This window comes from Pongo abelii, chromosome 10, assembly GCF_028885655.2.
Source record: "Pongo abelii isolate AG06213 chromosome 10, NHGRI_mPonAbe1-v2.0_pri, whole genome shotgun sequence".
NCBI lineage: Eukaryota > Metazoa > Chordata > Mammalia > Primates > Hominidae > Pongo > Pongo abelii.
The window spans coordinates 50944692-51063340 of NC_071995.2; the positions used below are offsets into that span (position 1 = coordinate 50944692).

General features: G+C 50.2%; 6 protein-coding genes, 1 long non-coding RNA gene and 1 pseudogene across 20 annotated transcripts; 5 read left to right on the forward strand and 3 right to left on the reverse strand.

Annotated features, from left to right (window-relative positions):
* The first annotated feature begins 6152 nt into the window (after positions 1-6152).
* Positions 6153-7508, forward strand: LOC100439265 (eukaryotic initiation factor 4A-I-like; annotated as a pseudogene).
* A 3056-nt stretch (positions 7509-10564) lies between these two features.
* CSAD (cysteine sulfinic acid decarboxylase) lies at positions 10565-36485 on the reverse strand. Of its 10 annotated transcripts, none has more exons than XM_063711790.1 (16): positions 35999-36112; positions 26603-28358; positions 26220-26351; positions 25398-25524; positions 25222-25312; positions 24760-24866; positions 24202-24317; positions 23294-23373; positions 22943-22997; positions 14162-14278; positions 14016-14080; positions 13652-13733; positions 13007-13206; positions 12774-12825; positions 12529-12618; positions 10565-11591 (listed from the first exon to the last, which is right to left on the reverse strand). In XM_063711790.1, the coding sequence occupies exons 3-16, from the start codon at positions 26343-26345 to the stop codon at positions 11418-11420; spliced, it is 1482 nt and encodes a 493-aa protein (XP_063567860.1). In that variant the 5' UTR covers positions 26346-26351; positions 26603-28358; positions 35999-36112; the 3' UTR covers positions 10565-11417. The 10 variants fall into 10 exon arrangements, with proteins under 10 accessions (XP_063567860.1, XP_063567859.1, XP_024112433.1 ...); XM_063711789.1 differs by lacking the exon at positions 35999-36112 and adding an exon at positions 34532-35311; XM_024256665.2 differs by lacking the exon at positions 26603-28358 and having other exon boundaries at positions 35999-36485.
* ZNF740 (zinc finger protein 740) lies at positions 35480-45623 on the forward strand. Of its 2 annotated transcripts, none has more exons than XM_024256673.3 (7): positions 35480-35610; positions 36449-36962; positions 39642-39791; positions 40137-40226; positions 40704-40827; positions 41141-41259; positions 42252-45623. In XM_024256673.3, exons 2-7 carry the CDS (start codon positions 36954-36956, stop codon positions 42339-42341), a joined length of 582 nt encoding a protein of 193 aa, XP_024112441.3. In that variant the 5' UTR covers positions 35480-35610; positions 36449-36953; the 3' UTR covers positions 42342-45623. The 2 variants fall into 2 exon arrangements, with proteins under 2 accessions (XP_024112441.3, XP_002823361.2); XM_002823315.5 differs by having other exon boundaries at positions 36449-36764.
* Positions 45624-46084: 461 nt separating this feature from the next.
* On the reverse strand, positions 46085-62681 carry ITGB7 (integrin subunit beta 7). 2 transcript variants are annotated; one of them, XM_063711788.1, is made up of 16 exons: positions 62488-62681; positions 55812-55888; positions 54947-55150; positions 52441-52642; positions 52184-52354; positions 51264-51505; positions 50726-50884; positions 50311-50406; positions 50059-50148; positions 48883-49029; positions 48395-48588; positions 47825-48048; positions 47376-47595; positions 47015-47223; positions 46544-46704; positions 46085-46321 (listed from the first exon to the last, which is right to left on the reverse strand). In XM_063711788.1, the coding sequence occupies exons 3-16, from the start codon at positions 55145-55147 to the stop codon at positions 46241-46243; spliced, it is 2397 nt and encodes a 798-aa protein (XP_063567858.1). In that variant the 5' UTR covers positions 55148-55150; positions 55812-55888; positions 62488-62681; the 3' UTR covers positions 46085-46240. The 2 variants fall into 2 exon arrangements, with proteins under 2 accessions (XP_063567858.1, XP_024112442.1); XM_024256674.3 differs by having other exon boundaries at positions 55766-55888.
* Positions 62682-65847: 3166 nt separating this feature from the next.
* On the reverse strand, positions 65848-87464 carry RARG (retinoic acid receptor gamma). The gene is given in 11 exon segments (XM_024256921.3): positions 65848-66976; positions 66978-67150; positions 68366-68524; positions 68777-68981; positions 69340-69516; positions 69724-69884; positions 70571-70712; positions 70924-71072; positions 82600-82925; positions 86400-86466; positions 87205-87464. Coding segments are annotated over 9 exon segments (1377 nt in total). The 5' UTR covers positions 82784-82925; positions 86400-86466; positions 87205-87464; the 3' UTR covers positions 65848-66949.
* Positions 87465-90586: 3122 nt separating this feature from the next.
* Positions 90587-92723, forward strand: LOC129049318 (uncharacterized). Its single transcript, XR_008512335.2, has 3 exons — positions 90587-90697; positions 91325-91420; positions 92381-92723. It is a non-coding gene; the product is annotated as an uncharacterized LOC129049318 (long non-coding RNA).
* A 4142-nt stretch (positions 92724-96865) lies between these two features.
* LOC129049319 (sperm mitochondrial-associated cysteine-rich protein) lies at positions 96866-97688 on the forward strand. The gene has a single exon (XM_054527985.1). It carries the CDS (start codon positions 96889-96891, stop codon positions 97405-97407), a length of 519 nt encoding a protein of 172 aa, XP_054383960.1. The 5' UTR covers positions 96866-96888; the 3' UTR covers positions 97408-97688.
* Positions 97689-106985: 9297 nt separating this feature from the next.
* Positions 106986-109372, forward strand: MFSD5 (major facilitator superfamily domain containing 5). Of its 3 annotated transcripts, none has more exons than XM_063711599.1 (2): positions 106986-107005; positions 107783-109372. In XM_063711599.1, the coding sequence occupies exon 2, from the start codon at positions 107801-107803 to the stop codon at positions 109151-109153; it is 1353 nt and encodes a 450-aa protein (XP_063567669.1). In that variant the 5' UTR covers positions 106986-107005; positions 107783-107800; the 3' UTR covers positions 109154-109372.
* Positions 109373-118649: the final 9277 nt, after the last annotated feature.

Below are 118649 nucleotides of genomic sequence, written 5' to 3' on the forward strand. Positions count from 1 at the left end.
CCAAAGTTTACTCAAGAAGAAATAGTCCTGAATAGCCATTATCTTTATTTTTTAATTTTTTTTTTTCTTTGAGACAGAGTCTTGCCTTTTGCCCAGGCGGGAGTGCAATGGCGCTATCTCGGCTCACTGCAAGCTCCGCCTCCCGGGTTCATGCCATTCTCCTGCCTCAGCCTCTCTAGTAACTGGGACTACAGGCGCCCACCACCGCGCCCGGCTAATTTTTTGTATTTTTTAGTAGAGACGGGGTTTCACCATGTTAGCCAGGGAGGTCTCAATCTCCTGACCTCGTGATCCGCCCACCTTGGCCTCCGAAAGTGCTGGATTACAGGCGTGAGCCACCGCGCCCGGCCCTGAATAGCCATTATCTATTAAAGAAATCGAATCTGTAGTTTAAATCTTCCCCCAGAGAAAATCTCAGTGTCAATACCTGCTGTACATAATCCTCAAGTCTATTTACCCTGGTAGATGGGGACAGCACCCAAACCACCTCCATTTGACATTAAAAAAACACTTCAACTCCTGAGCTAACTTTAAAATGTATGTTGTTATAAGAAAAGCTAAAAATAACATGCTACAAATTAAGAAAGTGTGCGAGCTAATTATGTTGGCACCGGAGAATTTGCTAAAAATGAACTCCAGGAATATTTTCAAAAGTGGGTCATCAGACTGACTGGACCCTGTAACATGTGGAAACTGGATCTAAAGAGCTGACAAAATTGCCTAGAAAAGAAAGTACAGAATGATTGTATTTGTTGGGAGGAAATAAAGAAATGTTAGCAAGCCAGGCGTGGTGGCTCACGCCTGTAATCCCAGCACTTTGGGAGGCCGAGGCGGGTGGATCATGAGGTCAGGAGATGGAGACCATCCTGGCTAACACGGTGAAACCCCGTCTCTACTAAAAATACAAAAAATTAGCCGGGCGCGGTGGCGGGAGCCTGTAGTCCCAGCTACTCGGGAGGCTGAGGCAGGAGAATGGCATGAACCCGGGAGGCGGAGCTTGCAGTGAGCCGAGATAGCGCCACTGCACTCCGGCCTGGGAGAAAGAGCGAGACTCACTCTTAAAAAAAAAAAAAAAAATGTTAGCTGGACCTGGTAGCATTCAGCTATAGTCCTAGCTACTTGGGAGGCTGAGGTGGGAGGATCGCTTGAGGCCAGGAGTTGGAGGCAGCAGTGGGCTATGATTGTGTCACTGCACTCCAGCCAGAGTAACAAAGCAAGACCCTTTCTCTTTAAAAAAAAAAAAAAGAAAAGAAAAGAAAAGAAAAAAAAAAACCTTTTTGACACAGAGTTTCGCTCTTGTTGCCCAGGCTGGATTGCAATGGTGCTGTCTCACCTCACCACAACCTCCGTCTCCCAGGTTCCAGCAATTCTCCTGCCTCAGCCTCCACGGGCCATAATTCTATGAAACTTGTAATGCTAATGCTAAATCAGGGGTTGTGAAAACACTGCCGTCTTTTTACAAAACCCAACCTCCAGCCGGGTGCAGTGGCTCACACCTGAAATCTCAGCACTTTGGGAGGCCGAGGCAGGCGGATCATCTGAGGTCGGGAGTTCCAGAACAGCCTGACCAACATGGAGAAACCCTGTGTCTACTAAAAACACAGAATTAGCCGGGCATGGTGGCACATGCCTGTAATCTCAGCTACTCAGGAAGGCTGAGGCAGGAGAATCACTTGAACCCGGGAGGTGGAGGTTGCTGTGAGCCTAGGCCACTGCACTCCAGCCTGGGCAACAAGAGTGAAACTCGGTCTCAAAAAACAAACAAACAAACAAACAAAAACCCAACCTCCAAGTTCCTCCACTTAACATTTTAAAACTCTAGAAAGGAGGATGGTCGGCTGGGCGCAGTGGCTCATGCCTGTAATCCCAGCACTTTGGGAGGCTGAGGTGGGCAGATCACGAGGTCAGGAGATTGGGACCATCAGTTGGTCCCAATTGGTTAGATTGGGCTAACACGGTGAAACCCTGTCTCTACTAAAAATGCAAAAAATTAGCCGGGCATGGTGGCACCTGCCTGTAGTCCCAGCTACTCGGGAGGCTGAGGCAAGAGAATCGCCTGAACCCTGGAGGCGGAAGTTGCAGTGAGCCGAGATGGCGCCACTGCATTCCAGCCTGGGCGACAGAGCGAGACTCCATCTCAAAAAAAAAAAGAAAGGAGGGTGGGTCAATAAGGCACCACAACTCTGTGGCTCATCCACCTCCCCTCCTCCTCTGTTATCAGCCACTCTCCCTGCTGCTCCTCTTCCAGTCCCAGGGGAACATCACTTCCTCCTTTTTAGGATCTGGCCCATCATTTCCCTTAGCATAGCTAAGATGGGTTGGGAGATCCAAAAGGATGTTAGTTTAAATTTTAAAAGTACTGAACATACTCAGTAACAATGAACACATCTGGTGCCTAGATTGGGTTTTCTAAATACTGTTCTCTGCTAAAAGGAATCAGAGCTTTCTGAAGACCTGGTTGATCTCAAGACTGGGGCAGACAAGGAGAAAGATTAGCCTGAAACATTTTTGTTGTGCCAGGAAATAAGGCAGTGCTGGGGAAAAAAAAAAAGTAATGTGGCCTGGGTGTGGTGGCTCACGCCTGTAACGCCTGCACTTTGGGAGGCCAAGGTGGTTGGATCACTTGAGGTCAGGAGTACAAGACCAGCCTGACCAACATGGTGAAACCCCATCTCTACTAAAAATACAAAAATTGGCCGGGCGCGGTGTCTCACACCTGTAATCCCAGCACTTTGGGAGGCCGAGATGGGCGGATCACGAGATCAGGAGATCAAGACCATCCTGGCTAACACGGTGAAACCCCATCCCTACTAAAATATGAAAACAAAACATTAGCCAGGTGTGGTGGTGGGCGCCTGTAGTCCCAGCTACTCAGGAGGCTGAGGCAGGAGAACTGTTTGAACCCAGAAGGCAGAGGTTGCAGTGAGCCAAGATCGCGCCACTGCACTTCAGCCTAGGTGACAGAGCCAGACTGTGTCTCAAAAAAAAAAGAAAAAAAGTAATGTCAAAAGACATGGAAGTGCCGGGTGACTCATGCCTGTAGTCACAGCACTTCCGGAGGCCAAGGTGGGAGGATCACTTAAGGCCAGGAGTTGGAGACTGGCCTGGGCAACATAGTGAGATCCTGTCTTCACACACACACACACACACACACACACCAATTTTTTAAAGGACATGGAAGCCAGATTAAAGGGGCTCCCTCTGGTCAAAACTGGAATAATTTGAGCATTAAAATAAGAGCCGAAATTAATTATAATCTATTGAATAAAACCAAAGTCCATATTGATAATACACACGAATGAAAAAGGAGTGGGGAGGGCTCTTTTTTATAGTCTAATACCAAATGACAAAAATGGAGGGAATGCTGGAGTTAGAAAATCACCATTGTGCAACCAATGTGATAAAAATTGGCTAGGGGCCAGGTGCAGTGGCTCACACTTGTAATCCCAGCACTTCGGGAGGCTAAGGTGGGTGGATGACTTGCGATCAAGAGTTTGGGACCAGCCTGGCCAATATTGTAAAACCCCATGGCTACTAAAAATTAAAAAAAAAAAAAATTAGCCGGGCGTGGTGTCATATGCCTGTAGTCCCAGCTACTCAGGAGGCTGAAGCAGGAGAATCACTTGAGCCCGGGAGGCGGAGGTTACAGTGAGCTGAGACTACACCACTGCACTCCAGCCTTGGTGACAGGGAGAGACTCTGTCTCAATAAACAAACAAACAAACAAACAAACAATTGGCTAGGGTAACATCATGAATGGATACTGATGCAAGGCAGGCAAGCCCCATAGCAGGGCTTAGCCCATGAGGGTCTGTGGCTTCACCCAGGAAAGAGGGCAAGCTGGTGGTAGGGTAGAAGAAAACAGCCTTATTGAAGTGGCAGTGTTACAGCTCTGTGACTGCTCTGCAGAGCAGGGCTACCCCATCGGCAGTGTGCTGACAGTAGCAGCTTAGGGCAGTTTGGCAGTCATATTTACACCTCCTTTTAATTACAAGTAGATTAAGGAGTGGTTTATGCAGAAATTTCTAGGGAATTGGTAGTAACTTTTGGGTCATCGGGTCATCGGGTCATCACCATGGAAAAGGGTGGTAACTCCTAGGTGTTACCATGGCGATGGTAAACTGACATGGCATGCTTGTGGGTGTGTGTCTAATGGAAAGCTGCTTCCGCCCCATTCCTGTTTTAGCTAGTCTTCACTTTGGTCCAGTGTCCAAGCCCTGCCTCTGGAATCAAGTCCCGCTTCCTACCTCAATACTAAATCTAGGTGGGGAAAGAATGAAGCTGGGCAGGGTTATTTGCATGATCTCAAAGTGTCTCCCCACAGATTGTTTACAAATTGTTATAAGTTCACAAGTTACAAAATAGTAACTATATATCATGGAGAAACCAGACAACATCATGAGCAAGTTTGACATTGATTAAATTAACATCACCAGTAAGGAGCGGGTAGACATTGTAGGGCTTGGGTCGGGCTTCCCCTTAAAAGAACACAACACAATTTATGTCGCATTTCAGGTCAGATGCATAACTTAAACCTGGTCATGAGGAAACACCAGGAAAACACAAATTGATGAACATTCTATAAAATAGCTGTCCTGTATTTTTTTTTTAATGTCAGTGTCATTAATGACAAAGAAAGGCTGAGGAACTATTTTAGATCAAAGGAGACAAAGAGCATGACAACAAAATGCAATCTGTGCTCCTGAACTGGGCCTTGTACTGGAGGGAGGAAGTGCTATCAAGGGTGTTATTGGGACAGTTGACAATGGTGGAATATGAATTTTATAGTGTCAATGTTAAATTTCCTGTATTTGATCATTGTGCCATGATATACATTTTGTTAATTATAGAGACCGGGTCTTGCTCTGTTGCCCAGGATGGAGTGCAATGGCTCAATCATAGCTCACTGCAGCTTCAAACTCCTAGGCTCAAGCAATCCTCCCACCTCAGCCTCCCGAGCAGCTGGGACTATAGGAGCATGCCACCATGCTGGGCTAACTTATTTATTATTTTTTTTTTATAGAAACAGGATCTTGCTGTGTTGTCCAGGCTGATTTTGAACTCCTGGAGTCAAGGGATACCTTGACCCACATCAGCCTCTCAAAGCGTTGGGGTTGCAAGTGTGAGCCACCTTGCCTAGCCTGTACCATGATTTTTTTTTTTTTTTTGAGACGGAGTCTCACTCTGTCACCCAGGCTGGAGTGCAGTGGCATGATCTCAGCTCACTGCAACCTCCGCCTCCAGGGTTCAAGTGATTCTCCTGCCTCAGCCTCCCAAGTAGCTGGGATTACAGGCATGCACCACCACACCCAGCTAAACCTGTACCATGATTATTTAAGAGAATATTCTTGTTGTTGAGAAATATGCATTATAGTATTAAGAGATAAAGGGTCATAATATATGCACTGACACATGATTCAGAAAAAAAAATGAGTATAATGCATTTAGAGAGAGAATGACAAAGCAAATTTGTCAAAATGTGAGAAATGGATAAATCTGGGTAAAGAGTATATGGGAGGTCTCTGTAACTAAGAATAATGACAAGAATGCAACTTTTCTATAAGTTTGAAATTATTTCAGAATAAAAAGGTTTTGACTATAGTCCTCTGCTGTACCAGCTGAGCTATTGAAGGATGCTATAAAAAAAGGTTTTTAAAAGGCACATAAACAGAAGAGAAACAGTCAAATGAGGACTAGGGTGTATAAGGACAGTTCCAAGTGTCCAGTCGAACTCTGACTTTAGCTTGTTCTCTTTTATCTACTTTTTTTTTTTTTTTCAGACAGAGTTTCGCACTTGCTGCCCAGACTGGGGTGCAATGGCGTGATCTCGGCTCACCACCACCTCCACCTCCCAGATTCAAGCGATTCTCCTACCTTAGCCTCCCAAGTAGCTGGGATTTATCTACTTTCTTAAAAGGGCTCTTACTCTCAACCTCAGAGAGCTGCTATGACATCATAAGTACCCCATCCAGCTTCTGACCTTCCCAGGTCCCAGCCTTCCTCCCTGTGAAAGGCAACATCTTCTTTCCCCAGTCAAGGGGAGGCTGGTCCCTAGGTCCTAGAGACTAGGATACTTTGATTCCTTTGCTCTTACCGAAACCAAAACCAAAACCAAATGATAACAAAAAACTATTCTAGAGTTTCTAAGGATCATGTCTGCGAGCCAGGATTCCTGATCCAGAGACAATGGCCCCAATGGGATGGAACCCAAAGGCGTCATCGAGAGTAACTGGAATGAGATTGTTGACAGCTTTGATGACATGAACCTCTCGGAGTCCCTTCTCCGTGGCATCTACGCCTATGGTTTTGAGAAGCCGTCTGCCATCCAGCAGCGAGCCATTCTACCTTGTATCAGGGGTTATGATGTAATCGCTCAAGCCCAATCTGGGGCTGGGAAAATGGCCACATTTGCCATATCGATTCTGCAGCAGATTGAATTAGATCTAAAAGCCACCCAGGCCTTGGTCCTAGCACCCACTCGAGCATTGGCTCAGCAGATACAGAAGGTGGTCATGGCACTAGGAGACTACATGGGTGCCTCCTGTCATGCCTGTATCGGGGGCACCAACGTGCGTGCTGAGGTGCAGAAACTGCAGACGAAGCTCCTCACATCATTGTGGGTACCCCTGGCCATGTGTTTGATATGCTTAACCAGAGATACCTGTCTCCCAAATACATCAAGATGTTTGTACTGGACGAAGCTGACAAAATGTTAAGCCATGGATTCAAGGACCAGATCTATGACATATTCCAAAAGCTCAACACCAACACCCAGGTAGTTTTGCTGTCAGCTACGATGCCTTCTGATGTGCTTGAGGTGACCAAGGAGCTCATGAGGGACCTCATTCGGATTCTTGTCACGAAGGAAGAGTTGACCCTGGAGGGTGTCCGCCAATTCTACATCAACGTGGAACAAGAGGAGTGGAAGCTGGACACACTATGTGACTTGTATGAAACCCTGACCATCACCCCAGGCAGTCATCTTCATCAACACCCGGAGGAAGGTGGACTGGCTCACCGAGAAGATGCATGCTCGAGATTTCACTGTCTCCACCATGCGTGGAGATATGGACCAAAACGAACGAGACGTGATCATGAGGGAGTTTTGTTCTGGCTCTAGCAGAGTTTTGATTACCACTGACCTGCTGGCCAGAGGCATTGATGTGCAGCAGGTTTCTTTAGTCATCAACTATGACCTTCCCACCAACAGGGAAAACTATATCCATAGAATCGGTCAAGGTGGATGGTTTGGCCATAAAGGTGTAGCTATTAACGTGGTGTCAGAAGAAGACAAGAGGACTCTTCAAGACATCAAGACCTTCTACAACACCTCCATTGAGAAAATGCCCCTCAATGTTGCTGACCTCATCTGAGGGGCTGTCCTGCCACCCAGCCCCAGCCAGGGCTCTATCTCGGGGAGCTGAGGAGCAGCAGGAGGGGGGAGGGAAGGGAGCCAAGGGATGGACATCTTGTCATTTTTTTCTTTGAATAAATGTCACTTTTTGAGGCCAAAAAAAAAACAAAAAAAAAACACTCTAACATTGCAACCCACTCAGGCGTTTCCAATGCCTTTATTTTCCTATTTGAGGGAAATATCATTTCCCCAGGCCAAGGGCAAGATGGGTGACTAAACCTGGGAATGGCCTCAACCTTCCTGCAAGTAGTAGATCCACAGTGCATGGTTAATAATTTATGCTATTAAGGTTAGGCTACTAAGGCTATTAAGGTGTACAGTCCTAACGGACACACCTATGAATTAGATACACCTGTCAACAGAAGCCAGTCAGATCCATGGTTAAGAACCAGAGTAAGATGGTCTGAGTTTAGTTTCTGACTCCACCACTTACAAGTTGTGTGACTGACTGGGTGTGGCGGCTCTGCCTAGAATCCCGGCCCTTTGGAAGGTTGAGGCTGGAGGGTTGCTTTGAGCCCAGGAGTTTGAGACCAGCCTGGGCAACATAGCCAGACCCTGTCTCTATTTCATGTAGGAGGCCGAGGTAGGCGGATCACGAGGTCAGGAGATCGAGACCATCCTGGCTAACATGGTGAAACCCCGTCTCTACTAAAAATACAAAAAAATTAGCCGGGCGTGGCGGCAGGCGCCTGTAGTCCCAGCTACTCGGGAGGCTGAGGCAGGAGAATGGCGTGAACCCGGGAGGCGGAGCTTGCAATGAGCCAAGATCGCGCCACTGCACTCCAGCCTGGGCGACAGAGAGAGACTCCCACTCAAAAAAAAAAAAAAAAATGTATAACTGAGAGAAGGCAACTAGTCCCCGGAGCTCATGAACCATTCACTCAACAAAGTAACCACCTCCTAAGCACCAGACACTATTTTGGGAGGTAGCAAAATGCAAGCTCTCTGCTCTCAGAGCTTACATTCCAGTTAGATGAGACAGAAACTTTAAAAATAAATAATTAAAATATAGAGTATACTATTATTGAATCCAGAGATTCTGAGGCTGAACTTTGGGAAAGGAGGAAAAGAAACATCAGTTTTATAAAGTTGAAAGGAAAAAAAAAACAGGTGATTAACTGATTTTATGTTCTGTTCTTCTGGCCTTCTCTTTAACATATTTCTCAAATGGAGATGATTCAAGGAATTTGAAGATTTTATTTTTGTTTTTGCTTTCTGGCTTTGCTTTGAGTTGAAAAGAAGACTTTTTTTTTTTTTCTATATTTGAGACATTTTGCAAATACACAGAATCCTTTAAGAGTAGAGTTTGGAGTTTACATTGAAGGTCTCAAAAATTCTATTATTAGAGGAAATTAAAATACCATTCATAATGAGAATCACAATTTTAGAGGGGAATTACTAGTAATTTATGAAAGGCTTTTTTTCTCCAAATGGTCAAAAGAATTGCGTCGGAGATTTGGATGTTCTTTTGCTACGGTTCGTACAGTCTGTATTTGCCTCTTCAAATAACTTTGGATGACTTTTACATGGCCAAATTACTGTTTCCATAAATGATATTTTTAGGAACTGGAAATAACAAAAAGTTCTGGTAGACTTGCCACTTGTCCTTAATAACTTGTGTAGCTAAATGTCTCCTTTCAAAAAAGTGACTGAGAAGCAATACCAGCTAGGATTTTAAATGATAAATGGATGGGCTGGGCGCGGTGGCTCATGCCAGTAATACCAGTACTTTGGGAGGCCGAGGCGGGTGGATCACTTGAGGTCAGGAGTTCAAGACCAGCCTGGCCAACATGGTGAAACCCCATTTCTACTAAAAATACAAAAAATCAGTTGGGTGTGGTAGCACGCACCTATAATCCCAGCTACTTGGGAGGCTGAGGCAGGAGAATCACTTGAACTCGGAAGGCGGAGGTTGCAGTGAGCGGAGATCACGCCATTGCACTCCAGCTTGGGCAACAAGAGCGAAACTCCGTCTCAAAAAAAAAAAGTTAAATGATGCTTTTATGTAAGACAGTAAGAAAACCACAGGACATACAGTGGTTTGGTTGCTGGTTAGTTGTCTTTATCGTTAACTTTTCTGTTGTTTAAATTTCAGAAGAAAAATCTTTGTGTGCATGTTAAGATTTTTCAAGATTGATAATTACATAAGGCTCTGGTCTCAAGATCCAATCAGTGCCCATTTTGTTTCAATGTCACCAAAGTAAAATTGATTATAGGGTGACTCTGCTTTTTTCTTTTATATATATATGTACATATTTTTTTTTATTATACTTTTAAGTTCTAGGGTACATGTGCACAACGTGCAGGTTTGTTGCATATGTATACATGTGCCATGTTGGTGTGCTACACCCATTAACTCGTCATTTACATTAGGTATATCGACTCTGCTTTTTTCTCTCCCATTAAAGGTTTTTGGGGGAAAAAAAAAAAAAAAACATTGTTCCTCTCTTACACATGCTTTTTTATTTTACCTTTTTGAGACAAATTCTCACGCTGTTACTCAGGCTGGAGTGCTGACGCAATCACAGCTAACTGCAGCCTCAACCTCCTGGGCCCAAGCAATCTTACCACCTCCTCTGAGACAGCTGAGACCACAGGTGTGCACCATCATGTCTGGCTAATTTTTAAAATTTTTTCTTTTTTTAGAGATGGGGTCTTGCTATGTTGCCCAGGCTGGTCTTGAACTCCCAGGCTCAAGCGATTCTCCCACCTCAGCCTCACAAAGTGCTAGGATTATAGGCATGAGCCACCGCACCTGGCCACATCTTGTTTAAACAAAAAAATAAAGTTCCTCATTACTTGATTGAATGTTTTGTTTTGCTTCGTTTTTTGAGACAGAGTCTCGCTCTGTCGCCCAGGCTAAGGTGCAATGGCGTGATCTCAGCTCACTGCAACCTTCGCCTCCTGGGTTCAAGTGATTCTCCTGCCTCAGCTTCCTGAGTAGCCGAGATTACAAGCGTGCGCCACCACTCCCGGCTAATTTTTGTATTTTTAGTAGAGACGGGGTTTCACCATGTTGGTCAGGCTGGTCTCAAACTCCTGACCTTGTGATCCACCCACCCTGGCCTCCCAAAGTGCTGGGATTACAGGCGTGAGCCAACGTGCTCGGCTGGTTGAATGTTAATAAATTTTAAAAACATACCAAAAGAATGCAGTTGAAATTTTAACTTTATTATTTTCCTATTACAAAAGCAATGCATATTCATTACATAATAAAAGGAAGGGAGCTCAAAAGATATAAAGGAGTCTATGTGTTTTTTCTTTTTTTGTTTTTTTAAAGGAGTCTGTTTTAAAATTCCCTATTATTCTATTCCAGGGAAAACTATTAACATTTTGCCATATTTCATTCATCAGTCTTTTCCTATGTATTTTTGAACATAGCTCAAATATTACTGTATATAAAGACTTGTATTCAGCTTTTTCAATATAAATTACATTAAAGTTATTTTTATGTCAATAAAAATTATCTTTGTAAACATAATTTTAATGGCAAATAACATTCCATCATATAGACATACTGTAATTTATTTAAACACTCTCCTAAAATCAAATATTTAGTTAGGAGAAAGAGTTAGTAGGTCAAAGCATATAAACATTGCACAGGTCACTGTGGCCTAGAAAGGCTGTTTGTTTGGTTGGTTTTTTTTTTGGAACAGAGTCTGGTACTGTTGCCCAGCCTGGAGTGCAGGGGTGCAATCCCGGCTCACTGCAACCTCTGCCCCCTGGGTTCAAGCAATTCTGCCCCAACCTCCTGAGTAGCTGAGTTTACAGGCATGGCCCACCATGCTCGGCTAATTCTTGTATTTTTAGTAGAGACAGGGTTTCACCTTATTGGCCAGGCTGGTCTCGAACTCCTGACCTCAAGTGATCCACCTGCCTTGGCCTCCCAAAGTGCTGGGATTACAGGCATGAGCCACTGCGCCCGGCCTCAAAGGGTGGGAGGGAATGCAGTGACTCTGCGGGTGAGGGGTGGTATCAAGGCCGGCAGCAAGACAGAGAAGGCTCACAGGTCCTGGCCTAGCCGCTCCAGCTCGTTGAGGAGGAAGTCCATATCAGCACAGGTCAGTGCAGAGTTGGCCACAACCACACGGAAGAAGTTGCCCCGGGTCCCGTGGGGCTGGTAGCCAATCATCATGGAGCCCTCCTTCACCATGCGCTCCTTGAGCATGGGGGCCACCTGTGGGAGGGTAGAGAGAGATTCCAGCTGCAGCCTGGGTCGGCTGCCAGGTAGGCTAGCTTCTTGTCCTGCCAGGCTTCCAGAGGTGCTTTTCCTTCCCACCCAGCCACCTTCTGGGGGTAGCACACATTGCTCAGACCTTGACCTTGGCCTCAGTTTACCTTTTCTGTCATATCTAACCTGCTTGGCCTTCTCTATCTTCTGCTTTTCTCCCCATTTCTCCTATCTCCAAGAAATCTGTCCTGTGGGACATTTTCTGCCAAATCTTGACTTTCTCTTGATTCCTAACACTGCTTTAGTCTAACTTCAAGCCTTGGTCATCTAAGCCTTAGTCAACATCTTCTCCTCCCCTCTCTTAATTCCTGTAATATTTTTGATAATATTAATCTGTGCCCTGTGATCTAGCAAGTAATTTACAACACTGCCTTGAACACATTGCTTCCAAGTAGGTAACTCTTGTCTTATAATAACAACTCCATAAGGGCAAGAACATTTGTCCTTTCAGATCATCTGCAGCACCTAGTACCACTCTATCTTTAGGGACCAGGATATAACACAGCTCCTCGCCTCCAGATGACACTTCTAGACTGGCCTTCTCGGGTTGCTCTGTCCCCAGCACGGGTAATAAGGCTCTTCCATGATCTTTCTGCCTCATATCTGTCCTGGGCCTGAGTTCCCAGCCCAATTGCCAGCACAAGGCTCTGTGTACTACACACTGGTAACTTCTCTGACTTCTCCTGTAACACCCCTCGCTGCTTCTTACTTCCCAGAAACATACCTTCCTCCCCATCCCCACCCCTACCGAAAAGAGAGTGTCCACGCCTCAGAGCAAGACCAGCAAGGGGACCTGCCATGCCACTCCCAGCCAACAGGGGGCAGAAGCGCATCAGCTGCATCAGCTCCCTAACGGGTAAGGAGAGCAGCGCAGCACGCCTACCTTCGACAGCCTTTCGTGGTAATCTGGACTCTCCTGCTTCCCTCGCAGGCTGGGGGGTACGAACCAGAAACACACATTGACAAACTCAGGCTGACAGGAATGAGAAAGAGGAAGGTGTGAGCTGAGGAAGGGGGACCGTTTTCCCTCTCCCTGCCCTTTTCCCTCCACTAGGGCTTTAGTTGGGGCTTGGGGGCTGCAAAAGAGCTAGGCTGGGGCAGGGGCCACAAAAGAGAAGGGGGTCCTACCTCCATGACTAGCTCAAACCCTTCCCGCTTCTTCATTTCCTCCACCAGGTACCTGTGAACAGAGATTGAGAAACCACAGGCGAGGAGGAAAAGCAGAGATCGAGACAGAAGAGGCCCACGTAGAATGAGCCAGAGAGAAACCGAGAGAAAAGTAATCCCGGGAGCAGGAAAGAGGGAGGGGCATGGACCCAGGAGAGAGGAACAGGGACGACCCCCCACCTCCACCCGCCTACCGGGCAAGGACAAAGGCCTGGCCGACGCGCCGCTCCAGCCCTTGATCGCCCTGTGCCTTCCACATGAGCCACAGCTTCAGACAGTCCACACGGCGGCCACACTGCACCACCTTGTCTCCCGTGTCCAGAGCCACATCGTAGAACTTGTCCTGCTGGAAAAGGTAGCTGGCCTGGGACCCATGGCAGCGCTTGAGCAGGTTCTGTGTGGGGGTGAGGAGACTGTCAGACCCTACCCTCTCCACCGAGGCTTTCCTCCAGGGCTGCACTGTGGGGGTCTTAGCTCAGGATACCCTTTTCTTTCCCTGGAGCCAGGCGGCACTGCTGGGACGGCTGCCTGCTGGCTCCAACCCCTTTCTTTGGGTTTCCTCCCAATACCCAGGGTTCTTCCCAAACTCTGATGGCAACCTCAAGCTAGAAACTCCAGGATACCTCTGACTCCAACTTCAAGCTGGAAACTTTTCCCTTTTAAGAGAGGACCCTGGGGGAGTGAAGGAGCCTAATACAGGTTAGGGTGGTAGCTGAGATGCAGCTTCAGAAGGGATGGTAAGGAGAATAGAGAAAGGCCTGAACTTTATCTAAGGTGGGATAGAGAAGGCAGAGCTCCAGAGAGAGGCGGGGCCGGAGCAGGGGCAGGGGCAGACCCACCGAGGTATCCTGGAGAAGAAGTGCAGAGCATTGCAGGCCTGCTGCGAGGAGCTTGTGGGGATTCCAGGCCACAGAGTCAGCCCTGGATGGGGTGGAGCAAAGGCACGTCAGTGGCTCCTCCTCCAGCTGCCCAACCAGAGCCCTTCCTCCTTTTCCAGGTCCCCAGTAAAGGGGCTTTGGTCTCACCCTCACCCCAGCATCAGGAAGAATTGCCATGTCTGACCTCCCAGCTCCAATCAATCCTCTCTCCAGTCCCCCTCCCCTCAGCCTCCTACCCCAGCCATGTTAAACTCCCTAGTCCATGATGATTCTCTGGACCAATGGTTTGAAGGGCGGGATTTGGGAAGAAGGGGACTGTATGCACCTCTGGATCCCATCCAGGAGATGCCTGTGTGTCTGTGACAGCAGGACGCTCCCACCCCAGGCAGCCTGTGGAGCAGGAGGAACAACGTGGGCCTTGGCCTTGGCTCAGCCCACCCCACCGCACCCCCAAGCCGAAGTCCCACTCACATCCACATGCAGCCATAGCCCATGACGCTGGCACACATCAGCAATTGCCTCCAGGGGGTCAAAGGCCCCTAGCACAGTGGTGCCAGAGGTGGCACTGACCAGGAATGGCACAGCACCCTGTTGCCAAAATGTAGAGGGAGAAAGATGTAAAGTCATCTCAAAAGCTACTCAGAGCCTGGTGCTGGGCCCAGCTCTAAGCTCTTTGCATGCCTAAAATGGCCCATTTCAACCTCACAACAATGTGTTACTGTCCTTTTTAATGTGCAGCCAGGGACACTGAGATTCAAAGATCCAAGCAGAAGCTGCAGAGATGGAATTTGAACCTAGGTTTCTATTTCCAAAGCTCATACTCTCAAAAAACTTGAATGTTTTACTGGAAGATCCAATGCCACTGAAAAAAATTTGAGTCAGGCATAGTGGCTCACACCTATAATCTCGGCACTTCAGGAGGCCAAGGCAGGATTGCCTGAGGCCAGGAGTTCAAGACCAGCCTGGGCAAAATAGCAAGACCCCACCTCTAAAAAAAAATTTTTTTTTAATTAGCCAAGTGTAGTGGGCATGCCTGTAGTCCCAGCTACTCAGGAGGTTGAGATGGGAGGATTGCTTGAGCCCAGGAGTTTGAGTTTGCAATGAGCTATGATTCTGCCACTGCACTCCAGCCTGCGCAACAGAATGAATGCCTGCCTCAAAAAATAAAAACAAATAGGCCAGGCACGGTGGCTCACACCTGTAATCCCAGCACTTTGGGAAGCCAAGGCAGGTGGATCACTTGAGGCCAGGAGTTCAAGACCAGCCTGGCCAACAAGGCAAAACCCCGTCTCTACTAAAAAATACAAAAATTAGCTGGATGTAGTGGTGCACACCTGTAATCCCAGCTACTTGGGAGGCGGAAGCCGAGGCAGAGGCATAAGAATCCCTTGAACCCGGGAGGCAGAGGTTGCACTGAGCCAAGATCACACCATTGTACTCCAGCCTGGGCAAAAGAGCAAGATTCTGTCTCAAAAGTAAATAAATAGGCTGGGCGCGGTGGCTCACACCTGTAATCCCAGCACTTTGGGAGGCCGAGGCAAGTGGATCACGAGATCAGGAGTTCAAGACCAGCCTGGCCAAGATGGTGAAACCCCGTCTCTACTAAAACTACAAAAATTAGCCAGGCGCAGTGGCAGGCACCTGTAATCCCAAATACTCAGGAGGCTGAGGCAGGAGAATCACTTGAACCTGGGCAGCAGAGGTTGCAGTGAGCCGAGATTGTGCCACTGCACTCCAGCCTGGGTGACAAAGTGAGACTCTGTCTCTAAATAAATAAATAAATTTGAATAGTACAAAAGTTTATGCAGAAATTGAATTAGTAATTTTTAAAACTACTACAGCTGGATGTGGTAGCTCATGCCTGTAATCCCAGTACTTTGGGAGGCCAAGGCAGGAGAATTGCTTGGGCCTAGGAGTTCAAGACCAGCCTGGGCAACCTAGTGAGACCTCGCCTCTACAAAAGAAAAAAAAACATAGGCTGGGCGTGGTGGCTTACGCCTGGAATCCCAGCACTTTGGGAGGCCGAGGTGGGCAGATCACCTGAGGTCCAGAGTTCGAGACTAGCCTGACCAACATGGAAAAACCCCGTCTCTACTAAAAATACAAAATTAGCTGGGCATGGTGGCACATGCCTGTAATCCCAGCTACTCTGGAGGTGGAGGCAGGAGAATGGCTTGAACCCGGGAGGCAGAGGTTGCTGTGAGCCGAGATCACGCCATTGCACTTCAGCCTGGGCAACAAGAGCAAAACTCCGTCTCAAAAAAAAAAAAAGAAAAAAAAATAAGTGTATAGGGGTGCACTCCTATAGTCCCAGCTACCTGGGAGGCTGAGGTGGGAGGATCACTTAAGCCTGGGAGATCAAGGCTGCAGTGAACCATGATTGCACCACTGCTCTACAGCCTGGTCAATAGAGTGAGTCCCTGTCTCCAAAAACAAAAAAAAAAATCTACCACAGTGGGAGTCTGAGGCAGGAGGATCACTTGAGCCCAGGTGGTCAAGGCTGCAGTGAGCCCTGATCGTGCCACTGCACTCCAGCCTCAGCAACAGAGCAAGACCCTGTCTCAATTTTTTTTAAGTTAAAAAGAAAAGAAAAGCCCAGGCAGAGATGGCTTTGCTGATGAATTCTATCAAACATTTAATGAAAAATTGGTAACAGTTCACAAACTCTTCCAAAAGACAGAATATACAAAAATCAATTGTATCTCTACACACATTAGCAATGAACAATCTAAAAATGAAATTAAGAAAATTTCATTTACAAAAACACCAAAAAGAATAAAATACTTAAGAATCTATTTAACAAAAGAAGTATAAAGCATATACTCTGAAAACTACAAAACACTGTGGAACTTAAAGACCTAAATAAATGGAAAGATGTTTCATGTTGATGAATAAACACAATTCCTATCAAAATCCCAGTTGCCCTCTTTGCAGAAATGGACAAGCTGATCTTAAATTCATATGGAAATTCAAGAAACCCAGACTAGCCAAAAACAATCTTGAAGAAAAGAACAAAGTTGGAGGACTCACACATCCTGATTTTAAAACATACTACAAAGCTACAGCTGAATCAAGACAATGTAGTCTACAGGATAGACATGTAGATCAGTGGAACAGAACTGAGAACCCAGAAATAACCCTCACATTTACAGTCAACTGATTTACAACAAGGATGCCAAGACAATTTATTGAAGAAAGAATTGTCTTTTCAACAAATGATGTTGGAACAACTGGATATCCACATGCAAACAATGCAGTTTGAATGCCTTTCTCAGATCACACCCTCAAATTAATTCATATTGGATCACAGGCCTAAATCCCAGGGCTAAAACTATAAAACTCTTAGAAGAAAATATAGGAGTAAATCTTTGTGAGCTTGGATTAGGTTAAATATAACACCAAAAGCAGAAGCAACCTAAGAAAAAATAGATAAATTGGACTTCAAAATTTAAAACCTTTGTACTTCAAAGGACATCATCAAAAAAGTGAAAAGTCCAATAGCAAAGACATGGAATCAACCTAGGTACCCACCAACAGTGGATTAGATTTTTTTAAATGTGGCATATACAAACCATGAAGTATTATGCAGCCATAAAAAAGAATGAAATCATGTCCTTTGCAGCAACATGGATGCAGCTGGAGGCCAGTATCCTAAGTGAGTTAACACAGAAACAGAAAACCAAATACCACATGTTCTCGTAAGTGGGAGCTAAATACTGAGTCCACATGGACAGAAAGATGGGAACAAAAGACAGTGGGGACTATAAGAAGCGGGAGGGAGGGGAGAAAAGGTTGAAACATACCTATTGGGTACTATGCTCACTACCTGGGTGATGGGTTCAATCGTGCCCCAAACCTCAGAATCACAAAATATACCCTTATAACAAACCTGCACATGTACTTACTGAATCTAAAATAAAAGTTTCAAAAAAGTGAAAAGAGAACCTAGAGAATGGGAAGAACATATCTGAAAATCATATATCTGATAAGGGACTTGCATCTAGAATATATGAAGAACTCTTACAACTCAGTAATAAAAAGACAACGTAATTTTTTTAATGGGCAAAGGATCTGACTAGACATTTTTTCAATAAAGATATATAAATTGTTAATAAGCACATGAAAAGATGCTCAACCATCACTAATCATTAGGGAAATGCAAATCAAAACTACAATGAGTTACCATCTCACACCCATTAGGATAACTACTATCAAAGTAACAGAAAATGAGGGGATGCGGTGGCTCATGCCTGTAATCCCAGTACTGTTAAGAGGCTGAGGTGGGAGGATGGCTTGAGCCTAGGAGTTTGAGACCAGCCTGGGCAACACAGCGAAATGGAATTTTGGTAGAGATGTGTCTCTACCAAAAATAATTTTTTAAATTGGCCAAGTGTGGCAGCGTGCGCCTGTGGTCCTAGCTCCTTGGGAGGCTGAGGTGGGAGAATCATTTGAGCCCAGGAGGTCGAGGCTGCAGTGACCATGATCGCACCACTGCACTCCAACCTGGGTGACAGAGCAAGACTCTGTCTCAAAAAAAACAAAACAAAACAGAAAATAACAAGCGTTGGCCAGGCGCGGTGGCTCACGCCTGTAATCCCAGCACTTTGGGAGGCCGAGGCAGGCAGATCACAAGGTCGGGAGATCGAGACCATCCTGGCTAACACAGTGAAACCCCGTCTCTACTAAAAATACAAAAAAAAATTAGCTTGGCGTGGGGGCGGGAGCCTGTAGTCCCAGCTACTCAGGAGGCTGAGGCAGGAGAACGGCGTGAACCTGGGAGGCGGAGCTTGCAGTGAGCTGAGATCACGCCACTGCACTCCACCCTGGGTGACAGAGCGAGACTCCATCTCAAAAAAAAAAAGAAGAAAATAACAAGCGTTGACAAGGATGTGAATAAATTAGAACCCTTGTGCACTGCAGGAATGTAAACTGATACAGCCACTATAGAAAACAGTATGGCAGTTCCTCAAAAAAATTCAATAGAATTACCATATACTCCAGCAATTCCACTTCTGAGTATACACCCAAAATACTGAAAGCAGGGTCTCAAAGAGATTCCAAACAGCAACCCAAACAGATAAATGGATAAGCAAAATATGGCATATATGTACAATGAAATATTATTCAGCCTTAAAAAGGAAGAAAATTCTCACATGCTACAACGTGGATGAACCTTGAAGACATTCTGCTAAGTGAAATAACCCAATCGAAAAAGACAAATACCACCGGGTGCTGTGGCTCATGCCTGTAATCCTAGCACTTTGGGAGGCCGAGGCAGGCAGATCACAAGGTCAGAAGTTTGATATCAGCCTGGCCAACATGGTGAAACCCCGTCTCTGCTAAAAATACAAAAAATTAGCTGGGCATGGTGGTACACACCTGTAACCCCAGCTACTTGGGAGGCTGAGGCAGGAGAATTGCTTGAACCCAGGAGGTGGAGGCGGCGGTGAGCCGAGATTGCGCCATTGTACTCCAGCCTGGGCTACAAGAGCGAAACTCAATCTCCAGAAAAAAAAAAAGAAGAAAGAAAAGAAAAGACAAAGACAAATACCGTGTGATTCCACTTATATAAGTACTTAGAGTAGTCAAAGTCATGGAGACAGAAAGTAGAATGGTGGCTGCTAGGGGCTGGAAGAGGGGTAATGAGTTGTTGTTTGATGGGTATGGAGTTTCAGTTTTATAAAATGAAAAAAGTTCTGCTGGGTGCAGTGGTTCATGACTGTAATCCCAGCACTTTGAGAGACCAAGGTGGGCGGATCACTTAAGACCAGGAGTTCAAGACCAGCCTGGCCAAGATGGCAAAACCCCATCTCTACTAAAAATACAACAACTAGCCAGGTTTGGTGGCGGGGGGCCTGTAATCCCAGCTACTCAGGAGGCTGAGGCACGAGAATCGCTTGAACCCAGAAGGCAGAGGCTGCAGTGAGCTAAGACTGTGCCACTGCCCTCTAGCCTGGGGGACAGAGTGATACTCTATCTCAAAAAAAAAAACAAAACAAAAAAACAAGATGAAAAAAGTTCTGGAGACTGGTTGCAAAACAATGTGAATGTATTTAACACTACTGAACTGTACATGTAAAAATGGTTAAGATGGTAAATTTTATGTTACACACACAAAAAAACAAGTAGAACTGGCAGCAGATTCTCAACAGAGACCCTACTGGCATGTTGGGTGAGTCAGTTCTTGTTCATGTAGAGCTATCCCTGCTTATTACAAAAATGTTTAGGATCCCTGTTTCCCTCTCAATAAACACAGTAATGCCCTCTGGCTAGTGTCACAAAACAAAGCAAAATAAAACAGTTCCACACACTTCAAATGCCCACTTGATGACTAGGAGAGTGGGGGTGGATGGCAGCACCAGCCCCAAGCAAGTATCCATGGATGAGGAAGGCTACAGGTGGGGTGGAAACAGTCCAGGCAAAGGGGGGAAGCTGCTCCAGCTCCATATCTTCAATTCCAGAAATATCCCATGGCCTCTGCACACACACACAATCTTCTTGTCTACCCAAAGGGGCACCACCTAGTTCATTTCTTTTCTCCTTTCCAGTCTCAGCTCAACCATCCCTTCTGAGGGAAGCCTTCCCTGACTCCTTCACCTCCTGATTAGGTCAATTCTCCTGTATTCTATGCTCAAAGAGCACAATGTACCTCACCTTCATAGCACATATGCAGTATTTTTACATATATTTATGAATGTCAGTCTTCCTTACTGGAATAAAAGTTCTGTGAAAAACAAAATGGGTGAAGGATCTGAATAGACATTTTTCCAAAGAAGATACACAAATGGCCAATAAGTACATGACAAGATGCTCAGTATCATTAGTCATCAGGGAAAATCAAATCAAAACACAATGAGATCCCACTTCACACCCACTAAGTGGTATAATCAAAAAAAGATATGACAAGTGCTGGTGAGTATGTAGAGCAACTGGAACCCTCATACACTGCTGGTGGGATTGTAAACTGGTGCAGCCACTTTGGAAAACAGCCTGGCAGTTTCTCAAAAGGTTAGATACAGAGTTACCATATGACCCAGCAATTCCACTCCTAGGTATATAACCAAGATAAATGAAAACGTATTTTCACACGAAAATCTGTAAACAAATGTTCATAGCAGCATTATTCATAAGAGCTCCAAAGTGGAAACAACCCAAATGTCCATCAACTGATGAACGGATAAATAAATATGGTATACCCATTTAATGGAATATTATTTGGCCATAAAAGAAGTGAAGTGCTTCTACACTTCATTCACGCTACAGGTTGGATGAACCTTGAAGACATTATGCTATGTAAAAGAAGCTCATCACAAAAGGCATGCATAATATGATTCCAGAATTCAGAACAGGCAAATCTATACAGACACTAAGTAGATTACTGGTTGCCTAGAACTGGGAGCTTTGGGAGAATTACAGAGGGATGGCTAAAGGGTATGGGGTTTCTTTAGGGGGCGATAAAAATGTTCTAATACTGATTGTGATGATGTTTGCACAACTCTGCAAATATGCTAAACCACTAAATAGTACCCTTTAAGTGGGTGAATTATATGTTAGGTGAATTATATGTTATGTGAATTATATATCAATAAAACTATTACCAAAAAAGTTTCTATAATAAAAAGAGAAATATCACTATTCTAATTGCTGCCCTTACTGCTACTCAGAGGTAACATCCATATATCAATAATATATCCTGTTCCAAATAACAAAAATGGGCTCATAATGTCCGTTCTATATGGCAATTTGCAATAAATATTTAATATATACAGTGGAGATACTTTCATGTTAGTATATATATTCTCACCTATTCTTTTAAATGGCTACCCAGTACTCTAATAATAGTAATAAATAATAATAACAACAATACCAGTAGCTTGTATTTATACAGTGCATCTATGTGCCAGGAACTATTCTAAGTGCTTTACATATACTAATTCATTCAATCCTTACAATAACCCTATGTGGCAAATTCTATATTCTGTCCATTTTACAGAGGAAGGAACTAAGACACATAGATATACCATAATTTATTTTGTCTACTAATGGACATTTAAATTTTGTTTTAAACATTTATGGCCAGGCATGGTGGCTCACGCCTATAATCCCAGCACTTTGGGAGGCCGAGGCAGGTGGATTGTTTGAGGTCAGGAGTTCAAGACCAGCCTGGCTGACATGGTGAAACCCCATCTCTACTAAAAATACAAAAATTAGCCAGGCGTGTTGACGCATGCCTGTAATCCCAGCTACTCAGGAGGCTGAGGCATGAGAATCACTCGAACCCAGGAGGTGGAAGTTGCAGTGAGCCGAGATCGTGCCATTGCACTTCAGCCTGGGTGACACAACGAGACTCTGTCTCAAAAAAGAAAAAAAAAAAAATGGCCGGGTGCAGTGGCTCATGCCTGTAATCCCAGCACTTTGGGAGGCTGAGGCGGGCGGATTGCCTGAGGTCAGGAGTTTGACACCAGCCTGACCAACATGCAGAAATGCCATCTCTGCTAAAAATACAAAATTAGCCAGGCCTGGTGGCACATGCCTATAATCCCAGCTACTTGGGAGGCTAAGGCAGAGGAATCACTTGAACCTGGGAGGTGGGGGTTGCAGTGAGTTGAGATCGCGCCATTGCACTCCTGCCTGGGCAACAGGAGTGAAACTCCATCTCAGAAAAAAAAAAAAAAAAATTTACATTTATATTTATTTATTTATTATTATCATTTTTGAGATCACACCACTACACTCCAGCCTGGGTGACTGAGTGAGACTCTGTCTCAAAAACTATTAAAAAATAAAAATAAATAAAATTGTATAGATGGTGCCAAAATGCCCTCCAAGGTGGCTGTAGCAGTTACATACCCCTCGAAGTAGAGGAGAGTGCTAATGTCCCCTCATCCCCACTACTCACAGCCTTCACCAGTGCCTCTCCCCTCCTCAGCCTCTCCCTGCGCAGACCCTCGCAGCCCACAGGAACCTTCTACACTACAGTGCAGGCCCCCAGCACCCTCCCTGTGGTGCTGCCTGGGACTCGCTCCTTCACTCAGTCCTGCCTCTCAGAATCCAATCCGGCGTAGGTGTCTGGGCAGAGCCCCAGAAAGCAATGTAGTGTCCTCACCCCCAGGCTCTCCACGGTCACTTCAGCCCACAGGGGAGATGGGCATGGAGATGAGAGGGATGAAGGGTGCCTTGAGCAAGGAGAGCCCAAATAACCCTCGAAGATGGTTGGAGGCTATATCACCCCAGTGAGCCTCACTCACTCACCTCAGCCTCGGCCATACCAATCTGCCTCTCCAGATCCTCGGGGACCATTTTCCCTCTGAAAAAGAAAATGCAGAGGGTAGAGCAGGGACAGGTTCTCTGTTGAAGGCAGGGTAAGGTGGGGTTAGCAATGCAGAGACGACAGTGCTGGTTTTTCCCTCAGGGGGTGAAACAGATCTCAGGGCAGAGGTGGGAGACGCTGGCAGGCTCTGGTAGACAGGAACAGCAATTCTACTGAATAGCGAGGGGAGAGAGGTCCACCAGCGGTAAGGGTCTGATGCCAGAGCTTTCTGGCGACAGGAAGGTACGCTGTGCAAAGCTAGGTCACAGCCATGTGGGCAGAAGGACCTTCACCTCTCATCAGCCTTGACCACTCGGACACTGTCAGTGCCAAGTCCCAGAAACGCAGCTCCCTTCTGGATGGAGTAGTGACACTGCAGGGGAAGGCAGAGGGCAAGTTAGCACAACTTGATGGGGGAGGGGAGAGAAGGTAAAAGTCAAGTGTGAGCTCCAACAAATGGGATCCTGTAGACCAGGGCTTCTCAAATGTTAGTGTGCATACGAATCGCCTGGGTGTCTGGTTAAAATGAAATGCAGGTTCAGGTCCACTAGGTCTGGGGTCTGGGGTGGAGCCCGAGATTCTGCATTTGTTTTTTGTTGTTTTTTTTTTTTGTGGAGACAGAGTCTCCCTCTGTCGCCCAGGCTGGAGTGCAGTGGTGTCATCTCGGCTCACTGCAACTTCCGCCTCCCAGGCTCAAGAAATTCTCATGCCTCAGCCTCCTAAGCAGCTGGGACTACAGGCGCCCACCACCATGCCTGGCTAATTTTTTGTATTTTAGTAAAGAAGGGGTTTCACTATGTTTCCCAGGGTGGTATCAAACTCCTGAGCTCAGGCAATCCACCCACCTCAGCCTCTCAAAGTGCTGGGATTACAGGCGTGAGTTACCGCACCCGGCCAGATTCTGCATTTCTAACAAGCCCCAGGTCATACCAATGCTGCTGGTCCACAGACCACACTCTTGAGTAGGAAGACTATGGACTGTGTCCACTGCACTCACGGCCCCTTCTCTGCCCCCAAACAGAAGGCAATGTGAACAGGAGCAGTTACTTGGCCTCCTTGATTGGAAGGAAGCACATCTGCCCGGGGGCAGGCTGGCCTTGGAGGAAGTGGGGAGAGCAGGGAGAAGGCCTGGAAGGTCTCTACTTAGCTGGCTGGAGATTAGAATCAGGAGCCCAGGGTTGGGCCCGTGCCTCTTCCCCACCTCCTTCGATGTGAATAGGGCCAGGGGCGGCAGTGTGCGGAGGCCCCTCTGCTTGCAATCCGGGTAGCGCTGATAGCGGGCCAGATTTATAGCATACATGTTGGAGATGGAGCCACCTGTCACAGGGAGGGGGCGGTGGCAAGAGGAAGGAGCAGTGGGTCAAGACTGGAGCTTGCCTCCCTTCCCTTTCTACCAGAAGAGCTCATCAAAGAAGCAGGTATGACTGGCTCCCAGGCCACAATTCTCAGGATCATGCCATCCCAGAATGGATCCAGGATCAGCAGATCCTCTTGACCACACCCCTCCACACCTGGGGCTGCCCACAAGAGACAGCCCCCGTCCGGAGACAGCAGGAACTCGACCACTGACCCCAGGGAATGGTGACAAACAAGAGCATGAAGGGACCAGGCAGCCGCCTCCCTGGCCTGGCCTGGGTCCAGCTGGAGAGGAATCAAAGAGGAATCATCCCTCCCTGCCAGATACTTAAGAGCAAGAGAACGGTGGGGGAGGAGGAACTCATAAAAACGGCAAAGAAAGGTCCCCCTCCTTCTCACAAACCAGGGCAGAAGATTCCGTCCCCAGAGCTCCAGCCCACCAGGGCCCGCAGTTTCCTCAGCACCTCCTCTTCCATGAGCACAAACACGGGGGCAATTTCATATGTGTACCTGCCAGGAGAGAGAACAACAGGAAAGGAGAGATGGGGAGGAACTGCCCAGACAGGCCCTTAAACTGCACAGGAGTCAGAAAAAGGAGGCGATGAAGAGTGAGCAAAGCAACAGTCCAAGGAGAAGAACAAGTTGGTGACAGAACCAGGGAAGCAAGAAAGAGAAAACGGGTCAGGAGGCCTGAGAAAGTTTGGAGAAAGTGGGTCCAAAGGATATGAGGAAAAACTCTCTGCCGACAGGGATTCCCAGAAGCAGTAGAGAGAGGGCAGAACCATTCTCCTCCCCTACCCCTCAGGCACCTCTCTAGCAAACCTAAATTCTTTGTGGGATGGTAGAGGGGCCTTGGGATTCTCACTGGCTGGTGTTGAGGCTCTCAGTGATAATGCGCCCGGCCAGAGCATGGGGGTCCAACCCGGAGAAGAGCTGGTTGAAGAACCGAGGGTGACCTGGAGAAGGACAGTAAGCCAGGGAGCTCAGAGCAGAGCTCAGGGCAAACTCCCAAGTCTCCTCCTCACAGAAGCCAGGGCCCACCAGTCTTGACACTGTAGCGAATCACAGCCCGACACCGCTCCAGGATCTGCTCCTGCGACTCGCCCTGGCTCCGCAGCTCCAAATCCAGCAGCTGCTTCAGCTCCTCAGGCTCCTTCCACTCACAGACCTAGGAAGAGAGCCGGGGATGCTGGGGGCCTGGGATGCCTGTGGACTGGCTGTCAAACCACACCTCCACAGACACGAGACACGGCCAACCTGCACTAAAAACAACTTCGGGATATTTCCAAAGCAAAACTCTGAAAATGAACAAGAGTAGTGAACACAATAAGACCCAGAATGTAAATCCCTGAGGTACCCAGGGGGACAGGGATGAATTCTGGGGAGAAACCTTATCAAAGGAGGAAAATTCTGAGCCAGATTTGGAAAGAGAAAGAGAAGGCTTGGGCCGGGCGTGGTGGCTCACGCCTGTAACCTCACACTTTGGGAGGCCGAGGCAGGCAGATTATCTGAGGTCAGGAGTTTGAGACCAGCCTGGCTAACATGGTGAAACCCCGTCTCTACTAAAAATACAAAAATTAGCCGGGCGTGGTGGCACATGCCTATAATCCCAGCTACTCGGGAGGCTGAGGCAGGAGAACTGCTTGAGCCCGGGAGACGGAGGTTACAGTGAGCCGAGATTGTGCCACTGCACTCCAGCCTGGCCAACAGAGCGAGACTCTGTCAAGAAAGAAAGGAAGAAAGGAAAAAAGGAAGGAAGAAAGAAGGAAGGAAGGAGGGAGGGGGGAAGAAAGAAAAGAAAGGAAAAAAGAGAAAAGAAAAGAAAGAAAGCTTGATGGGAAGGAGGAGGAGGAAAGGACTCACCTTCTGGGAGACACTGGTTCCTTTCTGAATGGCCTCATCCACAACAACCCCAAACACGGCCCGGAGCAAGGCTTCCACAGCCACTGGGTCCCCAGCAAGGGAGGGGAGTGCTTCTGAGTCAGCCATCAGGATCTGTGGCAGAGCAGAGTCATTCCCTACTCAGCCTGTCAACCCTTCCCGGACCTACCCAGCAGGAGCCTCCTCTCCCAAACGGGCCTGAGGCCCAGGCCCTGCAGCTCAGTCTCGGCCTCCAGTGCACAGACAAGGGCAAGTGAGAGTGCCCAGGGAGAAAGCCAGTGGGAACAGGTGGGAGAGAAAAGGCAGTCAGTGCTGAGCAGGTGGACTCTAGTGGCCATTTCCACCTAAGGCAGAGACAAGCTTACCTCTCTGCTCAGGAGAGCTGGAGGCAGGGTGTACAGGTAACTCCTCAGAACAGTAGGACCAAGATGGCAGAGGAAGTGGGGTGAAAACAGCAGTCACATGGCCATGACATAATTCTCATGACCTTTGCCCTAAAGAGAACTTTGACAGATGTGAGATAGGGACAGCAGGGTGAGGCGAAGCTCCCTGAATAATCATTAGCTGACAGAAGATGGGAAATGAGATGAAAGGCAAAACCCGTGCTGCATTAACCCCAGGGTGGCGAGAACCAGAGGGCCAGCGCAGAAGAGGGGACCCGCACTATGCATCCTAGGGCCCAGCACGGGGGTGTCTGGAGGGCAGACAAGGGTCTGAGAAACTGCCACAGGTGACCCTGGAGACCAAGGGGGAGGGAGTCTCACTTTTAGATGGAGTCTCGCTCTGTTACCCAGGCTGGAGTGCAGTGGCACAATCTCGGCTCACTGCAACTTCTGCCTCCTAGGTTCAAGCGATTCTCCTGCCTCAGCCTCCCGAGTAGCTGGGACTACAGGCGTGTGCCACCACACCAGACTAATTTTTGTATTTTTAGTAGAGACAGGGTTTAGCCATGTTGGTCAGGCTGGTCGCGAACTCCTGACCTCAGGTGATCCACCCGCCTCAGCCTCCCATAGTGCTGGGATTACAGGCGTGAGCCACCACGCCGGCTGACATAAAATCCTTTAGGCAAGCCTCACAGGCCAACCTCTTTTGCATCCCAACCCCCAGTCTTTTCAGAACTGCCCTGCTTTCTAAAGCCCTCTCCTGGAGCAGGAAGGAAAGGGGTTATATTGAGGAAGCATTTGCTAAACAAGCGCGATCCTGTGCCTTCCGGGCTCGGAGTCTTGTTTGTAGTGAGCACCAACTGTGTTCGCCACATGGTGCTGAGGACTGAGAACGCCCCCTCACCCCACTGGGAGGACACAGACACATGTGCAACAGTTAAAGACCAGGGCATGGCTGGATGCCAATCCTAGGTCTCCTCAGAATTCAGGAAAGAAGGAGATGGATGGATGCTGAAGGCTGAGAAAGACCTGCAGTGGGACTGCAGCTGAATCCTAAAAGAGGGCAGGAGAAATGGGATGGGTGACTGGGAGGAAGAGAGGCATTCAGGGGTAAGAAGAGGAAAGCCGTGAGCTTACAGCAGGAATGAACAGGGCCTGTCCTGAGGTCAGTGGCAACACTGGGCTGGCGGGAGCATGGGAGTGAAGACAGGGTGGGCAGAGCTTTGTGAGCACATAAGGAGTCATGAGTGCCAGCCAGGCCAAGGAATCGACATTTTATCCTGCAGAAAATGGGAAGTCACTGAAAGATTGTGTGGCAAGGAATAATGTAGTGCAATGGATGCTCTCAGAAGACCAATTTATAGCAGCAGGATGCAGAAGAATTAACAGGCTCTTGCAGTAAATAAGGCAAGAGGCGATCCACACTTGAATAAGAGTGATGTTGGTAGGAAAAGACAGAGAGAACAATCTGCAGGCATGCTCATTCCCTGGATTGTGCTGAATTCAAAACTTACGGGAGCTACGCTGCAGGAGAAGGAAGACTCAAAGATGACCCTGGGATTTCAAGCCTGGGAGACTAGAAAAATAATGGCACCCCTCAAAGAAACAGGGATGCAGAAAGGGGAAACTGGATAGAAATAAAGTGGTTATTGCTTGAAAATACTCATCTGAGTGGAGGTCTTCTGGGACTACAGATACTCCTATGGGAGGGGGTCAGGCCCACAGCTCTGATGAGATGCTAGAATGGAAAGCAGGTTTGAGAGTCAGGGTATAGCTGAAGGCCTGTGATGGGCTCCATTCCCTAAAGAAGAGAACATTCGGAGAGATGGATGGGAGGAGGGAGCAAACACCAAGGCCTGGGGGACCCCCCAAATGACAGGGCAAGAAGATCAAGAAAATCTGGAAAGGGAGCAACCATCCTCAAAATGGGATGGTCTAATATAATCCACTGCCAACAGTCACTAGACCTCACACCACAGTCATGCACCACGTAACGACATTTCAGTCAACAAGGTTGCAGTGAGCTGAGATCACACCACTGCACTCCAGCCTGGGCAACAGAGTGAGACTCTGTCTCAAAAAATAAATAAATATTTAAAAATAAAGTGTATAATTAAGTGGTTTTTTCATAAATTCACAAAGTTGTTGCAACCATCATCAGTATCTAACACCAGAACATTTTCATCACCCAAAAAAAAACCTCAGTAGCAGTCATTTCCCATTCTCCCCTTCCCCGACCCCTGGCAACTATTAATCTACTTTGTTTCTATAGATTTGTCTAGTCTGGCCATTTCATGTAAAAGGGGTCATACAGGCCGGGCGCGGTGGCTCACGTCTGTAATCCCAGCACTTTGGGAGGCCGAGGCGGGCGGATCACGAGGTCAGGAGATCGAGACCATCCTGGCTAACACAGTGAAACCTCGTCTCTACTAAAAATACAAAAAATTAGCCGGGTGTGGTGGCGGGCGCCTGTAGTCCCAGCTACTCTGGAGGCTGAGGCAGGAGAATGGCGTGAACCTGGGAGGCAGAGCTTGCAGTGAGCAGAGATCGCGCCACTGCACCCTAGCCTAGGCGACAGAGCGAGACTCCATCTCAAAAAAAAAAAAAAAGAAAAAAAGAAAATACTGAAAAAGAAGGAAAAAGACTTCAAAATATTCATTTGTGGCTATTTCTGGGTGTTGTTATTATGGATGATTTTTAAGTTTCTTATTTATACACATTTATATTTTTATAACTTTATACAATCATTTCACATTGCTTATGGAATTAAAATAAAGGTTATTTTCAAACAATATAAAAATTGTCCACGTGCGGTGGCTCACACCTGTAATCCCAGCACTTTGGGATGCTGAGGTGGGTGGATCACCTGAGGTCAGGGATTTGAGACCAGCCTGGCCAACATGGCGAAACCCCATTTCTACTAAAAATACAATTAGCCGGGCGTGGTGGTGGGTGCCTGTAATCCCAGCTACTCAGGAGGCTGAGGCAGGATCCACCTGAACCTGTGCGGCGGAGGTTGCAGTGAGCCAAGATGGTACCACTGCACTCCAGCCTGGGCGACAGAGTGGGACTCCATTTCAAAAATATATATATATATATGGAGAAATTAAGGGGGTACAAGAATTCTAAAATATACAAATCATCAGGCTCAAGGGATGTCCCTTGCACATCATGTGGTTTCCCAACTCCTCAATCCACTGTTATCAAAGGTCTAATGGAAGGCAAAGGGAGCCACACAGTGCTCATCTCTATTACGCAACCCCTCAACCCCCACTGGCTCTCAGGGAAGGGAATGGGTTCAGTTTGTTCAGCAAATATTGACTGAGTGTTGTCTACTTCTGAGCGACTGGCTGGCATTACCCTCGGTGCTGCAACTGCCCTGTGGGCTCCATCTAACCAGCTGGCCAGAGAGACCTGCATGTAAAATAAAGGGAAATTGCCACAAGAGGGAGTTGAGAGGTCACCATGGAAAGGCAGGAAAGTTCAACTGGCCCAAGACAGGCTTCAAGGACAAAATACTAACGCTCTCCTTAAGGCAATAGAGAGCTGGTGCAGGAAAAGACTCAGCAGGAGTCATTGCAATGCTATTTGAATAAGTGATGGAGTGGGCCTAAGGGAAGAGGGAGTTAAGGAAGGTCACAGGAGGAGGCCTGCCTGGGGACAAACGGATCTAGAAAATTGTCTCCTGAAGCGCTCTCGGCCAGGTTTATGGTTAGAAAGCTAAAGTACTCTGTGCTATCTCCCAATCAACAAACCCCACTGGCTCCACACCCACATTAATAAAGGTACAAACTCTCCTGTGTATACAATTTTTTCTCTGCTTCTAGACTGTACTTTCCTGGGTGGAGAGAACTAAGTCTTTTCCTTCATTAAGTAAACTAATAGAAAACAGGGACCCCTCAAATGTTAGTTTCCATCTTCTTGATTGTCCTCTCCCCTCCCCCAGGGACTTGCACAGAGGCATTACATAAACATTTGTTAAATCAATCAATGATTTACAGGTACTGGAAAAAATGCTGCATTCTACTTACATTTGATTTGCATCAACCAAGAATCTGTAGTAATGATAATAGATTTGCAAAGGGTGTTTTTCCTTCTCATTTATTATCTCATTTGACCTTCACAATAGTACTAGAAATTAGCCTAAATAGGTATTTATTCATTCTTGTTTTCAAGATGAGGATTCTTAGCTGAAAGAAGGTGAACTAATTGTCCAAAATTACAAAGGTGACATGGGAACAAGCCTGGATCGCTGACTTTCTGACTTTAGGCTACCTCTTTCACTGCATCACTGGTCCATGTGGCATTTCTCACTATTTCTCACCATTGACAAAAATTAACTGCAGCTAAGATAAAGACAGAAACTGAAAATATACAACCATAAGAATACCAGAAGGAGGGGGTGGGCACCGTGTCTCAAGCCTGTAATCCCAGCACTTGGGAGGCCGAGGCAGGTGGATCACCTGAGGTCACCTGAGGTCAAGAGTTCAAGACCAGCCTGACCAACATGGTGAAACCCCGTCACTACTAAAAATACAAAAATTAGCTGGGTGTGGTGGCGCATGCCTGTAATCCCAGCACTTTGGGAGGCCAAGGCGGGCGGATCATGAGGTCAGGAGATCGAGATCATCCTGGCTAACATGGTGAAACCCCATCTCTACTAAAAATACAAAAAATTAGCCGGGCATGGTGGTGGGCACCTGCAGTCCCAGCTACTCAGGAGGCTGAGGCAGGAGAACGGCGAGAACCCGGGAGGCGGAGCTTGCAGTGAGCCGAGATCACGCCACTGCACTCCAGCCTGGGTGACAGAGCGAGACTCCAACTCAAAAAAAAAATATATATATATACACATATATATTATTTTAGAGAATAGATTTTGCTGTATCACCCAGGCTGAAGTACAGTAGCACAATCATGTCTTACTGCAGCTTCGAACTCTTGGGCTCAAACAATTCTCCCACCTCAGCCTCCCGAGTAGCTAGGACTACAGGCACATGCCAGCACGCCGGGTTAATTTTTTAATTTTTTGTAAACAGGGTCTCACTATGTTGCCCAGGCTGGTCTTAAACTCTTGGCTTCAAGCAATCCTCCCACCTCAGCCTCCCAAAGCACTGGGATTACAGGTGTGAGCCACCTCGCCTGGCCAAAATATAATGTTTTTATTGTGAATTGGATTATTTATTCTATGGTATTTTCGTGTTGGTTATATTCTTATATTTTATTTATATAATTTTTGTTTGTTAATCTGACATCTGGTCATGTTGCTGAACTCCATAGTTTTGATACATTGTCAATCGTTTCTCTTTGTAAGATGAATATATATGAAATCAAGAAGGCTTTAGGGTGGCCAGGAGCTCTCCTAAAATATTAGTTTTAATAGTAAACAACCCTGGCTTGTTCCTATCAAAGACAGAAATGTTTCAAATATTTTCCCATAAAGCATGACTTTTGTCTCAAAAGCTGAAAGATAAGTGAAAAACAAAGAGAAAATATTTTAAATGCAGATGACAAAGAACAGTTATTAGCCATAACACAGACAGGATTTCTACCATCAATAAGAAATATACAAATGATCTACCTTTTTTTAATGGGCAAAGGATATGAACAGACAGTTTACAAAAACAATTAAAATGGTCAAAGAGCAATAAAATAGTCCCACCTATTTGGAAGGCTGAAGTGGGAGGATCACTTGAGCTCACGAGTTGGAAACCAGCCTAAGGCAACAAAGCGTGGAGACCCATCTATTTATTTATTTATTTATTTTTTGAGACAGAGTTTCGCTCTTGTTGCCCAGGCTGGAGTGCAATGGCACAATATCGGCTCACCGCAACCTCCGCCTCGCGGGTTCAAGTGATTCTCCTGCCTCAGCCTCCTGGTAGCTGGGATTACAGGCACGCAACACCAAGCCCGGCTAATTTTTTTGTATTTTTAGTAGAGATGGGGTTTCTCCATGTTGGCCCGGCTGGTCTCAAACTCCTGGCCTCAGATGATCCGTCCACCTCGGCCTCCCAAAGTTCTGGGATTACAGGCCTGAGCCACCGTGCCTGTCCAGAGACCCATCTCTTGAAAAAAAAAAAAAAGGCAATAAGAGAATATTAACTTCACTATTAATGACATGAAAATGAAAACAAATACTATTTTTCACCTATTAAACTAGTAACTGTATAAAAAATTCATAGCATACACTAAACATTGCCAACGTTGTAGGAATAGGGAACATTCACACACGGTTCTGAGTAAGCATGGGAGTTGTTACAAACTTTTACAATTCATTTTCACAGAATCTATTAAAATTTACATATCCGGCCAGGCATGGTGGCTCAATCCTGTAAACCTAGCACTCTAGGAGGCTGAGGCCAATGGATAGCTTGAACCTAGGAATTTGAGACCAGCCTGGGCAACATGGCAAAACCCTGTCTCTACAAAAAAAAACAAAAACAAAAAAAAAACTACAAAATTAGCCCGGCACTGTTGCCCACGTCTGTATTCCCAACTACTTGGGAGGCTAAGATGGGAGGATTCCTTGAGCCCAGGAGGTTGAGGCTGCAGTGTGCCCTGATTGCACCACTGCACTCCAGCCTGGGCGACAGACCAAGACCCTATCTTTAAACAGAATGAAAATAGGGCCGAGCGTGGTGGCTCACACCTGTAATCCCAGCACTTTGGGAGGCCAAGGTGGGTAGATCACCTGAGGTCAGGAGTTCAAGACCAGCCTGACCAACATGGTGAAACTCCATCTCTACTAAAAAATACAAAAAAATTAGCCGGGCTGGCGGCGGGCGCCTGTAATCCCAGCTACTCGGGAGGCTAAGCCAGGAGAATCGCTCGAACCTGGGAGGCGGAGGTTGCAGTGAGCCAAGATGGTGCCATTGTACTCTAGCCTGGGTGACAGAGTGAGACTCCATCTCAAAAAAAAAAAAAAAAAAATTAAATTTAAATAAAAGCACATATCCTATCTATAAATCCTTATAAATGCAAAAGGTAACTTTTTTTTCTTTTTTGAGACACAGTTTCACTCTTGTTGCCCAGGCTGGAGTGCAAAGGCACGACTCTCGCCTCACAACAACTCCCGCCTTCTGGGTTCAAGCGATTCTCGTGACTCAGCCTCTCGAGTAGCTGGGATTACAAGCATGTGCCACCACGCTTGGCTAATTTTGTATTTTTAGAAGAGACGCGGTTTCTCCATGTTGGTCAGGCTGGTCGCCAACTCCCGACCTCAGATGATCCGCCCGCCTCGGCCTCCCAACGTGCTGAGATTACAGGTGTGAGCCACCCTGCCCGGAGCAAAAAGATAACTATTTAAGGATGTTCATTATTGTATTATTTATAAAGCAAAAAAATCTGAAACCTAAATGTTCATCAAGATGGGACAAGGCACACACATAAACTGGAATACTGTGCAACAGTTTTTTAAATGTTAGCTGACTTAGATGTCTAAAATACACTGTATGGCGCATTACAGGTGCTCAATAAATACTGAATGAAAAGATTTTTGTATGAACACAGAAAAAAGCCTAAAAGCATATATACCAAACTGGTAAGAATGATTCCCTTCAGGAGCATGGGACAAGTAGAGGGGGAGAATAACCATTTTGTGTCTTTTATACTTTTGCGTTGTGTCGATTTGTAAAATAAGTAGGAGCTAATTTTCAAAAAAGATTTAAAAGACTTATTTCTGGTGATGTTTCTTTATCTCTCTCTCTTTCTCCATTTTGTCTCTATTTTAGAATGATCCTAAAACACAAAAAAACGTACTTTCAATGGCCCAAATCATGGAGTGGCTCAGGGAAATGAAATGTCTACCAAAAAAAAAAAAAAAAAAGTTGAGAATCCTTGTCTTTTTTTCATCATAAAGTTTTTTTTTCTTTTGGTATCCCATTACTTCTAAAGTCACGACATAATATCACCTACAGCAGAAATGAGGACTTAAGTGGAATTGACATCTCCTTCCATCAAGCGCATTTGCAGTCCATGTTTAGCAGGACCTCTCTCTAATGGCTAAGGCTACGCAGAAGAATTTGAAGATAGTCTGGTTTCCATTTTCCTAATGCAGCCTGGCCCAAGAGCCAGGTCTCCCCTAAGACTAGTCTACTGTGGGAGTCAGGGTCTTTTCCACGTGTGGAGGCTAGTGTTTGATGCTGGACGGCCTGGAATAAAGAGGGAAGGGGAGAAGGTAACCAGACTGGGCCTCGGGATTCGCAGACGATGGCTGGGGCTTTGACTTCTGCAGGTAGGTGAGCAGTGTGGCCTCGGGCTACTCAAGGAACGCCTCTGCGACAACACTCCTTTTCAGACTGTGGTTGAGCGCACAAGAGTGTGCAAAGAAAAGTTAACGCCTCTCCCAGCTGACCCCAAAATCTTCTAATCTGGGCCTGATTGAAAAAATTCGGAGAAGAACCACCTCGGCCGAGTTACGTGAAAAGGCTGGGTACGAACTACTCTGGCTCTACTTGGGGCGCCGGCTCAGAGCGATGGGCAGGACGTCCGCGAGGAAGAAAGAGTGACGACGATTTTTCAAGGAGTCTGAACCAGCTCACCCAGCAAACCCTCCTCCCATCGAGCACCCTCCTCCCATCGAGCACCCAGCATACAATCACCGCAGGGCCGAGGCTCCTGCCCTCAGTCTCGATGGCGGCCGGAGCACGCCCCGGCCACAGCGCACGCGCGGGCCTCGGCGCTCCCTCCTCCAGGCCCTCGGCGCACGGCGCCGCCCACTCACCCAGCTGCACCTCTCCGTGCGTCCCCAACCTCACCCGCTCTGAGGCTGCCCCCGCTAGTCTAGCTGCCGAGCCCGGAAGTGGATGCGGCCGTTCGGCGGAGAGGACGAGGGGGAGGGGAAAGTGCTTCCGGGGAAACGGGCCGGGGTTGGTGTTTGTAAACTTGCCTCGGTCCCGGTGGGGGCAGCCGCGGCCGTGGGGTTGGCAGGGTGTGCTGGGGCCTGGAGGAGGCGCCGCGCGGCCGGGGAGCCAGCGGGAGGCCGCGCCTGGCAGGTAGGAGCACGCCCCAGAGAGCGCAGCGTCGTCCGTACAGACGGCAGCGCTTCAGTAGCTCGCAAGCCGTGGGGTGCCGCGCGGGAAGGGGGAGGGGAGGGGAGGAGGGGCGCGTGGCGAAGGGAGGGGGATCTCCAGGGGAGGGAGGAGAAAGGCCGTGCGCGCACACCGCCCTCTGCCCGCGCGTCCCGCCGCGTCCCCGGCCCAGGAGAGGGCTCTCGGAGGGGACGCGGGCGCGAGCACGCACCTCGCGCGCTTCTCGGCACTCTCCGGCTCTGCTCCCGGTTGGTGCAGCGGGTGCAGAGGCTGGCTGGCCGGAGCGAGGCGGGCGACACGCTGCGCCGGGCTTCGCCTGTCTGCCCTCCACCTCCGCAGCGAGTTTCCCTACCTTCGGGCGGACGCGGAGAACGCGCACGTGTGGGCACTGCCAGTCCCGTTTCTGCCTGCCACCGAAGCACCCAGCGATGGCCCTTGAGCTTTCCTCCACCTTAGTCTGGCCGCCTCTGTAAAGTGCGAGCTTTTCGGGCCGGCCCACTGGGCACAAAAGCCCCAAAGGGTCTCCGCCCCCTTCTTCCATTCCTGAGATGGCAAATCCAAGCAACTGCCCTTTTGGCAGAGTTCCTCCATAGGAGGCCCCAATTACTTTTGCTCCTGTTGGCTTCCCCTCCTTGCCCAGGAGACCAGTTCCTTCTATTGACCTAGAAAGAAAACTCTTCTTGACTCATGTCCTCGTTCTGAGCTTCACAGAGAGCGCCCAGCAAAAAAAAGTTCATATCGTACGTTGTAATGGCCTGAAGATGTTGCATTTAGCAGCTCCCCTCTTCCTTTCTGGTTTCAGGTTTCTGAAACAGATCGTGAGCTTCATCAAGAGAATTCAACTGGAAAACCAAGACTGGTAGACTCTGTTTTTCTTCAGACAATAGGCAGGAGCCAGGCAGAGTCCAGGGATTCTTGGAACACCTATCTTTTCTTTGGAGGACACTAAGTTCTATTTGAAGACAAAGTTCAATATGGCAACAGGACTGATGGGACACGAAGGAGTCGTTACCGTGATTTGGTGACAGTTCTTCAAAACGACAGTGTCTCAAGGAAAGGTGGACCTAGGAACTCCTGAACTTTTGGGTTGCCTTAAGTGAGAAATCAGCATGGCTCAGGTAAAAAGCTCTAGAGTCCTCCTCCAAGATCACTGGGAAGCCTGTTTGCAGTTTCACTCTTGAATGCTGCCTTAGTCAACATATTGACCAACCCCAGTGATCCAAGCTCTGTATTAAGCACCAGGGGGAGATCTAGAGGAAGGAAAGGAGACAGGCCACAGCCCCTGCCTTCAGGGAGCTTCCAGTCAAATGAAGGAGGTAGGCTATACTGCATCACAGGCACTGATGGGACATTTGCAAAGCAACGTGTACTCAGTTTACATTTGGTACATTAAGTGCTGAGGAGTGTAAGGGAGTGAATAGTATGGTGAATGCTTCATTTGTTTTTTTTTCAACAGGAATTTATTGAGTTCCTGTTGCATGCAAGGCATTGTGCTGGGAATACAAAGATGAATACGATTGTCCTTGTCCCCAGTGAGCTTCCAGGCTAGTTGGGGTCGGGAGAGGGATGGAAAGCCATTTATTTTTATATTCACAATGCCTTGTATAGTGGCTGGCTAGTAGTAGAGACTCTGAATCTGTTGATTGAGGAATGTGCAATAATAGGAGTATGTACATAGGAGAGAACAGTACTTCTGCTTGGATAGAAAAAGAAGATGAAGGTTGAAAGATGCATAGGATTTTGCTAAACAAGCAGAGAAGGGTGTTTGGACAACAGGAACGGCATGGGCAGGAGCTTAGAGTCATGGGAAAATGTGATGAGGTTCCGAGTACTGCAGGTTGTTTGGTAGTTACAGAGTAAGGGATTTAAATGGGGATAGTTATGGAGGTAGCATTGACAGTGATAGGTGAGGAAGTTGTTCCCTGCAGTAAGCAGAGTGTAATCCAAAGGCCTTTTATGCCTTGCTAAGTTAAGCAGCAGAGTAGCATCAGATCAGTGTATGTAGAAGGTCATTATTGTGGAGGTAGAGGATGGACTGGAGAGACAGAATGAGCAGATAGGCTGTTGTAGTCATCTGAGTAGAATAGCTATGTGCACACATCTCCTGAGCTTCTCCCAGCTTGCTTCTAGGGAACCTCCCCTACCAGTCTCACCAGGATGGCAGTCTGATTGTGTATAATTGGCTTTCCTCCAGCTGCTTCTGAATGCACAGCTTCCTCCTTTCCATATAGAATAGGAGCCCGTCAGTTTCTTCTTCCTTTGTCTTTTGCAGCCCACTTCTCAGCATTGTATTCAGTCTTCTGAGAAGGCTGCCTTCCACTAAGGACTCAACTTTGTGCTGAACAGTTAAGCGTTTTACGTCTTAGTTTACTTTTCATCAACCCTGTAAGGATAAGCATTATGACAGGCATTTTTCATGTAAGGAAACTAAGGCTTGCAAAGTTGGAATAACTTGCCCAAGATTATACAGTGCAAACAGCTGAGCTAAGATTTTAACTTTGGATCTTTCACTCCAAAGTCCCAGAAGGTGGAGGGAGGGGTCCCAGAATATACTGATCATCTAGAAGGAATTTCTTCATAAATGTGTGAGTTTGCTGACCAATGATTTCTTAAAAATTTTTTTTCAGTAAGAAAAGTATTTTCTTTAATGCTGGCTAACCGAAGTCAGTTTGAAGAATGTAGCAGTTTTCTGGAAATTTACTTAAATATATCTTACTTAAGTAATTGTTTAAATTATATATGGAGCAAGGAATGTGAAAAAATGTGATCATACATGCACACATATAAATGGCCTAAGAGGTCAAGAGAAATACTGAACTCCAAAAATCGTATCAGTTGCAATTGGTAAATATTTAGGGAGTTTAAAATCTAAAGGGAGAAATAGCCTGTAGTCCCAGGACTTTAGGAGACCGAGGCTGGAGGATTGTTTAAGCTCAGGAGTTCCACACCAGCCTAGGCAACATGGTGAAACCCTGTCTCTATAAATACAAAAAAAAAAAAATAGCCGGGTGTGGTGGCATTCTCCTGAAGTCCCAGTTACTCAGGCGGTAGAGGTAGAAGGATCGCTTAAGCCAGGGAGGTCAAGACTGCAGTGAGCCGAGATCGTGCCACTGCACTCCAGCCTGGGCGACAGAGTGACACACTGTCTCAACCAACAAGCAAAAAATGAAACAAACCGATAGAAAATACAGTTGGCACCAGCAAGATCTGCCAATCAAAAGTGGGCTCTGAAGCTAAGGGCTTTGTGTGTGTGTGTGTGTGTGTGTGTGTGTGTGTGTGTGTGTGTGTGTGTGTGAGTGAGAGAGAGAGAGAGAGAGAGAGACGGAGGGAGTCTCGCTCTGTCGCCCAGGCTGGAGTGCAGTGGTGCGATTTCGGCTCACTGCAGCCTCCGCCTCCCTGGTTCAAGCGATTCTTCTGCCTCAGCCTCCCGAGTAGCTGGGACTGCAGGTGCGTGCCACCACACCTGGCTAATTCTTGTATTTTTAGTAGAGACAGGGTTTCACCTATTGTCCAGGCTTGTCTCGAACTCCTGACTTCGTGATCCGCCCCCCTCATTCTCCCAAAGTGCTGAGATTATAGGTGTGAGCCACTGAACTCGGCCCAGCTGATGAGGGCTGTTGAGAGAGGAAGGAGGAAGGTCCTGAAGGAATCTCCCATGTCAGTGGGTTAGCGAGATGGAACCTCATATCCACTCACAGTTAAGGCCTAGAAATACCTTCAAAGAAATATGTAGCCACACACTGCCTAGTGCTGATGACAAAGGTGTTGGTAATACTTGATTATTTACTTGATCTATATTTAAATGCTGAAGGATGACAAAATAAGTCGTTCCTGGTGAGATGAGTTAGGGAGGACTCTTGAAGGAAGCAAGGCTTTGGCAGTGAGGAGGGACATTCCCTGGAGATAAGCGGTTTGTAGCAGGGTATAAAAGGTAGTTCTATAGAGGATGCCCTGCCCTTCCAGGTGACCTGACACCTCATCTCCTTTCAACTTAGGCAAGTCTCCTGGCTTGTGAAGGCCTAGCAGGTGTGAGTTTGGTTCCCACTGCAGCCAGCAAGAAGATGATGCTGAGCCAGATTGCCAGCAAGCAGGCCGAGAATGGCGAGCGGGCAGGTAGCCCTGATGTGCTGAGGTGCTCGAGTCAGGTACAGCGCTTGAGTCCATTGTGGCACCTGGGGATCGGGTGACCCAAGCTCTCTGCCAGGAGATACCAAGCTCTGATTCCTTGATGCTTCCGCATAGGGAAGTGGGGCAAGGGGATCCAGCTGGGGAATGTATGAACATTGGTATTTCAGAAAGCTAAGGAAGGTCTTTTGTGTACCTTCAACTCTTTAAGACCAGGTGCTTGGAGAGGAAATAGTTGTATACTTCCTCTAAGCTTTTGGGGCAGGTGGTTTACTCTTATTTATGAATTTTGTCTGAGAGCTGCATTGGGTCTCATCTCATGTTCCGAGATGGGCTGTGAGTTTAGATTTGATTTGTCTTCAAAGGGTCACCGAAAAGACAGTGATAAGTCCCGGAGCCGCAAAGATGATGACAGCTTGTCTGAGGCCTCTCATTCAAAAAAGACTGTTAAAAAGGCAGGTAATGGGGTGATCCCCCAAACTCATACAGTTTGGTAATGGGGTAATATTCCTCCTCCTTCCCTCTACCGTGTAACCTGGAGCTTTCCCTAGATGCTTTGATCTCTGATAGCCAGTGAGTGAGTCCCCCAGATTTCATCCAGAGACTACCTTGGTAGTTGATCTCCTGCCTTGCTGGAACAGTAATGGTACAGGTTGGGGAGCATGAGATCCCAGATCCCGAGGCATGGGGGCAGGCAGGCTCTAGCTCAGGTCATACTCAGACTGCTGGGTTTGACAGGATAGACAGCTTACCCACTCCACCTCCTTCCCCAAAGGGTCTCTTACCTCCATGGAGTACAGGAGATGGCAGCACCTTTAGACAGCATCAGAGAGGTTCCTTTCTCCAATAGCTGGAAGTGGACCCAGAGTAGAACAGTGTCTCCAGGAAGAGGGCAGTGGTGGCCTCATGACATACCTGATTATTGCCCCCAGGTGGTGGTAGTGGAACAAAATGGTTCTTTTCAAGTAAAGATTCCCAAAAATTTTGTTTGTGAACACTGCTTTGGAGCCTTTCGGAGCAGTTACCACCTAAAGAGGCACATCCTTATTCACACTGGTAAGTCTCTTGCTTATATTCAAAAGGGGGAGAATCGTCTATCACTTGTATTCCATGTCTGTTTGTGGCTCTAGTTGGGTTTATTTTAATGGGTAAGTATTAGAAATGAAGGAAGAAGATAAGTTAATGAAGCAGAGAGATTGCGTGGCTTTGTATCTGGTGTCACTGAGACCAGCACCTTTGGGGACCTCTCCCCATTTATGATCACTTAGGTGTCTACGCATTACTAAGAGTTAAAGTTTCTGAGAAAACTGGAATGAGGTCCCTACCGTACATACCTCCCCACATTCACTTCTCTGTCCACCTGGGCCAGGTGAGAAGCCATTTGAGTGTGATATATGTGATATGCGTTTCATCCAGAAGTACCACCTGGAACGCCACAAGCGTGTGCACAGTGGTGAAAAGCCTTACCAGTGTGAACGGTGTCATCAGGTAAGGCTCATCCCTGCTACAATCCCCCACACACACTTTTCCTTCCCCAAGAATCAGGGCCACCCTCCACTCCTGCCTGACAAAAGAGCCACCAGCGTTACTCACCATAATAGTTAACACATCGGGGTGAAGTGCATCTGTCTGGCCTTATGCAGCTGATCATGGGGAGGAGCAATTAGAACATTGTAATAATAATAATAATAGCATTTCATGATCACTTACTCTATGCCAGGCACTGTGAGAGCATACTTTACATAGATGATTTTATTTAATCATCATATTGACTCCCTAAGGTAGCTGTATTGGCCTTATTTCACATATGGGAAAATTGAGATTCAGAGAAGTTAAGTTTCCCAAGGACACAGCAGATCATGAACAGAGCTGGGATTCAGTCCAACTTCAGAGCTAGTGCACTTTGGAGGAAGAGATACCATCTTTGCCCTGGGGGTCAGTATCTGATCTGATGAGAATGTAAGAGTTGGGGCCAAAACAAGACAAGAACAAGAGATGAGAAATGATAATAGCTAACACTTCCTGGATGCATTGCTAGGTCCCAAGCTTTGCTCCGCACTCTTACACTGAATCGTCAGACACTAGAATAAAAGTTCCATGAGGGCAGAGACTTCGTTCCTCTGGTTCTCTACTCTGTATCTGCCTTGAGATAGATACTCAATAAATCTTTGATGAATAAAGCAGCTGTGCTGTGAGTAGGTACTTTTAGCCTCGCTTTACAGTTTTGCAGATGAGTGTGCAGATTCTGGGCTGTTAGGTAACTTGCCCAAGGTCACACAGCTGCTGAGTGATAGAGCCAAGATTCAGCCCCAGGCGCTCTGGCCCAAGAGCTTGCATTCTCCACCACCGTGTGCTCCTGCTGTCTGTGCACGTGCTGAGGGGATGGAGAATGTGGTATCTGCCTCCTGTGAGAGGAATGAGTTAGCCAACAGGTAGCTGCGTTTCTCCACTCAGGCACTTAACCTTCCCTTTCTTCTCAGTGTTTTTCTCGGACAGATCGATTACTCAGACACAAACGGATGTGCCAAGGGTGCCAGTCCAAGACTTCCGACGGGCAGTTTCCTCTATAGGCGCAAGGGGCCCCGGGTGGTGGGAGTGATCAGAAGAACCTGCCGAAGAGCACAGCCCCTCTGGTCTGATGGTCCCACCACCACCCCATGTGAACCTGTCCCACTCCTGGAGGAGTGGACCCAGGAGACCAGAAGAGTGCATCAGGGGACAGTGACCCCAGAACCTCAGCTCTGTAAATAATCTGAGACTATGAGTATCTCGGGGAAGTTCTTACAGCATTCCTGGGTAGGGGAGCTAGTCCCTGGACCCTTGGCTGAGGTCATAGATGGGGACTCAAGGTACAGGACCAAGACTGAAGTGTGGCTCCCACAACCTTGGACTCCAGCTGGCAGCTGAAATGGAAAAGATTGGGGAAGGGGATTTGTTTGTTCTGTTCTTGTTTTTGTTTATCCAAAAGCAACTTCAGCAGGTAAACTGTGGATACAGGTAATCCAGAGGCATAAGAGTCCTGGTCCAAAGTAGGGACTATAGCTGGTCCAGCTCTCCCCAATTGGGTTTTTAGTTGGAGTAGCTCCTCAGTGTTTCACAATCCTGCACTTCACCTCCTTTTTGAGGAAGAATAAGATCAGGAATGGCAGCTGAGCCTACTTTGGCTTCCTTATACACTGTAGGGACAAAAGGAAAAACGGGGTGGAGAGCAGACAAGGGCTGGATCCAAAAAGTGGATAGCACCTCTTCCTTCCTCAAGGGAAAAGGAAGAGTTGTGCCTGTGGGTGTTGTCATGGCCCATGTCACATTGGCACCTGATGGCATCAGCTCAAGTGCCTTTAGGAGGAAACTTGGGTGAGAGTGGCCCCTGAAGCCCTTTTCTTCTTTTTTTTGGGGAGTCGGTCTTGGAGATGGTTTGTGGCTACCTCGCTGCCATTGACTCCTAAAGTGAGACAGATGTGTTGAGCAAGGAGTCATGGAAGTCAAAGTGGGTTCTCTCTCCTTGTGCCCTCTTAGGAACAACCCAAGACTGGTCCCAAGTTGGCTAACAGCTGCTCAAGAAACAAAGGAATCTGGGGTCTTCTGACATGCCTGTTGAGCAGTAGGAGCTGTTTTCCCTCCCCAAGTCCTATCACTGTATTCAGGTAGAGGAGGTAGGGAGGGGTCTGTCCTTTGGTCCCAAAAAGCAAGATCTCGGCTTACTTCCTGATGGCCATCCCTACCCAACAGAGTGTGGGGGATGGGGGTGGGGGTGCTGCAGAGAAAAGACTAAAGAAGAAACCTAATGTAGGTTCCATTCTTAACCATATTCTTTGCTCCTCTTTGCTCCAATACCACCACCTTGTCCACTCCCAAAAAAGTAATCAGGGGTGTGTGTGTGTGTGTGTGTGAGATATGAGTGCATGTATTTGTATGCTTGCAGGAGATGGCATATTATTGAGCCAAACCCTTCTCTGGCCCTCACCTTCGGGGAGGATGAGTGGAAAATAGCCTCCTCTTGCGCAAACATGAAGGGTGCTTGAGGTCTCAGCAGGAGCTGAAGAACACAATTTAGGGAACCAGAAGGGCTTTTGTTTTGGAGAGTTTTTTTTTTTTTTTAGATGAATTCAACAGCCTGGCAGTTAGGGTGTTTCTAACCCAAGCCAGGACTTGTGAACATGAATTTTCTAAGGTGAAATAAACCTTTTCTTTCTGCTAAAGAAAGAAGCCTTATGGGAAGTTTTGGGGTTTGGTTGACCCCCAACTGTAACCTGACCTGACCTGTGGTGGGTAAGGGAACTGTCATAGTAATCATGGGGACTGGGTGAACCTGAGTGCCAAGCTGTCAGTAGGGTCTGAGATGGGAAACTCCTGGAAGTATGATTTCATTTCCCAGAAAATGTAAAGAATGGATACCAGCAATGATTCCTGGCTGTTACCTATTCTGGAGGGGTGGGGTTGGGGAGGGGGTTGTCCATACCTCTGTGGTATGAGTATTTCAGCGAAAAAGAAAGCAGGCATGGCACCCATTCGATTTTCCCTGACAGCATCTGAGATCCTTTTGGGGAGACGCTGAGGAGTGTTTGCTGCCATGTACTCTTATAGCTTTATGCTGACACTCCCATTTGATGTGATCCAGAACTTAGACCTCAGTCCTTGGATCAGCCCTGTGGTCCCTGCAAGCAGGGGCATCTTTCTGCATGTGAGCCAGCCCCCTTCCTGTTCAAGGGTTCTGCTGGAGCTGGGGTTTTCCTGTCCTTCACTTCTGGGATGATTCACCCCACATCTTCCAGCACCCTGTAAACCATTTTAAAATATTTAGAAAACTATCCTCCCAAAAATGCTTTTGAAAATGAGAGGCCTCTCTCCCTGCCACTTACAGCTAATCTGTTTGGGATAGGGATGTATGTGGAGAGATTCACGTAAGTCTCACATGAGTGACCTGTGCCCCTATGTGTACTAATGTGTGTACTGGGTCAGAAGGTGTTCCCACAGACCTTGGTTCCCACAGACCTTGGTTTCCTGCCTGGGTGGGTGGGAGGGAGGGAACTTCAGAGAGTATGTGCGAACAGCCATAGCAGAGCCACCCCTGCCAAGGACCCAGTGAGGGAAACTCAGGAGCAGGTGGTTGGTTCAGTTCCTGCGCCGATGTCTGGGGCAATAGATGTGTGAGAAGAGAGGAGCAAAGCAGTGAAAGGAGTGATTTGGCATCCAGAGGGCCCGGGAGCCCCATGGATACCCCAGGGAAGCAACTGACTCACACCGCTGCAGAGGCTCCTGGGCCCAATGCCCCACCCCTGCTGGCGAGCATGGAGCCTAGCACTGGAAGATACCTCAGGTGTTTTTGGAGTGGGGGAAACGGAAATAGGGCACGTTCTCAGAGACCAGGACAGAGAGTCGGGGAACCTGGGAAAGAGTAGTGCCAGTTCCGGGTAGGCTGCTGCACCAGGCCCTACCAGCTCAGGCTATAAACAGTCTGCTTTGCCCCAAGTCTTTTCCGTCCACCCCCAACAGCCTCGTCATCACTTAGCTACTGATCGCGCCCATGGCTTGACATTGGAGGGTTACATTAGTGGAGTCCGCCACAGCTTCGAACCCTCTCCCCAGATGCCCTTTGCCTCTGCTGTGGCCCTGGGGTTTTATCAACTATCCCCTTCCTATCCTCCTCTCCACCTTCTTTTTTTTTTTTTTTTTTTTTTTAATAATATACTTATTTTGCTATGGGGGAGGGGAATATCAAATGGACAAGATCACTTTTAAATGGTAGTTTTTATAAGATGTTATAAACTTGTATCTTTTTACCATTAAAGTGCAGTGTATGTTCCTTCGTGATATATTTAGGATATTTAAATAAAAGGAAAATGGGGCTTTTCTACATACTATCTCCTCTTTGGGGAAGCTTTTTCATACTGGTTTTAGTTGTTTTCCTTTTTTCTCCCTACATAATCACCCCACAACTTCCAGCACCCTATAAGCCATTTTAAAACCCCTTCTCCACAGAGGAACAAGCAAGTAGGAGCAAAAACAGAGCATCAGTTCTGAGCAAGAGGAAAAAGTACACGCAGCAGGATGGAAGGAGGCTAGACACCAACAGATGCAGTGTCTCTGACCTGGGACCCCCCTGCATCCGCAGCACTTGAGAATTCACAGGCCCTTTCCAGACCTGGCTTCCTGGGTCCCAGGGTGCACCCCGGGAGTTTCCTGCACATTCGCGCTTGGGCACCTCTCCCTGCCCTCAGGTGGCAAGAGGAGGATGGACAAGAGCTTTTCCGAGGCCCAGGCTATAAACAGCCTGCTTTGGCCTTGATGAGGTAAAGCAAAGTGACAGCTGTGGTCTGAGGTAAGACTTTATTGTATACTTGAGTGGGGTAGCCCAGGTGGATGCAAGGTTGCCGGCATGGGAAGGTCTTACAGACCCACCTTTCCTCTCACCCTCCAGTTCCCACTGTCCTCCAAGGAGAAGAGCCTTGGGCGAGTGTCCCTCCCTCCTTCAGAGAGTGGGACTGTCTGCCTCTTGAAAGCGAGGATTGATGGTGGTCGTGATGGCACTTTTGTAGAGAGGATTACTGTCCTGGAGAAAGATGTTGCAGATTATAAGCAAAAATCCCAGGATTCCTCGTCCCCTTTCTAGACCTAAGAGGCCAGCCTTGAGCCGAATCCTAGGAGCTGATGGAAGTTAGCAGAGGGGTTGGTTACATGTGCCGGGGGCTGAGGAAGCCCAGTGGGAGGAATCAGGGCTGGGCTTGTGGTGGGGAAACAGCTAAAAGGGGGCCTAACCAGGAAGTCTCCTCACCTGCTTCCAGTTGAGTTGTTGCTGCTCCTTCTCAAAGCGACTGTATTCCCGGCGGTCATAGATTTCCACCGAGAGCCGGTAAGCCAGGACCAGCCCCAGCCCCACTGCCACGATGCCCCCTACGCAACCCAGCACAATGGCCTGGGTGTGGTCTGCTCCCTCTGTGAACAAGAAACCAGACACACTTGTGGGGGCTGGAGCATAGGGACAGATCAGCAGTTGCTCACAGTGTGTCCAGCCTGTCCAACCCTGTCTGTCACTGAAAGCAAAGGGAACCCAGGGAGGTCCAAGGTTATCCTCACTGCCCAGGGCCTTAGCCTCGTCCACTTGCTCAATTGCCTCTGCCTTTGTCCTGGATTCACAGTTCTGCTTCAGCCCCCAGCCTGTTTCCCATTATCTTCACTCTGCATCCCCAGAGTTGAGACCCTGCCCATCAAACTTCCAGGGTTTGTGGCATCCCTGCCCACTTACTTTCTTGGGGTCTCACTCTGAGCACAACCCTGCCTCTGGCATCATCCTCCACCAAGAAGAAGAACAGCTGGTTGTCCAGGGTCCTCTCTTTGCACCAGCCATCATCCAAGATAGGGGCCAAGGCCAGGGTCACATTGGTATGGGCACAAGCTGTACTGCAGTTGGTGGCCAGTGGGCCAGTCCCGAAGGCCCCACACTCTGCACAGTCCCTGTGTAGTAGATGCCAATGGGTTACCAGCTGGGCAGTTGTCACCCAATGCCCCTTGCCCAACTACAAGCAGAAAGGAGAGTAGGCAGATGGGAGTAGCTCAACAAGTCCCACTGTGCCCCTGCTCCCAGGATGCAAGACCTGAGGCCTCACCGGTGTCTCTCACATGGTGTCTTGCAGCCTGGGCATTGGTCGCATAGAGCACCATAGTAACCGTCCGAGCACTGGCAGCGGTTGCATTTGCAGCGTCCATGCCCACTGCAGAGCTCTCCCTCGGGACTGATGCAACTGTCCATGTCCCCACTGCATTCGCATGCTCTGCCCGTGCGGTTGGCATGACAGTGACATACTCCACATTGGCAGCGACCAAAGCCTGGGGTAGAGCCATGCAGAGGGTGACAACCATACTCCACACACACAGTTGGCCATCACGTGGCACCACAAGCCCACGCATCCAGTCTTTTTGAAGTATGCCAAACACACCCTCTAACCCATACACCAGAATCTTTTGATATTTGCCTTCCATGCCAGGAGATTCCCAGAGCCTAAGTGCCTTGGGAAGGCCTCTCAGACCCCGCCCTTCTCCCCAAGGCTCCAGGTACCTCCACAGAGGATGCCCTCATGTCGCTCACAGCTGGCATCGTCACACTCGCACAGATGCCCAGAACTCTGTCCACTGCAGCTGCAGCGTCCACATTGACAGTGACCCTTTCCACTGCACAGGGGCCCTGTGCCATTGGGAGCCCGGCACCCAGATTCCAGGTCTGGGGAGGACAGCTCAGCCACAGAGCACTCACAGAGCCGACCTAGGCGGCCAGGGGCACAGCTGGAAGGGGAAGGCAAAGGAGAGAAGTAGGTCAGAGGGTTTGATCACCCCTGACTTGTCTCTCCCAGGAACCTCTAAACCCAAGTTCTCAAAAGAGTTGGAGAGAGACAAACAGCTGAAAGGATGTTAAGTATAGTGAAACACTGAGGGGTGAGAGAGTGGAGGGAGCCCCAGTCAAGGGGAGGACCTGGACATATATGGGAAGCTTCAAGGGATGAAATTGAGTGGGGAGTCTAGGGATGTCAAGGAGACTCCTGTGGGGGGGATGGAAAGCAGCGGAGGAATACAGGCCAGGGTTGGTTGGTTGTTGGGAGCCAGCCGGGTGAAGGGAAGAGGAGGCCCTCACCTGCATACCCCACATTGTAGGTGTCCCTGGCCATCACTGCAGTGGGGAGCCTGGGACTGGGTGTCACTGCAATTACAGTCACACAGTGTGTGCAACTCCACAATCAGCTCCTCTGAGAAGCCAAGGGCCCGGAGCCTCAGGAGATGGGGCTCTGGGAGGCAGTGGGTGGCTTGGAGAGAAACCCAGAAAGTCACCTGAGAACAGGCAGGAATCAGGCCACGGTTATACACGCACACACATACACCCCAACCTCACCAATCATCCAGAACTTCACCCCTTAGTAAATGAAGGGATGGGGTCATGGTAACACCCAACTCCTAGAAACATGCCTGAGGAAGCCACTCAGACTGCTCCAGGAAGGATGGATGGAGGACTACCTCAGGCTCTCATGTCACTCCCTGTTCCTGACCCCCATCTTTTCCCGCCTGCTTAATTTCCCACTCCCACTTCCCCCTGCCCGCCTTCTGCCTGTGCTTGCTGGCTCTCACCGTCTGGTTGATTCGGACGTGGTTGCACTGTCCTCGATCCTCAGCCTTACCCTCCCTCTTCTCAGGACCCTCACACTGGGATTCATAAGAAATGTGGACCCCAGGAGGGAGTGAAGAGTGTTCAAGGGTCACGGTGGAAGACAGGCTCTATGGGAAGAGAGCGAGTGGATAACCACGTGAAGGCAGGAAAGGACTCCACCCCCACCGTATGTCCTCTCCAGGTGTTCCCAATTCTGCCAGCACCCTGCCCTCTGCCACCTGGGGCTCTTTCCATTCTGCCCAGTCGAGGCATTTCTGGAGGGAGGACCTGTGAGAACCTTGCATAGAACATACAGGATCCAGAGGCCTCTAATATAGCATTTCAGTGCAGCTGCCAGCAAGGGCCACTGAGGGTCACAGGCTGGCCAGGTGCTGTAAATGTGCAGAGACCATGTTTGTGAAGCCCCACATCAGCACACATAACCTGGGTGCATGCCAGGTCTAAAGGGCAGATTTATTACAGAGTTTATCTTGGGAAATTTGATACTGTCTCAGATTTTCTTGCCATAGGTTTAGGAGATGCTCCCTGTTATCAAGAAGCCTACAGCCTAGTTGCAGAGGTAAGACCTAAACCACTAAGAATTTTTATGGTTCCTTCTACCTGTAAAATTCTATGATTCTTGTGAAGAATAGCTCTGAATTATTTATAAACTTAGTGAAAGCAGGCTCCAGCTCTCACATTGTTTATGTATAGACTGACTGGGGACAAATGCCAGCCCTTCTATTTGTTATCTTTGTGACCTTGGACAAGTCACTTAGCCTCTTTGTGTGGGTTCCCTCATCTGTAAAATAGGGATGCTAACAGTTATGAAGCAAGGCTTTTGGCAGGGTTAAATGAAGTAGCAAACAGTGTGTACACTTAGGATGGTGGGCGCATGAAATAAAAGCTCAGTGATTGAAACTTTCCTTTCTTGCCCAGAGCAGAGCTCCATGCTGTCTGCGTGTGAGGTGTTCTAAGATTTATGAATGTAAGATTGAACAGTTAATGACAGCCACATGCAGACTATAGGTAGGAGCTGTGGAATGTTAGACCAAAAAGTGACCATTTTCTCTTAGTTCTGCCACCCCACCCAAGGGCCCCTTTCCACCTTTCCCTAGTGCCCACCCTCACCATCACCCCTTCCCCTGGCCCCTCACATTATAAGCATCCATGATGAGCTGTACCACGTTGCTGGAGTCCTCACTCAGCTCCCCAACTGCAGACTTAGGAATCAGCTTACTGAGCTCCTGAGTTTAGGGGAGTTAAGGGAAATGGTGGGTCACAGCTCTAGGAAAATGGGCTCTCGGAGGTCTGGAAGGAGGGCATATGGGGGATGGAGAATGTATCTTTGGGGGAATTGAGAAAGGTTGGGATGGGGTTGGGGGATCTGACATGTAGACAGCTCTCACCTGGTAGACAGGCAGTGCGGCACTGGTGACAGCAAAGATGGGCTGGATGTTTGCTGCAGAGAGGGCCTGGGCTACCTGACCCACAGAAGGGTAGTCCTAGGGCAGGGAGCAGGGACAAGGTGAGCCCCACAGGTTTCCCCCACAACATGCAAGGTGCCCTCAGCCCAAGGAATCCAGGAACCAAGGTTCCACCAGCTGGAGGAGCCCTGGAGGCTTGCTATGGAATAGGAAGGAGGTAGGGAATGGGGTGACGAAGGTGTCCTGTCTCGGCAGCTGAAAGGAGGAACTGCTGGAGAAGATGGCAGGGTGTCTACAGGGTGGTTACTGGTGAGGACTGTAAGGCTGGGAGTGGGAGTCCTGGAAGGAAAGAGGTGTGGCTGAAATGGGGAGAGGCGGGGTGACAAAAGGGACTCACAAACTCTGTGCTGCGACTGTAGAGGCCATTGCTGTCCAAGTGGCAGTGCCCATCACTGGGCATGAAAATGCCGCCCAACTTCCCGTCCCCAGCTGTATGAAATGTGTCGTCTGAAGTGAACACCAGCAGCCGGGACACATTTCTCCAGCCAATCTGCTCCTGAGGTACAGTGGGGGTGGTAGGCTGTGCACCTGGGGATGGCCCTTGAGCCACCCCAGCCAGCTCTGTGAGCCAAGAATGTGGCCAGCCTCACTCTGAGTCAGCTTGTCCATCCCCTTGCCTCCAGTACCTTGCTTCTCCCTGCTCTCCCCAGCCCCCTAAAGAAGGCTGCTGCTAGTGGAGGCTTACTTGTGAATTAGAAAAACATGCCGCCTTCTCAAGATATTTTACTCCAACCCACCAGGTAATTGTTAAGTATACAAACTACAGCAACTATGGTATGAATGGCACCCCCTAGAACTGTGCACTACACAACCATAAGGGGCAGTCCTGTTCCCAAACAGACCTCCAGGCTCAGATCCCCGCCCCACCTCCTCACCTGGCAGAGTGCAGCCTGCAGAATGGCATCGAAGCCACCTTCAGGGGAGTCCAGATTGCCGGACACACTCTGGCGCCCCACCTCCCGCTCGAAGGCTTGCGCGTCCCCCGTTAGGGACAGCACATGGTGAAAGCTGAAGGGTGACTGGCAGCGCTCCAGCCGGGTGGGGCAGGGGTGGCGCAGCTTGGAGGGTACTGTGCTCACAAAGGGCAGCACCGTTTTGTCCACAAAGGAACCAAAACCTGGGAGAGGAGAGGAATGAAGGTTGTGCCAGAAGTCGCAGGGCAGCAACAGAGGACCCATGAGAGCGCTCTATGGGAAGTGGGGTGGGGAGGACGGTGATGGGAGAGAGTGCACCTAGGGGGCAGGGACCTGGTAACTGGCAAGCAAAGCAATGAGACCACTGGCTCAGGGAAGTGGCAGGTAGAAGACATTAAGAGGAGGAAACAACTTCCTGGGCAAATGGGAACTTCAGGGCAAACGGGAACTTCCAGAAGGCGGAAGAAGGCCCGGGTATGTGATATGGTAGCAGCATGAGGCAAATGAAGGAAATTTGAATAGAGAGTTGGCACAGAATGTGGAGCCAGGGACAGTGGCATCTCCAGGGAGACTTGCATCAGGGCAGGTTCCAGGTTGGTAGGCTCAGGGCAGCTGTCCAGGCCCAGAGAGTGCCCAAGCACAGTCTCTCCAGACGCTGGGTCTCAGATGTGTAAAACGGACAGTCTCTTGAGTCCTCTCCAGCTCTGACCTAGAAGATGGGTGTCTAGGGAGATATGCAGGAACGAACCTGTGGCCTGGCTAGGCCTGTCAACAACTGGGAGGGCAAGTTGGGGCCCTTGTGAGTCCAGGATGTTGGCAGAGGCTAGGGCAGTGGTTGAATAGGCAAGGGCTAACAGGGCGGGAGGCAGCGCTCGGCTCACCAATGCGCACAGAATGGGTGACTTCCTGCAGCCCGACCAGCAGAGCGTGCCCGAGCTGGCGCACGCGTTCCAGGTCGTCCTTCATGGAGTAGCTCAGGTCCATAAGGTAGTACAGGTCCACCGGGTATCCCTCAGCACGAAGGAAGCGGACCTGGAGCTGCTGGGGCTCCCCTGGGGGGTGGGTGGCGGGCGGGTCAGCAGAGCTCATTGGAACGCCAGCCTAGACCTCTGGCCTGGCCCCGCCGCCCGTAACTCACCAGGCCGCAGCGTGACCCGGACCCGCTGCGGCGCCAGCTGGGTGGCACCCTCTCCGCGGGCGCCCTGGCTGAGCGGCTGGTCCTGCAGTACCTCCTGCTGGCCGCGGGGCTCCTCCAGCTCCTCCAGCGGGCAGCCTCGAGCCAGCAGCTCCTCTCGTCGGGCGCAGCGCCGCGCCTCCGCCTCCCCCAACGCGGTGAAGTTCTGCTCAGCAAGAAAAGGCGCGTCGGGACCCTGTCCTGCATAGGCTCTGGGCCCCGCTCCCAAAAACACCCTGCAAACCCGGCCACCTCTAATGCCCCCACCTCCAGTCCACTCCTTGAGTCCCTGATTCCCTCCCCTCCTCCTCGCCACAGCTACCCTTGAACTCCGGTCTTTTTTGTTGTTTTGTTTTTGAAACAGAGTTTCACTCTGACACCCAGGCTGGAGTGCAGCGCTGCTATCTTCGCTCACTGCAACCTCCACCTCCCGGGTTCAAGTGATTCTCGTACCTCAGCCTCCCAGTAGCTGGGACTACAGGCGTGCGCCACCACGCCCAGGTTTTTTGTATTTTTAATAGAGACGGGGTTTCCCCGTATTGGCCAGGCTGGTCTCAAACTCTTGACCTCAAGTGATCCGCCCACCTCAGCCTCCCAAAGTGCTGGGATTACAGACGTGAACCACCACGCCTTTTTTTTTTTTTTTTTCCTACTATAAAGACAGGGTCTTGCTTTTTTGCCCAGGCTTGTTTCGAACTCCTGGCCCCAAGAAATCCTCCTGCCCCAGCCTCCCAAAGTGCTGGGATTACAGGCATGAACCACCACCGGTGGAACTCTGGTCCTTTCTTCCTTGTCAGAGCCCCACTTCCTATAGCAGTCCCCCACCCCTCCCCTATCTCAACTCCCTCTTGCCACAGCCACCTACCCCTCTCCTCCCCAATAGAGCCACAGACTTCCTGTTGAGATCTTAGAGACTTCACTACCACAAAAAAACAGGGGCCTTGCCTCCTAGGCCAACCTCCCCAGCAAGCTCACACCAAAATGGGAAGGTGGTCAGACTAAGACCCACAGCTCCTTGGAAGGGAAAGGATAAGAACAGAAGAAGAGGCGTCCTCCCCACCAATATGTCTGGTACCCCCTGGGACTGGTTGGGAAGCCACAGGGGAAGGAAATGGTTAGAGCAGCTTCTCAGCTGGCACTGGGTGTCAGGGGACTGGAGAAGCCAGACACAGATCTGACCATCTCAAGAGCTCCAGCTCCCCAGCTCCAGCCTGGCACCTCTGCCTCTCTGCCTTGTGCAGACTCAGTATCTACCCTTCTTGTCCAGTCAGATTCACTGTGTGCCTTTCTCCTGGGTCCCAGTGTGCCTTTCTCCTGGGTCCTCTAAGCATCTGTAGCCCTGCTTCCATGTGAATTTGCCCCCATCTCTTATCTGGGTTCCCACACTGATTTAACCCTCCATCTTACCCTGAGAGAGGCAGACCTGCCCCCATCCCAGCTTGGGCACCCCTCCTGCTCTGCTGCTCCATGAGCTCTGTCTCTTTAAAGCATAAACAACAGCTTTATTTGAAGAGCCAGGGAGACACCTGCTCCCTAGCATCCTTCTTGGCCACTTAGGTAGCTCAAGCCTTTCCAGTCCCCCTCAAGCCCATATACTTCCACCCCTCCCCTTTCTACCTGTCCAATCATAGGCTACTACACACCCAGGAACAGAATGCCTCCACCCAAAACACAGACTTAGAAATCTAACCACACACTTGCTGCTATGGACTGAACTCTGCACCCCTACCCCACCCCACCCCCACCGCATCCTATGTTGAAGCCCTAACCCTCCATGTGATGGTATTTGGAGATGGAGCCTTTGGGAGGTACCTAGGCTTAGATGAGGGCCTGAGGGTGGAACCCTCATGATGGAATTAGTGCGCTTACAAGGAGAGGCAGTTCCCACCCCCATCCCCCAACCCCCTCCCCATTATGTGAGGACACAGGGAGAAGGTAGCCAGTCTGCCAAGCCAGGAAGAGGGCCCTAACTGAGGAACCAAATCAGCCAGCACTTTGATCTTGGACTTCCCAGCCTCCAACATTAGGAGAAATGAATTCCTGTTGCTTAAACCACCCAGCCTATGGTATTTTGTTATGGCAGCCCGCACTGGGTAGTACCTTTCTCACATGTTTACATACACATCAGCTCCCTCTACCTATACACAAGCGCGAATTCCCACAAGCACATACTTTCTCCCAATTCATGGTCACAAATTCCATATATACACGAGCAAATGGATACAGACATAATCCTAAGTGCACAGGAAACTTGCATGCGTGTGTATGCACACACGTATATCCACACACAGGAGTCCTATGTGCACAAACTCAGTCACACATGAGACTGTGGAGTGTTCCTAGAAAATCATACATGTGCCCATACAATCACACACATATATCCAGGCTGCACATACATATACACATACAAATACACATACACATACACATACACATACACATGGTTCAAAGGCCGTAGGCCCATCTTTACCAGTTGCTTGCACCATGCGCAGCTGGGGTGTGAGAGGATGCACTTCTGGCAGGAGGAGGCTGGCTGGCAGGACCCCAGCAGGGACAGGTGAGGATTCCGCCGTTCTGTGGCATCCCCTGTGGATGGGATCTTGGCATCCAATTCACTCTCACCTCTGCTCAGGACCAGCAGCAAAACAAGGACCACTGGCAAAGTCACCATGCCCTGTAATAGGATATGAAGGGAGATATAAAGGACCCTCAAGCTCTCAGTCCTCTAAACTTAGCTTGTGGTTATCACTCTCAAAACTCTGCCCCAACACTTTATCTCCCCTCATAGTTTCACTTCCCCTGTGGATTCAGCAGTTTCTTCAAAATGATGGGAAGGAGCAGGTATCAGGCAAAGGTAGGGGCCTCCGGATGTGGTGGCTCATGCCTGTTATCTCAGCACTTTAGGAGGCCAAGGTGGGTGGATCACCTGAGCTCAGGAATTCGAAACCAGCCTGGTCAACACGGCAACACCCCATCTCTACTAAAAATACAAAAATTAGTCAGGCATGGTGGCGTGCACCTGTAATCCCAGTTACTCAGGAAGCTGAGGCAAGAGAATTGCTTGAACCAGAGAGGCGGAGGTTGCAGTGAGCCGAGATCACACCACTGCACACCAGCCTGGGTGACAGAGCAAGAATCTGTCTTAAAAAAAATAAATAAATAGGGGCCTCAGAGAAGATCTGTCCTTCCTGTATGCAGACTTCATGTGGCCAGGGTGGGCAAAATGGCCTACTAAAGGATTTGGGGACTGGGCCTGGAAGCACTAAAGTCTGCACCCAGTTCTATTTACCGAGATCCCAAGCTGTAGTGGTAGAAGAGCCAAACAGGAAACAGACCGGATTCTGGTGCTGCTGCAGTCACTCACTGGCTGTGGAGCAAGTCAGACTTTCTCTCTGGGCTTTAGTTTCCACATCTGCAAAGTGGAGGAGTTGAATAAATAATCTGACATACTTGGCAGCTTTTACAGTCTTGGATTCTAAATAAGAGCAGAGGGTCAGTGAGTGGGAATTAAAGCAAAGAAAGCTGGAGCAGATGAGGGAGTGTGTGAAAGAGTCAAGAAAGAATAGTTCTGCTTGGTTGACATGGTAGCAAGAGGAATGAAGATTAGACCACAAGAACTCTCTGCTGGTCTGGGATAAGGGGAGAAAGAAGGCCAGTGTTGGCAAAAAAATTTTCTATTTTCTGTACTTTGCACAAAGATAATCTAGTTTGAAGAAAGAGCCTGGAGACAGGGTAATTCCTTGAGTGACCTTTAGGAAAGCCAAGCAAATTCCCGATTTTAAAAAAACATGTTAATTTTTAAAAACAAGCAGGTAATTCATTTACCACGCTTCATAAGTCAAAAAGTTAAATCCCATTGGCCCTTTTTTTTTTGCAGAAATGGAAAAGCTGATCCTAAAATTTGTATGGAATTGCTCGGAACCCCAGATAGCCAAAATAATCTTGTAAAAAAGGTACTGCAAAACTACAGTGATCAAGACAGTGTTGGCTGGTCACAGTGGCTCATGCGTGTAATCCCAGTGCTGGTGGGAAGACAGCTTGAACCCAGTAGTTTGAGGCTGCAGTGAGCTATGATCGTGTCACTGTACTTTGCCCTGGGCAACAGAGTGAAACCCTGTCTCTTAAAAAGAAAAAAAGAAGACAGTGTGGTACTGGCATAAGGATACACATATATTATACATCAGTGGAATAGAATTGAAAGAGTCCAGAAATAAACTATGCTTCTGTGGCCAATTGATTTCCAACAAGGGTGCCAAACCATTCAATGAGAAAAACTGTCTTCAAAAAATGGGGCTGGGGCCGGGCACAGTGGCTCATGCCTGTAATCCCAGCACTTTGGGAGGCCCAGGCAGGTGGATCACTTGAGGTCAGGAGTTCAAGACCAGCCTGGACAACATGGTGAAACCCCGTCTCTACTAAAAATACAAAAACTAGCTGGGTGTGGTGGTGGGCGCCTATAATCCCAGCTACTCAGGAGGCTGAGGCAGGAGAATCACATGATCCCAGGAGGCAGAGTTTGCAGTGAGCTGCAATTGCGCCACTGCACTGCAGCCTGGACAACAGAGTGAAACTCTGTCTTTTTTGTTTTGTTTTGTTTTTTTGAGATGGAGTCTTGCTTAGGCTGGAGTGCAGTGGCGCCATCTCAGCTCACTGCAACCTCTGCCTCCCAGGTTCAAGCAATTCTCTGACCTCAGGCGCCCAAGTATCTGGGAATACAGGCATGCGCCACCACACCTGACTAGTTTTTGTATTTTTAGTAGAGAGGGTTTTACCACATTAGCCGGGCTGGTCTCAAATTCCTGACCTCAAGTGATCCACCCGCCTCAGGCTCCCAAAGTGCTGGGATTACAGGCATGAGCTGGGATTACATGCCGAGCTGAAACTCCATCTTACAAAAAAGGCCAGATACCGTGGCTCTTGCCTGTAATCCCAACACTTTGGGAGGCCGAGACGGGCAGATCACAAGGTCAGGAGTTCAAGACCAGCCTGGCTAACATAGTGAAACCCCGTCTCTACTAAAAATACAAAAATTAGCTGGGTGTAGTGGCACACGCCACCACTTTTTCTCAAAAAAAAAGGTGCTTTCAACATGCAAAAGAATGAAGTTGGACCCCCCCACCTCACACCATATACAAAGGTTAACTGAAAAGGGATCAAAGGCCTAAATATAACTACTAAAACTATAAATTCTTAGAAGAAAGTATATGGGTAAATCTTCATAATCTTGGACTTGGTAATGGATTCTTAGCTATAATACCAAAAGCACAGACAACAAAAGGAAAAACAGATACATTGGACTTCATCAAAAATTTAAACTTTTGTGCATCAAAGACAACGTCAAGAGAGTGAAGAAAACCCACAGAATGGGAGAAAATATTTGCAGATTATATATCGGATGAGTATCCTTAATATATAACGAACTCTTACAATTCAACAACGAAAAGACAACCCAACTTTCAAAATGAGCAAAAGACTTAAAAAGATATTTCTTCAAAGAAGATAGACAAATAGCCACCCAGCATATGAAAAGATGCTCAACACTATTAATCATTAGGAAAATGCAAATGAAACCCACAATGATCTGGGTGTGGTGGCTCACACCTGTAATCCCAGCACTTTGGGAGGCTGAGGTGGGTGGATCACTTGAGGTCAGGAGTTCAAGACCAGCCTGGGCAACATGGTGAAACCCCATCTTTACTAAAAATACAAAACTTAACTGGGCATGGTGGTACATGCCTGTAGCTCCAGCTACTTGGGAAACTGAGGCACAAGAATCGCTTGAACCCGGGAGGCAGAGGCTTCAGTGAGCCAAGATTGGGCCACTGCACTCCAGCCTAGGCGACAGAATGAGACCCTGTCTCAAAAAAAAAAAAAAAAGAAAGAAAGAAAGAAAAGAGAAGAAAAAGAAAAAAACAAACCACAATGAGATACCACTTCACTTCTACTAGAATGACTATCATCAAAAAATGAAAAACAATGAGTGTTGATGAGAACATGGAGAAATTGGGATCCTTATACATTACCATGTAAGGAATGTAAAATGGTACAATCTCTGTGGAAAACAATTTGGTTCCTCAATAAATTGAGTATAGGATTATCCTATAACCTGGCAATTTCACTCTTAGGTATATACCCAGAAGAATTGAAAACAGGTGTTCAAACAAAAACTGGTACAGAAATGTTCACAGCAGCACTACTCACAATAGCTAAAAGGTGGAAAGAACCCAAATGTCCATCAACTGATGAATGGATAAAGAAAAGGTGGTATATCCATACAGCAGAAAGTTATTTGGCCATAAAAAGCAATGAAATGGGGCTGGGCACGGTGGCTCACGCCTGTAATCCCAGCACTTTGGGAGGCCGAGGCAGGGGGATCACTTGAGATCAGGAGTTCGAAACCAGCCGTACCAACATGGTGAAACCCCATCTCTCCTAAAAATACAAAAATTAGCCAGGCATGGTGGTGGTCTCCTGTAACCCTAGCTACTTGGAAGGCTGAGGCAGGAGAATCGCTTGAACCCGGGAGGCGGAGGTTGCAGTGAGCCAAGATCGTGCCATTTCATTCCAGCCTGGGCAACAAGAGCAAAACTCGGTTTCAAAAAAAAAGAAAAAAAAAAAGAAGTACTGATACATACATGCTACAACATGGATGAACCTTGAAAACATGCTCAGTGAACAAAACCATTCATGAAAGATCACATATTGTATGATTCCGCATATGGAACATATCCAAACTAGAAAAATCCACAGAGACAGAAGGTAGATTAGTGGTTACCAGAGCTTGGGGGAAGGGGAAATGGGGAATGACTGCTTAATGGGCAGTTTCATTTTAGGGTGATGAATAAATTCTGGAATTAGTGAATGTACTTAATGCTACTGAATTGTACACTTAAAAGTGGTAAAAATGATAAATGTTTGTGTATCTTACCATTTTAAAAATCAAAAAGTTAAATGAGATGGTGAGAAATCTCCTACCCCATATGCCATACCCAGTTTCCACACCTACCCTAAATAAATATCATTTACTACTATCTTTGTTTCTTTTTTCTTTATCTTTTTTTTTTTTTTTTTTGGCAGAGTCTCACTCTGTCAACCAGGCTGGAATGCAGTGGTGTGATTTACAACCTCGGCCTCCTGGGTTCAAGTGAGTCGTGTGCCTCAGCCTCCTGAGTAGCTGGGATTACAGGTGTGAGCCACCACACCCAGCTAATTTTTGTGTTTTTAGTAGAGACAGAGTTTCGCCATGTTGGCCAGGCTGGTCTCCAACCCCTGACCTCAAGTGATCCGCCCACCTCGGCCTCTCAAAGTGCCAGGATTACAGGCGTGAGCCACCTCACCCAGCCTATCTTTGTTTCTTATAATCTTTCTAGAGATTGTTTTATGCATATATGAATTAACATGCATATGCTTTTTAAATGGTAGACTCAAATGGCATAATTCTTTAAATGGTAGAAAACACAATTTTTCACTTTTTTTTCCTTTAACTACTTTTCTTGAAGATCTTTCTACGTGAGAAAATTAAGAATGTCCTTGTTCAATTTTACAGCCATAAAGCTTTCCGTTGCATGGATACCTCATATCACAGTTAATCAGACCCTTAAGGATGTGCATTTAAATTGTTTCTTCTTTTTTTTTTCTTTCGAGACAGGATCTCATTCTGTTGCCCAGGCTCACTGCAGCCTTCACCCCCTGGGCTCAAGCAGTTCTCCCCACCTAAGCCTCTGGCGTAGCTGGGACCACAGGTGTACATCGTCAAGCACAGCTATTTTTTTATTTTTTTGTAGAGACAGGGTGTTGCTATGTTGCCCAAGCTGGTCTCAAACTCCTAGGCTCAAGTGATCCTCCTGCCTCGGTTTCCCAAAGTGCTGGGATTACAGGCATAAGCCACTATGCCTGGCCTTAAATTGTTTTTAGTTCACTATGACAAATAATGCTGAAATGAAAAGTAATGTATTTATTTGTTTATTTATTTATTTATTCATTCATTCATTCATTCATTCATTCATTTGAGAGATAGGGTCTTGCTCTGTCACCTAGGCTGTAGTGTACTGGTGCAATCATGGCTCACTGCTGCCTTGACCTTGCCGGCTCAGTTGATCCTTCCACCTCAGCCTCCCGAGTAGCTGGTACTACAGGCGCATGCTACCGTGCCTGGCTAATTATTTTTGTATTATTTTGCAGAGATGGGGTTTCCCCATGTTGCCCAAGCTGGTCTAGAACTCCTGAGCTCAAGCGACCCACCTGCCTCAGCCTCCCAAATTGCCATGATTGCAGGCGTGAGCCATCACCCCCAGCCAAATGTCATGTATTTATCATTTCACACGTGTGCAACTGAATCTGTAGGATAAATCTCTAGCAGAGGACATGCAGGATAACTAGATAGGTATCATTTGTAATACTGGTGTGTATTTCATCTACATTCTCATGCTAAGAAAAATATATATATATTGGTGGGTATTGCCAACATAAACTCCTCAGGGCTTGTACTGGTCCACATTCCCATCAGCAGTGTAGGAGAAAGGCCAACTAACTCCTTGTCATAAACCATTTGCATCTTCTTCAGCCTGGGCCCAGAGTCAGGTCCAGATACTCTGCACAGAGTGTGGGAAAGGAGTGGGGTGCTGAGTCCTTGAATGTCCTGGTCCTGCTCCCCACCACCTGTGACCTCAGGCACCATATATAACGGAGCCTCCACCCCTCGGGGAGAGGCCGGCCCCAGCTCAGCCTCAGTGTAACCTCAGCCCTGCTCGCTCTGCGTGCCTGTGGTCAGGGAGGCTGGAGATGCTGCAACCCAAAGCCGGGTTTTGACTCATCTCTCACAAGTGGAGCCCCGGCTGCCACATAGGTTTTTCAGAGTCCTCAGGCCCACTCATCTCCCCTTAAAGGGGGCCCTGGGACTCCCTGGACAGCCCTTTCCTACCTTTCTTTCCAATTATCCTCTCTTCTCCCCTCCTTGGGAATACATGTTCTGCCACCTGGTTCTCTGTCTGCTTCTCTGTCTCTCTCTGGCTCCTTTCATTTCAAAACTTCTGTTGCATCTCTCTGCTACTTTTCTCTGCTCCACTTCTTCATAGGGCTGTTTTACTTCCTTTTCCCCTCTGTTCCTAACTATAGAATGGCTGAATCTTCTACTCCATCCCACTCTTTTTACAAATGGAAACCTAAATTCCATGAGGCCAGGGTCACCCAGTGAACTAGGGGCAGGGCAGGACGGGGCAGGGCCAGGCCTTTGCTGTGCTTTCTCCTTTCCTCTCTCCAACCCAGGCACCATCTCCATCAAAAGTTGTGTTCTCTCCCCGCTAGCCCTGATGGGCTCTGCCTAATCCCATTTCTCTTTCCTTAGGGGTATTTTGCAGTCTTCCCTTCTCTCCCTGGGACCAAGTGGTTATTTCCATTTTTCTGGACTCCATTCTGACTCCAGTACACACCCTGTGGCCCCCCTCAGCAGCTGAGAAACAGAGCCTCTTCCCAATCCATCCCTACCTCCCAAATCAAGCAGAACCCTCTGCTGCCCACTGGGAGTCACAAGGAGGGGACAGAACTGAGCTGCTGGGCCTCAGTGTCCCAGGAGAGTGGAGTCTGTGCCCAAGGTGCCGATTAGGAAGAAGTCTGAGCTGAAGGCAGAGCATTAGGGATGGCAGCTGGGGGTAATGTTGGAAGAACCCTCCCTCAGTATAATCGGTATACCTGCCCTTCTTCGGTATAATCCTTGGCACATGGCAGGCACTCAAATGACAGCACTCATATACATCCCCGCCTCCAGACCCACTCATGGGAAACTGATGCAAGAGAGATTGGGCTTTTGGAGAGGTAGGGGTGGGGGTACTGTGAAACTGGAGGAGGGAACCAGGTCAGGGGATCTTAGGAATGCAGAAAGGAGTTCAGAGCCTTTCTCAAGTCTGGACAGGACCCTTGGTATCCAGGTCAGAGCCCTCTTCCCAAGAGGTTGGGACCAGGTGGGCCTGGGCTTGTAAGGAGAGGAGGCATAAGGGCTGGTGCCCTGGTACTCACAGGTGCGTGCAGAGCAGCCCTTCCTCTGGCGGCAGCAGCAGCCTTTGTGTACTGATCTGGGAGACTGCAGAGGAGGAAGTGACACTCCCCAGGGTGGGGAAGATTTGGGGTTGGTGGGGGTGACTGATCTAGAAGGTGGAGCAGATAGGGGTGGGGCTGAGCCAAGGGAGTGGACAATACAGAGATCTGGAAGAAAGAAGCTCATTTATTGAACCCCTGTCATGTGTTGAACGTAACATATTACAATTAACCCTCACAACAATCTCATAAGATAGGGGTTAATATTCCCCCAAGCCCCAATTTTACAGATGCAGAGATTGAGGCTTGGAAGCAGGAAATAAAGAATTTTGCCCAAGGTCCCACAGCTAGTAAGTAGCTAGTCTAGGATTTAAAAAAAAAAAAGAAAAAAGATTTTTATTTTAAATTTGTATTATTTTATTTTTTTAATTTTAATTTAAGTTAATTTAATTTTTGAGATAGGGTCTTGCTCTGTTTCCCAGGCTGGAGTCCCATGGCACAATCTCAGCTCACTGCAAACTCCGCCTCCCAGGTTCAAGCGATTCTCCTGCCTCAGTCTCCCGAGTAGCTGAGATTACAGGGGTGCACCAACATGCCCGGCAACATTTTATATTCTTAGTAGAGACGGGGGTTTCACCATGTTGGCCAGGCTCGTCTCAAACTCCTGACCTCAATTGATCTGCCCACCTCGGCCTCTCAAAGTGCTGGGATTACAGGTGAGGGCCACCATGCCCAGCTTGTTTTTTTATTTTTGAGATAGGGTCTTGCTGTGTTGCCCAGGCTGGTCTGTAACTCCTGGACTCAAGCAATCCTCCCACTTTGGCCTCCTGAGTAGCTGGGATTACAGGCACACTCGGCTGGTCTGGGATTTAAATCCAGGTCTGCCTGCCTCCAAAATTCATGATCTCTCCATTTACTTATATAGGAAGGAACACGATAGGAGGGAATAGAGGCAGTAAGTACTGTAGAGAGGCCGGAAATTAGAGACTTGTTCATTTTGAAAACCCAGGATACATTGTATTAGTATGCTTGACTACATAGGCTCTGGAGCCAAGTTGCTAGAGTTCAAATCCTGGCTCTACTACTTACTAGTAGTAAGGAGCTTAGCTGAATTACTTAACCCTACCTGCAGCTGTTTTCTCATCTGTCCAGCAAGACTCACAGGATTGTCGTGAGAATTAAGAGATAATTCATATCAATTGCCTACAAGACTACCTGGCACATACTAAGTAAGGGCTTGATAAGAGAATTAGTAGGGATGAGAAGTAACAGAGGTGAGAAGTGAAGAGGCTTTGAGAAATTCAAGGTCCAGACAACTGGAAACTTGGAAGAGAGAGACATAGGGCCAGGCTCAGAGCATGTGATTGGGGCGCCAGGAGCCAACACAGTAGTGGATCCTGGGAAAGGGGTGGAGGAGGTGAACTGGGAGAAGCAGAGAGTGCAGGAACAACAGCTGAAGCCAAGGCAAGGATGAAGCCCGTAGGGAGAGCAGGAAAATATTAACGGGATTTGCTCCTGGCCCATACAGATCACTAAGAGCTTTGAGAGGGAACTAGACATGAGGTCTGTGTTCACAGGTCGATCTCCCCTACCAGAAGGAGCACTCCTTGTGGGCAGGGACTGGCTCTACGAGGCTTCCCTGCTGGAGCCACCGCACCTAGCCAAGTGCCCATCTTATAGTAGGTGCTCAATGAATGTCAGATGGATTGCAGAAGTGTAGCTGCTAGGAGGGGACAATTGGAGAGGAGGGGCTCTTTCTCCGGGTGGGCTTGGCTGGCCTCAGGCTATGGGATAGCCAGGACCTATACACTTCCCCCACAACCAGGGGTTACCACGGCAATGACCCTCCTTCCCCACAGGCCCTGTGGTTTCCTCTAGAGCTTCTTTCACTTTCTTCTTCTGCTTTCCGCCCTCCACTCTTCTCTCCCCTACTCCCACATCCTCAACTTTTTTGTCATATCCACAGGTCACCAGTGAAGAGAGCCAGGAACAAGGTAGGCAAGGCACTGTCCCAGGGAAGGTAGGACACGGAGGCGGGGCTTGAGGGGAGTCACAGAGGGCAAAGGGAAGAGTACAGGGTGCAGCAGTAGAGGCCAAAGGCACTGCAAAGGTGTGTTGCAGAGGGAAGGCGTGTGGGAGCAAGGACAGGTATTCGGAGAGAAGGTAACAGTGCAGGCGGCGGTGAGTGGAGGTCATGGGGTGAAGAGTGGGAACAGAGAGGGTGGGGGGAGTAAGCTACAAGGTGATAGCAGGGTGGGTGGGGACAGAAGGCCAGAGGGCTCCCTGGGTGAGGGGCTGGTGTAAAACAGTAACACTGTAGCTTAGATGCAGGCTTCTTCTCTTCTGGGGCCAGGAACCCTCATGAGAACTAAATGAAACTTCACGCCAGGCATGGTGGCTTACACCTGTAATCCCAGCACTTTGGGAGGCTGAGGTAGGTAGATCACTTGAGGTCAGGAGTTCGAGACCAGCTTAGCCAACATGGTGAAGCCCCATCTCTACTAAAAATACAAAAATAGCTGAGCATGGTGGTGCGCCCCTGTAGTCCCAGCTACTTGGGAGGCTGAGGCAAGAGAATCGCTTGAACCCGGGAGGCAGAGGTTGCAGTGAGCCAAGATCACACCACTGCACTCCAGACTGGGCAACAAGAGTGAAATTCCGTCTCAAGAAAAAAAATAAAAAACAAAAAGATAAATAAAACTTCAATGGACTCCTTCCCCAGAGAAGAGCAGATATGCACATATGCATAACTGGAGGTGGGGACAGGCTTACAGACCTCTGAAGTCCATTCATGCCCTCCCAGAGATCCACAGGATCCAACATAAGAACCCACACCAAGTTAGATGCAGTGGCTCACGCCTGTAATCTCAGCACTTTGGGAGGCCAAGGCAGGCGGATCACCTGAGGTCAGGAGTTCGAGACCAGCCTGACCAACATGGCGAAACCCTGTCTCTACTAAAAATAAAAAAAATTAGCCGAGTGTGGTGGTGCACCCTTGTAATTCCAGCTACTCAGGAGGCTGAGGCAAGAGAATTGCTTGAACCTGGGAAGTGGGGGTTACAGTGAGCCGAGATCGCACCACTGCACTCCAGCATGGGCGACAGAGTGAGATTCTGAACCCACACCTGGTGGTTGTGGGAAACCCGGTCACTCAGGGTGAGTCCCCATGGGCTCCCTTTCCCCCATCCTGTCCCCACCACAATCCAGGCACATTTCATCCTGTTTTCTTCTACCAAGAAAGCTGCAAAGTCCAATCAATTACAAGCTTTCCCTCCTCACTCAGCTCCCTCACTAGGTCAGCTGGTCATTTTCCTACCACCTCCTAAAGGGAGCCACATCCCATGAGTTTCCATCACTTTATTTTGCAAAAATAGAAAACTCAGCAATATGCGATACAGCGGGGTAGAGGGGAGATGTAAACAGAGGGGAGGGGACAGCACCCTGACCCCCCAAGAGAACACAGGGAGCCAATGGGAATCTTATTTGGCAGCTAAATACAAACTGGGGATTGGAGGAAGAAAGGAGGGGTCACAGGGGCCCTGGGCTCCCCCACCCAAGACCCCTGGAGGAAGGGGTCAATTCCACGGTGTAAACAAAAGCTAATAAATAAATAGAGGCTTCCTCTGGGTCAGGGCGGGATCAGCTAAGCAGCATCCCCCCTCCCTGGGCCAAGCTGCTCTGGGGAGTAAAAGGTGGAAGGCACTAGGGAGAGAGGGATCCCCTGGCCCCTCTGTAGTGTAGGAGGGTCCCTGCCCCGATGGCTGAGATGGAGGGCAGGAGGAGCCCAAGGCACATGACAGGGCTGGGGGAGGGACTTGTAACGGAGGGCACAGGGCGAACGCTGCACCCGAGCCAAGAGGTGCAGAACGGACCTGCATCTATCTGTCCCTTTCACCCTCTGTTCCTGCCCCAGAAATGCAGGGCCCAGCCTGCCCCCACCTTGACCTGGCACAAGGACGGGGCACAGAGGCTAGTACACACCCTGCAGGTGCATCACACAGCATTAGGCACCAAGGGTAGGGGCAAGAAGGTGGGCTCAGCCCTTCTCCTTTGTCCCCTTTTTGGTCTCTAGTGTTCCTGTTTGCTCCCAGAGAGCCAAGCACCTGGCAGAGGAAGGGGCTGTGGAATGGCAGGGTCTTCCTCTTGCCCTGGGAAGTCTAGGACCCTGGCACCCGTGGGGCAGTGCTGAGATTTTAGAGTCCAAACCCAGGCTCATCCCTCTGCCCTCTCTCCTGGTGGGAGCAGGGCAGGCCCCCGGGACTGGCGAGGGAGCCGGTTAGATCAGGAAGGGGATGAACACAGAGGCACCCCTAGAAACTTTGGCAAAAACAAGGAGCTCATTGGAAGGGGTGGGGAGAGGGCAGAGCAGGTCCTCCCCCAGTCACTGGCGGTCTGGGAGATGGTCAGTCTGCTGCCTGGAGCCCCAACCCCCACAGTGGGGAGGTCAGGGGCCCTGGTCAGGCTGGGGACTTCAGGCCCCCTTTGCCCTGGCCCCCGGGAACCTCATCCTCGCTAGAGGCATTGGGGTGGGGACCAGGCTGCGAGGAGTCATCCTCAAACATTTCAGGGTTCTCCAGCATCTCTCGGATTAGGGGAGGCATCGGGCCTGGAATCTCCATCTTCAGAGTAATGGCCCTTTCAGCTCCTACAATGGAGAGAGAAAGAGAGAGGCTCAGGAGGATAGAGGCACATGGCCCTTAAGGCCATCTCCCTAACCTTTCTCAACTGCCCTTGACTCCCCTAGGGGGCGCCCAGCACAGGCCCACCACCTCTCCATCCCCAGCTCATCCTCTTCTCACTAGGCTTCCTGGGTGCCACTCCTCTGCCTGGAACTTCTACCTGGCCTTCTCTATCAGGCTTGCTGCCCATTCATCCCATTCTTTCAGGCTGTCTCTTCAGCAAGTGCAATGCACACAACTTCCAACCCCACTCCCCAAGTACCCCACTCTCGAGTGTCCAGAGCTTGTCACTTGTTCCTAGTCCTGTTCTCTTAATAACATTTATTACAACAGCTAATATTTATCAAACACTATGTTCCAGACATCCTTCTAAGCCTGGACTGTCCAACAGAACTTTGCAATGATAGGAATACAGTAGTCATTGGCCACATGTGGCAATCTGAAATGTGACTACTGCAACTGCAGAATGGAATTTTTAATTCAGCACAACTCTAAGTACACTGTATATGTTACGGGTATTTTGTTGTGTTGTTGTTGTTGTTGTTGTTGTTGTTGTTGTTGTTTTAGAGGCAGGGTCTTGCTGGGTTACCCAGGCTGGACTGCAGTGGCTATTCACAGGTGCAATCATAGCTCACTGCAGCTTCCAACTTCTGGCCTCAACTGATCTTTCTGCCTCAGCCTCCTGAGTAGCTGGAACTACAGATGTGCACCATGGTGCCTGGCTTTACATTGTATATTAACTAATTTAGTGCTCAAGACAGCCTTACAAGGTACGTGAAGAATAGCCCAGTTTACAAACAAGATTAAAAAAGTAAAGCAATTTGCCCAAGACTTTGTCTCTAAATAAATAAATATATATATATATATATATATATATACACGTGGAATTGTGCTGAATTAAAAATTCAATTCTGCAGTTGCAGTAGTCACATTTCAGATGCTTAATAGCCACGTGTGGCTAATGACTATTGTATTCCCATCATTGCAGAAAGTTCTATTGGACAGTACTGGTTTAGAAGCAATTTGCCCAAAGTCTCCCACTACTATGTGGCAGAGCTAGGATTCCAGTGTAGATTGGCTGGTTCTCAACTACTCTGTTCTTGTCTCTGCGTGTCCTCCTGTCCGACCTGGGAGACCAACAGCCCTGGGAAGACAGAGAGGGGACACCCACTCTGACTCACCCTTAGTGCTGATGCCCCGGAGGTCGGTGATTTTCATTAGCATCCTTGGGAACATGTAGGGCTGGCTGGGCCTCCGGCGCCGGGCGTACAGCCTCAGGGCTTCCAGCAGTGGCTCCTGCAGCTTGTCCACTTTTTCGGGCTCCTCCAGGTCCATGCGGTCTATGGGGACAAGTATACTGGAGTGAGAGGGGAAGGAAGAGATGGGGAAGACACAGTGACAGATGGCCGATCCCCAACCGGCCTTTTGGGAAGCCTGTACAGGATTTCAGAACTCTGTGGATGGGGCCGGGTGCAAGAATTACCAGCAGAAGAAACCACTGGGTCCTCCACGCCCCCTCCCAGACAGATCCCGCATGGAGTGGTGGGAAAGGAGACTGAGCACTGAGCAGACGCCAGGGGGCGCCCCCGCACCTCCGCAGATGAGGCAGATGGCGCTGAGCAGCCCTGTCTCGGTGTCATCCATCTCCAGGGGCAGGAGCTGCCCAGCAAAGGCAAAGACAAGGTCTGTGAGGGGCCCGAAGCCGGCATTGTGCATCTGGGTCCGGTTCAGGGTCAGCCCGTCGGAGAAGGTCATGGTGTCCTGCTCTGGAGTGTACCTTGTGCAGATACGCAGCATCTGGAGGTCGGGGGTGGAAGAGGGTTAGTGCTGTTTCTGGGGGATGGGGAAAAGAGGGAATGAGTGGAAAGTGAGGAGGTTAGGTCCCCAGTGAGTGCAACCTGAAGCAGGCATGGAGAAGGCAGAGGTGGAGGATCTGAGACTTGGCAGGGGTAGTCCTGGGAAGTCAGGAGGAGACAGGGCATCCAAAAGTCTAGGATCAGGTCATAGTGGCAGAGGCTAAGACAAAAAGAGAGCTGAGGAGTCCCGCATGTGTGGCAGGGGGTGCAGGGTAAGGAAATCTTTGCATGGATCAAGGAATTGTGGAGGGTCCCATATGCGGGTCGGGCTGTGGCAGGACCCACAGGGCCTAACTTACCAGGATATCTAGGCAGGCAGCTTTGAGCAGAGTGATCTGGTCAGCAATGCTGAGCCCTGTAAAGCCAGGCAACCGCTTGGCAAACTCCACGATCTTGATGATGCACTTGGTAGCCAGCTCACTGAACTTGTCCCACAGCCCCAGATCTAGCTGCACGCGGTGGTCTGCACTGGAGTTCTGCAGAGGGGAGGGGTAGGAGGTTGGAAGGCAAGCTAAGGCCCACCTCTGGGGGCTGTCTTCTCCCTACCAATATCCCAAGCTCTCTCTGCATTCTGATGCCCTCCTTGTTCTCAGCACCAGTCGATGATAGCCTCCAACACAACCCAGCCCCATTCCCCAAAGTGAAGAGTGCCCTGCCCTCACTGGGCTCTGCCCATTCCTCACCGTGGTATACTTGCCCAGCTGGCAGAGCGAGGGGAAAGTCTCCTGATGGGCTTTGCTGACCTTGGTGATGAGCTCTTCTAACTGAGGGCTCAGCTCATAGCTGTCAGGTGACCCTTCTTCCTTCACCTCTTTCTTCTTCTTGTTACGGTCATTTCGCACAGCTTGTGGGTGGAGGCACAAGGAGAGGGTCAGGACCCTCAGAGCCTCCCTTTGGGTGTCCTCTCTCACCCTAATTTAATGTGCTCAGTCCTTATCATGAATATCTATTCTCTGGCACTGTAATTAGTGCCTCAGTTTCCCTATCGCCTATATTAGCTCCTATTCCCAGGCTGGTTCTCCCCAGCCCCACCCAGGGCCTGCAGCCCCTGCTCCCTCCCCAGGCCATTCGGCTCCATCCTGCCCTTCCTGTCACCCTGCAGGAGCTGGGGGAGGGGGGCAGGATATGCAGGCGGCAGGATATCCACTTATAGCCTTGGCAGCACAATGGGGGCGAGGGGGGGTGTGGAGAGGAGGAGCCACCCCATATCCATCTCTGGCTCAGTCCAGGGGAGGCTAAGGGACTGGCAAGCCCACTGGCTTCATTTCCTCCATGGAACAGGGGGAATGTGAGACCCTACTTATTCACCCATTCAGAGGAAGAGTCAAGCTCCCTGAGAGGGAGAATGGGAAATGGTGGGGCCTCCTGGTTGAATGGAGCTAATCAAATAAGACTGGCCTGGGAGAAGGCAGCACCCCAGGGCAGGCCAAGTCTCAGAGGTCAGGGAAGTGGGAGTGGCCAGAGGAAAGAGGGCCACAGCCATAGGGTAGGACCGAAGTGCTCCTGCCCAAGCCAAGGATGGCAGCCTACCTTCCTTGGACATGCCCACTTCGAAGCACTTCTGTAGCCGGCAGTACTGGCAGCGATTCCTGGTCACCTTGTTGATGATACAGTTTTTGTCGCGGTGACACGTGTACACCATGTTCTTCTGGATGCTTCGGCGAAAGAAGCCCTGGAGTTGAGGGAAAGAGAGAGGGCCTCTGAAGCACAATGCTGGGAGTACCAGCCTCTCACTGGCCTTGCAGGTTGCCCCAGGCCTGACCTAATCTATTAACCACCTATGTGCAAAGCAGTGCTGCTCACACACAGCATCTGTGTGCCTGGTCTCTCATCTTACTAGGGTAACTGGATCCCCCGTCTGCCCACCCCCACCACGTACACACCTTGCAGCCTTCACAAGAGCTGACCCCATAGTGGTAGCCAGAGGACTTGTCATTGCACACGAAGCATGGCTTGTAGACCCGAGGAGGCGGAGGGGGCGAGGGCGAGCTGGGCACCATCTCCTCTGAGCTGGTGCTCTGTGTCTCCACCGCTGGGAGGGAAGCAGTGATGTGAGGGTCAGGGGAGAAGGGCCCCACAGACCTCCAGGCTTCCTCATCACACACACCCCATGTGCATTTGTTCCTTGGCCCCCCGGTGACAGCCATCACTACCACAGCGCACTAGTCCCAGCAGTAAGCACTGTGAGAATCCTCTTCATGACCATTATTACCACAGCTTGCTGTGACCCTAGTCCACCCTCCACCCTCCACAGTCTAACCAACTTGTTCACAAGAATGCCAGCCCTCACCCTGTATGACATGTTTAATCCTCCAAATTCCAGACCAAGGCCATTCTGGAAATTGACTTCTCTGGACCTGTTTCCCTAACTATACAGGAGGTGGGTAGAAGGGTTAAAGCCCTGCAGCTGAGCTCTCTAGTCACTCTCTGTCTCTTTGGTATATCTTTGTCAGATAGTCTACCTCCCACTGTTCTCCCTGTGGGGCAATAACTCTGGAGGCAGGTAGGCAATCACAGGCTTCCTGTAGCTGGTACTGGCCAAATGACCTGCTGGGATACTTAGCAGGTAAACCAGGACCTCATTTCCTTTCCAGTAGTACAGGGGGGATAACTCCTCAGGCTTCTCTCTGACACCACCCCTGAATAACCATCAGAGACAGTGGATCAAACAGGGCAAAGGTCTCAGGGGAGTGAGTGAGAGGATGCACCACAGCCTTGGCTCATGCCTGAAGAAACTGAGGCCACGAGAGGGGAAGTGACCAGCTCAGTGCCACACCACCAGCAGATCCAAGTGGCTGTGACTCAGAGAAGCTGGGGAAGCGGAGACTGAGGTGTTTGCTCAGTTTCTCAGGTCTGGAAGCCTTTGGAGGTGTAGCAAACTGGAGAAGTCAGGTGACAGTAGGTAAACAGGACTGATGGGGGAGGGGACCTGTTTCTGGACCCTCTCTGAGCTTATGTCTTCACTCTGAAAATACCCAATTGCAGCTCAAAAGGGGTCTCAGCCCCACAGTATGGGGAGGACATGCTCTGCTCTGTTCAAAAGGCTGCTGGGTAAGTGTGTGTGTGTGTGCACGTGTGTGGTTGGTCTTCAGAGGCTCGGAAAATTTGTAAATTATTCAACCTGTAGGACCTGTTGCCCAAACCTGGAGGGCCCAAGTTAATGCAAAAAAATTCCTAAGACCCTCCCTAAGGTGTGTCCCATGCACCCACCTCATGAACACCTTCTCCCTTCTAACCCTCTGCAGCCCACCTGGTCAGAAGTCCGCCCCAATGCAGCCAGAAGGGCGGAAGGAATGCCCAGGATGCCAGGGTTCCAGGCTAGCTCCACCCACCCCACAGGAGGGAAGCCCTACCCACCCCCAACACACATACAATCAATTAGCATAAGAATCCTGCCAGAGATTCCCCAAAGAAAAAGGAGAAAGGAGAGGGGGGGGAAAGAAGGGTGCCTGGAGTCTATTCAAGACTAGGGACGGGGGCTCCAGGAGGGGCTGGTGCTGAGAGATGTGAGGAGGGCTGGAATGCCTTTCCCAACCTCTCCTCACTCCTCAGACCCACCACTGTGTCCTCCAAGGGCACGTGTTCTGCCCAAGGCCTGTGCGTGGGGTGGTGCTCACTTTGGCGCTGACGCCCTCCCTGCCCGCAGAGCGCTGCCTCATTTCCTCTCTTGCGCAAGGGCCTGGGTGCGGTCAGACTGGCATGGGGCAGTGCCAGCCAATTATAAGACTGGGGGCCTTAGGGAGACAGGCCCGGGGGCAACTTTTCCCGTCTAAGTGATACTATCACATCCCCACCCCCTGAACCCTAAAGTGCAGTCTAGTGGCTCCGAGGTCAATCTGCGCGGTCAAGGCCCCAGAAAGCTAACTGGGTCTACTCCAATCAGATCCCCTCCCCAGACTCGGGCTTAGACCCCACCATTGGGATGCAGCTCCTGGGTTAGGCAGGGGCCCCTGCTAGGGAGGATGGGGGTGGGCTCTGGGGTTTTCTCCTTTTAAAGCCCAAATTGCTGAAATTGAGGAAATTCCTGACCAGGCTGCGCGGAGCTTCAAACAAACTCTTTATAACCGGCTGTAAACGCTCCCAGCTGCGAGGCTCAGAGCTGAGCAGCCTGGACTCACAATCTAGCACACACCTCCTTGGAGACACACACACTCACAGGTTAACAACACACAGGGCACCAAAGCAGGCATATTACAATGGGATCCTAGAACCCTCACTAGATTCTGGCACAGACACACAGCCAGAATAAAGATACATTCACTCCAGCTACACCGTGGAGGTAGATGTACCAGTCACAAGGCTGACACACAACACCCAGCACTTGGCCACACAAGGGAACAGCTCTACCACCAGACAAACACCCCAGCCTGCCAACGCAGCACCAGGACACCAAAGCCTCCAAACAGGCACACACACACACACACACACATCCAGCCCACCTCCACCCCCCAAGCAGCCTTCCCTCTGAAAGTGTGTGGGGGCAGGCCTGAAGTTGGCTTTGTGTGTCCACCAGGATCCCAGAGGCCAAAATTATTGGTCCAAATTAAAACTCAAAAACCTACCGCCAGTCAAGCCCCAAAGGGCTTCTTCCATAGGCCGAAAAAAGACAGGGTCTCTGCCCAGCCCCTAGAAGCCCTTCCTGAAAGATTCTTTCCATCTCAGCACCCCCACAACATACAACATACCCCAACTCCCCATCCTATTGGGCAATGAGAGGAAAGTTAAGAATTCACAGGGATTTGGTGCAAATCAATAGTTCCATGCTTTCTCGGTTCTTTAAATGACACACTTTTAATTCTTCCCCCACCCCACCCAGAAGTAAAGTAAAGTCCGGTCTCCTGGTTTGCCATCTCCCTCTTCCAGCTTCCCAGTTGTTAAATTTGAGCAGCTCTGCTCTGGAACCAAAAAAAAAAAAAAAATCCGAACTTGTAAACAGCGCTGCCTGGTGCCAAGGAGCGAGGCGCGTTGGCGGGGGCTTGGTGACCTGGCGTGCGCACTCCCCCAGCGCCCGCCGCCCCGCCCGCTGCCCGCCCCTTCCCACCCTTCCCAGCGTGCCCCCAAGCCCCTCATCCCCGGGCCGTCCGCACCCAGGCAGCGAGCACATCCCAGCCCAGGGTAAATTTGGGGGGTGTTCCAGGCTCCGCTCCTGGCCCCTCCCCACACCCCACCCCCGCCAGGCACTGCGGCCCAAGCTTCAAAGCCGCCTCTCATCTGGACTTCATTTTTACTGCCTCTCAGTCCCCAGCTTTTTATTACTGCTCTGGAAAGGGGTTCCAGGGCCCCAGGCCTGGCATCTCCCCTTTCACGGAGGGGGAAGATAGATATTTGGGGACCCAGTAATGGTACTCGCCCTGCCGCTGTCAACTTCAGGCCACCCCCCACCACACACACAGACTTTGCTTTAAACTTTTCGCTTCCTGCTGAAGTTGTGTGTGTTGGAGCCATAGGAAAAAGTCATCTCTGCATATAACCGCATACACGCTTCCAAACATTTCTTTTTTTATATGGGGGTGGCGTACAGAACTCAGCCTTCTCCCTCTTGTGTGCACAACCTTTTCCACCCGGCATGAGAACACACAGGATGCACTCTCGAACACAGCACTTTCCAAAACCGCCCCCGCAGCCACGCAGGGGCACACGCCCTCCCAGCCTCACGCCACAAACATCCCCTCACAGGCCATGTGGACCTGGCAGCTGTCGCAGGCGACACTGGTGGAGAGACCCTTGCTCCCACACCCACACCACCTAGGCAAGGCACTGCACACTCCAGGGATTCACACGCTCTGCAAACAATATTTTTAACATTGCCAGCTTCCCACATGGGCTTTACAAACGCCACCCACGGTCCTGAGTGTCATATCCTTCCAGGGCCACGGACCTGAAGGCGCAAACTACCCACACACCTCGGTCTCTCCCTATCCCCAGGAACTCTGGAGTGGCATCAACCACAGGTTCGAGCTAAACACCCACCATAAAAACCACACACACTCCAAACACTACTGCACACACGCAAAGGAGACGCTGAGTCCCCCACGTTTAAAGGGCCAGTACCTTACATAGAAAGGGCCACAAGCTCCTCCTTGCACCTCTCAGTTCCACTCTATATACACGGAAAGAGTAAATCCCAGCCTCTCCTGCACCCTACACCCCAGCCCCGGACTCGGGTACCTACATTGCAGGCTGGCGGGTTGCGGCCAGGCAAAAGATTCAAGTCCGGCGAAACAGGAGCCGCCGGTGGCTCTGCGCAGCAAGCCGGCCCCGGGCCCGGCCGCCCCGTACAGCCGTCGCGGACCCGGGGCAAACGTTTCCATACAGTCGTACATCGCGACCCGGCTTGAAGGGAAGCTGGGTGCTAGAAACACCGAGGACCCGCAGCCGATTCCCCCTCCTCCCCCAGCGGCGCCCCGCTCCAGCAGGGGGGGAGGGGGAGGGCTAGCATAGGGCGCTCGGCTGCATGCTGGTAAGGGGTGGGCGGGGAAGAGGGGGGATCCCCAGCAGGGGAAAGGGACTGGGCGGGGCGCGAAGCTGGGGCTGCCGCTTTAGCCTCCGTCCAGCTCTATCTGGGTGCTTCGGCAGCTAGCACTGGGGAGACCTTTCTTAAAAGGGAAGCCCGGAGGGGTGGGGGGTGGAGCTTGGAGAGCGAAGGGGGCCGGGCACCGAGATGAGCAGAGCTGAGAGTGGAGCGCACACATACACATACGTACACTCGCTCCGCGGCGCGCGCGCTTGCTTAGACACACATCCGTGCATGCATTTATCTTATCAGGCACCAAGAATTTGCAAATATGCAAGAGTGCACATACATGTGAGCACGCATATAAAATCATAGGTGCACACATGTTTGTGCAAACACACCTTGCTCGGGAGAATGCTTGCAAGCACACTCTCCACAGCTCATAGGCTTTGCACGCATTTGCACTGAGGCGCGTGCCCAGGTCGGTGTTGGAGGAAGGAGTGGAGGAACCAAGCATAAGCATTTCCTTTCAGAGTTTTCCCTCTCCCCAAACTCTCCCTTTTTCACACTAGTCAATACAGGGGTGTTAAGGATGACTGGGGAAAGGGGAACGTGGAGGTCCCCGCGCGCAGCTGCTCTCCTGGGGCTCGGGACCTGCACTACCTCCACCCCTCTCATTCCCAGGCCTGGCTCCGCCCTCGCCCTCCGCGCGCCCGCTTCAGGGCCGAAAAGTGCATTCCTGCGGCTCGCCGCGCGCTGCCTCCTCCTTCCTTCCCGTCTCCCCACCCGCGGTCCTAGGGCCGGAGCGCGCTCCCGCCGTGAACTCTCCGGGAACCCCCCTCGGGGCGGGTGGCCGAGCGCGCTCACCTCCTCCTGACCCGGCCCCGCCCCACCCCGCCCAGGCCGTCTCCAGCGCTGCCGCGGAGTCCCCCGCCCCCTCCAGCGCAGCCAGAGTCTACTACCCCTCCTAGCCCGAGCGGTCCGCCCTCCGCTGCGGCCCGGGCCGCCTCCCTTCGAGTCCCCGAAGCCTTATCCCGCAACTGACGCCCCCTAAGCGCCTCGACCGTCTCTCTCGATGCTCCTTCCTCGAACATAACTTCACTTTTAGAGCACAAAACTACCCCCTAAGCTGTGCCTGCCCTGCCAACTGCGCCTCGGTGAATCTGCCCCTGATGGCCAACTCCCCTCCTCCAGTTTCTCACTGCCAAGGGCTCCCTCGGCAATAGGGGCGCTTCTGGTCACTGACTGTTCTCAGGGTCTTTAAATACCCCCTAGCCTAGACATAACTGCCCTCCCTTCGGTTAGTGCCCCTCAGCTCTCCAAGGCCGCAACACTGTTCCCTGGGTTGCCCCTTCCGGCACTGAGCGCCCTCGCCCGGCGGAGAAGGGGGTGAGGTGGGCGGGAGGTTGGCCACGTCAGAAGTTTGCCCTGGCCCGGCAGGGCCGAATGGGGTACCCTGGCCCCGGACAGCGCCAGCAGCGGCGACTCCCGGAAACCGCCCCCTCCCCCGCGCCCCGCCCTCAGCCGCCGGGCCGCCCGGCCTGCCTGCCTAGCCGGCTCTGTCAGCAACGCTCACACGGGCAGCGCCGCGGAGCGGGAGCGGCTCCCGGCCCGGCCCTTCCCCCGCCAGGCGGCTTGTGGCTGGGCCAGGGCGGGGCGCGCTTTTCTAAGAATCTGTTGTACCGGGTGGGGGGCGCACTGGGGTGCTGCAGGAGTGGGGCGCCTGTTGGAAGAATAAAGGGCAGGAAGGGGTGCCAGAGTAGGCGAGGGATGGCGGGCGCGGGGGAGGGGCGGGGGGCTGCCGGGGCTGGGAATAGGCCTGACTTGTGGATGGCCAGGAACCTCGGGGTGGCAAGGTTGACTGGGGGGCTTGAAGCAGGGATGGGGAGGGAATGCACTGCTCTTTCCAACCCAGTGTAAGCTCCCTCCTCCTCCCCCAACCCCAAATACCCATTTCTGAATCCAGTCACCCCAACCCCACAAAAAGAAGAAAGAAAGAAAGAAGAAAGAATGAAGAAAGAAAAAGAGAAAGAAAGGAGAAGGAGGAAGAAAATAAGAAAGAAAGAAAGAAAGAAAGAAAGAAAGAAAGAAAGAAAAGAAAGAAAAAGAAAGAAAGAAAGAAAGAGAAAGTTCTGAATCAGAATCTGACCAGCGGCAAACAACAACAAAAATAATCAGTTAAGTGCAAAATAGGGAGTATCCCCGAAAACAAGAGAGAAAGAGCCTTGATTAGTCAACTTCAAGCTGTCAGTACCCCCCTTCCCCCTCAGAAATCTGAAAGGTCCCAATTAAGTCAGGCCTGCCTGGTTGGTAATTAGAACCAGAAGTGGCCAGGCCACAGGGAGGGGGGTTGGGAGGAGGGCACAGGAGGAGTTGGGGGAGGGCTCCAGGAAGCCATGAGTCCTCAATAGCCCCCGTTTCTCTTCACCAGATGCACCCCACTCCTCATCACCCCATCTGTGTGTGCATCCCAGGCAATTCATGGAGGGGGTCCTTAGGACCAGGCATTAGGGTGTCAGGCCCGCCCTCCCCATCAACCCTGACCCCCCCATTCTAGACAGACTTAGTACAGCCTTGGGGAGAAGGTAAGAGGATGGGGGATCTAGTGCCCCCTCTTTTCCCCAAAGTTTCCCCAGCCCTTATTGCAACAATTAGACCCATTAGCCTTCTAGCATTTCATGGGAACCAGATGTTCTCCACCATCCTGGTGGGAGGATGAAGGGGGGCTGCTGCCTGACTCACCCCCTTCCCTATGATCCCCACCACCAGGGCATACCCCCCTCCCAGCTAGAGCCCCACAAAGGCATAGCCCTAGAGGCAAAGAGGAGAGTACCCCTTCCCAACTAATAAAGCCATTAGCACTCAGATTCTTTCGGGGTCACCCCTTAGAGTTCCTGCCACCCTGGCAAGGATGAGTTTGGCCAGGGTGAGGCAGGGCAGGGACAGCTAACTCCTTATGCACCCTGCCTTTCCCTCCTTGCCACCTTCTGGATGGGGCTTGAGGATAACTGGCTCTGAATTCCTCACGCTAAATTCTCCCTTTTTTCTAAAACCCTCCCTCGAAAAGCTGAAAAGGGGGCATTTCAAAGTAAAGCAGGCCCTGCCAGAAGGGTAAGTCCTGAGGTTTGAGTCCCACCTGAAGGGCAATGGGAGGGGGTCTCTGGAGGAGGGGGCAGCAGAAGAGCAGAAGAATAGGGAGGTGTGAATGAGAGTGGGGCCCAAAGCAGGGATGTGAGGCACGTTGGGCAGGATGGGGGCTGGGACAGGGTAGGGGGCCAGGAGAGGGGGGTGCAGCCTGGGCCCTGGCGGCGGCGGCGGCTTGCCCAGCTCCCCCACCCCGCCAAAGAGGTTTCCTGTTGCAATCAAAGCCCCGTTTGTGTCGGCCTGGAGCTGGAGCCTGTGCCGGAGGAGGAGAGACCGGGGAGGGGAGGGGAAAGGAGGCAGTCGACTGGGCTTTTTTCCTGGAGGAGGCCTCACTGCTGCCTGCTCACTGCCCTTACCCGCCTGTTTGTTCTTGCTTCTCCCAGTGCCTGGCTTCTCTGTGTCTGCACCTTTGGGCCTGGGTAGCTGTCCCTTGTCTTGTCTGTGAGTCTCTCTTTTTCAGTTTCTTTTAAGCAAGACTCTCTCTCTGTGCCAGCCTGTCCTCAGTTTCTCCATGTGTGGTGACTTAGTGTGGTGAAGTCTGGGCTCCTTGCCCCAGGGACAGTGGCCCCATGGCCAGGTTCAGAGGACAAACTGGGCTAGGTCATCAGGACCACAGCTATCTGCTCAGGGGTGGGAGGAGGGCAAGGCTTCCCTTCTCTTTCATCACACTCTGTTCTCTATAGAAAGCAAATCTAGAACACACTAGGATTCACAAACATAGAGATAACATAGGGACACAGACACCTGGGGTTTCATGCACATGCATGAACACACACGCACACACACACGTACACACACCCCTCTGCTTTCCATGAGCACAGGCCTGTGCTTGCCTCAGCAGCACGTGCTCCCTGAGCCTCCCCTCCACCACCACGCAGTTCTGAGATGCCTGTCTCACCCCGCTTCAGACCCCAAGACAGCCCCAGGAAGTAGAGCAAGACTTCAGTTCTCAACAAGGATGTCCCCAAGGTGCCAGGGACCCAGAATAAGATCCAAGAGCCAGCCCCAGGGAGAAGTGCCAGACCTCTTCAAGGGCCACCTCTCTTAGTCTATGTGTGAGAGAGAATGTGTGTGTGTCATCCATAGAATAAGGGAGAGGGTGATGAGATGCACAAACTCAAGGTGAGTATGCCTTTGGCATCAGATTTAGGCCTCTAAACCCTCTCCACTAGATGCTCCCAGCCAAAAAGGGACAGCAGGTCGGAGAAATGAGAGAGGACACTCTCTCACCCTTCTGCTACTCTCCCACTCTGGAAGGTTTCCCAGACTCCTGGATCTCTTCCTCTCCCCTATGTCTTCCTCTCCACTACCACTAGGTGCTGCATGCCCCACCCTCATTTAAGCCGCGTAGCGACCCACCCCCAAGCCTTCCCCTCCTCCCTCCTCCTGCCACCTCCCTGTCCAGGCCTGTCCTTCCATGCTAGCCGCACCCTCCCCAGCTACCTGCCCTGGCTCTGGCTCCTCCCTTGGATTTCTGCTCTCAGCCCCCTCCTTCAGCATGGCCTTCGAAGATGGAGCCCAGCCTGACCACTTCCCTAACTTGACCTCACTTTGAACCCTGACCTTGATCTCAGTGTGTCCACGGCACAGGGGCACAAGGGGGACATCACTGGGGACTGGGTACTAGCTCTAGCATTGTCCCCACTACCATTCTCTCTCCTCTCCCTCTCCACTCCATCTCCTTTACTTGCCTCTCCCAGAACCTAGGAAAATCAAGTCCCAAGAGTCTGAGTTGTAGGGTTCTCTGCCAGAAGTACATTCATGTGGGGAGGGTGGTTACTTCCCACTTCCCCAGGTCCCTAGGACAGATTCATGGGGTGAAAATGAAGTCTGGGGAAGCCCAGCTGAAGTTTCCAAAAAGAGTACTTTGTGCTCTCTTGTTCACCTACATGCCACTCAAATAACCCCTGTTGGACTACAGACATGCCACCAGCAGGCTTCACCAAATGCCAGCCACAGCGTCAGCAACACTACGAAATCCCTCCTCACTCCTTGCACTGACTCTTTGTTGCACACACTGGAATTCTGTACATGAGCAGAGGCCCAGGGAGATGCGGTGCACACACAACTGCATCAAGTCTGGAGGCACCACACACTCCTTCTCCAATGAACACACTCTTTCCAGTGGAGCTGCCAGCCCAGCCTAGTCACCCCTTTCACATACAGACACACAACCCTCTGCGTGCCCCCTCCTGGAAGCAGGGCGCCTTCTCTTCTACCTCTGTCTCTGTGCTTGTGGAGCCATGAAGGATGTGCATTTATCTTTTTGTCTTTTTCTCTCCAACTCTGTCTCTGAAATTGCTCTTTCCCCCGCCCTTCAATCACCTTCTCTTGTCCCCAGTTGAAGCCTTCTCTTAACCAGCTTGGAACCCCCACCTGTAATGGCCTGGCCAGGAGGAATGACTACCAACCGGGAGGAGAGGGATCCCAGAGGGAGGAGGAGAGGAGAGGCCCAAGCCTTGCCTGCTGTCAGCACTCAAAGGCTTAACCCAAAGAGGGCAAGCCTGGGGAACAAGTAGGGATCTGCACAGCATGCAGGCTCTATGCCAGACCTGCAGGGAGGGGAGGAGCCCAGACCCACACCGCTGGAGGAGAGGATGCTTCTGGAACACCCCCTCTGCCTCTCTGGATTACTTATGGTACAAAAGCTACCTTCTTTGCAGTCATTTCCATCCTCCCCAGAACCAAGAAGCACAGTCTCCTGACCCCACACATCTTTGGGGACCTGGCACAGGATTTATTTCCCCTTTTTGCAGCCACCACGTAACTCAAAGCAATTTCACCTTTTTTTTCTCTCTCTCTTTGAGATAGAATCTTGCTCTGTCGCCCAGGCTAGAGTGCAGTGGCGCGATCTTGGCTCACTGCAACCTTCAACTCTGGGTTCAAGAGATTCTCCTCCCTCAGCCTCCTGAGTAGCTGGGATTACATACCTGCGCCACCACGCCCACTAATTTTTGTATTTTTAGTAATGATGGAGTTTCTTTACTCAGCTCACCGCAACCTCTGCCTCCCAGGTTCAAGCGATTCTCCTGCCTCAGCCTCCCAAGTAGCTGGGATTACAGGCACACGCCACCACACCCAGCTAATTTTTGTATTTTTAGAGACGGGGTTTCACTATGTTGGTCAGGCTGGTCTCAACTCCTGACCTCAGGTGATCCGCCCTCCTTGACCTCCCAAAGTGCTGGGATTACAGGTGTGAGCCTTTTTCATTCTTTTTTTTTTTCGACAGATTCTCACTCTATCGCCCAGACTGGGGTGCAGTGGCAAGATCTTGGCTCACTGCAACCTCTGCTTCCTGTGTTCAAACAATTCTCGTGCCTCAGCCTCCCAAGTAGCTGGGACTACAAGTGTGCGCCACCACACCCAGCTAATTTTTGCATTTTTAACGGAGGGGGAGTTTCACCATGTTGGCCAGGCTGGTCTCGAACTCCTGGCCTCAAGTGACCCACCCACCTTGGCCTCCCAAAGTGCTGGGATTACAGGCGTAAGCCACCGCGCCCAGCCCAATTTCACCTCTTGATCACAGAGCCAGGTGACTGGCCTCCCAGACTCCTCTGCTTCCCAGTCTGGCTCCCTCCAACTCCCCACTGCAAGCAGGCAGCAGCTTCACACTGCACCAGACCCACCCCCAGCTGCCCACACAAAGGTATTCCCCTCTACTAGTTGACTGACCCAGGAGGCAGTTTTAGATACCCACCCCCCAAGTTTTAGGCCTGCTACCTCCCTATCCTATTTGAGCAGGAGAACTCTCATTTGCAAACACTTCCACTGAGTCCACATCCAAACTCTTTCCTCACCACTGCTGCCACCCTCCATTATTCTTATTCGCTACTACTCCATTAGGCCAAACCCCTGTCCCCTGCCTGCCTTCCTAACTGGGGTGCCAACTCTTTTACCATCCACCCTCCAGATGCCCTCTTGTTAACATTTGCCCTCATTCCCCAAGATCCCTGAGACTCACACAGAGAGGCCATCTCCTTGGGGAGGTCAGGCTGGCCCAGGCCCCGGAAGCTAGGGCTCAGCATCTCGAAAGGCGGAGACCCCCTGAGTGCCCCTGGGAAGGCGAAGGGGAAGCCTGCCCCTGGGTAGCCAGATCCAGGCCCCAGGGCACCAGCCGCAAAGAGTCGCTCCTTATTGGTGGCCATGGCAGCTGCGGTGTGGGAGTCCCCTGGGGTCTGCAGTGGGCGGGGGAGGTCTTCAGCCACAGCCCCCGCCCATGCCCACTGCCCCAGCCTGGGAGGCTCCGTACCCGCCCTGCCTGGCCTGCCCACTGGGCCTCCAAAAGTCCTAAGGAGAAAGAGAGAGAAAGGAGAGATGAGAGAATGACCACTCTGAGGTTCCAAGCCCTACGACCCTCTCTCAGTTGCAGTCTTCTCCCTCTGTGCTGCTACACTTTATCCTGCGCTGGCTCAGGGCCCTTGCAATGTGGTAGAGAGGGCAGGGCAGGCGGTTATGCAGGCTCTGAGAAACTCTCCAGAGGAGCTCCAGGAAAGAGTAAACTGAAGTCCCAAGGTGAATGATGGTCTGAGGACTTCTGGTGGAGAGAACTAGATTGGGAAGTGATCATGAATCACCACAACTGGGCTAAGCATTTGACCTAACCTTCACATCAGTCCTGTGAACTGGGAGTTATGATTCTCCTTTCACATATGAGGAAACTAAGGTGAAGTGACTGGCTTAAGGTCACATGGCTGCAAATGCGGGAGCTCAGATTCAAACTCTTTACCATCCTGGAGAAGGCAAACATAACTCTGTTATAACCTGGGAGCCCTACAGCTCTCTGGAGAGGAGTATAAGGCAAAGGTTAGGGGGACAGACTCTAGAGCCAGACTACCTGGACTGTACCCCACCACTTGCTAGCTGTGGGACTTCAGGCATGTTACTTAATCTCTCTGTGCCTCAGTTTCTTCATGCGTCACTTGGGACTAATAATAGGGCCTACCTCATATGGTTATTGTGAGGACTAAATAAATTAACCAATGTCAAGCGTCTGGCATAATGTAGGGCACATATGAAATGTGATGTAAATGTCTCATATTAGTTCTCTTTGTACCTTGTTTTCCTCCATACTCTGCTTCAGTAAGCACTTCCCTCTCTGTTTTCCTCAACACTCCCTCTTCCAGTTTCCCCTCCCAATTCTTCCTGTCTCCAATTTTTCCTCGCCCTCTAAGCCCTCTTGTACCCACTGCTTCAAATCTAAGGATGTTGATGGAGCCCCCACTTGTGCCAAGTGTATGATGCCAAGGAGCTGCTTCTTGGTCAGCTGACTTTACTTGTCTGCCTCGTTTTCTCTCTCTCTCTTTTTGTTTTGTTTTGTTTTGTCTTGTTGAGACGGCTAATGTTTATATTTTTAGTAGAGATGGGGTTTCTCCAGGTTGGTCAGGCTGGTCTCAAACTCCCAACCTCTGGTGATCTGCCCGCCTTGGCCTCTCAAAGTGCTCGGATTACAGGCGTGAGCCACTCGCCCGGGCATTCCGCCTCCTTTTCTTTCTTATCCCTGGGCTCCCTGTTTCTAGGAAGTTCTCCCTGCATCCTCTCCTCCCCCAAAAGTAGGCTTCTCTCTAAGAGTTTAAACCTGAGCCCAGGGGAAGGGGAGGAGAAGGAGGTAGAGAGAGGAGATGGGAATCCTAGTGCTAAGTAGGTGGTTCCTATGTTGATCCTCTGACAAAGGAAGAGTTTGGCTTTCCTAGGAGCCCCAGAACTTCTCACCTCTCTAGGCAGTTAGTGGGCTAGTGAGGAAGAGTCACCCCAGCCTGGGTATCTCCACCAGCCAGAGCCATAACAGACTGCTATGAAGGGTAGAGAAGGGCCAAGAGACTAAAATGCAGAGAGACCACGGGGTGAGCAGGCCCAGAGGTAGGGGATGGGTATATCTGCCTTTCTTTCCATCAGTATTTGCTTCTAGGATGTATAGTTCTCAGTCTTTATACCTCTGGTTTTTATTTTTGTTTTTGCTTGTTTTTCTTTCTCTCCTCTACCTTGGCCTTCAAGCCTTTGAGGGTAAACTGTCATGGAGGTTACAAGAACCCAGACCCCAACGCCATCACATTTCACTCAGCCCTTACTAATGAAGCATCCCCTGCCCCTCACCATGGCACCACCCATACACCCAGCACCCTCAAACTCTTTAGCCCAGTGTCTTCACAGGCCCTAAAAGTCTGAGCTCCAAGCCTCCAGGGTCCCTCTCCTTTTCCTTATGCTATTCCCCTCCGAAGTTCTCATCCCTAGTTAAACCCAGATGGAGCCAGGAGTTTGGGGACCTCTGAGGCCCCTGAGCCACAGCTCAACTGGCCAGGCCACATTCCAGGTGGATTAACCCCCCCAATGACAAGAGTGAGAAGCTACTAGAGGGCTCCCCCATCCCCATGTTCCCCAGACTTGGCTTAGACTGGGAACAGGGCTCTCTGCCTTAGCCCTCCTTGTCTTTGCTTCTCACCTACCAATGGGAAACACAGGCAGGTAGGGCAGTGGGGGGGTCCCCACAGAGGGATGCTCAGCTCCTGATCCTCACCAAGGAATGATGCTGCATGTCAGCCAAGGAGAGTTGTCCTTGGCCTTCCTCTTATTTTGCCTCAGAGAAGGGACTTGGGAGTTGAGTGAAGAGAGGAAGGGGGTAGAGATTCCTCCCATTTCTGAGCCTTGGTTCTGACTTGGCTGGGAAGAGAAGGGGAGGGTCTTAAACCCAGGGTAGAGGAATGGACTAAGGAATTGAAGGCAGTGCAGAGTAAAAGGAAGTCCTAAACTGAGGCCCCAGATGCCTTGGTTCTTTGGGGGACTCGTGGAAAGTAGAGAACATTCTTCCTCTACTAAGATGCCATCTCAAATGGTGGGGCAGGGGGGATGATGGACTAGGGGAGAGGGGCTCTTACAAAGCTGCTTCTCTTAGAGCTGAGGTGGAGTTGAGGGGAGGGCATGGATGAAGGGGGCTGCCGGATGGAGGGGGGTGCGTTTCCCTGCCGCCCTGCCCGCTCCAGAGCCTGGAACAAAGCTGCTCTTGTCGGCCACTCTCCACCCGCTGCCCCCCTCCCCTCTGTATAAACACGACCACCTTTTTCCATGACCCCATCTCCAGCCTGGGCAGAGAACCCAGGCATCCTCTGCTCTAGCCTGGGCCCCCATCCTGCTCCCCAGGAGGCAGCAGTGGGCCAGGCTTCCTTGGCCTTGTGCCATCCCTGGGGGAGTCCAGACCCTTGAGTCTCCACCTCTCATCCCCAGGTGCCCTCCCTCCACCCTGCTAGCCCCAGGGAGGGGCAGTGCCCAGGAGGCAGGCAGGCAATGCCAGTGGAATGTGTGTGGGCATCAGAGGGCATGGGCAGGGTGGGGCAGAGGGGGGAACTGGAGGTGCCAGTTAGGTGGCTTTCTGAGCCAGGGGTTGGGGTGTGCTGGGGTGTGGGGGGGCGTGCCCCATGCTGCCTACTAGGCTGTAGGCCACAGTGCATGTGTGTGTGTGTGTGTGTTTGTGTGTGTATGTCTGTCTGTCTGTCTATATGGGATACCCAAGCTCCAGGCACCCTGCACACACTACCCCCGCTCCCCTGTCTTCTCTCTACTTGCCTCAAGGATATGAGATGCTGGCTGTGGTCCTTGACCCCATCTCAGCATCTGACCCTAAGGGCAGAAGCCTCAGACTTGAGGACTGGGATTCCAGCTGCCCAGGACCAGAGCCCTAAAGTGGGACAGTCATCTCAGTTTCTTGCCCTGAAGACCTCCTACTCAGGCTCCCCTGCCCCCACCACCACTAACAACCAAGCATCTTCTTACCGGCTGGCCGCCTGCAGAGACTGGCTCCTACATACTGGGTCAGGTTGAGGGAACTGGGCCGTAGCTGCTAAAGACAGAGAGGCAGCGTCAGTGGAACTCTGGGACCAGCACTCCTGGGTCCCTGTCCCGGTCTTCCTGCTCTTTCTTTGTTCCATTTGGGCTTCCCTCAAGAATACTCCAGAGGTGCCCCCCACCTTGGCTGGAGGGAGCCAAGGCTTGCACCTGGGCTGGGAACGTGTGGGAGGGAATCCAGCGCTTCAAGGAAAGTTCACAGATCCCTATCCTATGCGCTAGTCCTTCGGAACTCCTGGACGCGGAGGGCCAGGCTCACTTGCCTCTGGACGTTTTCCTTGCCTTCTGATGTCCAAGCTGTGCCATTCCACTGGGGAGGGAGGAACTTGGACCAGCATGGAACATCAAATCTACCCCTCAGAGCCCGGGGGTAAGGGGGTGGTAGTCTTTCCCCGCGAGAGGAAACCCTGTCTTCTCTCACATTCCCAGCACAAAAATATAAGGAGGAATGCCCCCTGGCTGAAGACTTCCCCAAATGCTGTCCTCTGCTATGCACCAAAATGAAGGGCAGATGACCCAGCCCATCCTCAGCCTGTTAAAATCTTCCCCATTCCCTTCCCACAGCAGGACTGGCCCGGGTCGGGGCAAGAAGCCCCCCTCAAGCCCGGCGGCCAGCCTGGCCAGCCTCGGGAGGGCATTCGCCAGTGCGGCTCCTCCGCGCCCCCTCCCCCAGCCGCCTCGCCGGAGGACCCAGGCGACGGGGCGGGCGAGCCTGCTTCCCCGCCTGACTCACCTGGAGTGGGAGGGGGAAGGGAGGCGGCGGAGCCCCGAGGTCCCGGCGTCAGGCGGTCTCTTAGATGGAGCGTCGCAATGTCCGGGGCTCGCCGTACTGGGGGGCTCCTGGGGGGGCACGGCTCTAGGCTGGGACTGTCCCGGGGCCTCCCGGAGCCCGCCCGCCCACGTGACCGCCCCAAAATATCCGACACATTTTCTCCCAAACCGCACACTGACTCTGCAGGCGGGGACACGGAAAATATTTTCTTTCTTTTTCTCCCTCCCCACCCCCCCCCACCTCCCTCCCTGCCCAACTCCCTCCTCCCCCTCCCGCCCTCGCTCCTCCCTCCCCTGCCTGCCCCTGCCCGGCTCCCTCCTCTGTGCCCTGGGGCTGGGGGGCGGAGGGATGGGTGGGCGGGAGGGGGACTGGGCGGGGCGGCCCGGGACGCCTGGGTCTCTGCCCCTCCCATTTGCTAGGCTTCCGTGACTCCATCCTCTGGGAGGCCAGGCACGGCTGGCAGAGGAGGTCAATGTCCTGGCCCCGTGATGCCAACCCTTTCTCTCTGGCACTTTTCTCCTTTCTGCCTTTTGGGGGGACTAGTTGGGTTGTCTGTGGCCAGGCTGTGACTCTTCGGAGGCCAGTCTCTAGCGCCTCCCCAGGGTAGGCAATGGGGCGGTACCCACTCCCTCCCAGTGCTGGAGTGGCCGGGCAGGAGTATGCCAGATCTAGAATAGATGCTCCTGCCCTTACTCTTTGCTAAGCCTTCAACTGCAGATCCAAGTAGCCTCTCCCCCTAGCCCACCTCACTCCTTTGGTCCCAGAAGCAAACTGGTTGACTAGTGGCTGTTGCTGGGGGTGCTGAGGCCAGGGCTCACAGACATCTTCCCTGTCATCTTGCCTGGAGTAAGCTCCAGGAGTTAGGGCGCCTGGGTCCCTGACTGCCAGTTGTCCCCACCTTTAGGCCTGGATTTGGAAGGGGAGAGGCTGGAGAGGAGGGCAAGAGGAACTGTGGCTGGGAGTGGGAGGAGCCTTGGGCTGGGTGTGAGAGAGAAAGCCCAGGCAGAGGGTGTGTGTCTGCCCTAGCCAGCACTGGCCTGCCTGCCTGCCTGCCTGCCTGGTAGATGTGCCATGAATGCTGTTGACTCCGGGTGTGTGTGTGTGTGCACTTGCATGTGTGTGTGTGTGTGTGAGTGTGTGTGTGTGTGTCTGTGCACGCGCATGCGCATGCCAGTGCCGAGAGTCAGTGTCTGTGTCTGATGGGGGCATTCTCTGCTTCAACATAGACAAACTCTCAACCCTAGAGTGAGAACCCAGTGGTTTCACTCTTCATTCTACTGAGGACAGAGGGAGACAAAAGAATGGGTCTGCAGTCCAAGCTCTGTGCATGGATCCCAAACACTCCCATGGGAACTGGAGTTGGGAGGGAGAAAAAGGAGAAGGGGAGCGTCTGAGCTAGGCTGGTAGGCTGGACAGACATACCCAAAGTACCTTCCCCAGCAACGCTCGCAGGGTGGCCAGGACCTGGGACACAGACTCCTGGGTCACGTCACATTTTCCGTACTGGAATTACTTGGCTTTGTCCTTGCTCCCCCCTGGGGGCCAGGTGTCCTCCCTCCTGGGAAAGGCTGCTTTTGGTAGCCAAAGTCAGGTGAAGGAGAGGGGGGAAAGAAGAGGCATGCTGTGGTTATCTCAGGAGAATGGGAGACGGCAATGGGGGTGCAGACAAGCCCTCCCTTTCACTCCAGGGATAGGAAGAGCTAGGAATAGGTACTCCAGGGTCCCGTCCCCAGGTGGCCTAGCTGCTGTTGACTTTGCTTGGTTACCCTGGGAGCAGCTCTCAGCAGTGTGGGAAGGGGGGGTGTCAGGGAGTTGGACCCAGGCGTCCAGGCTGGGGTGGGATGGCGCCCCGCCTGTGTGGCAGGGATCCTGCCAAGAGGCTGCAAAGTTAACCCCTCCTGCCCTGCCCTAGTCGTGGCTGGCGGGAGGAGGGCGGGCCCAGTTGTGGTTTGGGAATGTGGCCCTAATTTCCCCCTCCCCCTTCCAGCACATCTGTACTTGGTTTACAGTGAATGAGCCTCCTGTCCTCATGAACCAGGCAAGGGCACCACTCCCTCCCTGGCCGGGCATTCTGACACAGAACCAGGCACCACCCGTGACACTCTCCTCTCCCTGCTGAGTATCATCTGTCTGAGCTCTTCCCTTCTTCTTCTGTAGAGGGGCGTAGGGTTAGTCCCAAAGATCAACAGCTGGAGCTCTGAGACAGTGCATCTAGGTAGCACATGGGGCCAGGGAAGCCTAAATCGGGGGACAAAACACTTGGGGTACCTCTGAAGACAGAGGGAGTCAGAATTCCAACTGTCTCTGCCCTCCCTTTGTCTTGGTTTGTCTGTCTGTCTGCCCGGGTCTTTGTCTCTGGTGGGCGTTTGTCTATCCATCCGTCTTGGTAACTGTAGCTCCTCCCTTCTGGCGGCCTCCTCGTCCCCAGCCGACGACAGCAGCCAAGCAGCGATGCCCAGGAAGACCCGCCCTATGCCGGCCCCTCCCCTTGGGATTGCCACTGCTTCCACCCCCGCCCCCTCTACCGCCCCTCCCCAGGACCCAGTGACTGGGGTCTGTTCACTGCAGCAGTTTGGAAGTCAAACCAAATAGCAGCAGCAGATTGGGGGACAGGGAAGAGGGGCATTGTGAGGGCTTCAGATTCTTCTCCCCACCCTCCACTCCCCAGCTTGCAACAGAGCCAGCTTTCTGTCCAGAGATTCCAGGAGGAGGCTTGGGAAGAGGGCTTCCCACTCTGGAAGCTGGTGGAGGGGGCTCCCCTCATTCCTCTTTCCCTTGGGTCATCCCTATTTCTAGGCTTTGCTCTGTTTGTGGCTGCTCCACTTTGTCACCCTGGCAACTTGGAGTAATGATATCTTGGGGCCCCTAGGACCAGGCTTTGTTTGCTCCCCTCATCCCAGAGCAAAGACCAAAAGGAGAGATTATGAGGAGAGGAAAAGGATGCAGATATCTGTCCCACCTGTCCCGAAATTCATGGGGAAATGACTTATTCAGTGTCCTGATGCTGGGGGGGCGGACAGTAGTGAGGATGAAAATTGCCCCACCCTAATTTTCACCCTCACCCCTTCCCAACCCTCCAGCATCAGGATACTGAATAGGTCATTTCCCCATGCCCAAATCTGGTGGTGTGGGGGATGTCCTATGCCATGCTCAGAAGTGTATGGCAGATGACTATGGGGGGTGGTGGGGAAGCTGTGTTGCAGCCCCCAAGGACATCATTAAGGCATGGAAGTGCTGTCAGGGCTTGGAGACCAGGGCACCCAGGGAGAGCGTGATGAAAACATGTTTTGTATAACACGTGTCCTCTCTTTTCCCTTCCTCCTCTCCTCTCCCACCTCCTCCCCCTAGGCAGGCTCTGTGCCAGTGCTGGTGCCAGCCCTGCCTCTGGTGCTTGCTCCACTCCATCCCTTGTACCAGGCCTATTCTGCTGCTTGCCAGCTCATTGACTCACCTGGTGAGTGAGTTTGTGTGTGGAAGGTCCTTACCAGCCCCAGTGCTGCCCAGATCCCCACATAGAATAAGGACTTAATTTTGAAGCTCAGGATTTTAGGATTAGCCTAAACAGCTCTGGGAATTTCTTCCCTGAACAGGCACCATGCATTAATTCAACAAATCTTTAGTAGGCATCTACTATGTGATAAACACTGTGCTAGGTTCTGGGAATACCCAGGTATGGTCCCTGGCAGGTTCACAGTCGGATGGAGTCAGATGTTAACCAAATAATCCACAAAACTGCAACTAGAATAATCAGCGTGGAGAGGCATGAGGTACCATGAGAATGGAGCAGAGGAGTATTCTTCCCCTGCCAAGGAGATCAGGAAAGTCTTTGGAGAAAAAATGGGAGAAGATTAGAGAGAAGGAAGGGCAGCGAAATATATGTGTTGCTCAAGAGTATGTACAAAGGCCCTGGAACTGAGGTCCTGGCCCTCAGCCAGTCTGCTCCCCCCGCCCCCAAAAAAAGAGGGGCCTTCCATTCCTGTGACGTGCTTGGATTTCAATATGCCAAGAGGGAGGGATGGTAAGTACCTCCTTGTGGTCATAGCAGAACGCTGAGATACCTGAATGCATTCATTTCCTCCAGAAAGGGAAACAGAGACAGAGAGGGAAGACGACTCACAGGCTGAGACTTGAGATTATACTACGGAAAACAAGGCCCCATGCTGGCAAATCCTCCAGGGTAAGGGATTCCTGCATTTGCCCAGCTGGAGCCTCACCAGACAGAAAGCCTTCTCCTCTGAGCCTGCTCTACCACGCCCCCACTCCCCTGATCCAGCCCTGACCTGTCCCACTCCCTGGAGCTAGCATGTCTGCCTCCACAGTTGCCTGGAGTGTGTGTGAAGCAAGTGCTACAGGTGTCTGCCAGCCAATGTGTGGGTGGACGTAGCTGTCTGTTTTGCACAGAATCTCCATCCAGGGGATACGGGGTTCTCTCTCCTCTGTCCACTGGAGAGCTTCCAATTCCTCCTACCCAGACACCAAAGTTCCAAGTTTCTTCCTTTTGAAAACGAATTGGGGGCCCTTTGAAAGAGGGAGCAGGCCTCTTTGTGGCTGTGCCTCCTCTGGAGCCAGCAAAGAGGTCATGGAACCAATGGGGTTAAGTCCCAGCCCTGCTCTGACCCACTTTCCTCCCTGTGCCCACATCCCCTGGGGCCAGAGTGTTGGGTGGGGCCAGCCTGGCACCCCCACACCCACACCTGGGACTTCCCCTGGATGGAAACTCCCAGAACCCAGGCATCCTGCTTCCCCTGCCAACTCCCACCAACTGCCTGGGTTCTATTCAGCTTCAGTTAGATCTCCCTGTCTGCCAGCCTTTGACCAAACTACATCTCTACTCCAGCCCACCCTTTGGTGTCTGACTGCCCCTTCTGGTGGACTCCTTTGAAGAAAAGATGTGAAGCTGGGGGAGGGGGCTGTGGAGAAGCCATCTTTTATTGAGCACCTACTATGTGCCACGTATTGTGCTAGACATATACATTATCTCATCCCCACTTAACAGAGCAGGGAGTAAGAACTGGAGAGGTTAAGTGACTTGCTCAATATCACACAGCTAGGAAGTGGCAGAGCTAAGATGGGAACCCAGATCTTGGTGGTCCTGAGCTCTCTTCACTATAGCAGCGTTCCTCCACTTCTCTTGCAGCTGCCCACCTCTCTATGGGACGAGAGACTTGAGAAATTCAATTTAATCCAATTCAGCAAACATTGAGTATCTGTTATGTGCCAGGTACTGACAGGTACCAGAAATAAAGAGATCACTGTCCTCGAGGTCTGGTGAGAAAGACGAGCATTTGGAAGTGCCCTAACGTCAGCATAATGACCTGAACAAGGTGGCATGGAGCTGAGAAAGAAGCGGTACTTTTATTTCCTCCTTCTGTGCAGAGTATATAAATATATTATGAACAGTATACAGAATAAATGGAATAAAGTCAATACCTACTTCATTGCCATCCAGGTCAAAAAATGGAGTATTTCCTATACTTCAGAAGTTCCCCATGCATCCCTTTCACAATTCCCTCAGTCTCCTAAAAAGGAACTACCATTCTGACGTTTGTAATAATCGTTAACACAGAAATTACTTGTTTTTCTTTATAGTTTTAGCACCTGTGTATGCCTTCATAAACAATACTGCTCAATTTTACCTGTTTTTGAAGTTTCTATAAATGGAATGATACTCTATTACTTTTTGCTTCCTACTTATTTTGTTCAACTTGTGAGATATATCCAAGTTGTTACACATAGCTGTCTTCCTATTATTGCACAGTATTCATTGCATGGATATACCACAAGTTATTTTTTTCATTCTACTGTTGGTGAATGTTTGAGTTGTTTTTAGTTTGGACTGTTATAAACAATGTAGCCATGAACATTCTTGTACATGTTTCCCAGTACACAGATGCAGGAGTTTTTCTAGGATATAGAACTATAAGAGTCAAACTGTATATACAGGTTCAATTTTATCAGATAGCTCCAAATAGATTTCCAAAGTGGCTGTATCAATTATATAAGAAGCAGAACATTTTTTTTCCTTTTTTCTTTTTTTTTTCCTTTTAGAGAGAGTCTTACTCTGTCGCTAGGGCTGCAGTGCAGTGGTGTGATCTCGGCTCACTGCAACCTCCGCCTCCCGGGTTCAAGCGTGATTCTCCTGCCTCAGCCTCCCAAGCAGCTGGGATTACAGGCACCTGCCACTACGCCCAGCTAATTTTTTGTATTTTTAGTAGAGACGGGGTTTCACCATGTTGGCCAGGCTGGTCTCGAACTCCTGACCTCGTGATTCGCCCACCTTGGCCTCCCAAAGTGCTGGGATTACAGGCATGAGCCACCGTGCCTGGACCTTTTTTCTTTTCCTTTTTTGTGAGACAGAGTCTCGCTCTCGTCGCCCAGGCTGGAGTGCAATGGCGCCATCTCGGCTCACTGCAACCTCTGCCTCCCGGGTTCAAGTGATTCGGCATCAGCCTCCTGAGTAGCTGGGATTACAGGCACCTGCCACCACGCCCAGCTAATTTTTGTATTTTTAGTAGAGACGGGGGTTTCACCATGTTGGCCAGGCTGGTCTCGAACTCCTGACCTCAGGTGATTTAACCGTAACCGCCTCGGCCTCCCAAAGTGCTGGGATTACAGGCATGAGCCACCGCGCCCGGCCAAGAAGCAGAACATTCTTTTATTTATTTATTTATTTATTTATTTATTTATTTATTTATTTTTGAGACAGAGTCTCACTCTTGTCACCCAGGCTGGAGTACAGTGGTGCAATCTCAGCTCACTGCAACCTCCGCCTCCCGAATTCAAGCGATTCTCCTGCCTCAGCCTCCTGAGTAGCTGGGATCACAGGCACCCACCACCACGCCCAGCAAATTTGTTTTTGTACTTTTAGTAGAAGTAGAAATGGGATTTTGCCATGTTGGCCAGGCTGGTCTCACACTCCTGACCTCAGGTGATCCGCCCGCCTCAGCCTCCCAAAGCGCTGGGATTACAGGCATGAGCCACCACGCCCGGCCGAAGCAGAACATTCTAACCAGGAGCAGGTGCAGGGCCAAGAAGACCCACACAATTTCTTGCCTAAAACCCTCAGAGGTTTTCTATTTATCTTATTTATTTTTATTTTTTATTATTTATTTATTTATTTTCGAGACAGAGTCTCACTTTGTCGCCCATGCAGGAGTGCAGAGGTCCAAACGCAGCTCACTGCAGCCTTGACCCCCAGACTCAAGTGATCCTCCTTCTTAAGCCCCCCAAGTAGCTGGGACTACAAGCGTGCACCATCACACCCAACTAATTTTTTATATTTTTTGTAGAGACGGGGGTTTTGCCATGTTGGCCAGGCTGGTTTTGAACTTCTGAGCTCAACCTATCTGCTCACCTTAGCCTCCCAAAGCACTAGGATTACAGGCGTGAGCCACCATGCCGGCCTTTATTTTTATTTTTAGTATTATTATTATTATTTTTTTTTTTGAGACAGAGTCTCGCTCTGTTGCCCAGGCTGGAGTGCAGTGGCACGATCTCGGCTCACTGCAACCTCCGCCTCCCGGGTTCACACCATTCTCCTGCCTCAGCCTCCCGAGTAGCTGGGACTACAGGAGCCCACCACCACGCCCGGCTAACTTTTTTGTATTTTTAGTAGAGACGGGGTTTCACCGTGTTAGCCAGGATGGTCTCGATCTCCTGACCTTATGATCCGCCCGCCTCGGCCTCCCAAAGTGCTGGGATTACAGGCATGAGCCACCACACCCTGCCTAGTTTTATTATTTTTTGAGACAGGGTCTTGCTCTGCGCTCCAGGCTGGAGCGCAATGATGTGATCTCGGCTCACTGCAGCCTCTGCCTCTTGCCTCAGCCTGCCGAGTAGCTGGGATTACAGGCTCATGCCACCAAGTCGGATAATTTTTTAAATTTTTTGTAGAGAATGCAGTCTCACTATATTGCCCAAGCTAGTCTTGAGATTCTGGGCTCAGGCAATCTTCCCTTCGGCCTCCCAAAGTGCTGGGATTACAGGCGGGAGCCACCTCACCCGGCTGGTTTTCCCTTTTTACTTGGAATAAGATCCAAGTCCCTGCCATGGCTCACAAGAGCCTGCATGGTAGGGCCTCTGCCTTACTCTCTGACCTGTACCACTGTGACTCTCCTCTTTGCTCCTGGCACTTGCTGTCCCCACTCTCTGGAATGTTCTCCCACTAGATAGTTCCATGGCTTGCTCTCACTTCTTTCAGGTCTTTGCTCAGTGACACCTTCCCTGACCACCGAATTTTGGATTGCCACCTCCAGCCTTCCTTATTCCTTTCTCAGCTTTATTTTTCTCCATAGCCCAGCCACTCGGGTTCCATTCAGCCTCAGTCAGCTCTGCCTCCTCTGCCAGGGTTTGACAGACTGCATCTCCCACAAAGCCCTTAAGGGTGGTCATACCTGATTGGGGGCTGGTCTAACTGTCACTTCTGATGGAGTCACTTCTCCGAGTCACTTTCTATCACATCACCCTGGGATAAGAATAGCCTTTCTCATGCTCTGAAATAAGCTTAGTTATGTGTTTACCTGTTTGCTTTTTGTCCCCACCTCACCCCACCCCACCCCTCACTTTTATGGGAACTCCATAAGAGAGGAAACTTAGCTATCTCGTCCACTACTAAGGCCAGTGCCTGATGCATACTAGGTCTCAAATAATAGTTGACCAGGCTGGTTGTCAGTCTCCCAGAGACAGTTGGGTACCTCCCACACTCACACCTGGGACTTGCTCTCTCTGGAAATTCCTAGAACCTAGGCATCCCACCTCCTCTGCCAGCTCCCAACTACATCCCAGACTCCATCTCTCAGAGCCCTCCTGTGGCCACTGCTATTGCCTACTGCTGCTTCCCTGAGTCCCCTGTGGGAGCTGTTTGGGGGCCCTGAAGCAGCAGCTCTGGAGGTTAGTGTCGGAGAGACTCAGGCATCAGGGGCCTAGAGCTCAAGAAATATTTTTTTTGTTTGTTTGTTTTTTGGGGTTTTCTGAGACCAAGTTTTGCTCTTGTTGCCTAGGCTGGAGTACAATGGTGTGATCTCAGCTCACTGCAACCTTCACCTCCCGGGTTCAAGCGATTCTCCTGCCTCAGCCTCAGCGTCCCGAGTAGCTGGGATTACAGGCATGTGCCACCACGCCCAGCCAGTTTTGTATTTTTAGTAGAGACGGGGTTTCTCCATGTTGGTCAGGCTGGTCTCGATCTCCTGACCTCGGGTGATCCGCCCACCTCAGCCTCCCGAAGTGCTGGGATTACAGACATGAGCCACCGTGCCTGGCCAAGAAATGCTTTTTGATTGAGTAAAGGAGAAGACTTTAGCTATGACAGGGCCTCGCCAGGTGAAGAAGGGAGCAGGGGCACTCAGAGCAGAAGGACCAGTGTGAAGAAAGGACTGGAGGCCTGGGAGTACATGTCATATTTGAAGAACGTGTTCTGATCTGGTGCTGTTGGAGGATTTTCAGGGGGGAGGGGTAGCAGGAGAGCTTTGCCGGCCTGGAAGGGGAGGGCTGGAAAAGGAGGGCTGGATGTGGAGGGCTGAGCTCCCTGCAGGATCAGCAAGGCTCAGCATGTCTTAGGTTTAATCCTGCCCCCCACCGTCCGCCCCTCCTACTCCATCCCTGTCCTCCCCTTCACCCAGCCCCCAGCCTGGCCACAACTGCAGCTGAATGGACTTCTCTCTGGGCCTACGCTTGGGGCCTAGGAATAAGAAGCCTGCCCACCAAGAGCCTCCTGCCCGCTCCAGGCATGGTCCACCTGCTGCCTCTCCTTGTCTGTCCTGTCCCCCCTCTGCCTGTGCCTTCCCCTGCCATAGCTGTCCCCCACCCCCCTGCTCCTGCACTGCCTGTCCCTCTAGTGCAGCTCCCTGCCCCGCTTGTCCCAGCCTCCTGGGCCCACCCTGCACCTACTCTTGCCCCCGCTGCCCTGCCTGTCCTCCCTTGACTTGTCCCCATAACTCCTGCGTCTCATGCTCCGGTCCACCCTTGACCTGCTGCCACCCCTCACCCTGCCCGGTTTACCCTTGCTCCATGAGCCAAGCTGCCTGTTTGAGCTCCCGTTTAGGCTGCGGTGATAGCTGTAGCTGTGGCCAAGGGGCTGCCTGGGGACCTCCAGGCTCCCTTGGCTGCTGTAGCTGCTGCTTCAGGGGACAACAACGCACTTCCCGGGGGCGCTGTCTGATAATTTAGGTGGACTGTTGCCCACCAGGAGACTGCCAGTTTCCTGGAGCACTTCCATACTGCTGCCCTGGCAAGGAGGCAGGAGCTGGGTGGAGTGGGAGAGGGATCAGCTGGACCCCTCCCTCAAGCAGGTAGAGGCAGCTGGCTTTCCCCAGTCCTGGGGAGGTGGCAGGGGGAATCTGCTTTGAAGTTAGTTTCTGGATGTGCTCCTGCTGGTTCCAGAACCTCTTCCTCTGCAACTTCTGGAATGGAAAGTGTTCTTCTCAGAGCCTCCCCCACGGTCCCTGAAGGTGAGCAAGTTTGTCATTTCTTCCCCTCCACTGAGCCTCCATTGGAGTCTCCTCTGCAGTTCACATGAATAAATGGACTCTTCCTCTAGAGGAGCTGGAGGATCCTGGTCCAGAGGCCACTTCTCCCTCTGACCTACACCCAAGATTGACCCAAGAGTCAATCCCTGACCTCTCACCTTGAGTCAGGCAGAGAGGGTCAGTGGCTTTTGGAACAGAAGAAGAGGCTGAGTGGAAGATATTTGGTTCCTCCCTCCACTTGGAAATCCTTGGCATCCTTTGTGGTCCTTTGTTTCTAGTCAGGAACCCTCTGCCTGGATGTCTTGTCTTTCAAATCTCTGAGAGCTCACTCAGCCTCATGACCTCAATCTTGCAGCAGTGATCCCATCTGTGACATCCAGGGTCATCTGGCATGGGGATGAGGGAGGCTGGGAACCCTTGACTCAGGCTCCTAAGGATGGCATCCACACATAGCTAGCTGTAAGTCTCCTGTCCCCAGGGGTGGGACTGGGAGATGAGACAAGCCACCAAGAGATAGCTGAGAGCCAGGCTCGGTGGCTCATGCCTGTAATCCCAGCACTTTGGGAGGCTGAGGCGAGTGGATCGCCTGAGGTCAGGAGTTTGATACCAGCCTGGCCAACATAGTGAAACCCCGTCTGTACTAAAAATACAAAAAATTAGCTGGGCATGGTGGCGCGCATCTGTAATTCCAGCTACTAGGGAAGCTGAGGCAGGAAAATCGCTTGAACCCGAGAGGTGGAGGTTGCAGTGAGCCAAGACCGCGCCATTGCACTCCAGCTTGGGCAACAAGAGCTAAACTCTGTCTCAAAAAAAAAAAAGAGATAGCTGGAAGTGGGAGACTCTGGTATCTGCCTGGGACGAGCTCCTAGGCTGAGAGTCCCTCAGCACCACTCCACGTCTCTCCAGTTTTCTGGCTCCTGTACTAATCTGTTTCAAGCTTCTTTTTCTTAGCTGCCTTCTCTAGGACTCCTTTCGTTCTTGTCTTTATAGCTGTTTGTTTTTCCTTCTGTCTACCTCACTCTCTCCATTTCTGTTTCCTCCTCACTCTCTGTCACTGGGACATTTTGCCTTCACCTAATTGTATCACCACATCTGTTTTCCCCACTCTCTATCCCTCTATTACTCTATCTAATTTGAAATCAATTTAACGTATGTCTTCAGCACCATAGGAAAGGTTAAAAAAATTAGCATATGTGTTTTTCTTCCCCCTTCTCTGTCTCAATCCTTGTCTTCATGCCTATTTTCTTCCTTGGTCTTTCCTTTTCCCTCATATCTCTCTGTTTCTCTGTCCTGTTCTACTTCTGGGTGCATTTCATTCTTTTTGGTTTTTGTTGTTAGTTTTTTGTTGTTGTTTGTTTTTTTGAGACAGGGCTCGCTCTATCGCCCAGGCTGGAATGCAGTGGTGCAATCAGAGCTCACTGAAGTTTCTAACTCCCAGGCTCAAGCGATCCGGGACTACAGGCATGCACCACCACTCCTGGATAATTTTTTTTTAATTATTGTAGAGATAGGGTCTCACTATGTTACCCAGGCTGGTCTCAAACCCCTGGCCTCAAGCGATCCTCCCACTTCAGCCTCCCAAAGTGCTAGGATCACGGGTGTGAGCCACTGCACCTGGCCACATTTCATTCTTGATCTCTTCCATTTCTATTTCCCTTTCTTTGTCTCTCTTTCTGTCTTCTATGTCTAGCTGCTTTTTCACTTCTTGTCTCTCTTTCTGCCTCCTCATATCTGGTTTGCTTTTGTGCTGCCCCATCCCCCCATCTCCCTATCTCTCTGGGTCCTGCACAACAGAGCACACCATGCCTGTCTCATGTCTTTGTCATTGCTGCCCAAGGGCCAGAACACTGAGCTCTCCACCAGTGTCTGTCATGGAAACACAGTCCATGCCCTGGAGTGAGCCAGGGGTAGACATGTCTACCAGAATGGCCCCTCCTTTCCCCACTCACTATCCAGGCTATTCATTCCTGCTCAGCTTTAAGCCCAAGCCTCTTTTCTTTCTTTTTTGTCTTTCTTTTTTAATGATGCTTCTCCCAAATTCTTATTCTGGAAGTTGGCAATTAAAAAATAAAAAGAAATGGCTGGGTGCAGTAGCTCCTGCCTGTAATCCCAGCACTTTGGGAGGCTGAAGTGGGTGGATCACTCGAGGTCAGGAGTTCGAGACCAGCCTGGCCAACATGGTGAAACCCCATCTCTATTAAAAATACACAAATTAGCCAGGCGTTGTGTCGTGTGGCTGTAATTCCAGCTACTTGAGAGGCTGAGGCAGGAGAATCACTTGAACCCAGGAGGCAGAGGCTGCAGTGAGCTGAGATCACGCCACTGCACTCCAGCCTGGGCAACAAAGCGAGACTCCGTATCAAGAAAAAGAAAAAAAAAAAAAAAGAATTAAGCACTTATGCTGCCTGCATGTATAAACTATATTTCAGGATAGCCAAATAGCTCTAATTGGTGAAGACAACTTCTTATTTACAGAATGATTCCAGCTAACGTGGAAGGAATATGGAATTAGAAAAATCACCATTTTGTAACTCCTAATGAAGTAACTGATCAAAGCAAGACTCGCCTAATGGATGAAACCAAAGATGATGGGTGATGGAGAACTTTACAATGGGAAATTGAGCTGCCACAACCTAACCCCACGGATGAATCTTAGCTTCACTAAAAGTGACACAACCAGGCACTGTGTACCTCCTGATGTGATGCAATCTGAAGCACTCATCACCACCTATGAAGGAATCTTGCCAAAGAAACAAACAAACAAACAAAATTGAACATAAACCTAATCAAACCTCTAGTGCTGACTTCCATTTAACAGGAAATACAGGGAATGGAGGAACAAATAAAATGACACAATAAGGAAGCAGGTAAACACCCCCAGAATGTGGGACATTCTAAAGGAAATCTGACCCCATTTCTTCAACTAGTGAATGGCTGGGGAAAAAAATGAGATGGGATTTAAGAAGACAACTATTACATGGAACACATGGACCTTGTTTGGTTCCTAATTTGGACAACTCAACTGTAAAGACAGTTGGGGACATGTAATTATGGACTGGGTATTTATGATAACAAGGAAGCAGTGCTAATTTTGTTAGATATAAAAATGGCTCTTGGGTTATAGAAGAGAAGGTTGTTATTTCCTAGAGATGTATGCTGAAGTATGGAGTGAAGTGACCTATTTAATTTTAAATATTTCAGCAGAGATAAAAGGACAGAAAGGAGCCGGTTGCGGTCGCTCACGCCTGTAATCCCGGCACTTTGGGAGGCCGAGGCAGGTGGATCATGAAGTCAGGAGTTCGAGACCAGCCTGGCCAACATGGTGAAATCCCATCTCTACTAAAAATACAAAAATTAGCTGGGCGTGGAGGCGCACACCTGTAATCTCAGCTACTTGGGAGGCTGAGGCAAGAGAATCGCTTGAATCCGGGAGGCGGAGGTTGCAGTGAGCCGAGATCACGCCATTGCCCTCCAGCCTGGGCAACAGGGCAAGACTCCATCTCAAAAAAAAAAAAAAGAAAGGAAAAAAGGACAGAAGGAAAGAAAGGAGTGACAATAATCAGTAATTGTTGAATTAAGAATATGGAAGTTCTGGGCTGGGCATGGTGGCTCACGCCTGTAATCCCAGCACTTTGGGAGGCCGAGAGGGGTGGATCACAAGGTCAGGAGATTGAGACCATTCTGGCCAACATGGTGAAACCCCATCTCTACTAAAAATAGAAAAAATTAGCCGGGCATGGTGGCGGGTGCCTGTAGTCCCAGCTACTCGGGAGGCTGAGCCAGGAGAATGGCGTGAACCCGGGAGGCAGAGCTTGCAGTGAGCCGAGATCGCACCACTGCACTCTAGCCTAGGTAATGGAGCAAGACTCTGTCTCAAAAAAAAAAAAAAAAAAGAATATGTAAATTCTGGCCGGGTGCGATGGCTCACACCTGTAATCCCAACACTTTGGGAGGCCGAGGTGGGTGGATCCCCTGAGGTCATGAGATTGAGACCAGCCTGGCCAACATGGCAAAACCCCATCTCTACTAAAATTACAAAAAATTAGCCAAGCGTGGTGGCGTGCGCCTGTAATCCCAGCTACTCGGGAGGCTGAGGCAGGAGAATTGCTTGAACCCGGGAGATGGAGGTTGCAGTGAGCTGAGATCATGCCATTGCACTCCAGCCTGGGTGACAGAGCAAGACCCTGTCTCAAAAAAAAAAAAAAAAAAAAAAATGGAAGTTCATAGAACTATGCTCTCTACCTTTGTGTATGTTTGAACATTTCCATAATAAAAGAGTTTTAAATGATGTTCCTCTGGTAAGCATGGTTTCCAGTAACTCCCAGAGCTTCCTCCCCACTTGCCCTGAAAGCCAGGACTTCCCCTTTGGCTCCCCACACACAGATCCCAGCTCTCTCTCCCCTCCACCCAGGCCACCCTTTATCCCCTGTAGTTCTCTGCTGGCACAGTCCCCACATTTAGGACCTTTCCCAGCCGTGCTTCACAGCTCTGAGGGGCCAGAGAGACCTTAAGGAGTATACATATTTTGAATAGGTCCTACAATAAACAAAAATAAACCAAAATAATATAATCTTGCTTTTGGTCCCTAGTAGGTGCTTTGGAGCAAAATGCAATGCAATAATGGTAGAAAACTGGTCTCCATCCTGTGAAATAGAAGGCAAGGGATGTAAGGTCATCCTGTCTCATCCACTGCCTTCATCCAGGATGACCTCCACCCCAAAGGAAATACCACTAAGAATTCAGAGACTCAGGCCGGGTGCAGTGGCTCACACCTGTAATCCTAGCACTTTGGGAGGCCGAGGCAGGTGGATCACAAGGTCAGGAGATCGAGACCATCCTGGCTAACACAGTGAAACCCCATCTCTACTAAAAATACAAAAATTAGCTGGGCGTAGTGCACACGCCTGTAGTCTCAGCTACTCGGGAGGCTGGGGCAGGAGAATCGCTTGAACCTGGGAGGCGGAGGTTGCAATGAGCTGAGATCACGTCATTGCACTCCAGCCTAGGCAACAGAGCAAGACTCTGTCTCAAAAGAAAAAAAGAGAATTCAGAGACTCACTGTCATGAGTTCAAGGGGCTGAAGCCCAGGACTGGGATAGAGGGCACTTACTGAGTGACCCTGGGGAAATCATGATTTCTTTTCTTTTCCTTTTTTTTTTTTTTTTTGAGACAGAGTTTTGCTTTTGTTGCCCAGGCTGAAGTGCAATGGCGCGATCTCAGATCACCACAACCTCTGCCTCCCAGGTTCAAGCGATTCTCCTGCCTCAGCCTCCCGAGTAGCTGGGACTACAGGCATGTGCCACCCTGCCCAACTAATTTTGTATTTTTAGTAGAGACAGGGTTTCTCCATGTTGGTCAGACTGATCTCGAACTTCCGACCTCGGGTGATCTGCCCACGTGGGCCTCCCAAAGTGCTGGGATGCTGGGATTACAGGCATAAGCCACTGCATATGGCTTTTTCCTTTTTAAAAGACAGGGCTTGTTCTGTCACCCAGGCTGGAGTGCAGTGATACCATCAGAGCTCACTGCAACCTCGAACTCCTGGGGTCAAGCAATCCTCCTGCCTAAGCCTCAGGAATAGCTGGGGTTACAGGCACCCACAACCATGCCCAGACAGGAGTCTCCCTAGTTGCCCAGGCTGGCCTCAAACTCCTGGCTTCAAGAGATCCTCCCACCTCAACCTCCTAAAGTGCTAGGATTACAGGTATGAGCCACCAAGCCTGGCAGAAATCATGATTTATTTATTTATTTATTTATTTGAGACAGAGTCTCACTCTGTTGCCCAAGTTGGAGTGCAGTGGTGCGATCTTGGCTCACTGCAACCTCCACCGCCCAAGTTCAAATGGTTCTCCTGCCTCAGCCACCTGAGTAGCTGGGATTACAGGCATGCACCACCATGGCCCGGCTATTTTTTTTGTATTTTTTGTAGAGATGGGGTTTTGCCATGTTGGCCAGGCTGGTCTCGAACTCCTGGCTTCAAGAGATCCACCCACCTTGGCCTCCCAAAGTGCTGGGATTACAGGCGCAAGCCACCACCTCTGGTCAGAAATCATGATTTTCTATCTTAGTATTTCTAGATGAAAGCATGGGAACCATCACCCCTTTCTACTCTCCACCAGTTTGCCAGCTAGGGATGAAAGCGCTTTGGAACTTGTAGGATATAAATCAGCTGTTTTATCATAAGAAAGTATTTCTCCAGGCTGGACGCGGTGGCTCATACCTGTAATCCCAGCACTTTGGGAGGCCAAGGTGGGTGGATCCCTTGAGGCCAGAAGTTCAAGACTTTTTTGGGACAGGGTCTCACTCTGTCACCCAGGCTGGAGTGCAGTGGTGTGATCTCGGCTCACCGCAACCTCTGCCTCCTGAGTTCAAGAGATTCTCCTGCCTCAGCCTCCCAAGTAGCTGGGATTACAGGTGTGTGCCACTACCCCCCAGCTTTTTGTATTTTTAGTAGAGATGGGGTTTCACCATGTTGGCCAGGCTGGTCTGGAACTCCTGACTTCAAATAATCCACCCACATTGGCCTCCCAAAGTGCTGGGATTACAGGCGTGAGCCACCATGCCTGGCCAAAAGAAAGTATTTCTCCAGATGTAATCCCAAACCCTCCTACCCTATCTCTAAGCTTTAGTATAAAAAAAAAAAAACCAACAGGCCAGGCGCAGATCCCCTAAGGTTGGGAGTTCGAGACCAGCCTGACCAACATGGAGAAACCCTGTCTCTAAAAAATACAAAATTAGCCGGGGGTGGTGGCGCATGCCTGTAATCCCAGCTACTTGGGAGGCTAAGGCAGGAGAATCGCTTGAATCCGGGAGCCAGAGGTTGCAGCGAGCTGAGATCACACCATTGCACTCTAGCCTGGGCAACAAGAGTGAAACTCCATCTCAAATAAAAAAAAAAAAAGACTGATCTGCTGCGCAGGTAGGTGAACTAGTATAATTGCATAAACTATGTGAGCTTGGAACTGGAAAGATTGGGTCCTGCTTCTAACTCTGTCTTTTACTATGTAACTCTAAACATGTTACCTAACCTTTCCAACTCTGGTTAGTACCTACTGTATGGATTGTTGTCAGTCAGATGAGATAATTCATCTATAGCAGTTGGACTAAACCTTCTTAAAACTCCTTAGGTACATAATAACTGATAAGTGTTATTATGTTAATACGGGCCAGTACTTTTGATAGTAATTTACATAACTTATTCACTTATTCATAGACTATTTATGGAATATTTATTATTAATACATATCAATGACTGCTTTAAGTATTGGGAATACAGGTGAACAAAACAGATAAGAATCTGTAGGGAAAAGAGATAGTAAATATTTACTTATTTACTTAGAGACAAAGTCTTGCTCTGTCGCCCAGGCTGGAGTGCAGTGGTGCAATCTTGGCTCACTGCAGCCTCCGCCTCCCAGGTTCAAGCAATTCTCGTCCCTCAGCCTCCTGAGTAGGTGGGATTACAAGCGTGCACCACCAGGCCCTGCTAATTTTTTTGTTTGTTTGTTTGTTTTGAGACGGAGTCTTGCTCTGTTGCCCAGGCTGGAGTGCAGTGGTGCGATCTTAGCTTACCGCAACCTCTGTCTCCCAGGTTGAAGCAATTCTTCTGCCTCAGCCTCCAAAGTAGCTGGGATTACAGGTGCACGCCACCATGCCCAGCAAATTTTTTTGTATTTTTAGTAGAGACGGGGTTTCGCCATATTGGCCAGGCTAGTCTTGAACTCCTGACCTCATGATACGCCCACCTCGGCCTCCCAAAGTGCTGGGATTACAGGTATAAGCCACCGCGCCCAGCAATTTTTTGTATTATTAGTAGGGATGGGGTTTCGACATGTTGGCCAGACTGGTCTTAAATTCCTGGCCTCAAGTGATTCACCCACCTTGGCCTCTCAAAGTGCTGAGATTACAGGTGTGAGCCACCACACCTGGCCAAGACAGTAAATAAATAAACAAGGAAAATACATAGTGTACTGTAGAGTAAAAGCAGCAGAGAGAATAGAGAATTGGAAGGAAAGTAGGTAGATTACTGTGCTGGAGGTGGTGGTGTTGCTATTTTAAACAGGAGAGCCATGGAAGGCCCCTCTGATCAGGTGACTTTTTTTAAAACTTTATTTTATTTTTAATTTTTTTGTGAGACAGGGTCTCGCTCTGTCACCCAGGCCGGAGTGCAGTGGTGTGATCTTGGCTCACTGCAACCTCTGCCTCCCGGGTTCAAGCGATTCTCCTGCCTCAGCCTCCCGAGTAGGTGGGATTACAGGTGCCCACCATCATGCCTGGCTAATTTTTATATTTTTTTTTAGTAGAGACGGGGTTTCACCATGTTGGCCAGGCTGACCTTGAACTCCTGACCTCAAGTGATCGGCCTGCCTCGGCCTCCTAAACTGCTGGGATTACAGGCATGAGCCACAAGGCCCAGCCAAGATCACGTGACATTTAAACAGAGAACTGGAGGAGCTGAGGGGGGGAACCACGTGGATATCTTGGAGAAGAACTGTACAGGGAACAGTGTGCAAAAGCCCTGGTGGTAGCCAATATAGATGGAGTAGGAGGGAGAGGAGCAGGGGATGAAGTCAGAGGAGTGGCAGAGGGTCAGAGGACAGAGGGTCTTGTAGGCCATTATAAAGACTTCGGCTTTTACCCTTAGTGAGATAGGAAGTCATTGGAGGCTCCTGAGGAGATAATACGGAAGCTGTAGAGAGGTTAAATAGTTTTTCCAAGGTAAAACAGCTTGTAAGTGGCAGAAGGTAGGGAGTTAAGCTCCAAGGCTGAAGTTCTTAATCCCATGCTGCCACTGAACTTTAGCCTTCTTTATTTGGGCATTGCTCTCCTGTGACTTCAAAGAAACTGGGCCACTGGGAAGTTATGCGGCTTGCCCAAGGCCACACAGCTGGTAAGTGACAGGGGCAGGATTGCGCCTTAGTGTGTCTGCAGCCCGACTCCAAGTTCTTTACACCACACCGCCTCCCTCAGGTGTCTGGACCATACTAGGCTTCTCTTGCATGGAGGTCACTGCAGTGGGAGAGGAGGCAAACCGAGGAGACCGTCTCGGCTTCGGGCAGCGGTGCTGTTCCTTAGGAAGCTCCAACCCTTGGCTCTACCGGACTGCGGGCATCTTTCCCGAGCACTGCACGGAAGAAAAGAAAATTGGCCCTTATTTCAGGGTGGCCCCACAGGCATCCAAGAGCCAGAGGAGCAGGTGTCACGGGAGGGCAGCGAGCGAGGCCAGGCCAGGAGGAGCAACCGCAGCCGCCTATGGTCGCCCCTTCCCGACCCACCCCAGGCGTCAGCAGTTCCGCGCCCGGGTAAGGGAAGATGGGCGGGCGGGGCGGGGTTTTGGCGCCGCGCCCCCGTCACGTGACGAAGCCATCATGGCGGCGGCCAGAGGCCTGCCCGGCTCCCGGAAGCAGGCTGTGAGGGGCGGGAGCGCTGCTGGAACCCGAGCCGGAGCCGGAGCCACAGCGGGGAGGGTGGCCGGGCGGCCTGGAGCCGGACGTGCCCGGGGCGTCCCCGCAGACCGGGGTAGCAGGTGAGACGGAGTCTGGGCGAGGTGCAAGTGGATGTGGCAGGGCTGGGCAGGGACTAGGGGGCGCAGTGGGGTGCCAGTGACCTGGAGGAGTGGGCATCTGAGATGCACACGCATGACCCTGAAGCAACTCGAGAGGCCTGCGCGAGTGGGAGGGATGCTCGGGACGGAGGATGAGACACTGAGGGCAAAAAGAGGCTCCGCAGCGAGGATGGGAGGTAATAGAAGAAAGTGTGCGGGAGCTGCTGTGGGAAAGGGCAGTAGAATTTGCGGGAGCGGGATTATTGAAAGGGACTCCCTCTTCACAGGCAAGGATGGGGTGAGTGCTCAGTCCTCTCCTCTGTCTTCTTACCCCTCCCTGCCCCACAGTGTCCTAGGAGACAGCTTTGGCGTGGCCACTCCTCCCACCCGCCCAACTGGTCCCTCCGGTCTGAGATCTTGGGGAGTGGAGTTGGCAGCGGGGTTGGGTGGAGCTGCCATCTGCTTAAGACAGTCAGCCCCTTGACCGTGCTGCCCGAAGGATGGATATGACTCTGACTCCCACCTCTCTTCCCAGGTCGTCCGGGGGCCCACCATGCTGGTGACTGCCTACCTTGCTTTTGTAGGCCTCCTGGCCTCCTGCCTGGGGCTGGAACTGTCAAGATGCCGGGCTAAACCCCCTGGAAGGGCCTGCAGCAATCCCTCCTTCCTTCGGTTTCAACTGGACTTCTATCAGGTCTACTTCCTGGCCCTGGCAGCTGATTGGCTCCAGGCCCCCTACCTCTATAAACTCTACCAGCATTACTACTTCCTGGAAGGTCAAATTGCCATCCTCTATGTCTGTGGCCTTGCCTCTACAGTCCTCTTTGGCCTAGTGGCCTCCTCCCTTGTGGATTGGCTGGGTCGCAAGAATTCTTGTGTCCTCTTCTCCCTCACTTACTCACTATGCTGCTTAACCAAACTCTCTCAAGACTACTTTGTGCTGCTAGTGGGGCGAGCACTTGGTGGGCTGTCCACAGCCCTGCTCTTCTCAGCCTTCGAGGCCTGGTATATCCATGAGCACGTGGAACGGCATGACTTCCCTACTGAGTGGATCCCAGCTACCTTTGCTCGAGCTGCCTTCTGGAACCATGTGCTGGCTGTAGTGGCAGGTGTGGCAGCTGAGGCTGTAGCCAGCTGGATAGGGCTGGGGCCTGTAGCGCCCTTTGTGGCTGCCATCCCTCTCCTGGCTCTGGCAGGGGCCTTGGCCCTTCGAAACTGGGGGGAGAACTATGACCGGCAGCGTGCCTTCTCAAGGACCTGTGCTGGAGGCCTGCGCTGCCTCCTGTCGGACCGCCGCGTGCTGCTGTTGGGCACCATACAAGCTCTATTTGAGAGTGTCATCTTCATCTTTGTCTTCCTCTGGACACCTGTGCTGGACCCACACGGGGCCCCTCTGGGCATTGTCTTCTCCAGCTTCATGGCAGCCAGCCTGCTTGGCTCTTCCCTGTACCGTATTGCCACCTCCAAGAGGTACCACCTTCAGCCCATGCATCTGCTCTCCCTTGCTGTGCTCATCGTCGTCTTCTCTCTCTTCATGTTGACTTTCTCTACCAGCCCAGGCCAGGAGAGTCCAGTGGAGTCCTTCATAGCCTTTCTACTTATTGAGTTGGCTTGTGGATTATACTTTCCCAGCATGAGCTTCCTACGGAGAAAGGTGATCCCTGAGACAGAGCAGGCTGGTGTACTCAACTGGTTCCGGGTACCTCTGCACTTACTGGCTTGCCTAGGGCTCCTTGTCCTCCATGACAGTGATCGAAAAACAGGCACTCGGAATATGTTCAGCATTTGCTCTGCTGTCATGGTGATGGCTCTGCTGGCAGTGGTGGGACTCTTCACCGTGGTAAGGCATGATGCTGAGCTGCGGGTACCCTCACCTACTGAGGAGCCCTATGCCCCTGAGCTGTAACCCTACTCCAGGACAAGATAGCTGGGACAGACTCTTGAATTCCAGCTATCCAGGATTGTACAGATCTCTCTGTGACTGACTTTGTGACTCTGTCCTGTAGTTTCTCCTGCCATTGCTTTGTGTTTGGGAGGACATGATGGGGGTGATGGACTGGAAAGAAGGTGCCAAAAGTTCCCTCTGTGTTACTCCCATTTAGAAAATAAAAAACTTTTAAATGATCATTGATTTGATTTACTCATCCTTACCTGTAGCCTTCTCAGTAGTTTCTGGTGAGTGGGCAGCTAGAGTTTTTTTTTTTTTTCAGTTTTTTTGTTTTGTTTTGTTTTGTTTGTTTTTGTTTTGAGACGGAATCTTGCTCTGTCGCCCAGGTTGGAGTGCAATGGCGCGATCTTGGCTCACTGCAACCTCTGCCTCCCGGATTCAAGCAATTCTCTTGCTTCAGCCTCCCAAGTAGCTGGGATTACATGTGCCTGCTACCATGCCCAGCTAATTTTTGTATTTTTAGTAGAGATGGGGTTTCACCATATTGACCAGGCTGGTCTCGAACTCCTCACTTCAGGTGATCCACCCACCTCAGCCTCCCAAAATGTTGGGATTACAGGCATGAGCCACCACGCCCAGCCCAGCTAGAGGTTTTGAGGTGGGATTATCAGCAAAAGTTTTCTGTTTCTAACTTCTCCAAGGCTGTCTCCAGTTCAAACTGAGAACTATGGAATTGCTCTCAGCAGAGCTGTGTGGGAAGGGCCTGAGGCTTCTAGGTCCTCCACATTCCTCTGTTGTGGGACAGGCACTCCCCCCAGTTGTCAAGCAGAACCCTTGCTTACATCCAGGGTAAGATGATCTCTGGAGCACATGGAGTAGATGCCCAATATGCCAGGCCACTGAGCAAAGATTCCAGGGGCTTGGGCTGCTGCTGTGACCACCACTTGGGGAAAGCCAGGGCCCTTCCTACCAAAGTAAGCTTGCAGCTTAGCACAGGCCTGCTGCCTCCCTTTTGCCTCTGTAGCTATGAATGCACCATTTGTCCAACATCATCTGGGTCTACCAGATCCTGTATCCCCATGTGAAACCGAAGTGAAAGGCTGCCAAGGGGACAGAGTGGTGCATGGCTGAGGGACTAGGATGTCTTGTCTGTACCTGACTTTCCCCCACCCAGCCTGAATGAGGGTGAGGGAGCCATCAGGGCAGGAAACAGTACTAGTGAGCCAGTTCTGTGGGTGCCTCCCTGCCTCACCTCTGATTGTATCTGCCTTTCCTCCTCCCACCAAAACGGGCTTCTCAGGGGAAGCACAGCCAGCTTTAAGAAGGGTGGGGAGAGAAGGAGGGTAGGCTCAAGGATGTGTCCCGGAATGTGCTTGAGATGGGCATGGGGGACACCTACCCTTTCTGGAAAGGGGTTAATGACCTTTCCTTGGGTCCCAGACTACTCAGAAAGATGCAGGATGTTCCAAGACCTGCAGGTTCCAACCTGTGTGGAGAGATAGCATCAGCAGGTGCTGGTGGAATGCAGGGTGGAAGGGCTTCTGCAGGGTGAGGCCAAGGGGAGGAATGGGTGGTGGTCTCAGGTCCCTACTCAGACCAGGAAAAAACATGTTCCCCCACCCAGGCTTCAGGGAATAGCGGTTGAGGTTAAGTAAGAAAAACACGTATCAGCCAGGTGTGGTGGCTTACACCTGTAATCCCAGCACTTTGGGAGGCCAAGGCAGGCAGATCTTCAGCCCAGGAGTTTGAGACCAGCCTGGGCAACATGGCAAAACCCCGTCTCTACAAAAAATACAAAAATTAGCTGTGCGTAGTGGCATGTGCCCATGGTCTGAGTTACTTGGGAGGCTGAGGTGGGAGGATCAATTGAGCCTGGGAGATCGAGGCTGCAGTGAGTGATGATTGAGCCACGCCACTGCACTCCAGCCTGGGCAACAGAGTGAGACTGTCTCAAAAAACAAAAAAAAAGAAAAGGCATCTTTTCTACTACCCCCCTACTCCTGCCACCCATCATCTCAAGACAAAAGACAGTCTTGCAATAACTCCACTTCCTCTTTCTGCCCTGTTGGGCTAGACCTAGATATACTTTATAGTTATTTGTAGATATTCCGTCTCTTTCTATCATGCTATGATCTTGAGGGGAAGAGGAAACAGTCTTACTCACCTTTATCTCCTGCATATATACACACAATTGGATGCTTTCCCCATGGCTGTGCTCAGTACGTATCTGGAGAGAAGACAGGCTAGCTCACGCCTGGCTTTTCAGGAGACACTTGGTGATTTGTTGTTTTGGATGACAATGTCATTATTATCGGTTTTTGTTTTATTTTGTTTTTGAGATAGGGCCAGAGTGTAGTGTCAGGATCACGGCTCACTGCAGCCTCGACCTCCTGGGCTCAAGCGATCCTCCCACCTTAGCCTCCCGAGTAGTAGGGACTACAGGCAGCACCACCACACCCAGCTAATTTTTAAAAAATTTTTGTAGAGACAAGGGTCTCACTATGTTGCCCAGGCTCATCTGAAACTGCTGGGTTCAAGCCATCCTCCCTTCTCAGCTTCCCAAAGTGCTGGGATTACAGGTGTGAGCCACCACACCTGGCCTGACAGTGATTATTAGGGGCCCTCACATTCCTAAGTAATATGGAAATAGAGGGGTAGGGGAGACTAATGAGATTCCTTTAGCTTTGTCCCTGATGAGCTTGCTTCAAAGGGGCTGGTGGCAAATAGAGTGGAGAGGGTTCTTTCCTGTCAGACTCACAGCGTGTTAAGAGCTGGAAGGCATCTTAGAGATTATCCATTTGGCCTTAAACATTTTTTATTGAGCACCTGCTATGCCATGTGTTTTACTGCTGCTAGGTACTGGTGATATTTTTATTTATTATTTTATTTTATTTTATTTTTTAAGATGGAGTTTTGCTCTTGTCACCCAGGCTGGAGTGCAGTGGCACAATCTCGGCTCACCACAACCTCTGCCTCCCAGGTTCAAGGAATTCTGCCTCAGCCTCCCAAGTAGCTGGGACTACAAGCATGCACCACCACACCTAGCTAATTTTTGTATTTTTAGTAGAGACAGGGTTTCACCATCTTGGCCAGGCTGGTCTCAAACTCCTGACCTTATGATCCACCCGCTTTGGCCTCCCAAAGTGCTGGGATTACAGGCGTGAGCGACCACACCCGGCCTATTTATTTATTTTTTTGAGATGGAGTCTCTGTATTGCCAGGCTGGAGTGCAGTGGAGCCATCTCAGCTCCGGGGTTCAAGTGATTCTCCTGCCTCAGCCTCCTGAGTAGCTGGGACTACAGGTGCGCCCCACCACACCCAGCTAATTTTTAGTAGAGATGGGATTTCACCATGTTGGCCAGAATGGTCTTCATCTCTTGACCTCGTGATCCACCCGCCTCAGGCTCCCAAAGTGCTGGGATTACAGGCGTAAGCCACCACACCTGGCTTTATTTATTTATTTATTTATTTATTTATTTATTTATTTTACTCAAGAGGAAAATCCACTTAAAGAAAGCAAATAACTTGCCTAAGGGCATGTAGCAAGTGAGTGATAAAACTAAGACTAAACCTTGCCTCTTGTTGCCAACCCAGTGCTCCCTGCTGCCTCTGTCCCATGGGCCTCCACTTACCTGTTTTTTAGCCTCCAGCCCTGCTTCCCCACCCAAAGCTCTGTCCCTGGAGAACAGCAAGAGAGTAGGAGCATTTGGCTGTCTGATCCACTTAGGGGTATCTGTCCAGATTATTCAAATGAGGGACTGGTTAACCAGGTGCATACTCCCTGCAAAATGCTGCTCATGATGCTCCACCAAGAGGCCCCATATGGAAGTGATTAAAAATGTGGATCTGAGGGCTGGGTGCGGTGGCTCACGCCTGTAATCCCAGCACTTTGGGAGGCCAAGGCAGGCGGATCATGAGGTCAGGGGATCAAGACCATCCTGGCTAACATGGTGAAACCCTGTCTTTACTAAAAATACAAAAAATTAGCCAGGAGTGGTGGCAGGCGCCTGTAGTCCCAGCTACTCGGGAGGCTGAGGGAGAAGAATGGCATGAACCCAGGAGGCGGAGCTTGCAGTGAGCCAAGGTCGTCGGGCACAGTGGCTCACTCCTGTAATCCCAGCACTCTGGGAGGCCAAGGCAGGTGGATCACCAGAGGTCAGGAGTCGAGACCAGCCTGGCCAACATGGTGAAACCCGTCTCTATGATAATACAAAAATTAGCCAGGCATGATGGTGGGCGCCTGTAATCCCAGCTACTTGGGAGGCTGAGGCAGGAGAATCGCTTGAACCCTGGAGGCGGAGTTTGCAGTGAGCCGAGATCATGCCATCATGCCATTCATTGCACTCCAGCCTGGGCAACAAAAGTGAAACTCCATTTCAAAAAAAAAAAAAAAAGCCCAACTGCCTGGTTTGAATCTGGCTACACAACTCTGTGCCTCAGTTTCCTCATCTGTGAAATGAGGAGGATAGTATAGTTTCAACCCCTAAGCGTTCTTGTGAGGATTAAATGCATCATTGTACTTAAGTGCTTAGAACAGTATTTGGCCCACAGTATAAGCACTACATAAGTGTTTGCTTTTATATTTTATTTTTTAACTTCTCCAATCCAGCTGAGCCTATCTAGATTTGAGTGTGGGAATGAGTGGACAGGACTGTAATGGGGTGTAGAACTTTCCAGCGCGTCTCAGTGATTGGGGGATTCCCAGCAGCGTTTATCCTCAGTACTGGCCCAAATGGAATTATCGAGCTATTTGAGAAGACTTCTACTCTGGGATATGTGAGCATCTGAGCTGGGTGTCAGTGTGTTCCACTTGAACTCATTTCCTCTTCCTCTAGTGGGAAGGTCAGCTTGGGGTTAGACTGGATACAACCACCATCTTTCACTAAGAGGCTCCTGATTTTCTGAATTTCCATCCAGCTGGAAACATGATTATTTGATCTGGAGCTTTTAAGCGATCCTGAGGAGAAAAGAGAAACATCCCGGGGACCCAGGAGCCAATGAACGAGGAGGCAGGAGGACTGGGGCAGGAAGACAGTACAGGGTTCTGAGGCCTGGAGGATGACCTCTTCCTGGAAATTCAGTCCCTGCCCTGGGAGGGGAGGGGGCTGTTCCCAGCTAATGGTCAGCTGAGTCTAGGTCTTCTCCTCATGGCTCTTCCCCTAACCCCAATCCTGTGGTTTTCCCTGCCCTTTTTATTATTTTCTAACACCACCTCCCCATAGAACCACAGACTGGAAATGTAACACAAACAAATGTCATGCTTGAGATCAGATCTGATGTTATAAAAATACCTCACATTTACTTTAACTGTTTTTTTCATAAAGTTATATGGTCTCATTGTAAAATGGTCAAATGCAAATACAGAAATGCATATTTAATATACATATGTGAATATCAGTATGTGCTAATTACATTATAGTAGTATATTAAAATACATATATTTGTATTGCTATATAAATACATAGTTGACGCTTGAACAACAGCAAGCCACTGACCCATGGCGCAGTTCAAAATCTGAGTATGGCTTTTTCTTTTTTTTTTTTTTGAGACAGGGCCTCCCTCTTTCACCCAGGCTGGAGGGCAGTGGCACAATTTTGGCTCACTGCAGCCTCAGCCTCCTGGATTCAAGCAATTCTCCTACCTCTGCCTCCCCAGTAGCTGGGACTACAAGGTGTGCGCCATCATGCCTGACTAATTTTTGCATCTTTAGTAGAGACGGGGTTTCACCATGTTGGCCAGGCTGGTCTCAAACTCCTGATCTCAAGTGAGCCGCCCACCTTGGCCTCCCAAAGTGCTGGGGTTACGGGAGTGAGCCACCGTGCCTGGCTTTTTCTTGAGACTGAATCTTGCTATGTCACCCAGGCTGACCTCCAACTCCTGAGCTCAAGCAGTCCTCCCACCTCCACCTCAGCCTCCAGACTAGCTGGGACTACTCAAACACCACCGTGCTTGGCATTTTTTTTTTCGCCTTCTGTTGCTGCCTCTGAAAATAATTCTTTTTTTTTCTTTTTCTTTTTAAGACAAGGTCTTATGTCGCCCAGGCTAGAGTGCAGTGGCACGATAACAGTTCATTGCAGCCTCGACCTCCTGGGCTCAAGCAGTCCTCCCACCTCTGAGTAGTTGGGACTACAGGTGCACACCACCACACCTAGTTAATTTTTTTTTTTTTTTTTTTTTTGTAGAGAAGATGGTCTCACTATGTGGCCTAGGCTAGTCTCAAACCCTTGAGCTCAAGCAGTCCTCCCACCTCAGCCTCCCAAAATGTTGGGATTACAGGTGTGAGCCACTGTGCCTGGCCTGAAGATAATTCTTTAAACTTACTTTAATTTTTCACTTTTTGTTTTTGTTTTTGTTTTTGTTTTTTTGAGATGGAGTCGTGCTCTGTCACCTAGGCTGGAGTACAGTGGCCCGATCTTGGCTCACTGCAAGCTCCGCCTCCTGGGTTCATGCCATTCTCCTGCCTCAGCCTCCCAAGTAGCTGGGACTAAAGGCGCCCACCACCACGCCCGGCTAATTTTTTATATTTTTAGTAGAGACAGGGTTTCACCATGTTAACCAGGATGGTCTCGATCTCCTGACCCCGTGATTCACCCGCCTCAGCCTCCCAAAGTGCTGGGATTACAGGCTAATTTTTACGTTAAAAAATTTTATTTATTTATTTATTTTTTTGAGACAGTCTCACCCTGTCACCCAGGCTGGAGTGCAATGGCACAATCTCAGCTCACTGCAACCTCTGCCTCCCAGGTTCAAGCGATTCTCCTGCCTCAGCCTCCCAAGTAGCTGGGATTATAGGTGCCCACCACTACACCCGGCTAATTTTTTTGTATTTTGATTAGATACGGGGTTTCACCATATTAGTCAGGCAGGTCTCGAACTCCTGACCTCAGGTGATCCACCCGCCTCGGCCTCCCAAAGTGCTGGGATTACAGGAGTGAGCCACCGCGCTTGGCCTCATGCTTTATTTTTTTTGAGCCAGGCTCCTGCTGTGTTGGCCAGCCTGGAGTGCAGTGGCTATTCTCAAGTGAGATCATAACTCACTACATCCTTGAAGTCCTGGGCTCAAGCAATCCTCCTGCCTCAGCCTCCTCCCAGCCTCAGCCTCCTGAGTAGCTGGGATGTTAGGCATGCACCATCACATCCAGCTATTATTTATTTATTTATTTATTTATTTTTGGTAGAGACAGGGTCTCACTATGTTGCCCAGGCTGGTCTCAAACTCCTGGGCTCAAGGGATCCTCTCACCTCGGCCTCCCAAAGCATTGGGATTATAGGTGTAAGCCACTATTCCTGGCCAAAACATGTTTTTTTGTTGTTTTTTTTTTTAAGATGGAGTCTCGCTCTATCGCCCAGGCTGGAGTGCAGTAGCGCAATCTCGGTTCACTGCAAACTCTGCCTCCCAGGTTCACGCCATTCTCCTGCCTCAGCCTCCCGAACAGCTGGGACTACAGGTGCCCACCACTGCGCCGGCTAATTTTTTATATTTTTAGTAGAGACGGGGTTTCACCGTGTTAGCCAGGATGGTCTTAATCTCCTGACCTCGTGATTCACCCGCCTCAGTCTCCCAAAGTGCTGGGATTACAGACCTGAGTCACCGCGCCACATGTTTTTTAATGACTGCCATGCATCCTTAGGGTCTTCAAGGCTATCTGAGGCCTTCTCCTATTTGAGGCTAAAAGAACTCCTGGAGGTAGTGAGGCTTGATGTTACTGTCCCCATTTCACTGAGAAGGAACAAATTAGAACTGGCACTAGAACCCGGCTTCTCTGTCCTGTCTCATTTTCAAAGCTCTTTCCACCATCCTGTGCTGCCTCTATAAGTTTATGATTCACATGAGGAAATAATGTGACTCAAGTTCGTATTAGTCAGCATTTATTGATCTGTTGATACTTAAAGTACTTCTTGTAGGAAGTAGAAAAGAAATAAAAAAGAAGAAAGAAAACAAAAGCAAAACAAAAAACAAACAAACAAAAAAGAAATAAAAAATAATAAGCTCTCTGCCCTTGAGGAGTTTAGAATTAAGTAGGTATAATAGGCTGGGCATGGCCAGGCACGGTGGCTCATGCCTGTAATCCCAGCATTTTGGGAGGCTGAGGCAGGTGGATCACTTGAGGTCAGGAGTTTGAGACCAGCCTGGCCAACATGGTGAAACTCCATCCCTACTAAAAATACAAAACATTAGCTGGGCGTGGTGGTGGGTGCCTGTAATCCCAGCTACTTGGTAGGCTGAGGCAGGAGAATCACTTGAACCCGGGAGGCAGAGGTTGCATGAGCCGAGATCACGCCATTGCACTCTAGCCTGGGTGACAAGAGCAAAACTCCGTCTCAAAAAAAAAAAAAAAAAAAAACGCTGGGCATAGTGGCTCACGCCTGTAATTGTAGCTTATTGGGAGGCTAAGGCCGGAGGATCACTTGAGCTCAGAAGTTCGAGACCAACCTGGGCATCATAGTGAGACCTCGTTTCTATCTTAAAAAAAGAAAAAAAAAAATAGGTATAATAAAATACGTTGGGAAAAAGTCCTAGAATGCTTGCTAAACAACAGGTAAATGAACACTGATAGCTAAGGTGTAAGCAAGAGGAATTGAGTACTGTGATGAATAATTTTTTGGGGGTTTTTTTTTTTTGAGATAGAGTCTTGCTCTGTCACCCAGGCTGCAGTACAGTGGCACGATCTCAGCTCACTGCAACCTCCGCTTCCCGGGTTCAAGCAATCCTCCTAAGTAGCTGGGACTAAGGCCCCCGATACCACACCAGCTAATTTTTGTATTTTTAGTAGAGACCGGGTTTCACCATGTTGGCCAGGCTGGTCTCAACCAGCCTGACCTCAAGTGATCCACCCACCTCGGCCTCCTAAAGTGCTGGGATTATAGGCGTGAGCCACCGCGCCTGGCCTTCTTTTCTTTCTTTTTACAAAAATAATCTTCCCTGCTAGATTCTCAACTCATAAAAGAGCTCTATGATGATGGAGAAGGAAGAGTTATCCAGTAGAGTTCAACAGCGACAAGCCAGTAACAACTTTTGAGCTGAATTCTTTGGTGGAGGAAGGAAAGAGACAGCTGAATCTGTGTTTGGGGAAGTGGTTAGTACTTAAAAACATAAGCCATTAAAGACTGTGAAATATCCCAGGGAATGAATTTCCATAGTTCTTCCTGCCACTCACAACTCCCACCCCACCCCACTACCCTCTCTCCCCCATCGAAGAGCACCAGATCTTGTCTTTCTCATACAACCAATAGAAGGAGTAAGGCTGGAAGGCAGAGAGAGAGCTGGAGGTCGCTACGGGTACTCATTTTAGTTCCCTTAGAAAACCATCTTTAAAATAATTTCGTAGGAAGTTGGGCGTGGCGGTGCATGCCTGTAGTCTCAGCACTTTGGGAGGCCGAGGTGGGAGGATCACTTAAGCCCGGGAGTTAGAGGCTGCAGTGAGCTGTGATCGCGCCACTGCACTCCAGCCTGTGTGTCAGAGCAAGACCCTATCCAAAAAAAAAAAAAAAATCATAGAAGTCTAAGCCCTTT

Excerpts from the sequence above, each read along its gene's own strand:
- CSAD (XM_024256665.2), bottom strand. The coding sequence starts at position 36,187 with ATGGAAGAAGGGGGCGGAGACCCTTTGGGGCTTTTGTGCCCAGTGGGC. Across the intron at positions 25,525-26,219 it reads GAACCAGTGTCTCCCAGAAG|GTCTGTGAGTGGAAGGAGCC; the intron begins GTGAGTCCTTTC and ends CTCTCTTCCTAG. Across the intron at positions 24,318-24,759 it reads GGACGGAATCTTCTGCCCTG|GTGGCTCCATCTCCAACATG; the intron begins GTTTGTGAGAAG and ends TCCCTGTGACAG.
- ZNF740 (XM_024256673.3), top strand. Across the intron at positions 39,792-40,136 it reads TGCTGAGGTGCTCGAGTCAG|GGTCACCGAAAAGACAGTGA; the intron begins GTACAGCGCTTG and ends TTGTCTTCAAAG. Across the intron at positions 41,260-42,251 it reads AGTGTGAACGGTGTCATCAG|TGTTTTTCTCGGACAGATCG; the intron begins GTAAGGCTCATC and ends CTTTCTTCTCAG.
- ITGB7 (XM_063711788.1), bottom strand. The coding sequence starts at position 55,147 with ATGGTGACTTTGCCAGTGGTCCTTGTTTTGCTGCTGGTCCTGAGCAGA. Across the intron at positions 50,885-51,263 it reads TGCAGGCTGCACTCTGCCAG|GAGCAGATTGGCTGGAGAAA; the intron begins GTGAGGAGGTGG and ends ACTGTACCTCAG. Across the intron at positions 50,149-50,310 it reads CCGCACTGCCTGTCTACCAG|GAGCTCAGTAAGCTGATTCC; the intron begins GTGAGAGCTGTC and ends CCCTAAACTCAG.
- LOC129049319 (XM_054527985.1), top strand. The coding sequence starts at position 96,889 with ATGGACTTCTCTCTGGGCCTACGCTTGGGGCCTAGGAATAAGAAGCCT.
- MFSD5 (XM_063711599.1), top strand. The coding sequence starts at position 107,801 with ATGCTGGTGACTGCCTACCTTGCTTTTGTAGGCCTCCTGGCCTCCTGC.